This window comes from Notolabrus celidotus, chromosome 4 (genome assembly GCF_009762535.1).
Source record: "Notolabrus celidotus isolate fNotCel1 chromosome 4, fNotCel1.pri, whole genome shotgun sequence".
Taxonomy (NCBI): domain Eukaryota; kingdom Metazoa; phylum Chordata; class Actinopteri; order Labriformes; family Labridae; genus Notolabrus; species Notolabrus celidotus.
In genome coordinates, this window is record NC_048275.1 from 12,844,743 (window position 1) to 12,953,851 (window position 109,109).

At 38.9% G+C, this 109,109-nt stretch overlaps 8 protein-coding genes across 10 annotated transcripts; 4 read left to right on the forward strand and 4 right to left on the reverse strand.

Annotated features, from left to right (window-relative positions):
- Positions 1 to 88: 88 nt before the first annotated feature.
- On the forward strand, positions 89 to 7,395 carry dnajb12a (DnaJ heat shock protein family (Hsp40) member B12a). Its single transcript, XM_034681672.1, has 9 exons — positions 89 to 256; positions 600 to 777; positions 2,842 to 2,987; positions 3,093 to 3,263; positions 5,260 to 5,339; positions 5,443 to 5,552; positions 5,646 to 5,818; positions 6,112 to 6,254; positions 6,762 to 7,395. The coding sequence occupies exons 1-8, from the start codon at positions 124 to 126 to the stop codon at positions 6,231 to 6,233; spliced, it is 1,113 nt and encodes a 370-aa protein (XP_034537563.1). The 5' UTR covers positions 89 to 123; the 3' UTR covers positions 6,234 to 6,254; positions 6,762 to 7,395.
- A 2,590-nt stretch (positions 7,396 to 9,985) lies between these two features.
- On the reverse strand, positions 9,986 to 11,288 carry LOC117811045 (DNA damage-inducible transcript 4 protein-like). The gene is made up of 2 exons (XM_034681065.1): positions 10,979 to 11,288; positions 9,986 to 10,874 (listed from the first exon to the last, which is right to left on the reverse strand). Exons 1-2 carry the CDS (start codon positions 11,274 to 11,276, stop codon positions 10,375 to 10,377), a joined length of 798 nt encoding a protein of 265 aa, XP_034536956.1. The 5' UTR covers positions 11,277 to 11,288; the 3' UTR covers positions 9,986 to 10,374.
- A 12,418-nt stretch (positions 11,289 to 23,706) lies between these two features.
- On the forward strand, positions 23,707 to 60,028 carry spock2 (SPARC (osteonectin), cwcv and kazal like domains proteoglycan 2). Its single transcript, XM_034682715.1, has 10 exons — positions 23,707 to 24,036; positions 39,013 to 39,058; positions 50,919 to 51,033; positions 51,401 to 51,506; positions 53,421 to 53,529; positions 53,690 to 53,824; positions 54,885 to 55,103; positions 57,322 to 57,384; positions 58,354 to 58,485; positions 59,037 to 60,028. Exons 1-10 carry the CDS (start codon positions 23,848 to 23,850, stop codon positions 59,180 to 59,182), a joined length of 1,260 nt encoding a protein of 419 aa, XP_034538606.1. The 5' UTR covers positions 23,707 to 23,847; the 3' UTR covers positions 59,183 to 60,028.
- A 2,526-nt stretch (positions 60,029 to 62,554) lies between these two features.
- tysnd1 (trypsin domain containing 1) lies at positions 62,555 to 65,960 on the reverse strand. Its single transcript, XM_034682430.1, has 4 exons — positions 64,599 to 65,960; positions 63,643 to 63,773; positions 63,321 to 63,506; positions 62,555 to 63,121 (listed from the first exon to the last, which is right to left on the reverse strand). The coding sequence occupies exons 1-4, from the start codon at positions 65,678 to 65,680 to the stop codon at positions 62,919 to 62,921; spliced, it is 1,602 nt and encodes a 533-aa protein (XP_034538321.1). The 5' UTR covers positions 65,681 to 65,960; the 3' UTR covers positions 62,555 to 62,918.
- A 1,655-nt stretch (positions 65,961 to 67,615) lies between these two features.
- Positions 67,616 to 72,451, reverse strand: sar1ab (secretion associated, Ras related GTPase 1Ab). Of its 3 annotated transcripts, XM_034681930.1 has the most exons (8): positions 72,350 to 72,394; positions 71,780 to 71,841; positions 70,938 to 71,008; positions 70,520 to 70,639; positions 70,371 to 70,436; positions 70,186 to 70,289; positions 69,961 to 70,092; positions 67,616 to 68,947 (listed from the first exon to the last, which is right to left on the reverse strand). In XM_034681930.1, exons 3-8 carry the CDS (start codon positions 70,993 to 70,995, stop codon positions 68,831 to 68,833), a joined length of 597 nt encoding a protein of 198 aa, XP_034537821.1. In that variant the 5' UTR covers positions 70,996 to 71,008; positions 71,780 to 71,841; positions 72,350 to 72,394; the 3' UTR covers positions 67,616 to 68,830. The 3 variants fall into 3 exon arrangements, with proteins under 3 accessions (XP_034537821.1, XP_034537820.1, XP_034537819.1); XM_034681929.1 differs by lacking the exon at positions 71,780 to 71,841 and having other exon boundaries at positions 72,350 to 72,451; XM_034681928.1 differs by lacking the exons at positions 70,938 to 71,008; positions 71,780 to 71,841 and having other exon boundaries at positions 72,350 to 72,435.
- Positions 72,452 to 74,009: 1,558 nt separating this feature from the next.
- ppa1b (inorganic pyrophosphatase 1b) lies at positions 74,010 to 81,039 on the reverse strand. Its single transcript, XM_034681856.1, has 11 exons — positions 80,870 to 81,039; positions 78,391 to 78,455; positions 77,928 to 77,981; positions 77,311 to 77,430; positions 77,083 to 77,169; positions 76,840 to 76,966; positions 76,601 to 76,728; positions 76,237 to 76,322; positions 76,039 to 76,114; positions 75,888 to 75,927; positions 74,010 to 74,429 (listed from the first exon to the last, which is right to left on the reverse strand). Exons 1-11 carry the CDS (start codon positions 80,928 to 80,930, stop codon positions 74,398 to 74,400), a joined length of 876 nt encoding a protein of 291 aa, XP_034537747.1. The 5' UTR covers positions 80,931 to 81,039; the 3' UTR covers positions 74,010 to 74,397.
- Positions 81,040 to 82,202: 1,163 nt separating this feature from the next.
- Positions 82,203 to 86,958, forward strand: eif4ebp2 (eukaryotic translation initiation factor 4E binding protein 2). Its single transcript, XM_034681889.1, has 3 exons — positions 82,203 to 82,543; positions 83,841 to 84,020; positions 84,445 to 86,958. The coding sequence occupies exons 1-3, from the start codon at positions 82,411 to 82,413 to the stop codon at positions 84,474 to 84,476; spliced, it is 345 nt and encodes a 114-aa protein (XP_034537780.1). The 5' UTR covers positions 82,203 to 82,410; the 3' UTR covers positions 84,477 to 86,958.
- Positions 86,959 to 87,847: 889 nt separating this feature from the next.
- On the forward strand, positions 87,848 to 92,254 carry rps24 (ribosomal protein S24). The gene is made up of 6 exons (XM_034682488.1): positions 87,848 to 87,923; positions 88,223 to 88,326; positions 89,018 to 89,083; positions 89,180 to 89,389; positions 90,528 to 90,641; positions 92,170 to 92,254. The coding sequence occupies exons 1-6, from the start codon at positions 87,863 to 87,865 to the stop codon at positions 92,170 to 92,172; spliced, it is 558 nt and encodes a 185-aa protein (XP_034538379.1). The 5' UTR covers positions 87,848 to 87,862; the 3' UTR covers positions 92,173 to 92,254.
- The last annotated feature ends 16,855 nt before the right edge of the window (positions 92,255 to 109,109 follow it).

The window sequence follows — 109,109 nt, forward strand, 5'->3', positions numbered from 1 at the left end:
ATTAATTATGGCATATGCCTCAAAATGAAAAAACATGAAAAAAAAAAAAGGCGCTCTGAGCTTTCCATATGTGACGTCATATCAGTGCGTCTCAGGGCAAGTAAACATTTCCGCTGTGTCGCGATGGACTCAAACAAGGACGAAGCGGAGCGGTGCATTAAAATAGCCCTTATTGCAGTAAACAACAATCAGCCGGACAAAGCTAGGAAGTTTCTGGAGAAGGCACAGCGTCTGTTTCCAACGGATCAGGCTAAAAGTACGTCGAATAAATGTGTCTGTTTGGATGGTGATAATACCTCAGATCAGGGGCCGACGCTGTGAAACCGAATCAGCTAACGTTAGCATAAACGACTTAACGTTAAACCAGCTGCTCCCAACAGACACTGGTATTTGTAGTCCTTTAGAGACCCCCCCCCCCCCCCTGCTCGCTATGTTCTGTTTTGTATACTCTACCTTATCTTAAATTAATTTACGCTTTGTCTCTGTTTTCATTTACCTCTTTGACGTCCCTCTTAGCAGCTAACCCGTTAGCCTGCTCTTGGGTAAAGCTTTCTGAGCTGGTGTATTTTTTTAATAACAAGGCTCATGTCTCTTTACAGACTTATTGGAGTCATTAGAGCAGAATGGAAAACCTCCAGATGAAAATGGAGGTCATGTGAATGGAGAAGGACCCTCTATGAGACACCGCGGCCACGCAGAGGAGGCTGATGTGTCCGCAAAGGGGGCCACAGAGTCAGGCAAACCCTACACAGCAGATCAGCTGGAGGCTGTCAGAAAGTGAGTATGATAGAGGTTCTGCTCAAGGATATTAGAGTATTGAAGGTTTTTGATTTTTATTTGGTGTTGATATTTTGTTTTTAATGCCAGGTCATTTTTAATTAGTTTTAATGCTGGTTTGTTAGTTTGGTTTTAATTCTATTTTTTTAAGTTGCTTAGTTTTTAATGTTTTTAATGTTTGTTTTTAATTATTGGGGGACACTTGTTGGGGTAAGATCTAAAAGGGCCAGCACAAGTGTCATTTAATAATAAAAAAACAAAAAACTGATTTGAATAAATGTATTCAAATGTGAAGGGCGAACAGCCACAACCATGCTCAAAAGGCCAGACAAGGCAAGGCAAGGCAATTTTATTTGTATAGCGCATCTCATACACGAGGGCGACTCAATGTGCTTTAAAATTAAAACATTTAAAGCATTGTAAACATTCAGATAAGCATATAAGAGCACAGTTAAAATGACAAATATAATAAAATAGAAGAGAAAAGGACAATTAGAAAAAAAGAATGCATTCAAATCAAGTTAAAATAAGCTAAGATAGGAGGGCAGTGGCAAATCTAAAAGTCTTAATCTTTGATTTAAAAGGGGTGAGAGTTGGAGCCGACCTACAGCTTTTAGGGAGTTTGTTCCAGATATGTGGTGCATAATGACTAAACGCTGCAAAAGATAAACTATAGAGGATATGAAATATACTGATATATATGCAGAGAGAGAGAGAGGGAGAGGGAGAGAGAGATACTTAATTGATCCTGAAGGATATTCAGACATCCAGTAGTTCATAAGGTGCCTGATGCTTGACACTTAAACAACCCCCTTCCCCTCCACAGTATTTATGATGTTAAGATGATTTGGATGCTGCTGAACTAAGTTTCGTTGTATTGTTTTACTGATGCAAGGACAAAGTAAAGTATCTATGTTATATTTTGCAGGTTAACCTGTGGAAGAATTAATAAAATAATAACAATTGATAGGACGCATCTAGTGCTTATCTGGGTACTCCATGTCACTTTACAGTGCAAAAAATAAAATAAATAAATAAAACAGAACAAAGATAGAGGTGGGGAGGAAGCACAGGTTATGTGTGGTAGGCTTTTAGAACAGGAAGGTCTTGAGGTGGTTTTTAAATGATTGAAGAGAGTCAGAGTTGTGGATGTGTGGAGGGAGATAGTTCTAGAGAGTTGGGGCAGTGATGGCAAAAGCCCAGCCTGTAATAAAACCTTGTACCCATGGAAAAATTCAATTGAATAATTTAAAGGTGAAATATTAATATTACAATTAAAAATATGTCAACTAAATACATTTTCCCTACAATTTGTTTTATTGTGGTCAGGCTTGTAAACTGAAAATACAGGCAGCGTTATTTTAGTTTGCACATAATAACCTTTGTTCTGTTGCTTTGGTTTAATGATAACGCCACTACACAGTACTATGAGTTATCTGAGTTATACTACACATTTTACTCAGTACCCTGATATCAGTGAATAACCTAACAGCATATAGTTCAGTGTTGTAGCATGTACAAATAAACTGAAGACAGGTGATGGGTACTCATATAAAAAAATATATATAACAAGTTTCAGTGTGTGATGAAGAGCTAAAAGCTCTTTTTGTATTAGTTCTGACTTTAGTGAGAGTGATCAGATGTGTAGTGCATAAAGAAATTATAATCTGATGTTTTATTTCTGACGTCTGAGTCAAGTTTAAAAAGTAACAGCTTATGGAAGGTGTGTTAAATATAAACCAAACATTTCAGAACAAACAAGGTCTTACAATACCTTCAGTTGTATGAAATTATTTTGAAATTGCAAAATTGAGCACAAAAACAAAGCCAGATTAAAGAACAAAAAAAATCCAGGTTAATCTTTTTCTTATTGCTGGCGGACCATTCACAGAAAAACATCTCCGGGAATCCAATCAAGTGCACAGATCGACTGTGATAATCTTATTGTATGGCTAGCTCATACATTGATAGATATGTGTGTCACAAACGTTGGCTGAAGTATTTGATGTCACATTCATATCTCAGGGGATTCATCCATATGTGTTTTCATAACGTTTGTTGCAGGATTAAAAGCTGTAAAGATTATTACCAAATTCTGGGAGTTGAAAAGACCGCTTCTGAGGAGGATCTTAAAAAGGCTTACAGAAAATTGGCACTGAAATTTCACCCAGATAAAAATCACGCACCTGGAGCCACAGAGGCGTTCAAAGGTAATTTAAAATCTACTCTCTAGTATTGTTTCATGGAGGAAAAACGAAGTCAACGGCAGCTGTGAGTGACTGTGAGTTTGTTTCTGCTTTTTTAATATCTTACAGCTATTGGTAATGCGTATGCAGTGCTGAGTAACACAGAGAAACGAAGGCAGTATGACCAGTACGGGGAAGAGAGATCACACCCAACCAGACACAGACACCATCGTGATTTTGAGGCAGACATCTCACCTGAGGACCTCTTCAACATGTTTTTTGGTGGAGGATTCCCATCAAGTAAGTACAGGCCACATGAATACACGGACAGCCACATCATGCCATGCTCAAGGTGTGAAAGCAAACGTATTCCGCTCTATGTTTTGACTTTTATTTACATGTTTCTTCCTTGTCATGTATTTGCAGAGAGGTACTAAGAGCCAGCAGTTACTCAGCAGTCATTCAGCCAAATGTTGCCCTTGTGTTAAAGTGTGTGTGCTGTGTCTCTTACAGTTTGTTCCACTCAGCTCTTATCAGGGTTCATTCTTAGCCAGAGTCAATGAGACAGAGCTGTCTGACTGGATGATCAGCCTTGTGAGCCTCAGTGTTTCCCCCGTTATCTTCTCAATAACATCTCACAAGCATTTCACAAGACGTTATCAGATCCACAGCAACGTGGGTATGGTCTGCTGGTTTGTCTCGCTGGGGTGTTCATTGGTATGAATTTACAGAATGCTAGTTATTTGCCAAGATACATCCCAGCGCAGCGTGATGTAGTTTATACTAATTGACCAAGATCGATCAGTGCAGACTAGGGATGAAAAAAAACCCATTATTATTCTTATGTCAAAAACAATCCCAGATATGTTTTTTCCCCTAAATTATATTTTCTACAGCAACAAAATACATATAACTGACGGTAGGGCTGGGCCCTAAAACTCAATTTACAATTTAATCCATTTTGTGTTATCTCCTGAAAAAAGAGATCTACAAATGACTACCAACAAGTTTTGATTTAATTTTATCAATACAATTTTCAAGGCAAACAGAATTTCCCCTTAAAGGTACAGTGTGCAGTACATAGTGACCGAACAGACTTGGTAGGAATGGGAAACAATATTCATTGTACTGATAGACCTTTTTTGATAGTAAAAACTTGACAAATGGAGTATCATACTTATCATGCATCACAGGAACTTATTTTTATTAAAGGCCACTGTTGTTTCACGGGAGGGATGGGCAAGGAAGTGTTTCAGTCTGAAATCTGACGGTTAATACATTGCTAAATAGTCCTATGTCCACACACTGTACCTAAAAAAAAAAAAAAAGTGCAAACTGTAAACTTTTCTTTAAAAGTGCATTATGTAGTTTCACTAACATTGAATTCAAACACAATATAATTTGAAGGCCTCTGAAAACAAATACAAGCCTAGAAATGTGCCTGTAACAAAATGGCAGACACTACCATAGTAATGAAAGCAGTGTAACTTTCAGCTAGAGGTCTAGCTTGAAGCTGAGAAGGTTACAGAGAAAATCTAGATTTCATTTTTTTTAAATCGCCTGAAACCAAAAATGCGATTAAACGATTAAATCAATTTATCGTACAGCCCTAACTGACAGTATTGAATATGTGTACAACATGTTTAACACTGATTATCAACAATCAGGCTCATAAAAATATTCTCCGGACATAGTCATATAAAGTGAAGGCTCATAATACTAACAGAAAAGTACTTCAGACTCTCAGTGTCCAGTTTTCTGTGTCAGCTGGGAGCGCAACAGGGTCATAATCAGTCCAACTGCAGGAAACCTCAGACGGCTCTGATGTTGCTGGTCTGCAAACATAGCGTACTAGCAATTCCCACCAGTCTGTTGGCTTTGTATCTAAAGGTGGGGAAATGTCCTGTTTAAAGTTGTCAGTCTTCATGTCCGTGTCCATTGATCCTCTTGTAAAAAGCGCACATGGAGACCTGACGCACAGCCGCAGCCCCCAGCTGAGCGTCTCCACTGTTCACAACCCCTTTAACAGCTGATTCACATTGAAACATGCTTTAAACTTAAAACACCTCCCTGATAGCTGAGTGTAATATGAGACCACATGATGTTTGTTCCACGTGACGGAAAATTGAAAACAAAAATGCGTGTTTCGAGTAATTTCTTAACAATCAATTAATCGATAATCGATTAATTGTGTTCATCCCTAGTGCAGACTCTCAGTACTTCATTTCACATGGTGTGTAGTTGTGACCGATCAGAGTGCCACAGTGTCTTTTATTTTCTTCAATTCCTTTTTTAGGTAACGTACACGTTTACAGAAATGGAAGAATGCATTTTGCACAACACAACAGACAAGAAAGAAGAGAACAACAGAGAGATGTAAGTTCTTTCTCTTCCAGTATGATTATACTTAGACGTGAGAAAAGCTCATTTGCTGTATTTTAAATCAGCTAATAACGATCATGTTTTTCTGCCCTGACAGGGAGGTTTGGCTTTGTTTGTACAGCTGATGCCAATCTTAATCCTCATCATCGTGTCCGCTCTCAGCCAGATGATGGTCACCCAGCCTCCGTACAGCCTTAGCTACCGCCCGTAAGTGCTTCACCGTGCAGAGGACTCTTTCACTTTCACTCTTTCACAGTCATCAGTCTCACATTAACGCTTCATGTCTTCCTCATACATCAGGTCAGCTGGACACATTCACAAAAGGCATACATCACACCTGAAGGTGCCTTTTTATGTGGGAGATCGTTTCAATGAAGAGTTTTCAGGGACTAACCTGAAGACAGCTGAGAGAAGCGTAGAAGAAGACTACATCTCTAATCTCAGAAACAACTGTTGGAAGGAAAAGCAGCAGAGTAAGTGCACAAGATATGTGAGCTGAATGAAAATATTCAAGGACTCAAATGCATTCAGTTTATATTATTGTTTTGTATTCATAAAGAGGAGGAACACTTGCATATTTTCTCATTTCTATGTCTGGAAACCATGAATTCACCTGCAGTTTTTCCTTAAACTTGTATTTCAGCTGTTCTTCTTGTCTTACTTTGTGTTTGTGTTTCATGGTTGAAATTAATTCACACATTCTGAATTCATTACACCATCTTAAGGAGAAATAAATCACTGACATGCTCTCCTCTTGCTCTTTCAGAGGAAGGCTTACTGTACCGTGCTCGTTACTTTGGGGATTCTGAGTTGTACCAAAGAGCACAGAGAATGGGGACGCCCAGCTGTTCCAGACTATCTGAGATTCAAGTTATATTGGACGGCTAGAAACCCTGTGCATACATGCGGGTAAGATAGATGCAAGTAGATAATGCATACAGTTTATTAAACAGAAATATTATAGTGTTTTACATGTTGAACGCCACTACACTCACAATCCATAGCAAACCAAATCAGACTCAGTGTTTTAGACTGGATTAAGAATCTTCTAATGTGTCATCCAGTCAAACTCAGATTTATATTTATCTTATTGACACATGGAAGTGCAGTTGCAAGCAGCGAGCGACACCTGATATTTGGGAGTCAGCTGTGTTGTCTCATATGTTTTCCTGCAAGCACTTTAATACAGCAACACAGTCCGCTCCCAGCTGCAGGACCATGTGTTGTTCATACAGTTCATAAAAAAGGATTAATTGAAGCAGCTGGTGCTGTACAAACATTTTTTTCTTGAGTCCATTCCCCTGGTGGAGCATTGTACTTATTCTAATGATCAGTAATGATTTGTGCAGACATTCTTTTGGCTTGCATGTTCAGAAATGTAACATAAATGAATCTATTTCTTTTTTGTTTTTCCAGGTTTGTCGGTACTTGAATCTAATTTGATGAAATCGATTGGAGCCTACTGAAATTGGAGCATACTTTTCTGCAGCGAACCAAGAGAATCAAAAATGCCTTACGTGCAGTGGGCAGTGAACTCATCAGGGAACCTCTCTGCAACTCTGTGTAGATTGACTTCCTGTAGAACTGTGAGAAGCTTTGAGTTGACTGCTGACGTTTTCTTACTCTAGTGTCTTCAGGATGGTGAAAGTCCGTCTGGCGTCGCGTTGGAAAGTTGGAGCATAGCTGTGTATTTGATGGTTAATGAAGCTGCTAAGATAAGCTTTCTCTGTCCCCGTCTTTTTTTGTTTTTTTCTTTTTAACATTTTGAGAAACCTCATGGCCTTCTCATAGACAGACGTCTGAGCCACTCACAAGGAAAGTGTGTAATTTTTATAGTTCTTTCCACTGTAAATATTCATTTTACTTTTAACAGTGCAGGGTTTTATTCAAGTTAATATCATTTACTGTAATGTTATGTGGATTTGCTTGTAGCCTGTTGGATCATAAGTATTGAAATCATTGCACAAAATAAAAGTAAAGCATATTTATTAAATTAACATGCTAATACTGTATGAAAGTTTCTTTAAATTAAATCTGTCCCAGTGATTGACTCGTGTATAGTTTCTCTTTTAATAAGTCTAAAGCTGTGTCCACAAGCATTCATTGATCCACTTCTCTACTGTCACACTCTGTGGAGTACAGAGGAAAACATTTTGAATTTATCAGCAAAATGAAAACAAAATCACTTTCAGTCATCACTAACTCATTTTATCTGCTTTGTTTATGAAGTCTTTGCTGTTTTTCCTGTTCTTCCAGTACAAAACATGATGGCATTAGATTCTGGATTAGTGACCTTCAGTCACACACTATTTGAACCATGCATTGTGGGATACTTTGAGTCCAGTCTACAAGGTATAATAGTTCTCACTGCAGATGTTAAAAGCATCCTAATATTATGGACTCTATAATAAACCATAAAGTGAGTAGTACTAATTTTAGACATGTAGGCCTACTGCACAGATATAATGGTAGCTCTTATTAAAGCTACCATAAGGAACTTTAGGTATGGGTTGATTTTGACACCCCCTGTAGACACAGCCATACTGCTTACCTCTCTGTTGAGTTTGTCCTACATGTGTTTCAAGAAAATCTCATCTTGCTTTTTTTTAACAGTGAAACTCATTCAAACACTCAACCCTCCTGTTATGTTGCGAGTCAAATTGACCCTTTTTTAAGTCTATTTTAGGCAATATATGTCTTTCAAACCAGCTAAATGCAGCATAAAAATCTGGGCAGCATCTGACAGAAAAGGTGTTGTGTTAATTTATCAACATCACTTCATAAAAAGGAAAAAACAAAATGGAAAATACAATGAACAAAAATCTATGTCATGTAAAACTATTGTATTTATATTCAGGGTTTTCCAATGTACATTAAAAAAGTTTTAACATGAATTTGAATGAAAAACGAATGAGTTATCCACATTGAACCATGATCTGTGAGAATTAAAGAACACCAATGGACTAAATCTTGATTTAAATGGTTAGTAATGGAGTTAAAAATTAGATTTAAAAAAAATCTGATTGTGATTTTTTGGGGTTCTGACACTTTTGGATAATTGAATATGCACCAGGTCAAATTGACCCAGGAACATTATTGCTGTCCCAGAGAAACGAACATAACAGGAGGGTTAACTTGCACTTAACCAGTGGTGTTTTCAGATATTAAAAACAACTACAATAACTATAACTACCTGTATCTCTATGCAGATGATCTTGTTTGGTATTTTAGGTTGTAAAGACGCATCATTTTTAAATTCAGTCGATTTCACAACCAGATTAAAGCTCCTTGCAAAGGCTTTAATGCTAATGTCAGCATGCTAACTTGCTCACAATTACAATGCTAGCATTCTGATGCTAAGCAGATATCATGTCAAGTTGTTCCAGACCTATGTTCCAGACTGCCTGTTTTCATTATGTTAGCATGATAAGCTTGCTAATATGCTAAACAAATGTAAGCTTGGGATGATGGTAACATTAGTAGTTTGCCATTGTAGCACCAGACATATTTTGGTGTGATTAAAAAAAAAGTTGAGATATAAAGTTGTTGAGCTCATATCATGACTATTAAACCAATCATAAGTTATATTATACATCTCACTAAAACCCAGATATCGTCACCCTATTAACATATTGGCCTACGTCATTCTTTTTAAGTTTTTGGGAAAAAACAAAAAACCTTACCAAATGCAGAGCTGATATTTATTAATCATTTCAGTCAAAAAGGCCTTGACAGTGGATGACTGTTGACATACATAAAACGTTGAGTGTCAATTATGTAACATTAAAGAATAAAGTGACTTAGGCCAATTTTCGAACAGTCTAGTGTGATTTAGGCAACTTTAAACCTGGCTTTAAACTGCCCTTTCAATCCATAGTGCAAACTCAAAACTGAAATTACCCTGATTAAAATTAAACAAATGTCAGATAAATCAAATTTGTCACTTCTCCAGGTCTTCTTTGCTGGGTTTTTATTGAACTTTACCCAGCAAAGAACATCCAGTTTTGACAACTTTTTGAAACCTGACTATTAACTGTCCTTTAATTCCATACTCAAAACTCAAAATGTAAATAACTCTAACCTAAATTGAACAAATGTCAGGTCAATAGTAAACCTCATCACTCACCGGTAGAAACTGATTCAAGAATCATGTTTCGAGCTCCTTCTGCACCACAGATTATGTTGCTTCTTGAAGCAGCTGCCATCATGAAATCTTGTTAAATTGCCCAAGTCAGACATTTTATCCTAAAGAATCAAATTTTTTGACTTAGGACAAGAATAAAATGGCCTGAGTCACCCTCTTGACATAGGCCATTGTTCTATAGGGCATAAAGAGTATAATCCTTTCAACTAAGGATTAAGGTGGTTTTACCAGAGGTGGTCAGAATCATCAAGAGATGACTTAGGCCATTATTTTAATAGGGTGACGATATATCAGTCTGTCTGAGCCTCTAGAGGGAAGTTATCATTAGACAGGAGTAGCTTCTTTTCTTTTTGTTTTATCAGTCATTAGCTTAGAAATAACAAAGACACCCACCTTTGTTGTATTACCGAGTCATGCTGCTAGCATGGCTACTAACACACACTCTTTTGTGCTTAATACCAAGTCATTGTTTGCTTTAGAAGAAGTCACACATAAATGAGTAGAAAATAATTTATTTGTTCATGTTCTTTAAGTTGTTGCAGATACAAAACACTCAAGTTTCAGATGATATTTGACTATCAAATACATAAGCCATTCCCTTAAGGATGGGGTTTTACATTCATAGGAAGTTAAGTGACCCACTTTAAAGCATGAGTCTTCACTGTTGAGTCACCTGCCACCAGGTGAGCAGCTGCCATGACACATCACTTGGTTCCTTAAACCTTGAATTACATTAGCCAACAAAGAGAGTAACACTTTATTTTAGGGCTGTCTTGTCAGTGCCATTAAAAGCCTGTTGGAGCCATAAGATACAAGACAATGCTTAAAGCCTTCTTTCATTGCTCACATGATTTCAGTCCAGTTTATCAGAGACACAGCTCCTGGTCAGCAGCACTCCTCTATCAGCAGCTCCCCCGAACTGTACAGTTTTCTCTTGATAGCCCTGAAGCTCGTACTCAGCCTCAGACTGTCTTGGTGCCTCGCTGTAGGTGACTTGCTCCCCTTAAAAAGCTTCTGCATCTTCGGCCACAGCCCACTGGACTCCGGCCTCAGCACCAGAGTCACATGAAAGGTCGGGACCAAGGTGGAGTCCACTGCTATTTGGTCCACAGTGCACAGTGGGCCCTGGTCCCCCCTGTCCACACACAGGTCAATGAGAGCTCCCCTGAGGCCGCAGGGCTCGCTGACAGCCAAATGGAGCAGCTCTTGACGGACATAGTGCAGAAGGCAGTCAGGGATGATGAGTTTGGAGCAGGCCAGGATGTGGGATGCTTCTGTGAGACTCTGGGTGATGGTTGCTACAACCTCTGCAGCCAAAGTCTCCTCCAGGGGGTAACAGAAGAAGCTGCTGTCTGACTCTGACAGGGACATGTCTGCCACAGACCCTGAAACAAAAGATACAGGTTTTAGTCCAAAAAATAAAACACTTCACTGAACAAACAAGAGACTGTGGAGCCTCTTCAGACAAAAGCCTGCATGCATTACTCACCAGTTTCACTCCTGCTGCACTGAGGATCCTCTCTGACCCCCTGATTGATCCCCTTCAGCTCAGTCAGCCTCTGCAGCAGACTGCCCCAGGACAGCCGGTTTGAACCCCGACCCTCCGCTGGAGACGGAGGAAAGCTACCATCTAAAGACTGGTTACAAGAAAAAGACATCTCTACGAACAAACAAAAAGACGCGACTGTTAAAAAAAAGAAAAGTGCAATGGTGTCCTCGGACAGTGAGTCCCCCCTCCTGTGCCAGACCAGCTGGAAAACACACTCCGCAACAATGGAACAAAGCATTAAATACCCCAAGCTAGAAAGCCCAGCCCACTTCATATTTCAACCAATGAGGATCCAGCTCGTGCTCGGAGCTCTCTACCCTGCCTGGTAACATTTTTGGTTCCCTTTGATGAGAGGCAAAGGCCAAGCCCCCTTTACAGACCCTGCATGCGATCGACCCCCAACCAAACTTGTATGCGTACTTTTATGAGTGTTTTTTCTCCAGTAATTTGACCTACAGATATTTAATTAAACCGCATATTAGTCTAACCAATCAGCATCCCTGTTCAGAATTCAGAGGAACAATGAAGAGACACACCCCCTTGGATTTCTGGAGAAGGAAGAAATGATGAAATAGCTGAAGAAAGAAAAGGTTCATCCGACACGTACTGCACGTATAACTCGTGTTTTTCAGTGAGATGATGGGAAGTGATGAACAATGAACATGTTTTTTTTTGTACTTTATTATTCATATGTTTAGAGAACAGTGATATTGCAGAATACATGGATCAAAACACAGCCTGTCAAATAATTCCTGCCTACTTTTATAAGAATAGGCCAATAAAACACAACCAAGAGTTTTACAATACTTTTAGTGTTTCTCTCACCCTTCGTATTTAGGTCATATGTGTGGTTGACCATGCAGCTAAATACAGCAGGACACATGGGGTGGACGTGTGGCAGCACAGCATTCAACTGCCTCCAAACAATCGTCACTAATGTGATTTAAAACTATTCAAAACTAACAAAAAAAGAAGTCTAAAGGATCAGCTCTCCTGACTCCTGCTTTACAACACGTAGCCCACACACTCAATGACCATCCCCCACACTTTGAGAAAACTTCCCCCCTACAACTTAGAAACCATGGGATCGAAGTTAACATCACTATCGTCAGGTTGTGTTTGTCCTCACGTGTCTGTGGGTCTATCTCACTTTTAATTACACGTTTCTGTTAATTGATATGAGAAGTATCTTTGTCCTCCAAGTTTGATAGTAGCATAGGCATATGGGTGCAAATACATAGGGTATAGTATTCAAATGTCAAAGTATCAAAATGATAAAACATGCTGAATAATAAAGCTCAGCAGATTTCCTTTTGAGTTAACTTTATTTCAACATTTCTGGTAGGAAGAACATTATCCTGAACTAAAGAAAAAGCTCCAACTTTCTATAGGCTCACTGTAAACTCGTTTCAAGTATTTTATCTGGTCTAACTGGTTTATATATATGTAAAAATATAAATAAAAGGCAATATATGTGGAAAGATAAAGCTTTATATTTAAGAAAAGCACTTTATTCTGAAGTAACATCTGTTGGAGTAACAGCTGTAATACTCTTAATATGCACACGATGGCGCCACTGCACATATTACAGACAATAACGAACCTTCAACCAGTGTGTTGTTTGTACATGTCTACATGAGACATGTTCATGCCTGAGTGCATCTTTTGTTTTGAGTGATTGTGCGCACAGACACAGTGTTGACATGCATTCACCATCTGTGTTTTAATGCTTCATCATTTTTCTTCTGTGTGTTCCTTCCTTCACTCTTTATATATCAATGAGAAGTCTATCATTTAACTCAACCTCAATCTTTTACACCACACTGTGTGGGGTTTAACATTATTCATGCCATCATGTTGAAAAAAGAAAAAACTAGGATGGAGCAAAGGAAATAAAGCGTGACAGGGGCTGTGTTTTACAATTCAAGCAGACCTGAGAGACCTGTTATAGGCTGGCTTGCCTCAGGCAGTGTAATTCATGTATAATGAATCTACAACCGAATGGATTGTAGGGAGGCATTTCTCATTTTCTGGAATAATTTTCTTTAATCTCTTTAGCATTAGTGTGAATAACATCGGAAAAAACTTAGATTTTTATTTCCTGAGGAACGATTTGTTTGGGTAATTGTCGCTGAAATAACAACAGCTATTATGATGCACTTAAATGGAGAGGGCAGTGTATTTACACCTGAATTGGCTCAGATTCAACTCCCTCCTCAAGACTCCTACAATATCCTCGTGTTGTTAATTAATTCAGGAAGGGGGTAAAAGGGTCTCTGGATTGTGTTTGCCAGGCTGTAACCATAGCAACAACATGCTGTTGTGAACAAGGTCTATCACAATGAGACAGCTGAAATGTTTTGTTGAAAATATACACTGTTTAAATCCTGCCTCTTGTTTTTTTTTATCCCTGTTCAAACTTGAAAAGTGGTTTGGTGTCAGCCGCTTCAGCAGGATTTTAACAAAAGAAGATATAAAGTATCATTCCATCTCAATGGTAAAAATATCCTAGCATGCAGCCTCTCATTCCTCTGACATCTGAGCTCTGTGTTTACCCAAAAAGCTGTTAGCTCTGAGTGCAGTTTGGCTTCGTGTGCCTGCATCCCCTGAAGTTGGAGCTGGGACGGCGGTCCATTTAGGTTTTGATTTATTGCTGGAGGAAGCAGAAACAGACCTGCAGTCTCAGGGGGTGCAGGAGAAACCGTGATGTTTGGCAAGTTTTTCATACACACATTTTTCTTTATCAAAGTATTAACACTCACACACTTATTTCAGAGAGCTCATATTTCAAATATTAGCTCAATGTGAGAGCTACAGTCACAATCTTCAGCTTTGGCTGACCTTGAATAACTAAAAAAGTCTGAGAGTTGCTTTAAAGCTACAGTGAGGAGTTGTTAGCTGGTTGTGAAACAGACTGAAATGATGCTCATCTTGACCTACAATGGCAAACAAGGCCATCAGTAAGAAGATATACTGTTTTACAAAGTTATTTTTAATATCTGACACCACTGTGGCAGGGCAGGTGTCACACAAAGTGATTAAAGGAACACTGCCAAAAGTAATTTGTTTTACATTTTCCATGACAATTATTCTTGATGAACAACTTAAGTTCCTCATGTACAGGGGAAGACTTTTTGTCCACAGGAGGGCACCAAAATCAATACAAATCAAAAAGGAGCTTCAAGTCTGGGCACATTACAGAAAGTAGACAAATACATTACATTAAAGGCACTGTGAGGAGTTTCTGTGTGTTGATTCTGGTGACTCCTTTGAACGAAATAGGTAGCATTTTTCCGGGATGAAGACTCAGACTGCATTCCCTGTGAGCATCATCACCAACCATCATAAAATTTTGCTCTTGCCAAAGTTAGCATTTAATGTGAAAGCAAATGATTGGCATACAGATCGCCTTTTAATACTACTTTTCTTTGTTTATGAAAAAGTTAGTGTGATCAGACATACCAGTTAAATTCTACACCTGTCACAGCCCCGGTGCTATAATGTTTGTTCAAGTGTCCCAATAAATTTAAAAATATTAAAAATAACGCTAATATACACAGGGTTGAACCAGGGGTGCAGCTCGCTCGGCTGGAAGTGAAGCTTCCACCAAAGCGTCTGCCGCCTGGTGGCTGGCTGCAGTATAGGTCAAAAACTCTGTCTCCCCCGTTCATTTGAATAGGGCTGCAGTCAAACTTTAAAAAATAAATACACGTGGTACGAATGTTTCTTTGACTATTTTGTGTTCAAGGCCTCTTTTTTTCTGAAAAGTTTCTTTTTCATTAGTTATTAGAGTTTAAAAAACAGGGTTTTACTTCCAGGTTCACTTTGATTGACAGCTGCCATAGAGGGAAACTCCATAGGATCTTGTGACGCTACCCTGTAGGGCGGATGGCTGCGCATTGGAACGGGGTTCTTTGGCTTCAAAACCATACAACAGGAAAAGGCGGAGCAACGCTGTCCATTTTATATTCAGTCTATGGGTTGAACTCTTTTGTCCTTGATGAGCAGTAAAGCGTTCACACACCAGCATAAACATTGAATCCTGTTCATAGCCGTTTTACTCTTTTACCTACCAGAGCCCTGGTTGTAGATTTTCTCCATCTAGAACAATACTTCAACAGAAAACACAAGAATAAAACATTCAAACAACTCCTCCTGCTTGCTAACTTACTTCTTACTGCGAAGCTATACCAGCAGAGTTCTTAATATAGACACTTCTAATTGAGTACATAATATCAACTCAACCTAATCTGAAAACAGGCACCAAAATCCAGCATAAAGAAATAACCAATCTTGTCACTGATAATCTTATTTTATTCGGTAGGTCACAACGATTAATCAGTGTAAGTGTGAGACTATTTCAAAATCAGTTAAAAAGTCCTCACTGTGCCTTTAAGAGGCCACAGCTCATTGTCTAACTTGGTTGAAAAACATACACAACAAGGTTATCCATTATAGAATATATACGGCACCACTGAATGAACATAGTCCATGAAGTCAGTTTATTTCACGTTTTCAGTCTGTTTTTGTGCATTTGTACACCTTCTTCTTTGCCTTGTAGCCTTCCACGTTTATTTTCTTCCTCTGATTTTCTTTTCACGTTGTCTGTATTTGTTCTCTATAAGGTTTCTTGCTTTTCAGCCTATAATCACAGCAAAGACACAGTTTTATTGTTCTCCTTCACTACCTCTTTATAAAACACCCAAAGGAGTGTTTTTAAGTAGTTTTCAGTTTGTATTGTTGTGCCTCTGAACGAGTCTTATTATTGATATTGATTTAATGCCATTAGGCACAGAGGCTGCGTTATAGGGAGTGATAGGTGCAGAGGCAACGGAGTCGATGCACACATGATGAGCTGTGACCGCATGACATCAGACGCAGAACGGGATTCTGATTATTATTTATAAGTTCTCTAACCGTGACTGGTCCCTGAGTGAAGCTATCTCTCATTTTAGAACCATGTGCATTATTTAGCAATGTGCCAATGGTTTGCTTTTTGTGTTCAGTTTTGAATTAAAGAAGACTTGAAGGGATGTTGTGACTGTTCTTTGAATCGTCAAGTACTCTAGACATCAGAGGATTACTGATGTAAGTATGCCCATCATAGTTTATAACCTAAGGAATATGTTGGACATTTAGTAAAATAAACTTGTTCACTAATTTTGCCCAGAGCAAAGCATTATTCGCTAGCACTGAGAGCACGTTAGCTCAGTGTAGCATTAAAAAGGAACAAGAGGAAAAAGCATGCCTTGTTCTGTTCAGCAAATTCCACCCACCAGCAGCTGAAAGCTCAGTAACACAGAGTCAGAGTATTACCTAAACCCCAAACCGCTTCTTTAAAAACTCTTGTTCTGTTAGTTCAAATGCATTTCAAAATCAAGGTGACATGGTTCAGTTTTTCATGGCAAATCATGTCAGATAGAACCAGAAACCTCTACAGCAGCAGGCTCTAAAGGGTTTTATCATTTTTAGTTTGACGGTAATAACTGGACTAAAAAAATTTAATAAATAAACATTAACAAAACAAAAGAAATTATCATATCATGTAAACATAATTTTCTTGATTCATGCCAACCCCTTACAATCATGGGACGACTTGTAGAAAAGGTCAGTTGTTTTTAATATTTAGGCACCTACATTTACAGCTACCTGAAATTCACAGACAACACAGATTATGTTTTTAAAACAGTGATGCAGAGGCTACACCTGCTCAGTCAGCTAAATGACTTTGGTGTCAGTCAAAAGATTCTTGAAGTGGTGTACAAAGATCTCGTAGAAAGTATTCTTTTTTTTTAATATGATTGCATGGTACAGGCACTTGGATGTCAAATGTAAAGGTAAATTGACAAGAGTGGTTAATACAGCCAGCAAAATTATAGGGCAACCATGGGTTCCACTAAGTGAGAGATATGGACAGATAAGTAAAAGGAAGGCCCTTAACATCACTGGTGACACGCCCCATCCTTTGCACTGCCATTTTGAACTGCTCCCTTCAGTTCGGCATTTTAGACTGCCACGAGCCACAAAGCATATTTACAAGAATTAAATTATTAAATTCTTAGATTGCAAAATCAAAACTTACTTTTAAATTGAAATTTTAGCAAACTCAAACAAATAAATATCAAACTGTAGCATCCGCCTGTCCCCCGTCCAACATTTACATGTAGGATGTATGTATGTATGTATGTATGTATGTATGTATGTATGTATGTATGTATGTATGTATGTATGTATGTATGTATGTATGTATGTATGTATGTATGTATGTATGTATGTATGTATGTATGTATGTATGTATGTATGCACATGTGTCTATGTGCATACATATGTATATGCACATATATGTATATATATATATATATGTATACATATGTGTTCTTATGTATGTGTATGTGTATGTGTATGTACACATGGATATGTTTTATATTTTTATACTCCATATTTTATATTAGCTCCTTAAAGGAATTCTGCTGGCCATCACCAGGAAGAATCCCAAGCACTCTCTCTGTTCTTGTCTAAAAATGTTGTATTGTCTGTTTGTCTGTGAAGCCGAAAGCAATTTTCCACATTGTGGACAAATAAGAGTTCTAATCTAATCTAATCTAATCTAATCTAATCTAAACTAATCTAATCTAATCTAATCTAAAAGATGCCTTTTATGGATTGTTTGCAGTATTTCACTGTGGCTATATGCTTCATGATGAAGTCAGCAATCAAGGCCCAAACAAGTGTACAGCCTGTGTACTCATTACTTCACACTGCTGGCTAAAATCATTCTACTACTGAAAGATGACCTGAGGTTCTATGCATTCTTTTTAGTTGATCTTTTTTTGAAGCTAAGAAAGCAAGACAATGGAACTAGAGCTAGTTAGCTATGCTGAACTTTATGCTAAAAGTAGAATGTATAAATAGTGGTCCATTTATACCACGGTGACATATGTCAGTCTGGATCAGAGCGATTGAACCAGACAGTGGCCTCATTACAAACTCTTAATAGGGATTCCTCAGTGCCAGTGTTCCTTGGTTTATCCCTTTGTCCTTCATTTGTGGTTTAAAGTTGTTTTCGTTTTCGTTTTGTTTGTTTGTCTTAATCCTTGCACACTTATTTCCATTTATTTGGGGTGGTTGTCAGTAGTAAGTGTATTACCCACAAGTCAGCTTGGCCCTTTTGTTGAGAAACTGGGGGGAGAACAGTCTCAGAAACTTGGCTATCAACCACTGCAGATGGGGCCATATTAAATCAATATCAACAATAAGGCTTGTTCAGACTATGCACACATAATAAGGCTGATTTAAGAAAGTCTTATTCAAACATGAATTACAGTTGAAGCGTACACTATACTGAGACTTACCGGGTATTTTACTTTGCTGTCAGTAAGCCACTTTGTTTTAGCACTATGCAGGCACATCACATGTGTTCCTGCCCCACACTGTGTACGACCCCACTTAAAAAAACTGAATCATGCCTTCAAGGGGCCATATTCCTCACAGGCTGCAGAACATGAAACACAAGGCAATTTAATATGGTAACATTCCTGTAAACTGTAATGAAGTGCACATTATTAATGAACAATGTGTAATAGTTTATTTTCAAAAGGTTATACAAGTTACATCCTTATATTCTCAACAGCTACTTTCTCCTTCTCCATTGACTTGGCAATTGAGCATTATCTTTCGTCTTGGCATACAAGGCGCCTGCTGATGACAGCAGCCAAAATGCTTTGTTAATAAGCATCATCCAATCTTTACATGTCTCTGCCCTGCAGCAGTTCCAGCCATCACAATTAGATTCCCTCTCATTTCTACACAAAGCCTCAGACATGGGGGAAACCACGCTCACATGACTGACAGGGGGAGAATTCCCCCCCGCTTTTATAAGAAGATTACCTGAAACCCCTCATGGCTCTGTGACTCTAGGATTACTCAGCCCTTTTTCTCTTTAACTGGCTCCAACAAATGAGATGAACATTGTTGACCTGCCATGTTGTGCCCTCCCCTCTTCTCTGTGACTGTCACACCACATCTGTCTGTAAGTTCATGACTGGGGCCTCTGAATAAATCCCAGTGCAACAGCCTCAAGCTTTCTCCCTAATAAGTGTCTTAAAGGATGCGCAATGTTAATCACACGACCATTTCGGTCCATTTTATTTCGTTTGACTCTATGCTCTTAGTTTGATTAATGTCACTGAGAATGAAGCAGGCTCATAGCAGCAGCTTCAGAGCTCTGTGTTACAGCTCAGTTGCTCAGGCTCAGTTCTCCTAGGACTGTCCAAATCATAAAATTATGATACATTTTGTCACATCGCTTTGGTATCTGTGTATAACAAAAAGCATTTCTTATTCATTGTCATCATTTGCGCATTTCTGTAGCACATATAGTGAAATGACTCAGCACAACTCACTGTTTTCACACAGCCGCCATTTTCCTGTCATGTAGCGTTCGGTGTGTGAAGCTACTGTTAAGATGCACTAATGCTGTGTAGTAAGCTGTAATAATAAAGAGAATATGAAAAAAAACAAAAACAAATGAATAGTAAAAATCTGGAGGGACATTGTGAAATATGTTAAAAAAACAAAAACATTTAGCTACCCATAAAAAATGTTACCATGGTAGTCTGGTAGATCGTACGAGTACCAGGGTACTGCTTTGGTACAAGAACCATTGTATTTTGAGTACTATAGCACATGGACCATGTCATAAGTACTTGTACCATAGCAATACCCTGGCACTGCTGGTTGTAAAACAATGGTAAGAACACCCAATTTCTCTGCCTCTAACAAAGCTTATGTAATGCTAGCAAGGGACATATATTATACTTACTGTATTGTGTTACATTGCTAAAAGGTAATATGAGCAATATTAGCTTTCAGTCAACTGCTATTACTAATATTGTCTATTTAATGACTAACAGCTAATGTTAGCTGTTGTCTGGGAGGGAGCGTGCCTATGTCACACAGCCCTATGTTCCCACATTTCGGCATCTATCAATCAATCAATCAATCAGACTTTATTTATAAAGCGTTTTCATACAATGTCATTGTAACACAAAGTGATGTACATAAAAATAACCTAAAATAGAATAAATTAACAAGAATATAACTTTCAGGGGGAACATATAAAAGTTAAAAAGAGTTGGGCCTAAAATTGAACCCTGGGGAATCCCACAATTGATTTTGTAACTTTTTGATCTATGTTCCCCCATGCTGACATAAAATTCTCTATCAGTGGGATAGGATTCAAACCAGTTAAAAACAGTGCCAGAGATGCCACCTATAAGCTCTGCTTCAGCTGAAACCCTTTTCAATCAGCCTATTTTAACTTTTGTTGTGACAATTTCTGCTGCTGCTGATCGAAATAAAATTACTCATTCATTCATTTACTATAAAGTGCTTCCAAAAAATCTTGTTGGAGGATAGGGCTTAAATTGAAGGGAAATGTAGGAACACAAGGCCTAATTTTGAAAATGTCCTAGAAATGTGGGAACATAGGGCAGTGGGACCATTGGGCTGTTGGGACATAGGGATGACTCCCTCTGGGAAACCAAATCCATTGTTTAAACTTGTCATGGGCTAATTTTCCTCCGGATTTTCAAATTTTCACTTCAAATCATCGGCTCGGGTTGACTCAGAGCTTTTTGCAGAGTAGTCTTTTGCTGCACTTCTGAGCTGATTCAGGAAAACTTGAAATATGTTTTGAGAAATGTGACAGAACAATTGAGAAAAGAATATAAATGCATCAGTCTGACTATACTTAGCATGACTTTACAGCAGAGTACAAAGTGTGCAAAGTCCAGCTCTGACAAACTGAATTATGCAGCTTTGTTGTTACACACATAAATAATTTTTACTTATCTGAGTGTATAGCTGTGTCAAGCAAAGATGCTCCCCACTTGTATCAAATTTACGTGGATTAAAACACGCTTCATGCTCTCAGACTCCGATTTTATCACTCACCACTGTCTGCACTGGGTTCAATTTAAACGACTTCCTCTCTCTTTATCTTTGCTCGTAAACTTGATTGCGTTCAGCTGAGAGATTAGGTGACGCCCTGTCTCGTGCCTGCCTTTATTAAGAGGGCTTCAAAGACACTCTTTTCAGGATGAAGTAAAGATGGCATCAGTTAATCCAGCATTTCAATTACAAGCTGTCATACAGAGTGTGTCGCTGCGGGGGGACTGACTGAGACTGCAGAGGGGAGAGATACAGCATGCAGGGCAGATTCAGTCTGATAATGTAGAGTGGCACAATGCAAATAACTCTGCTTCCCAGTTATGTATCAGCAAACAGGCCCTTGTTATCTGTGGGCCATTTGAACATAACAGAGCAGGGACCAAGTGAGAACTGAACAGATCTATTAACCTCCATTATATGCCATCTCTGAATCAATCCACTTCTGAGGCTGAGCTACTGCACTGATCTCACTTTTCCAGCATTTGCAAGCTTTATAAGTCTTAATATAATGTTTTCCCCAGGTATCTTTTACTATTATAATTGTGCTAAGATCACACAATTATATCAATTACTTTTATTTACAAGGTACTCTTCAAAATCTAAGTCATAAAGCTCTTCACATCAGCAGCAAAATCAGACAATTTTCAAGCTTCAAAAAAGATCAGTTATCAATGCACAAAGGCAAAAAATACTCAAAAGGAAATTAAAAGACATCTTAAAAGATATCAAAGAGTGTTGACAGATATCAAAGATGTTATGAGTCAAAATTTGAGTGAAATCAGAAAGTGTTCTGTAAATAAAGTTAATTTAAAGGGGAATTAAATTAGATCACACATTCAGCTCAAAAGGAAATACACTATCCCCTGAGTTAATAAATGAATCATACATGTTTAGTCTGTGTTTTGTTGATGCAGCTCAACGACTGTAGAGCAATTTTACCACATGTGTAAGCATGAAAAACACATGTTATTAATAACATTAAATATGGCTGCATTGCATTTAGGTGTTCCAGTTTCAGGACCCTGATAAATGTCTATAGGGTCTATGTGTGCTCCCGCTCAGACTCGTGGCTTACTAGGACACTTAGGGTTGATATTAAAACACCATTGTTTTTTCATATTAAAATGTATGCTGTGATTTTATTTTATTTTTTCAGGGTACATGTTTGGCTAAGCAGCTCCATGTGCAAAGTTCAGGGTCCTCCCGGCCTCAACCCTTTGCTGCATGTCTTCCTTCGCTCTCTTCTCCCCACATTTCCTGTCTCTCTTCAGCTGTTCTGTCTAATAACGGTAAAAAATGCCAAAAAAGAACATAACAAGGCTTTTCAACTGGTCCTGCATTATTAAAGGGTAAGGGTGGACAGCAAATATCAAACATATAGCTCTTAATGATGTCATTATCTACCTTGTAAAGCCACTTTTCCATGTAACCTCAAGATAGTTTTTCTAAACTTTAATCTGAGTTTGTAAGAATAAATTAATAGTTTTGTTTTGTCTCACATGATCATGTGTACATTATTTATGCAGTGAAACTTCAGCTATTATGTTGGCCATGTGAAAATACCATTGACACCTCTCCCTGTTGAAATCATTCATCAAGCAGATTTTCAGCTGTACATCAAACTGTGCAGTAGATTCTGCATTTCTCCATGAAATCATTAAATTCCTTTGGCCTAAATAAAATCCTAACAGACTCATCTCCATGATGACAACTAAAACAGGGAAGTAGTCCATTAGTTGTTATTGGTTGTCAAGCATGGTTTCAATCAGCTATCATTGGGGATGGGGGTTGTTTGTCGTTGACACTTTGGGTGCTGCAGAGAGACCTCAGACTTAGATGGGACAAATATGGTTGATTAAACAAATAAAATGTCACGACAGAAGCAGCTGTTTTGCTTCCCTTCTATGTGCCTTAATTAAAAGAAAATGAAATTACTTTAGAATTGAACAGTTGCCAAGTATATTTTGTTGGAAACTAGTAGGCATATATAACAGCATCTGATATGAAGCCTAATTGAACAAATTTATAGAGGAAAATAATCTCCAGATTACTCAAAAAGTGAATGATCCTTTGTTCCAGCCCTGAATTCACACTGCCCCACTTTCTACACAAACGACCACCTGAGCAACCCGTGAGTGGGTGCAGGGCGTCACGTGACATTTGCAAGGTGCAGCATATATAGAAAAAAACAGCTTTAACTTAAACCGTATAGATTTGTGACGTATATAGTGACCTATTCATACAATTATACATCTGCCAATCAGCTGCAGGGTTTACTTTTCATAGCATCATCATCATCTCTCTCTCTCTCTCTCTCTCTCTCTCTCTCTCTCTCAGGATGACTTCTGAATATTCTCTAAGGATAAGCAAAGCTGGCAATTTATTTAAGTAGAAAAGACAGAATGGAAAATGGACGGAGGTGTGATTGTGTGATTGTTTGATAGTTTTTAAGAACCTTGTGAAAGCTCGAGTATTGTTAGAGTACAGTTATTATGTAAAAATGGAAGATCTAGCTGCTTTTCAAAATACATAGGTCTATGATGATGCTCTATTTTCTTTAAAGGACTCTAAATATATATATTTTTTGCAGATGTGTTGATATAATCTACGTCCAGCTTTGATGTTTGGTTGTATCTCGTGATTCTCTCTCTCTCTCTCTCTCTCTCTCTCTCTCTCTCTCTCTCTCTCTCTCTCTCTCTCTCTCTCTCTCTCTCAGCAGCAGCAGCAGCAGCAGAAGGAGCATCCTATAGGCTAATCAGTTGGTACTTTTCAATCCATCCAGCCTCAGCACCCTCTCCCCCCTCCCAGAAGAGGACAGCCGACAGCCGGTGTGAGCGAGGTGTTTTTGTCCGCTAACCATGGTGGGAATTACGGATGTCGTGTGCCTTGTCGTCCCGCTGGTGATGCTCGCCGGGTCCACCTTGCAGACCGACGTGAAGAGCGCCAAGGAGGCGGAAAAAACGGGGAATTTCATGGAAGACGAGCAGTGGCTGTCCACCATTTCACAGTACAGCCGCAAGATCAAGCACTGGAATCGCTTCAGAGACGTAAGTCCGCCGTGTTGACTGAGAGATGCGCGTTAATGCGGTAGAAGGAAAACACGCACGGTCCTTTAGAAACAGAGAATAGTTATTATCGCACACTTCCTTAGCATGAAAACACAAAAACTTGGAGCTGTTGTTGGACCAGACAGAACAGAAACACAGAAACACACTCTTAAAGGAATTGTTCTTACGAAATAAGAATGAACCGCCAATTAATCCCTAATATTATATATTATATTATTATATTCTTCTATTGTATTTTTAAATTCTATTTAAGTTAACCTATAGTAGGAGTAGGCTACTGCTGTTCACTTTAACTTTCGTTTTTTAATTTCTATAAATACTAGAATATCTTATACACCAAAAACACCAACACAAATTCCATGCATGTGTAAACCTAGTTGGTGATAAACCAGATTCAGATTCTCCCTCTCATATTGATCTGATTTTGGGGCTTATATAATTTAATAAGGATGGAAATATAACATATATAAGCTGCTGTGTTTACAATGTTGACAGTGTGCTTTATTTTGAAGGGCTGGCATCTCTTGTTTGTTTTACAGAAATAGGTGTGTAGTAATTGGATAGTAAAGGATAAAAGGGAACATTGTTGTTGTCCCAAAGCCAGAAACTGACTGGACTTTTTTTTTCAGACTCCCTCTTCACTAGTCAGGGTGGAAATATGAAGCTTTGCCAGGAATTCTAGGTCAAAATAAAACAAATGCAAATATTGAAACTGTAAATAGGCTACTACCTTCCATTTTTTAGTGAATGGACCCTCGGCCAATTAAAAGCAATAAATGTTTCAGTCCCACTTGAACAGCAGGAGCCGAATAGAGCTATTCCATCATACTGCTCTTAATGTGGGTTACCTCAGATGTGTTTCCAGACATGTCCCAGGAGATTTTCACAAACAAGAGAATTAAGCAATTAGAGCAGAGGGGGCGCTGATTGATTGATGTGGATATTCACCTACTGAACAGACTGAACTGGGTTGTGGGGATTGATTAAAGCCTGCAGGGTACACGCAGTGATGTATGGCTGTGTCGCTGAATGTATGGACATTAAGTTCTGCCTCCAGCTCTGTGAAATGATTACTAATGATCTCGACAGGATTTGGACAATAGTGCAGTCGGATTAGGTTCCATATAAGTCCTTTTAATTGGGTTTTAATTGATCTAGGGTGGATGCAAGCACGTGATAGGTATCATTATTGGATTGGAAATGCGATCTTCACATTGAGCGTCTTTAGGAGGAGAATGTAATATCTTTTCAGGAGGAGAAGAAGAAGAAGAGGTCTTTATATGTGATAACAACCCCCTAGAGGCTGTGGTTTCGTTTCTGATCTGCATTTATATGCCTCCTTAAATCACAGATCCTGGACGTCCCTGTAGAAAAGGTGAATGTGTGTGAAAATTGGCTGCCGCCCCCTCTTGGGGATGGATTACTTTGGCTGTGATTAGAGGATGTCCTCTGGAACTGTACTTAGGGAAGTAATGAAATTGTGCGAATGGAAAGCTTAAGTCAGAATTACTGTGGGATTATAACTCTCTGGATGTTGCTCTGTATATTTGTAGAGCTTTGATCCAAAATGTTAGTTAGAGCGGCAACTCCACTCTGAATTCAGCACATCATGACTGGCTGTGCATAAAAGAAAAAAAGCTTTTTTTTCATAATAGAATAAAAACAAAAACACAGTCATGGAAAATGTGGAGCATCCTGTGATAAAAATGGTTCAGGGAAAGTGGGATCGTCTTCCTAACGTTGCTTAAGAGGTTTCCATCCAGTGTGAAGATGTCGTTTGCTCCGCTTTCCATTTGTTCCCTCTGTTTTAACATCAAAGCTGCTGCTGTGTGACACAAACAGCCCCCCTACAGTTGCACACTATCTCTTTCAGGATTCCCAGAGGTGACTGTCTTAATATGTGTGCGTGTGAATTTGTGCTGCTTCTGTGCCTGTTTGTGATGAGTTAAAGGGCAGGACTGGTGGCGGCGGCAGCGGTGGTGGTGGTGGTGTGTCTCTGGTGAGGATGATGATGACAGGAGAAACATCAGAGAAGCAAACCAGTGAGCCTCCCCCGAGGGAATCGCCAGTGGAAACCGCTTTGATTTCAGCTTGCTGCCGTAGCAACAGCAGCTTGTGTGTTATGGTGTTGAAATGGAGCGTGTATCACTGAGGGTTTGATGACTCTATTCCCATCACTGGTCCAGCTTCAGGGCGGAGAAAACAACCTTATATCAGGATTTATTTTACATCACTGAAGCTCCTCCAACCAAAAAGCATTTGCACAAACCAACTTCTGCTGTCTTGATGTTTCTTCTCCTTTATATCAGCTGTAATAAGCTTTTAATTGGTGTTGCTTCATGTTAACATTTGAGCTAAAAGGGAAAAAAAACAAGACAAGCTGAATTTCAGTCAGAGGGGATTGTTTGGTTTATGCATAAAAGACTGCCGATGACACAGTTATAGGTTTTCAGATTACACAAATTGACGTTGACTTGCACAGTCCTCCGGGAGCTGAACGTTGAATATTAATTCAACACTGGAAAGCAATAATCAAAGCTGCACAACATGAAAGACGAGCTCTTTTATTATCCTCTTTTGCACGCAAACCTCACACGCATAAAAAGAGACAATGCATACTGTAGGTTGCAGAATGCACACTGTGAATATTTCATGTTTATTCTCTTATGTAAAATGCAGAATCAGGATAAGAGGCTCTTTCACTTCCAACAAAAATAGCTCCCACACTTCAATTTAATCTATTTCACAGGGAGACAAGGCGATTAGATTTAACAGTTACAGTCAACAAATAATAGAATGGGATACCTTCAATCCTTTAATCTGACAGGTGCACTCAACATTTCATTCCACTAATGCACCAAATCCAGGGGAAAAAAAAAAACAAGGTAGCAGGCAAGGCAAGGCATGGCATTCTATCTTATAGATAGAAAAACTGAGTCTTATTTCCCAACTCGTATGAAACAAAAATAACATAAAACAAGTCAAAGGGATTCTACTTCGACTTATCTAATAAAAATTAATTGGATCCATCTTTGAAATGTTACATTTTCCTGTATTTTGTGCTGCTCTTCATTCGTTATTGAATTTCCGACTCTGGATGGTAACCAAACTTGAAGTCCTTCCTCATAATGAAACTTAAAAATCAAATTAGACAGCTCTATAATGGAAAAATAAAAGGTGGAGACATAAAGTGGCTGGAAAATATTGCAAGTATGATTTAAAAAAATACATCTTGTTCTTCATCATATACCCATTTTTATTTGAAGCAGCCACATACTCTGAATAAAAATTAGTCTTGCACACAGAAATGTAAGGACTCAATTAAAGGGACGATTACATGTCAACTGGGATCTTCTCCCCAATCTCTACGCTGTCTATTTTCATTTTAGTATGAAATTAAATGGCTCGAGACTGCTGCATTTTTATGCACAGCAGATCCAATTTAAGAGTAAATCAACAGTAAATTCAATTTTTCGCTCAACTTCGCTTGTAAAAAGGATACTGTGCATGAAATCACCAAGCCATGAAATTGCTACGATGTTTTATTCTTGTTGATTTAAGATGAACTCAGATATGAGCCTAAAAACGGATGATGATTAGGATGTAGCAGAACAAGTTCACCCAGAAGAAGGCTGTTAGTTGTTGGCATCCATCATGCATTCATAAAGGGCTCAGTGTTCATGATTTCCAAAATTTTTATCATTTTCTCAGCCTCCCATCCAGAGCTGTCTGTGCCTGGCAAATCCTTATCTCCACCTCTTAAGTCAAGCAGTTCTGGATCACGCTGTACCAACTTACCGCATGCACCTGTTATTCATTCACTTCATTTTTGAAGAACAGAAAACACCCTGTGCCAGCACAAAAAAAAACATCAGATCCCTTGTCAATGCCAGTGGATTAAATATGCAGAATGAATGAAGCACTTGAGGCAGGCTCTGGTTATCTGGCGAGAACATTTGACAGGACATTTTAACTTTGTTTTAGCCTCTGGTGAACTTCACATGGCTACAGTCCAGCTGAGTTTTAACACTCTGGGTGCAGGCCTTAGTGCTCCTTTTTACAGTTTCACACAGAGCATACGATAACATAACTGTGGGTAATGGCATCTGTGAAGCAGGAGCCAAACACTCCATTAAAGAATATCCACATGAACTGTAAATTATCATCACAAGTCCAGCCCAAGTCTGAATTCCCTTTTATACAGCCCCTTGACTACTCTATCTGCATGTTGGAATAGACTGCCTCTGATGTGTTACTACTATGAACTGGGATAACAGCCTATCAGGGATCCATTAATCTATCTCGGCAAGCTTTGTTCTGGCACGTGCTGTCCCTTATTGTGCTCCAGGTTCTCTATGAAGCTGCAAACATGCAGATGGAGGGCCTCTCCAATAGTTTTGGGAGAGACAGTCCGATTGTTTGGGTTTTGGACAGACTGCTGGTGGGCTGCGGGGTGTCTTGGCCGGCTACCAGGGGCCTAGGTGGGCTGTTATTGAGTAGAGAGGAGGGGAAAAAAAGGAAAAGAAACAGCTTTTCATCATGCACTGCTTGCATGGCTACAGCTGCTTCCCACTGCAGTACAATAGCCACAGCTGAAGGGCACAGGTGCTGCAGAGAGACAGGGAGACCATGTGATAAGCATTGAAAAAAAAGGTGATAAATATCATATCTAAGCAGATGCAATACACAAAATTGAATAAATGCATATTCATTTAAACTCTCCATACAAATGTGACATACAGCTGCAGACGAGGAAACTGGTCTTTTTATGCATCATGTAATATAATTAATCTCCAAACAGATGCCTCAAATTTTAGCATTTCAGATGCATGACTCGTTTGTGACCTGCTTCTCTGCGTCTGCGTTGTTGGCAAGCCAAACAGGTTGTTTGCTGCAGAGACCACCTGACATCCATGAATCCACCCCGTAATGAGCTCTTTGTGGGATACTTCTGGTGTCCTCAGAAACACTGACAAAAAAGCCAGGTAATTAGCAACAGTAAGAGCCCTAGAGTAGTTTAAGTTGTGTATCAAAAGTTGTATGCATTTCATAATTAACTCTTGTTTGAAAATGCACCCAAGCTAAATTATCACACTTGGCTTCTGCATTTCAGTAAGACAGGATCAATTAATCACACTTCTTTTTCTTTAAAAACTAACAATAACTCTAAGTGGCAGTGGCTGTCCCCACAGTAAATGCCACCCAAGTGTTATTACCTTTGGGCATGTGCCAGACTGAGAGAGGCACTGCCAGTGTACACTCAGCACCTCCTGTAGCTACAGCAGCCGACAAGAGAATTTGATTTGAAAAAGTTGAAAGTGGGTGAAAATAACAGGATGTTTTAGAGCCTCAGAACACCTGAGAGTGTGCTTGTTGAGAAAGTGTTTCCTGTGATCAAAATACACACTTGCACAAATGCACACACATGAAGACCCACAACGTTTGAAGCTAAGATGTGGTATCCGAGACTCTCTCAGGGTCAGAACTAATTGAAGATAAACTTGACAAGATTTCATTTTTTATATCTGATTGTAGCTTAGCAACTGAAATGTAGACATGTCAAAATACTTTTAACCCTCTAAAAACACAAAATAAGTGCAAAAGTGCGAGGAGATTAAAGTGTAGTTCAAATACATTGTTTCTTGCCTTTATGGATGCTATGATATTTTGGAATTGGAATCCAAGTTAAGTTTAAATTGCTAACTAACATTGTATCGCCCAACAGCTAGCAAAACTATGTAAAACTATTTTCTAATTTAACTATAACTGTGGTATAGGGTTGAAAAATTCAACTTTAAGTCTAGCAGCCAAACCATCTGATTAAAGTTTTTCCTCTTATTTTAGTGTTTCATTTTTTTTGTCATAAACCAAGTCAGATTGGTAGTTTAATAAGTTAGCCAGAGACAGTTAATTAAGTCAATTTAACAACCTCTCATTAACTTAATTGACAGGTTAGCTCCACTTTAAAATTTCACGGAACGAAAGTGAAAGTCATGCATGCCGCCAGCACACCTGAAGGAATGGACCAGGTGAAAATGGTGGCAGCTAACACTTTGGCTACAGTTACTGAGCATGAGATTCACTCATCAGGCTTAAAAGCTAGTGTTTGGAAGCATTTTGGTTTTTATGAACATGAAAATGGAAAGGGCATTGACGAAATATGTCACAGTAACAACGTGTAGCCACAAAGTGAGGGGGAAAAAAGAGAAATCCTGAATGGGGAAAGAAAGATGCATGGAAAATTGTTATAATTGTGATAATCGTTGAGTAATCATAGCACCCTGAATTGTAATCGAATCGAATCGTGATGTGCCTTAGATGGCACACCCCTAGTAGATATGGAGCTAACTAAGAGTTGAGATGTGTTGTGGTGATCCCCTTTTTTTCCCTCACACAACACAAAAAAAAAGAAAGATGTGCAATTGTGTAGAACATAGATTGTTTGTGGAGTAACAGGCTCAGAAATTAAGCCTTTTATATGAGAAGCTAATCAAGTATGACCGACATAATTTCCTGAGTGTGAACTGGTCCTGGATGCTAGGCTAACAGTAACGACTGCTCTTCATGGATTAAAGACATTCCATCAATCTATCATTTTCCTTATTATTATAGCTTAACATAGTCCTATTTTAACACTTAAGTCTTCTTGGCACATAAAAAGTCATCCTCAGATAATGTTTTCACCCATGCCATTCATCCAACACTAGCATAGCCCAGCTACTAGCTTGTTAGCCACAGCTGATAAAATCCTTTAGTTGAGGAGCTGGCATTTGTTTATACTGTCAAAGCTCAAGAACCCTGGTTTCAAAACTCACTATTGTGATGGTGAACCAGCCCCTCTATCTCCTCCAACAGTATATGTCTAAAAGCTTAACAAGTAAGTTAGCAACAAAAGGCTAATTTAAGTGGTTTTCAATGTTAACAAGGGTTACGTAGAGTTAAGAAATCAGACAATTCATTCATTTTAAATAATTTGTATCTAACATATGATTTAAAAGAGAATATTATATCTTTTTCTGGACTGTGCACATTAAACAAGACTTGATGGCTGCACCTGTTAGGCAGTAATGACTGCCGTTTGGCCTTTTCCACAAGTCAAGCCAGGGTTCAGCTTATACTGATTATAACTCTCTCATTCAATTACATTGTCTTAGACTCCCCTGTCTCAAATCATTGGCTGATTCTTATTCTTCTCGGGGACCCCACAAAGCCAAGTTCATTGATTTTCCATTGTTGTTCATGTCTGTTTTTCAGTTGAGCTTGGTGTTTTCAGTGAAGTGTGAAGGTTCTCGTTTGTACCAGATTCTCCTGTGAGTTGCTGACTGTTTTCTTATTCCCTTCAGGGCCCTAAAAGGCACAAGGGTGAATTTTATTTATAGATAGTGAGTAGAAGGCTGGTGTGAGAGGCTTTTCGGACTCGGTTTTTATTTTTATTCTGTGTGTGGTTGTGTTTTTATTGAAATTTTTAAGCTGTGTGTTTAAAAAGCAATGAGGTCAAAGCGTGAAAGTTAAATAACTTCACATTACACTCAATTCTTTCCCAGTAAAACCATTTTTTTCCCTGTGCCTTTAAATATCAATGAAAAATGCTCTTCACTATTTTCATAACCGAGTGCTATTTTTATCCTTTGCTGCTGTTACAGCGTTTCTGACGTCACCCATCTATACTTGAGTGTTAAGACTCCAGAATGAGTGCCTTTCTTGAACAGCACAGGAAGTTATAATGCTCAATATAATCTATACTACATACGTAAGTGTCAGGCCACTCAGCGCAGACATAAATTAATACCTTTTGTCTACCTGCTTCAGCATGAAAGCAATTACTAATGTATCCAGTAGTGCAATAAGAACAATGTGTCTTTTCATCTGTCAATGAACGTATGAAGGTTGAAAATGAAATCTCTCTGCCAACTGAAGCATAAGAAATACATAAATTATTCACTCTAAATTACTTTCACTCAGGCAAATGTGGATTGTAATTGCTTTTTGCATGGTGTATCTTTTGTTCATGCACAAAACCTGCATCTAGAGATGTAAGGCTGAGATTTCACCCGTGATTTTATGTGTAGACACAATATTAACCATGTCTGTATTTCGTCAAAGCAACATTTTCTTCATCCCCAGCTGAAATGTTTACATGGTTACAGCAACAACTAAAACCAGTCAGTGTTGCTGAGACAAGGTCCACAGTCATTCTCTCTTGGGTGTGTTCTGTTTGCCTCTGATGTGAAACACTGTGGCAAAAGAACAAAAAAAGAAATCCCTCTGTACTTACTGAAAGATTTCTTCTCAACAACAAATGAGGGATTTTCTGCTGTTTTACTTCCATTATTTAATCCTTTAATTAAATAATAAGATGCCCATGGACAAGAAAAATGCGATGCAGTATAAAGCATAGAGAAACACAGATTGACTGTAGCTTTGAAACTGCTTGTGTATAATAATAATAACCCTTTTGGTTAGGATTGAAATATTTAAAACTTTATAGTTCTAGTTTAGTTTGAACTGAGTGGTTATAATAGCAACATGGATCCTAGGACTAATGACATTAACCCTCCAGTTACGATACAGGGCTATGGTAACATTAATCTGAGCACACCAGCTTTTACTGAACACGCTAGGAAATGCAGTTTACAAGCCTAGTCCCCAGAGGCAAAATACACCAGATCCGTTGAAACGAGAACCTGTTTCACATCAGAGATTATTCCATCCTCAGAATTATATTTAAAGTCTATGTTTGAACCCACAGAGTCTGAAGGGTCTGTTGGGGTAAACAAGTTCAGAGGTTTAGTTTAATGACACATGCAGTTCAGGCATGATGGTGCAATGGTTTCATGGAAGTGAAACCTGATATTATAGATAAGTTTGCTTTCTTTAATAATGTTAGTGCAACAGAAACCTTGCAGGGAACATGTAGAAGGAAATAAACCCAAGTAATAATGATGGCAGTGCCTTTTTTTAGCGCTGATTGTGTCTGCAGGTGTTTCTCCCAGGCTGTATGTAACAATCTTGAAGTGTAATGAATATAGCGTGAGAAGCAAACCTCTGAGCAATATAAGTCCCTAAGCAGTTGACACACACAGGGTGCTGTTCCTCAAGAGAAATGGAAAAAAGAAGCTTAATTGTGTTACTGTAATATAGTTTTTTTTCGTTGTTCCTCAGTCACAGCACTTATTTTGTAACTCCGGGTATGAATTTCTGTTTTCTACTAGCGTTATTTCTTCACCCTCATTTTGTCTATCGATCCAGTTCCCAAAAGTACTAACCCCTGCTTTACCTTTTATTACCCGATCCTCTCAGCTCTCTTACATAAGCCTCGCTCTTGACTCGGCCTTCTCGTAAAAGAGGCAGCCTAGACTCTCAGCGTTTGATTCTCTGCCTCTGCTCTGCAATGCCTCAGCTCACAGCCCCTGTGTGCATGAGAAATATGGAATCAGCATGCTTGCTTCTTGTGCCCTGCAGCCCAGTGTGCATGGCGATAAGATGAGAACATATAGGACAGGAATATTGTTGAGGGGGGTTTGTTCATCTCAGGCATGCATGTGATCTGTTATCCAAAGCTGTGAACAGTCATTATGTGAATCTCGAGGTGGGAGGAAGTGATATGATGCCGTATGTAGCAGTGCTGCTAAAGACTGTACCTCAGGGCGATGTAATGTCATCTTTCAGCTTTATTTCATCAGATTTTAGGGTTATGTTTTGTGCTATCACAGTATCCAACACAGCTCACTTTGGCAGTGTGCTACCAGGGTAAAAAGAAGCCAAAGTGCATACATTTCTCTAAAAAATGATTCCTTAAAGAGATAATCACAAAACTTTTGTGATAATAATCTAATTGGATTGTTTTACTATTCAAAGATGAAATCAGGATGTTTTGCTGCATGCTGCTCAGCTAATTAATGCTTTCCATGGTCAGCCCTCTCTGCACCCACCTCTCCAGTGACTCTCCTCTTTGAAGGGGTTCTTGTGTTTGCACAAGGACCTTTGTCTGTCCCAGAGTTGACTGGGAAAAGGATGAAAAAGGGGAAACCTCAGCAGCAGGAGTGGTGGGCATGCAGCCCAACACTCGATGAAACCTGGAGGGAGATTAAAGTGAGGTGGATTCTCAGGGTAGATGGTACTTAATCTTGTTCTTCAAAGCAGCTGATTGTCAAATCAAACAGCTCGCTCGTCTGCTCGTACATTACTGAGACTCTCCTCCAGAGACAAAAGTAAGCAACTGTCACTTCCCAAAGTGCCAAAAAATAACACTATATTTTATGTGCTGGGTCTGACTGCGCAAAGTTGTGAAGAGGGTAGAGACAGTATTTGCAACTGTTTATCAGACATTATTTCCCAACCAGCTGCAACAGCGTATATAGTGACAGAGGAACAAAGCATTCACAGCTTCTCTGGCACACATGCTCTGAGGGCGTTCAAAAAGAGAGGAACATATACGAAGAAAAAAATGTAACCTGCAAATACAAAAATGTATGTAATGCGCCTTTTCTTTTCAAAAATAAATAAATCAGTTCGTAAACTACCTTTAGTTATGGAGAAACAGAATATTGATCGTTTTATTCGGGCACCACATGCACTCAGTGTCTGTTTAACAGACTAGACTACTGTAACGGGTCTTTACAGGACTCCCTAAAAAGTCCATCAGACGCCTGTAGCTCATACAGAATGCTGATGCTGCAGTCCTAACAAGGACCGATAAAGTAGATCACATCACTCAAGTTCTAAGATCCCTACACTGGCTTCCTGTCTGTCAGAGAATATACTTTAAAATCCTGCTGATGGTTTATAAAGCACTGAATGTTTAGGCCCAAAATATATTGCTGATCTGCTGCTACTTTATGAACCACCTCGACCTCTGAGGTCATCAGGTACTGGTCTGTTTTCAGTCCCTAGAGTCAGAACGAACATGGTGAAGCAGCGTTTATTCATTATGCACCACATATCTGGAACAAACTCCCTGAAAAGCTGCAGGTCTGCTCCAACTCTCACCTCCTTTAAATCAAAGATTAAGACTTTTTATTTGCCACTGCCTTCCTATCTTAGCTTATTTTAACTTACTTTAAATGCAAATTTAAATTTTATTTTTAATATATTCTAATTTTCCTTTTGTTTTCTTTGTTTATTATAGGGTCATTTTAATTGTGTTCTTTTATGCTTGTCTGAATGTTTCCAATGCTTTTAATGATTAATGTAAAGCACATTGAGTTGCCCTCGTGTATGAAATGCGCTATACAAGTAAACTTGCCTTGCCTTGCCTTGGATTGAACATGCCAAGTGTAAAAAGAAACAACAATATCACACGACTACATTTATTCCAGTAACAGCTGAAGTTGCTTTACTGTTTATAACTCATGTACTGGGTAAAGTAAGACACTGTCATATCTTACATGTACACACAGTTTGGTTACGCGTTGGCAAATATTCTGAAAATTGTATGACCCCAGGTGCTTTTCCAATGTGTTCACATACCTTTGATAAATCCTCTGGAGGCTGATATTAACATTAATTGTGAGAAAAGGTCAAGTGTAAACCTTCATCCAGGAGTCAAACTGGCACAGATCCCCACATGAGAGTGTTATTACTGCGTCCTTTGTTACTGATGGGGCAGTGGTGCACTCTGCTGTCAGCATGGACAAACCCCCCCAGGATAACCGCAGAGAAGAGTGATTCTGACAGCTGACATTTACCTTGACACACCTGTCAGTCACACATGACCCGTCAGATAGTCACACATACACCCATCAACCGGCTTCCTGTTTGTCCTTCTTTTCGATCAGTCTGAAAAGCATAATATGTTTTTCTTTGCTGTTATTTTCACGTTTTTAGGAACACAATGCCGTTCTTCAAAGCAGGGCTCAGTTTTATCATGGACAGGGTCGTCGTATCACCCCACAGTTATGAGGGATTGTGATCTGTCAATCATTATTGTGGAGCTCAGCAGCAGGGTGAGCAGTGCAATGTTTGATGCCGAGGCTAAGCTTCCCGGCTCTGTTTATCAGGAGGAGATCTTTCGGATGTTATCACGTAAATCACACAGCTCCTGGATACAGCCGAGCGCTTTCAACCCTGAGCTTGCTTCCTCTAATCACGTCTGTGTAAAAAACCTGCACAGTCTTTTCTCCAGGATTTTGGTCTGTGAGTCATATTTTGAATGATATAACTCCTCTGCTGTGTGCCAAACTTGTCACCGTACTCTTGTATTGTGCACTAGGAGAATTTATTTTCCCCGAATACATTTTCTGAAGCCTGTCTTTTATGAAATCATTGATTTCCAGTCCTGTCAGCACGGCAGGACACTTCCCTCATCGGTCCTGGCAGAAACACAAATACAGAAAGGCTGCTAAATAATGCAGGAGCTGGAGCATCAATAAAGGAGACATGGGAGGCTTCAGATTAATGGCCAGATCGTAAACTGTTTGAGGTCTTATCCTGCTTATACGTGGCTCCATCAGGCCTAACAAGGTTGAGCAACATAACCTGCAATCATTCAAGAAGCTAAACTGGAGTGTTGAGATGACCTTCAGTCACACACAAGTTTGCTAGAAGGGATTTTTCCTGTCAGTAAAGGTAGAAAATCTTGGCGCTGCAGTGAGTAGAAACTGAGAGATAAAATGCAGTGTGGTGGGTTTCTGCGCTCGAATGCAGTCCCTGACTGTCAGCGTTGAAAATATTTACCTCTGTGAAATAAAACTGTGAGGGTCAAAGAAGAAGGTCTCGGCTTTCATGAGGGTTGCAGATTTTACGTATGTGTCAGGATTTATCGCCTTCTGGGGAGCTGTTTGGCACACGCTTTCAGTACAGTAAATGTTTACGGTGATGAGTAAGTCATCGCTGAGGAGGAGGGAAGATGGCCGATTGTAAATATCCTGAAATAACTCATGTTTATTATTTTAGACTCAGAGATATGCTCACAGAAACGAATACATCTACACTTCTCTCTGGATGTCCCTTGAATTTGAAGATCTATGTGATGTGTCTGTATGTAAATGTGTCTAATCTATCCTTTTGATTATAATATTTGCATGGAAGATACATAACTGCACATGCCATGCTGCAGAATGCTACTTATTTGTTTTAATTCCTACTCATTAGTGTTTTGTTTGTTCTTCTCCCCAAAACTTTTTTGATGTTGCTCCATATTTATTTTATATTTAGAGCCCATATGTTCTAGATCTGCTTCTTATTATGAGCAATGGGGTCCAAGATGATCATGAATACATGAGAGAAAGATACAAATGTTTTAAACATTAAACATTACATTTTTTTTTTTTTTATAGGGCTGTTAAATGCCATTTTTTGTAACCATGATTAATCACAGAATTTCCCTACTTTGGACGTCCTTTAGACTCGAGTCTTCCACAATGTTTCCTGGCCTGCAGTCTGTTGTCACCCATTTAGCAAGCACTGCTAACTCCTCTGCTAACTTTCGTGATGCAGTTCCCTACTGACCCCAGTCTGATTAGCTGCACCTGTATGCTAAGCTCGTAGGTGGTAGCTAATGCTCAAAGTACTTCAGTGATACTTCATTCTATGGGACACAAAGTGCATATTACTTCTGACTTGTCAACTGAGCCGTCTGGGTTTTTTGTGAAATGTGTCATTCAGAAGTGCAGTGGTATCATTATCTTTCGTTACCAGGCGGCAACCTCCGGTCTCAAACTATAAGCCCATGCCGAAGTGTTATAAACTGCAATTCATCGAGAATCCGCTTGATGCTGGCTACAGAAACACCGGAAATCACATAGACATGAATGGGAAAAAAGACGATCTTTGCAGCATTAATAAACATGTTTACAGTCTGGTTCAAAAAATGGCTTCAGTTTGAAGAGCTAATTTCTCCATCGGCACACACTGTACAGGGGTGAATTTTTTTCTAATACGACCGTTCAGAAGATATTAAGATTACCAGTTTTTGCCCAAATAAGGGCGTGACTGACTTGACTCCTGGTCGGGAACACATAGCTGTTGGCTAGGAGGCTCAAACTCCGCCTCTCTACGTCACACTATGCCTGGTTGAGTTTCGCATTTCTAATATGGCTGCCGCCGTCAATTGGCTTCAAAACAGCGCTCAGGAACAGATGGGTGATGTCACGGATACTATGTCCATTATTTATACAGTCTATGTTCATCATGTAGCAGCAGGAAGCAGCTATGCTATGGTGTGCCAAAAGGGACAAAATAGCATGCAACATAAAGTTAACAACTTTTGACCTTAATTACATCTGAATTAAGACGTTGATTTGACCAAGCACAAATAATAGATAAGCATTGAAATTAAAAAATGTGATGAAAGTCTATTTCCAGGGATGTTACAATGAACATGGGACCCTTTGATGTATGCAACTTAATACCTTATATCTAAAACTACTGTTTCTTCTTCACTAATATTGTCTTTTCTTCTCTCCTTTGCTGTCATTTCACCAGGAGGTAGAGGTCAGTTCTCTTCAGCTTTTCTTTCACGCTCCTCCAGCTGCCTTTGTTAAGTGTCTTTCTCATTCATGACTCATACCCTTGTCTTTTTGTGTCTTTATCTCCGCTACTCCGTCCATTTTCTCCTCACTTTTTAAGCCATATCTCCTTCAACTTGCCCATTTTAATTAGAACGATTAATGTTGTAATTAACTTTTTAAAAAAGGCACAGTATTTTAAAGACAGCTCACCCCCAAGTGCCATATGCCTCATACATATAGGCGGCGGGTACAGAATTGTTGGGCTCATTTCCATACAGATGTACAGCCTCAGTACAAGCTCATCTGTCTTATGTGACTCACTGGGCTGATTATCATGCTGCAGCATGCTAATGTAGACATGATGATCAATATGCTATGGTAATTAAACTATGTCACTTCACTGAAGATTAAAGGGTGATATTATGTTATGCCTGCTCACACAGGCCTGCAGTGTTTCCTCTGTGGTGCCAAAATGTTATTGATTTTTTTTTGTCTGTTCCTGCAGGATGATTATGTTCGCACCTGGGATGAAAATCAAGGGTCTAATGACAGTAAGTCTCACACCATCTTTTTACTTCTTACACCCTCTGAATGCCAAACTGGCTTGTATTCTGTATATAGAGTAATTTTTGCATTTACATACAATGGGCCTCATTCAATAATAAATGCGTAGAAATGTTCTTATTCTGCGCACAAAATAATAGAGGGGGAATAGAGACTTATGCTAAGTATAACATAAAATATGCTCACCAACTAGCCATCCATTTCTTAGAGCAGGGGTTCCCAAAGTGGGGGTTAGGACCCCCTGGGAGGTTGCGAGACACAAATGGGGGGTCGTGAGATGTCTTCCAGATATTTATTTTTTTTAAGTTGTCTGAAATAGTACATTTTACCCCTTATAATAAAAAATATCGACAAAAGTAGTAGCTAACCTTAAAAGAAAACCTTGAAAATAGAAAATGTGATGAGTTTTCTGCCTTTCTTTTGCCAGATGGCTGTATGACAGTTATCTGGCTTTTTTCTTTTCTGAAAGTAGTTTAAATATGTCATGCGTTTAGTTAAAAGAGTATGTGTTTACATTTTCGGAGAAAGTTGGTCATCATCATTTGTGCATACGCATGGTCTGAGGAAGTTCTATTTATGTTCACAGTGTAAGAACAAATTCAAGTAAGAGTATATTGATGAATCCCAGATTTGTGCTTCAAACATGCGTCTGCCAAGTCTGTTTCTACTGTATGGATGTTTTAACTCACATGTCAAGGATGTATTCGTCGTAGTCTCACAGCTACACTCTTCCTCTGAAGTCATGGTCAGGGTAGGAAGCTCAACTTATTTTATAAAGTCATACTGCTGCGTGTCATGTTGCAATTTTATGAAGACACTAAAAATGACAAATTAAGGGCCTGTGTCCATTGATGATGTTTTTTTTGTGCGGGCATTTCCATTTTCTAATCATTGCCTCTTCATCAGCCAATCAATCTAGAAGAGGCAAAACAGTTTTGAAAAAACTTTAAGAAACTCTTTAGCATAGCAGCCATAAGGCTACAAACAACCCACAATGCAAAACTCTCTCAATGTTGATATTGTCACGTTACCACCACCCAAGGGATTCCTTGGAGGCTTCCGAGGCTAGGATGCCCGGGCACACATTTGGCTGCCAGCTTTGAGAAAAATAACAGTGGGCTCACCCTCTCGGCGGATCTCCTCCGGCTTCGACCCGGTTGGCTTCGGCCAGCCCTGACTGCAGTCCGTGAGCGTCACTCCATGTCTGCGACACCAGTTCATTTATAGCAAGACGTGACAAAAACTCAAACAAACAACAGAAAGGGGGTCTTCGGCGATACTCTTCAATTCTCCTGTGACTCTCAAAATCAGCTGCTGCTCTCTCGGCGTCTCTCACCTGTTCTGAGTTCGTAATCAACTCTTCACTTCCTAATTTCCAGCCGTGCTGACTAGGTAAGCCCACCCCCTAGCCTGACAGCCATGGCGATCAGCCAATAGGGAAACAGTGTGCCGTGACAATATGTAATATGTCAAAATCAAGAAATAGTGTTGAATTTAAATGATTATTGTAAGCAAGACAGGATAATGCATAAAGGATATATGTTCAACCAAACTCAGAGCACAACTATGAAATAAGGCACAATTTCCTTCTTTCCTCTCCGAACAGGGTGGTTTTATGCGCATTTAAAGCATCTCTTCATATGCTTTCAATGCTGTATTATGTGCTCCGGAGGCACTTACAGATTTTCATACATGTAAGTCAAAGAGGAGAATAGTTTTGATATAACTGCCTTGGATCCATGCTGATGTAGTAAAAGCAGAGCCACATGATTTATTGAAACTGGATGTCATTAGCCCATACTGTGGCATGGAGGCAGAATCCGTGGCCTGCATTTGAACTCTGATGCTTCCCAGACCGTCAGCAGTTCATCGCATTCGACAGCCCTGCGTACGCTCTGTGTTTGTATACTGGGGTCAGCCACTCGCTGTCCACACTTGTAGTGGGTCCTCAGTGAGAAGGGTTGAAGGATGTTAGCGCTGTGTTTTATCTGCTTCAGCACATCTGATGTGACTCCCCAAGGAAACACTAAACATCGACTCGACTTCAACACATCACTACTTGGTTCTGCTTCCTTCTTTTTTTCTCTGTGTTGCCTGCACTCGCTGAAAAAGGAGCTGTGCGTGTAGACAGACTGTCCTCCTCCTTCTCTTCGAACCCTTCCACGACTTCAGGCTTAATCGAGCCCCCTGCAAGATGAAGTCATGACAGAGTCGTGTCCCCGGCCTTTGTTGCTTGATTTGCAGTTTAAATGAAGTCAGCTGAATGGCAGAGTCCATTAGCGCAATTTCCAAGGGCTTAATGAAGGACTAATTATGGCTTCCAATGAAAGGCCAAAGAGGGAGAAGTAAAAGCATGAGGAGAGATAGAGACAGGGGTGCAGGCTAATTTCCCCTGATTTAGTCTTAAGTGACTGACATTAATATATTCCCGTCAACTCTAGAGGCAGTTTGGTGATGAGGAAATTGTTGAACTCAGGGGAAGAAGCATATTGACTAGTGTAGGAGGTGTGTGATAGGATGAAAACTCACCAGAAAAAAACAGAAAGATGAAAGCTGTTACTTGGAAGAATGCTAAAGGAGGTCAGTAGTCTGCAAAATCTCCTGGCCAAAGACTTGAGCACCAAAACCTTAATGAGTGTATACTATGTGTCACGTTGATGTACGTTTGAAAAACTTAATTTGTCTTTTGAAACTCAAAGGCCCCAATCTCACAAGAACAGACAGAGTGAAACTGAAATTTGGGATTTTCAAGAATATTGACCTCACTCTGGAAACACCTGGAAAACATGCACGATTGAGATGTTACACAAAAGCCATGGTGAGAATATCAAAGGCTTAAATGTAAATTTAAAAAACAGAGTTCAGGTGGTTTTTAGATGGTTACCTTGAAGCATTTGAATAGTTAGTAAAGTATTGGGACAACACAAGCTGCAAGAACAGAACAGCTTCAGCAGTCTTTAACAGTGTCATCAGCCAAGCTTCGCCATCATCATGTCTTGTGTAGTATTGATCCCGTATCAGCGTAAAATTATGGCCCTTTTCCACCAGCCCGTCTTTGCCCTGCTCTACTCAGAGCTCAGAGGGATGTGTTGCGTTTCCACGGGCGCGGTACCTCGTGTCAGATACCAGTTTTTCAACAATTCAAAAAGCCCATCTTTACAACAAAAATAAACAGAAATCTAAATGGATAATTTCCCTATCAGCTGTGAGAAAGGAGGATCAAGTCCTCTGCAGCCAATCTTTGTCATGAATTTCCAAGATTTTTGTCTCACTGATGTGAGCTGGGTAGAGCTTTTGAAAAGTTACACAGACAGGAAATAGTAACAGTGGCTGGTCTACATAACGCCTCTATTCTGATGCTGGCATTGCCTTTAACTGGCAGTATGGAAAAGGGCTTGTGTTTGTTTACATAGAAGGCCTCTGCAGCTGTGATGATAAAACACCAACCTTTGTCATGAAAGTAGTGCTTTAAACCAAAAATCTCATCCTGCATTCTGAACACTCAGTTTATCCATCACCATTTGCCATTGTTAAAAAACAGCTGCTGTTTTGTGACACCTACCATGCAGGAGCACCCTCCATCATTCAAAATAATGATTTAGAAATGGTCGATCTTGGCACTGAGAGTCTGTTTTGCTTTTGTAGCTCTTAAAGAGGCACCAGTATTAATTTCAGTCTGTTTCATCACCATTTAAAAACTCGTCACAGGAGCTGTGAATAATGAAATATCGCTCTCTGTTGCTAGATTTCTTTCTTGTGATCTGGCTTTTAGACTTGAGGTTGGATTGGAAGTGTTGATTGGCTGTCTTGCAGCTCCACAGTGATCTCCTACATACATTGCTTTAAAAAAAAAAAAAGTATAGTCAATGCAGTTGGATCATATTGTAGGTATAGACAGTCCCTTCCATGCCACAACTTTTTGGATATTAGAACAATGTTTTCCAAACATTGGCCGTACCATCATAGCCTGTGGAAGAATTCAGATTCCAAAAAGCCTTGGCACTGGATGGTTGAAGAGTTGAACACATTGAACATGATCTTGGGTTTTACAGAAGAGTCCAATATTGGCTTTCTTCATGCTCACTTGCCCATCTGTTTGTATTCTCAACAGACTTTTAATCCGTTATAAAGACAGATTCTTTACTGTTTCACTCAGTATTTTATTATCCCTCAGTCTGCTTAAAGGTGCATCGTGTATAATATTTAGCAACATTTATCAGAACAGACTTGGTAGAGATGGAATATAATATTTGTATGTTTAAATTAGGTATTATCCCCTCAATATGAAAATCATTTAGAATGATTCTTATATGTCTACAGAAGGAGCGGGGGAATACATGATAACTCATAACCAATTGGTGATGGGGAGTTATGGTACACAACGAACATCTAGGAGGCTGAATAGCCGATATAACAGCAGCAGGTAACGACAATGAACATGACCATGAACACAGATAATACAGTACAAAATCCTAACACAGACCTCTCCTGACAATGTCCCAGAGCCCACTCAGACCTCGGTCAAAGTCTTTTAAGAGACCAGCAGCCTCTCCATATTTAGCAGGTCAAGGTAATCCTCCAGCCAAGAGTCCTTCATGAAGCATGCTGGCTTTCGCTCCTCTTCCAGTTAGAAGAATCAACCTTTTAACCGAAAGGCACCCGAGGGCCCACAGGCGTGTGACAGCAGGGCTAGTTTTAGTCTGGGCTTATAGCCCAAAATGCAAACAGCAGGGGACGAGGAAGAACAGTATGAACAATTCCTACATACGGCATGCACTTCTGACACAAAGACTTAACAGCAGGACACTCCCAAAGCAAATGGTAGTAATGAGCCACGATGGCCACAGTTAAACCAACATAAAGCAGAGGCATTGTCAGACATCTTCGAGAGTCTTCCAGTGTAACATAGGCTCTACATAAAATCTTGTACTGAATCATTCAATAAAATGTGTCCATACTTCTGATTTAAACTTCGCAGGAGGTTCCACTAGTTTAAGTTTTCCTCTCCGCTCCCACTCTGTGCTTTACGCCATCTCTTCCTGCACTGCAAAGGGGAACATGGGAGATGATGTTTGCTTCTCAGACCGGCCCACTCAATAGCGCCAGAAAATAACTACACTAGCGGGAGTGCTCTGAGTTCCTGTTTGATACCGTCGCAGGCCGCAGCATTATTTGAGAATTTCGAAACCGAGATACCGCGATATTTACAATACCATTACATCCTTATTAATAAAAGCTTCTGTTTGTAAAATCTTGACAAATGGCGAATCATACTTATCATGCATCACAGGGACTTCTTGTTGCCATTGCTACACCAACAGGAGGACCATTTCAATCTAAAACCTGACCGCTACATATTGCTAATTGTTCCCATTTCTACACACTGCACCTATAACATTAGCATTCATTTAGATCTTATTCCATATTTTTGCGAATGGGTTTTATTTATTGTTGCCGGTAGGTTTTTATTTTTTGCGTCTAAACTTTGGCTTTAGAGTTTACCAAACCAACATACTTATATCCAGTCGAGCACTAATGTTAGTGCTCGACTGCTCAGCTTTTATGAAACTTTAGAAAGCTTTAAACATTGTGCCGTAGGTTTCAGTTGAATAGTACTTCACCCCTTTCATTTTCATAGCAGAAACCTTCATTTCTCTCATTTTGACTCCACTGTGCTATCTCCCTCCATTGATCTGCCTTCCTTTATGAGCTGTCTAATGAAGCGAAGAAGCGAAAAAGTGGAGATTTGTCCCTCTGAGACATCTCTAAATCAGTGTGATGTCTTTACTTCCCCAGCTCAGATGAGCCTGCAGGCCCCATTCTTCAGCCAAGACTGCTTCAACCGCCGTGCAGAGGAAGACAGAGCTTTTTTGAAACTGTCAGTGCTCCTAACACAGCCAGACAACGCCAAATTCAGGCTGAGGTGGGAATTTGCATGCGGGAGCCGCGCTGCACTTCAGCCAGCGCTGTGCTGATTTAGGGAGAGGGTCAGGTTAATTTGCAGTCGATTTCTACAGTCGATTCATCAATCAGGCGGCTGATTGAATCACCTCGCTCTGAAGACAGTAAACACTGCAGGGGAACAGTTGTAATGTTGGACTCGTGCACACACAAACACCCTCTCAAGTGTTTGTGTACAGCTCTCACAGAGGACTTGATCCTTTTGTACATACGCTTTCAAGTGAGCCTTTATTTTCTAGACACTTATCTCAGCCAGGGAGGGCCAGGTGAATGGTGGATTGATGCTTTCTGGCAAATCAATGGTTTCGGATCAATTGCAGACACCAGGGAGATATGGAAACACGCTGAGTCCACACTCCACAAGGTCTGCAGTTTGATACCTCTCAAGGCTATTGATAGATGCAGCTGCTCAACACACAAATGGCTGATTAATGGTTGTAGTTGTCTGTCTCCCCACAAGCTTAAAACTCAGCAGCAAGACAATCAAGCAGCCTCCTCTACTCCTGCACTTTGTAAAGCCTCTCCACAACTACAGATAGTTTATTTTTTCACAATATCCATCAATCCAGACTCTTCCCCCACACCAGGGAGTCTCAGCTCTTTGCATGCACTCTACACATCGTCTGTCTGGACTACTACAACTCTGAACCTCCAAAAACCAGCCACTGCAGTCCTCCAGGGACTGTCGCAGCCCTTCTCACCCTCATATACTCCACAATTTTGTCTGCTACCACTCTTTCCCACTCTCCCTCCTCAGACCACCTGAAGCTGCTTCCATTAAATTCAGAAAGCCCACGTACAAGGCCGCAGAGGGATCTGCATGTATTTAACTCTAATCTTTTTAAGACATGCCTCACATTATCCTTTTGTTACTGAATCTCCTCTATCCAATATTCTCTAATTACGCTTGAAAATAAAACCTGTTTTAGCTAGGTTAATTGTAGCTTAACTTCAGTTGATTTCCTATGTCTTTGACTTTAGTCTGTGTAAAGGAAATGCTGAGTTTGTAGATAGATTGTTTATGTTAGAAACTTGTTGTTGAAAGTGATAAGTTTGAGACCCCAAAACTAAAGAAATCTGAAGTTATACAGTTTCATCATTTTCAAATTCTGGATATTTTGGGCCAGCTTGATGACTCACTGCAGACTCTGAAGCATAACCGCTTATAGTGTAACGCTATAAAAAGCACAGCTTGCATTAAGCAGTCTGATACAGGCCTAATAAGGGCGAGTTCTCTAAGGTGGAAAAGTGCACATAATGTATGTCTCTACATTAGTGGGACCTCTCTCTCACAACAAGGTTATTATTGTTAACGAAAACTAAGGAATTAACGAAAACGAGAGGTGGAAAAACATTTTCGTGAACAGAAATAAAATAAAAACGAGGCTTTACAAAAATACAGTAACTAACTGTAACTGTATTGTGAGTTAACAAATCTAACTAAAATGAACTAAAATTATAGAGAACATGTTTTTAGTTTTCGTCTTGGTCAATCTATCTCAGACATAAACTCAGTATTATATGATTTATGTACTGTTGTTGTTGTTACCATTTTTTTTTGTTAAACACAATATAACAATGAGTGACACATTTTATTAATAATAATAATAATTATAATTATACATTTTATTTGGAGGCACCTTTCAAGTCACCCAAGGTCACCTTACAGGGAATAAAAATAAAAAACATTCATCATTAAACAAACAGACTAAATAATAATATAGAATAAAAACTAGTGAAGATCAGAGAGTCCAGTTAGAGTGAATAAGCTCATTTGAAAAGGTGGGTTTTGAGCTGGGATTTGAATGATGTTATAGAGTCTGACTGTCTTATGTGTGGGGGGAGGGAGTTCCAGAGTCTGGGTCCTGTTATTGTTTTATGTGGATTGTTGTTCATCTGTCCTAGGTAAATACATTTTTGAAAATGGTATGATGTTTTGAGTTTTTATTACACAATGCTTTTTCAGACCCTTTTTGAACCTCGCCCCTGACAACTAACCCATATTACAAAAAAGACTAAAACTAATACTGAAACTAATAACTAAAACTAAGCATTTTCAAAAAATAAAAACTAAACTAAAGCAGCAAACTTGCTTTAAAAACTAATTAAAACTAAACTGAAATTGAAAACAAAAGGTTAAAACGAAATAAAAATAAAAACTAATGAAAAATACAAACTACAATAACCTTGTCTCACAAACGCTTCTTTCACAACTTTGCTCTCCTTCAAAGAGTTCTCATGTTTATCCAGAATGTGACTTGCCCTTCACCTGTCACACTTTGTGGCCTCGTAGAGCTGTTTGATCAGGGAAATCTGATAGAGTTGAGAGAACGCAGGGAAGAAAACACTGATACACTTTAAATGATAAAGATTGGAGAAAACAAACACTGAATTGTTTCTAAAATTGTTGAGTTCAACTTGGAATGAGTCCATGGTAGAATAGTCCATCATCCATCTTTCAGGCCATACTGTACAGATGATTGACACGCCCTCACCATCCAAGAGCAGAAATTATTGCTGGTTTTCTTCATGATTTGAAGCCTAATTTTATATTCTTACTACTAATTTTGTTAAATATTCAAATGTTGCTACATGGTTAATTACAGTTATTTTGTGACAACCTCAAAACACATTTTTCTCCACTTTAGTCTTTAACAATCTTAAAACAATCTTAAAAAAGGAATGTCAAAGGAATGTTGTCAGGACTCATGTTTTTAAAATGACACTGTTGATCTACTTTTCTGTTGAGAAAATCTCCACCTCCTTCCTGTCTCAGAGCAAAGATCTTTTGCTTATTCGTTGCTCATTTTGATCTTGTGAGACAAAATGGTGACGCGCTATTTTATCCCTTCATGTCTGATGAAGGGTAACAGCCCGGAACGTCACTTAACTTGTGGTGATATTTCTCATTAAATGCTATTTGGAGCAGCTTCTGGTGTGCGGACTCATCTGCTTTTCACGTCTGCTATCTCAGTCCAGCACCCAGTACTTCAGGTTTCTGGATGTGCATGCCACCTCTACCTGTACTATTGTAGGGACCTTAAGGAGCACTAAAGAAGAGAAAAATAGATGAGACTTCTATGAGACAAATGAGATGGAATTGAGGAAAGTTTTAAAGCAATAATTTAGAGCTGTCGTGTTTGTATTGTTTATGTCACATTCTCAGACTCTACTGGAGATCTTCTAGTTGTTTATCTGTTTCCCTACGCATTTTTTAAGAGTTGGTAAATTAAAAAAGAGCTATAAGTGAATTTTCAACTTAATTGTGCTAAATGGGCGCAGACTTGTCACAACAAATGCTAACAATTCTCTGTAATAAAATAAGCAATCATGCGGTTTGAAGTTTAGATATTAATTCTCCTTGTCCTTGTCTTTTTGTTGGTTTTGTCATGGAGGACACTTTGAGCCTGTTCTTTCAGTAGCTAGTCTAAAGATTAGATACATGCCAGAGTCATGTCTGGCTTCACTATAGGCTAGCTAACAAGATAATACTGATGTTAGAGACTGAGTGGGTAAATAGTAGATAAGAGGGGTTGATAATGAGGATGTGGACTGGGCTCTGCTTACGTTATCCTCTATCTGCAGGGATAAACCTCATGCAAATCTGGATTGGATTAGACTGAAGCGCAGGGAGCCTAATTAGGAGAGGTTTACTGCTGCAGGCATTAGTTGAATGCCATAGGAGAGACTTTGGAAAAGTAAAAATGGAAGTAGGTGGGTGCATCGAGGGGTGAACACCGAGATCCGAGACGGAGAACACACAGTGAGGATATTTAATAAGAGGTGAGGACAAAGGAGACGGAAGAAAAAGTAGATTGATAGACATGATTGCACAACAGGGGTTTCAAAAATGGAAAGAGGGAGAGAGGGAGAGAGTTCTCAGAAACACCAGATTGAGCTGCAAATCACAGTCAACCCAGAAATGATTCCTGGACCTCGGAGAGCCTGTTGCTATGGAAACGTCATCATTGCAGGCGCTGCTTTAATCCGTGGAAGCCTGTTAAGTTAACATGAGGCTCAGGCAGCCACCTTATGCTTCTGTACTCACAACACAAAGCTGTGCCAGCATTGTAGCCCCTCACCAAGGACGAGATTTATTTACAAATGTTGTGCTATTAGACGGCAGGATTGCCTGCTTCCCATCTGTATGCTCCTTTTGCGTACGTACCGGCTAAATCTTGCTTGGATGGATTGGAAAAAAATGTGTTGTTTACATTTCCCTCTTCATCCCCCTACCTGCTGTGCTGTTTCTCCATTCTCTTCATCCTCCTTTGTTCTAGAAAGTATTGTAATGCTTTGGTTGCTCCTGCACCTGATTCTGCATGTACACTCGTGGAAATCAGTGCAGAAGAAAAGGAAGTTTTGCAAGAACAAGAAAGGTAGAGACAGACAAAGAGACAGGCTGGCAGATGTGCGTGAAACACCCTACACAATCAATGCCAAATGGTATAAGAGAGAATAAGGCTCCAGTGTTGACAGTCTGAATGGATGAGGAGTCTGCATCTGGGCATTAATGCCTCCGAGCCACACTGTTTCTCAGTCAGAGCAGTCAGTCAGTCAGTCAGTTATACAACCAGCTCAGCCATGACAGGGGGGTGTATTGTTTTGGATTTGCTTCTCAAATCAGATATCTGTCGGTTCGCTTCGATAATCCTGTGATGTGGGCAGCATTAATGTATTCAGCCACTGGAGAGGACAAGAGAGGAGAGCCTAAGCCTGCCTGATAAATTATAACAGTGCCATAAAAGAGGATACAGTAAGAGCAGGGGGAGGAAAAGAAGCATCTCTGTGAATAAGCTGTGTGCCAGTGTACTGTACTGATGGATAGTGTAGGTGAGTAAAGGCTGGGGAACACAATAGGAATCGAGTGTGACATCCAGGTCGGGCTCCAGGCGGCCTGCGAGGAACAGACAGCTGTGACATATGAGCGTGTGTGCGGGGGGGGTGACACTCAGTCCAGCTTTAGCTGCTAGCAGAGAGTGTGATGGATGGGGTAGAGGGAGCTAGCCAGGCGGGCTTTAGCTAGCCAAGTTTACATCTTAGAAGGTCACCTGAAACAGACCTTTCCAACTTGCGTGCTGTTGATCAACAGTTGGACACTTTAACGACTCAAGTCCAACCCTTAAATCCAATACAGAAAATAAAAGTGTGGAAAAAATCTAATCAAGAATGTTTTGAAATGTAGAGATAAAAAGTCCCAGTAAATAAGACGTTACTAATCACACTGTAAAAGTTGCTTTACAGAGTTAACGTTAAGACATTTAGACATCGTAGTATGAGAAGATAATTTTATTTATAAGTAATTCAGATGTTGTCTGATGCATATTTTATTAAAATAGTTTAATAATATATATAAACTATTTTTTAAAAGTCTGTTTGATCGAAGTGGATTAATAAAAAAGACATGAAATGCAACATTATGTTTAATTAAATATTTTCTTGTATTTAAAATGTGTATCACTAACAAATTAAAGTGCCATGCTTATAAAAGTCTGACATATGAAATCAAAAAAGTTTACCCCCATGCCACTTATTTTTTGGTCTTTCACTTCTTATTGAATTTGCCTGATCTAAGTATATGACTGTTACTCCAGCACACCTATTTGATTTTACCCTACGTATGGGTCTTTTATATGTTCAGAAATAATACATTTCCTTCCCTCAGTAGAGCACAAAGTGCCTCAAAAAGCGTATTGAGACAAACAGTTGTGCAGTCCTCTGTAAATGTAGAGCGACTCTAATGTTGTACTGAAAAAAGAAATAGATTTGGGATTTGAGACTTGTAGTAAATTTGAATGATGGTTGGGGAGCGATACAGAAAGGAGTAAAAAGTGAAGCAGTGCAGATACTACAGCAGTGTGCATCTCATTTTCTATTTTCTCCCAGATGTAGACACCACTAAGGACCCCTGTCAAAAGGTTAAGTGCAGCCGACACAAAGTGTGTATCGCCCAGGGCTACCAGAGAGCTGTGTGCGTCAACCGCAAGAAACTTGAACACAGGTGAGTGTGTGCAGCCCATAGGCAAGATCTGATTGATTCCCACAACGCACATAGTCAGAAAACCTCTCCTGTTAATGCACACTTACATGAGGTTAATACAACCAAGTTTACAGGCAGAGGCTTGTCCTGGTCTGCGATCAGTTTCCCTTTCAGCAACAATGTTAGAAATAAAACCAGTTTGTACATCCATGCAATACGGCTGCCTGCTGCTTAATGATAAGCTAATACATTCAAACCACATGCAGCAGGTCTGTTTGCTTTATGTCCAGGTTGACGCTGCTGTGTCTAGACTTTGAATTAGCTCTGTAGCCGCAGTCTGAGCCGGATGTACGGAGGATGAAATGTTTGTGTCTCCTTTGTCCTGCAGACTGAAACAGCCTGCTCTCCGGTCTCCTGATGGAAACTGTCAGCCCTGTCCCATCTCCTCCTCCGGGCCTGTCTGCGGCTCAGACGGACACAACTACGCCTCAAAGGTACACTGAAGCAGAAACATAATAACAGGAGTGGGATAATGTGCTGTATTACTTGTGTATCCCCAGAGACAGAGAGTGGCTTCGTGTGTAAATTATGTTGAATCACACTGAGAGGTATTACATCATGTCCTTCCCGTTTTGATAAATCAGGGGAGAGTGAATAATAAGAGTATCTGTTCAACAGCACTATAAGCTTAAAAGACAAGCCAACTCAGTGACCCATGGACAATTAGTGGTAAAAGTAAAAGGACAATATTGCATTATAAACAGTGCACAAGATGAGTAAGTGTTTATCTCATCTATGCAAATCACTAAGCATCTAAGGAGCCAGATGTTTCCCTCAGGAGTTGGTGGAGGGCCAAACACTCAGCTGGCAGCGGATGTCAAATTAACATCAGAAATATGTTGGACTTTGACAATGGACAGCCGTAGGAAAGCTGTTGATAATGAAAATCATGCATCCATCAGAAACACAAAGCTGGGTTCACATCCGTCAACAATGTTGAATAGAAATTGAGTTTGTCGAGATGATGTTGGATTTTGGTGCCTAAATGCACGACTTAAAACTCACCAAATACCTACATCTGTCAATTTTAGAATTTCCTGTTAGATTTGTAAGATGAGGCCTAGCAAAAATTACATTTTCATCAAAATTCCATGCACCTTCTTTCTTCTGCTTATTTTGGGTCATATTAGCACAATTTTTAACCCCTTAATGTTGGTATTTTTATGTCGTGATACTCTTGGAATGAAATGTTTGGAGGATGTTTGAATGTGGTGACCAACAACACAACGTGAAGTCAACAAAATATCAGCTTCCACTGTTGTCAGGGTTCAATCTTAAATAGATATTAGGATATGATGTTCACCTGACATTACATTTTATAATCCGACATCACAATCAACTTTCACCCAAATGAAAACGTCAAACAATGGTGCCTAAAAAATGCCTTACAATGCAAATACAAGAGGATATTGGACCTACATAGACTACTTGATGAGAAACATGACTTGAAATACATTTATTAATTTGACGCTGGGTGTTTGCTTACATGTTCTCCATAAGCTTCATGAGTACACAGCTTGTTTCTGCTGCCAAGAAACGTCCAAAAATAACTGGTACAGCTTCAAGTAACAATGTATGGAAAGAAGTATATTTTCTTGGGCTTAATCTGTAATGAACCTGTGCATTTCTCTAAAAAGAAAATACGTGTCAGGAGAAATAATCACTGGGTGTAGGTGGAGGGTGCAAATCATTGGCAGTGAAAGTGTACAGCACCCGCCTCAAGAAAGAGTGAAAATGATGCTCATGTAGGTGTAGATTCAGCTTCACACACTGTATGTTCTGCATGCCTTGTAATAGCATATGTTGAGCTAGTCAAAATCGCTAAATCATCTTGACATTAACAAACACAGGTTATACTGACAGACACGTTGTGGTAAGAACATATGTATAACAATATGTGCATCAGCCAGGTGCTGGTACCATATTCACAGCTTTGACTATGTTTTATATGTGAAGACATAATGTACCATGCATTGTAGAGTGGTGACATACACCTTACAAATGCAGAGCTTAGCAGTGTGAAGGGACTCTCAGGGGGGAAAAAAGGAGACAAAGATCCATGATGCATGGCCTCACATGGACCAATTGGTGGCTTGTGGTGACAGAATCCCATGTGTTTATTGATTTATGCTTTGTCTTGTGGATCACTATTCCTGACCTTGCATGCAGGCAGAGGTTGGGAAACGTATTCAGGAGCAAGACTGAGATATGAATTAAGGCGTACAGTCGGTCACCTCATGAATATTTGATCTGTGGTGCAGTAATAACTCATTTTTCTTCACCTTTGTGTCTCTTCGTTGATGTCGCCAGTGTGGATGTGCCTATTAATGTTTGTTTTTGGGTTGCAGTGCAAGCTGGAGCAGCAGGCATGTCTTACTGGGAAGGATCTTACCCTGAAGTGTTCGGGTCTGTGTCCTTGTCCAACAGCTGCCTCTCCATCCAAGGACAGTAATCATGGTAAGATATGACACATAGCAAAAGTAAATATATTCACTGTGAGTTTAATGGTTATCATGGCAATGCCAGGCTTCCATCTACTATGTGAACTCTGTATCATGATTTGTACAACATTCATTCTCATAACAGCATGTTCTTCTTCTCCCTCTGGCCTACACAGAGAGCTGTACCGGACAGGATCTGGCTGATCTTGGGGAGCGTCTGAGGGACTGGTTCCAACTCCTGCAGACCAATGCCAAGCAGAACAACAATAGCAAGACTGGGTCAAGAACAACTGTAGCCGGCACCACATCAGGTTAGAGTTACCACTATATTAATCCTCACTGCATTAACCCTCCTGTTATGTTCGTTTCTCTGGAACAGCAATAATGTTCCTGGGTCACTTTGACCCAGTGCATATACAATTATCCAAAAGTGTCAGAACCCCGAAAAATCCCAATAAACATTTTTTTAAAATCTAATTTTTTAACTCCATTACTAACCATTTAAATCAAGATTTAGTCCATTGGTGTTCTTTAATTCTCACAGATCATGGTTCAATGACGATAACTCAATTTTTTCATTTAAATGAATGTTAAAACATTTTTAATGTACATTGGAAAGCCCTAAATATAAATACAATAGTTTTACATGAAATAGATTTTTGTTTAATTTATTTTACTTTTTTTTTTTTTTTTATGAAGTGATGTTAATAAATTAACACAAAACCTCTTCTGTCACATGCTGCCCAGATTTTTATGCTGCATTAAGCTGGTTTGAAAGGCATATATTGCCTAAAATAGGGTCGATTTGACCCACAACATAACAGGAGGGATAAGAGAGTTTCAATACTTTAGTGACAGGCAGTCAACTATCAAAAATGTCCTCACAAGTTGTCAAATGTATTATATCTTTGTAGACAATGAATGTTGACGCCTTGGAGCTCGTGTTGACATTGGGATTATAGTATGCTGCAAAACTCATAATGCTTATAGTCGAAAAATGAAAATGATGGCTGTACATGAGGCAACAATCATAGTTTAATGTTTTGGTTAAAGTTGGAAAAGCAAAAATATGTAAACAATTCTCACAAATTGAGTTTTATGGTTGTGCTTGTGCTGCAAACACCCAAGATTGATAAGTTAGTGAATGACAAGCAACAAATCTTATTCAAGCTCTTAAGTGTAAATGAAAATGCTAGTAACTGCCAAATCCAGTTTTTAGAGAGAAAAACTGATAACATTATTAAGAAAATAATAGAGGATTTGCATTGGAAAGGTTTTTCAAGCGGGCTGGCATGGTTTCATGATCCATTTGTACAGCTGTCCCCTGATAAAAAAAAATGAATGCTTGTTTGTGTGTCTTTGTGTTTGCAGTGCTGGACAGGAGCCTGGTGGCCAGCTGTAAGGACTCCATAGGCTGGATGTTTTCCAAATTGGACACCAATGGCGACCTGTACCTGGACCAGGCTGAGCTGGCCGCCATCAACCTAGACAAGTACGAGGTCTGCATCCGACCCTTTTTCAACTCCTGTGACTCTTACAAGGATGGCAAAGTCTCTACCGCAGAGTGGTGCCTCTGCTTCTGGAGAGAGAGTGAGTATTCTGGAGAGGATGTGGTGTTTGTGGGATTTTCATGTGTTTAAGGCGGTCAACCTGCCCTCAGGTCTCATTACCAATATGCTGTGTGGTGGTCCGTCACTATTTGTCTTCCTACTCATCCCCCTATTCCCTTGTGGGTTCAAAACCGTCACCATAAGGAGCTAAAAACATTCCTGCTGCTGGTTGACAGCCTGATTCTCTCACAGCTCTGAGAGATTATGCTTGTCAGCCAACTAGCCAAGCATGAACTTGTCTGGGATCCAAGCTCATGTACTTTTTTTTGTGTTTGATAGGGACATACACACAAGGCAGTTGCTTTTAAATTGCTCAGGGTTACTGAAAACACTTTGAAAGAATATCGCTTTCACTGTAAAGTCCAATCCAATCCAATCCATTTTATTTATATAGCACATTATAAAAACAAGAAGTGCTGCACAACAAATACAAACAGTAGAAATAAATAATAGTACAATTTTGAATACAGTACATTAAAAGACAAACAGAGACCAACACAAACTCTCACGCTGTATTAAAAGCCAAGGAGTAAAAATGAGTTTTAAGACGTGATTTTAAATCCAGGGTGGGGGCCATTTTGACTTGGATGGGTAGCTCATTCTGCAGTTTAGGAACTACCACTGAAAAAGCTTGGTCACCCCTCGTCTTTTGTCGGCACAATGAACCGGATCTGATCAGCAGACCTCAGTGCTCTGGATGGGGCGTAGATGTGTATTAGGTCAGAGATGTACTGAGGTGCCAGACCATTTAGTGACTTAAAAACAAACATTAAAATCTTAAAATTAATTCTAAGATGGACAGGGAGCCAGTGGAGGGAGGTGAGAACGCGGCTGATATGTATACGCTTGCGGGTTCCTGTTAAAAGGCGAGCAGCCGAGTTTAAAGTGACCACATTCTCAAGGAATTGTCCCCTGACGTCATGTTCAGGTAGCCTACACTCTGATACTTCTATATGATTATATCCATTTAGAGATGTGATATTTTTTTATAATGTCAGTGTATTAAATATTACTCAAAATACTGAAGACAGTAAAAATCAAGAGTGAAATATTCTCATATTTCAAGGTGTAATAGGACACACACACTGGCACATCAAACAGTTGCAGGTATTAGCATTCACCTACTTGTAAGATTAAGATTAGCTAGCAAGTGGCTGAAAGTTAATACTCCTGTTGATAGCATTTACCAATTCAGTTTAGTTTAAGCTCCTAGCTAATGTTATGTGAACCAGGACTTTACTGTCTAGCTTACAAAATGTAAGCTAGGAATTGCTAACTTCCAATAAAATGAAACCTTGAGACTTTTTTACTTTTTAGCTAACAGCTAGGAATTTACTTTCCATCGTTTATAATGTAAGCTAGGAGTCATTTTCATTTCTGCTAACAAAATGTAAGCTAAGAATTGTTTACTCAAAGAATAATTTTTGACTTGTTTTCTAGCAAATAAAATGTAACCTGGGACTTAAACTCTCAAGCTAACAAATTGTAAGCCAGGGCTAGTCAAACTTAGACAAAAGGGCTATCAAATGTGTTGTTTTACCTTGACATATAGTCTAATGTTTGAAAGAGAGGGGGGTTATAACTTAAGAGGGAAGTTAAGATTAAAGATGGTGAGTGTTCGGACCACAAGGAGAAGTTCCTGTATTTCAATCTGTGGTATAAAACTGTGGAACAGTCTCAATATGGAGCTACAACAATGTCAGAACATAATCCAGTTCAAGAAGAGGTGTAAAGAAATGATTTTCATGAGGTACAAGGAGGAAGACAAGTGTTGATAATCATGAGGGGTTTACTTTTGATTGTAGGTGTAAATTTGAAGATAATATATGAAGATTTGACTTGTGGGAGTGCACTAGTATAATGTCAGATAATACTGAATGAAGGGGTAGGATTAAATAAGTTTTCACTTCTTCCTACTCCTTTTTGCACATGTAAAGTAAAATGTTTCAGTGTTTGCTAATGAAACTGATTGGTTTTGTTTCTTTTGTACAACTATTTCTTCTTTTTTTCTTGTATTTTTTTTTCTATTTTATTTTTACATGATTAAAATAAAGACATCAAATCAAAATCAAATCAAAACAATGTTCCTCTGTTTGATATCCTTGTAGCTGCTCATTTACCAAGACATTCCATGATTTGTCAGAAAACATTTGTTTCTTTGTTTCCTCTCCTAAAATATTTGTTTGTGTTCTTTCCAGAGCCACCCTGCCTGGCTGAGCTTGAGAGGATCCAAGTCCTAGATGGCGGGAAGAGAAAGTTTGGTATGTTTCTGACTTATTCCATCAGCATTTCAGCCTAAATGAATCTGCCTTTCCTAGATGACAGGGTTTCGTGGAGCAGATGACAAACAGGAGGCGGGGATTAGTGTCTGATCAGTCTTGTGGATTAGAACTTGATACTGACAGACGGCAAAGGAAAACAGCCAGTATTGTGTCATACATGTATGCTTGAGCAGGGAAATGTGTGAATGTGTGTATTTGGACGTGTGTTTGATAGCATGTGCGTACTGCAGAGTCTTGGCTCACTGGCTGTGTTGTGAGTCAGGACTCTCCAAGGACACAGAGTGGTGAGGAGGGGGGCAGTCCACCAGGCTGACGCCTAGATGCTCCCTTGAAGGACTGGACAGACAGTTCTGTTTTGCCCTGGCCTCTTGGCTTTCACCCACAGTTTTCCTTTTTTGAACATAGTTATGAAAGTAGCATCTTTAATAATTTGAATCATTACAAACCCATTCATCTGTGAAGAACATGACAGTTTGATAGCCAACAAGGTTACGTTTTGCCTCAGTGATTTAATCAATGCAACTGCAGTATGTGCTGCTGTTCCCCTTCCTTCCCACATTCGTATATGTGAATACAAGCTGTGTTTCATATTCATGTAACTGTTGGTAAATTGAAAACTTTCCAATCTTGTATCCTCCCACGATGATTAGCTACCTACCCCCCTACACACCCCTACACCACCCCAGTATGCTGCAATATGCTGACTTAATACTTATTCACCCCTACGATGCTCTGTGAACATATTTGTATTCATGGAATACTGAATTGGCTGCCACATATGCTGCATGCATTACATTCTCACTTGGGCTCTGTGCCATGTGCGATGAGGCATGAATCATGGAGTTTGCAGAGAGATTGCATGGTAAGCAAGATAAGGTCACTTTACCTTACCTTACTCTTGTTTATTTGTGTTTCTTTTTTTCCAATGTGTGTGTATGTGAATGCCAGGTCGATTCATCCCCAGCTGCGACGAGGACGGCTACTATAGAAAGCAGCAGTGTGAGAGGGGAGAGTGCTGGTGCGTCGACCAGAACGGAGGAGAAGTAGCCGGATCTAGGATTCGTGGCAAGCCAGATTGCGGTAAATCCCACAGGTTTCAACTATCAGTATATAGGAACACAATTTGAACTTGAAAGCTGAATGCAGAAAGAAGGAAAAACACTTGAAATGTCTGCTGTGAATTGGCCCACTTCCCCACAGCACCCCCACATGCATTCTGCACAAGGCTCCCTTTATGTTAAAGGACTGAGGCCCAATGCAACATAACTCACTGCAGGGACCAGTGCCACATTCATGTGTCCGGAGTCATTTGCATTCTAAAGAGCCGCCTGTCGCTGTGAGAAAAGTCTTTCAAGATAAATGAGGACTGGTTGGACTGAACCTGCGGCTGATAAGAATGAGTCCCCTGGCAAGGTTTAGAAATAGCTATTAAAATCCAGACAAAGTCAAACACATGCCCCCTTTTTGCTATTGCAGTCGATGTTTTTAAATTGATTTCAGCATTTCTCATTGGACTCCATTAAAGATGAGAGGGAGACATACTGAACAGAATTTATTACAATATACAAGATGGCCACTGTGGATAATTCAATCCCCTTTCCTTTCCTCTGTATGTTTTTTTTTCTCTGCAGATGATGAAATGGCATATTCAGGTGATTTTGGAAGCGGGGTTGGATGGGAGGATGAGGAAGAGAAAGAAGCTGAGGAGACTGCAGAGGAGGCCGAAGAGGAAGAAGGGGAAGTAGGAGAGGTGGATGATGGGGGCTATATCTGGTAGAAGTCCAACGAGCAGTCTGACCTCTATAAAAGAGCATCTTGACGGTCCCAAACACGCAAACACACACATACAGATCCTCAAAGAGACAGATGTGGTGGAGCTCACACACGCAGAACAAAACAGGCCTACGACAAAGCAAAAGTGAGGGTTGTACAGGTTTGGAGAGGGAAGGTGCATATCTTGTGGGAGTATTTAATGTTATAGGATGTTCTTAAAATGGGCAAGGGAAGGGGAAATATCACTACTATGATATAATGGGTCTGGAGTCAAGAATTTTGTCCCTCATACTTGTGAATCTATGTTCTCTTCTGTTTTATGTCCTTTGAACCATCCTTGAGCAGTTTTAGCTGATACATAATGGAGACTTTTAAGCAGTTGCAGGTGCTTGCATAAAAAAAGAAGAAAGAATGGGTGCATTTCAATACTTCCAATTGGCTTCTTTCATCTTTTTACTTTCTGCAGATTAACAACATTCAGATATCCAGTTTTGATTTGAGTAAGAAACGAGAGAATAAAGAGAGGAAGCCACATTGGAGTATTGAATAACACCCCCTACCTTTACCGTTTTCATGTCATACGCTTCTGCTGATATGTGACAGTAGTGCTCTGTCTCATTCATGACTTATAAAAAAATACATTTTTCTCACGCATCACTCTTTAGCTTGTAAATAACGTGTGTATCAGAAGACAGATTGTCACCTATTAGTCCTGTTATCATTGCCTTGAAAGACTAGCAGAGTATGCTGCTTGGTTGACAAGTGTATATCGTATCATAATGTGGATCAATTATTGTGTTTAATAAAAAAATGAAATAAACTGGTCTATGTGGCCCAGCTGGCCACCGTACATCTGGGTCTGTGCTTTTGTTTGTTTTTTCAATTCCCCATTCAACTGTTAATGCTCTGCTGCCTCTGGGTTTTTGAGGCTGATGTTGATATCTAAATTTGAGTTTTAACAAAACTAGGAGTGTAGGCAAAGCAAGGTTGCTTTATTTTTATAGCACATACTCACCATGCTCTAAAGCAATAAAAAAGGAAAAAAAATGGAAATATAATTCAATAGAGAAAGACTTAATTCATTTAAATAATAATTAATTCAGATTTGGCACACAAGAGGTACGTATGTGAAAACAACTGAGATAGTTTAAGAACAATTAGAATAGAATCAATCAGAGTTTAAAATATTACTAAAAGGTAAAGTTTGCAGTTTAAGTTGGGGTTTGTCTGACATCATCTGGAAGATTAATCCAGGTTTGTGCTGAATGACAGCAGAATGTTGCTTATCTGTGTTTTGTTCTTTGGACAACCAGAAGGCTGCTCCCAGATGTTGTCAGAGATGTTGTAAGGTGCTGAGTCACAAGGAGACTAATAGGAGACTATCTAAGTGACAGGAAGTCAGTGTGAGGATTTTAAAACTGGAGTGGTGTGGTCATGCTTTTTAGGGGTTGTAGCTCTGAGTTTGACTTTAGAGCCAGTGGTTCTTGGAGCTCAATGCTAACATTGCCATTCTAACCTTCTATGAGTGACAAAGCTAGCCTGCTGATGTTTAGCAAGTCCAGCAAGATTACCAGTTTAGCCTTTTCATGCTTATGTTGACAAATTTGCAGTAAACACAATCTCATTGAAAGTGTATGGTAACAATGTTATTTTTAAGTTATTTGTTCAGAAAAGGAAATGTTATGACCAGATGGTGGCACTAAATGTTGACCAAAAGTGATTACATTACATACTGGAGAGTAATAGGATAGATAAGAGTAACTTTCTTGATCCTTCCACAGTGTAAAATTAATTTGTTAATTTATAGTGGATACATTTATTGGAAATAATTTCATTATTGTATGTGTGATAGTTATATTTATTTCTACCAATGGACTGAAAAAAGTTTTTATTTGAAAAATAAAATCATGATGTACACATTGGATGATTTCATATTTCTTACAAGGTTAGCCATGTGGCTCTATGTCATATTCATACTCCTAGGTTGACCACTGCACAGAAATATCTACATACAGTGGTGGAATGTACGATAGAATTTGTTCTAAACATTACTCATGGTCCTCAGACTGTGCTATCATTCAGTTTCCATATGGTAATCTGAAATGTTTTGCCAGTACTGATATGCCTGTGATAAACTAAAATAGATGATATCAGCCATGCTATCGTCAAGGTCTGGCTCTAATTAAACCATTACACCCATGTCCCTAAAGCTTTTTTTTTTGCAATTCATGATGCAAGAACCACAAGTAGGTCACTGATTTGCTGGTGGATTAGAGCATGTGTGTTATTACTCTTATATACAATTTCCTAGTTTTAACAGGTCTGAAGAAAGGGATTTGCAGGTAAAATCGACCAGTTTTTGTGGATATGATGGACTTGCAGAATTTTTATAACAATGTTTTAGGCCTTCTTCTTTAGAAATGTTTGTCCAAATATTGAGGATAATGAATAGAGTGTTAAGATGCACCTATGTGATGGTCATCTAGAAACTAAAAGTCCAGACATAAACCTCTTCTTTGTAACTTGTTCTCTGCAGGGCAGATGTTATTGTCAGCTCACTTCTACACTTGCCTTACCTCATTCTGCAGTGGAGTGTAGCTCATAGCTTTGGGAAACCAGTCGAAATGAGATACAGACCCAAGTCTGCATATCAGCACTTCTAACAGCACAATGCCTATAGAAAACTCTCCCCTCAGCCTCCTCGGGACATTGCTCCAGCCTCTCTACTGTGAATTATTCAGTCTGGGAACAGTGAAATAGAGACCTTTCAGTATGTTACAGAGTCTGCATCTCTTTGGGAGCTCTAGCCAAGAAAGCTTGTCTTAGTATTGTAAAAAGTGACAGTAACCAGTCCTCTGAAATGTCATTTTCAGTTTCACATTTCACTCATAATGGAAATTAGTACCAATAATATCCATGTGGATGAATGCTTGAATGTGTTAGCTGTGAGTGGGTTTGCCTGCCAACAGATGTCTGAATACCTGATACCGACAGCAAGTCTTCTGGCTACCCAAGGGGACCAATCATTTCCAGCAACCTGTCAGCCTATTACACTGAATATTCCTCCAGCTTGGTGAAGAAATAAGCCATATGTAACAGGACCAGGTGTAAATCCTAACAGAAGATCCTCACACATGCTTCTAGGGAAAATGTCTCCTTTTTATTGATGCCTTCCCTGCAATCGCTTGGATGTCAGATGTGAAACCTAAGGCCATCCTTTCATCTGATGCTTTGACTTAAAATAGGGAGGACTGATAGGTGATTATTCTTTTATCAAGCCTTCCAGCTACATTGATGTTTCTTTGATGTTTTAGTTTTGATAATGTGAGCAATTTGTGACGACTGTGAACAGAAATGTGCCCCGGGCAGACTGACATATCAGCAAAAAAATCAGTATCATTAGTTTTAATGGCATTATTGTGAATTACACTTCATAAAAAGGAGGAAAACAGTTACAAAGCAACTTTAACTTTCCGTTAACATCAAGTGATCTTATAAATATTTCACTGTGTTTACTGCATGATTCTGAGTGTCAACATTAAGTATTAAAGATTCTGCTTTCTGTTACCTTTACTCCCCTAGCTCTTTATCCTGGTGTTTGTTTCTGTAACAAAGTGAGGTATGAAACATATTACCATATATTAGAAAATAACACTTATCTTTAAAAGGGTATACATAAAATTATCTGACTTGATTTTGCAATAACACCATCCATTATTTGTCTCTATCATATCTCTCTGTTAGAGTTTGCTTGGAGCAGCCTGTAGCCTCCACACTCTTCTGACTTCATTTTCTGTGGTGTCCAGCTCTCTCAGCACATCAACATCTCTTGTCTGGTTAAATTGCTCTAGAAGCTGCTGGAAAACAGTCACCGGGATGCTGAAGTTGAGGTGTGGGTAGGTCACTTTGGCAGCAATGTCCCTAGTGTTGCTGGACACTATACCTGGGAAAACACAAAATAATCATTACTCACATTTTATATAAGTAAAATTTAAAATAGAGCAGTGCAGACAGAATCGTGTGTTGGATAACTGCTGTATCTTTACATGTGGTGCATTGTAACAGCAAAGTCATCCATGGTCATCTTATGCCCCCCACTGATCAAAAGAAGTACATGATTTTGGAGTTGCAAGGTTTCTTACCCAGCAGCTCTCCTGAGCGTCTTCGTATCACAGCGCCCCCGCTGGTCCCAGCTTGTACTGCACAAGTAGTCTGAAGCATGACCGGTTGGTCATTCAATAAAATGGCTTTGGAGAGGATACCACAGGTCAGGGACGGACCGCTTCTCCGACCTAAACCTCCATATCCCACCACAACTACAGGGTCACCTGCAGACAGAGATCAAGCTGAACATTTGTCTTGTAGAGGTTTATTTTGTGAAAAAAAAAAAACAGATCTCTTCTGACCCTGAATGCAATGCAAGAACCAGTTGTACGGTTTCAAATAATTGGACTGAACCCAAACCTGGATTAAAACTCTGAGCCATTTGGGGGATCACAGCCTTCATGATGGAGTCTCTCATCTGCACCAGAGCCAAATCATAGGGGGAGGATGCTTTAGTGGAAAACAGGACGTCTCCCACCATATCATGGACTCTACAAAATAATGAAAAAAAACATATTTTGACTGTCTGTTTAAAATCAGCAAACACTATGATGAGAATGTAATCAAGCCATCAAACACAATGCACTGATATGGATGGTTATTTCACAGATTTGACAAATGACGTGGTGTAGAAAAGCCTGCTGTAGAGGATAAGGGAAATCTATCAACCATAGCACGCATACTGTAAACATGATCCTGTGGTGAGGTCAGATAAATAAGTGAGGGGTAAAATCAAGGTTGCTGCCAACCTTTGAAGGAAAGGAGTTTTATAGGTATGTCTATACATCTGCAAACTATCTTATAGCATTCACAGACAAAATATGGTAATAGCATTATTTTTGCATTATTGTGAGTTTAGAAGAAAGTGCAGCTGTTGGGTGTTTTTAAAGGGTGTGCATGGGATGTAACGGTCACAAGATATTCTTAATGAAACTAAAAAAAGAGTATCAACAAATTTAGTTTGAGTTAAAGGTTAACAGAAATAATTACAAATATTTTGACACATCAATGAAGGAAAAAATGTTGCAAAACTACTAGCAATATTGAATGCTGTATTCAATGAGGTGTTACAGCCAAAGGCCTTAGAAACAGTGTTGCTCGCAGGGACACTAAAATCAAACACAGCCAGCTGTGCTTCTTCTGCTGTAAACAGCCAAAAGGGTATACTGTGTAAATTGTGTATTCATTATGTCTACATGTTTTTGGATCATTATAATGTCTCCCTTTGTGAACAGATAAGAGTGGGGTTGAGGTAAGTGTTAGCACAAGCTCACAGGTCAATCTCAAATAGGTTGAGACAATCAGCGTGCCATCACCTGTCCTTGCGATGAAACTTCAGGTTGACTGTTGACTTCCCGTCAACGACATGTCTGCAGGTCACAACCAGCCGAGAGCTGACGACAACCCCTGAGCCCCAGAACTGTCCACTATCTACAAGGCACACAGTGGGGTATTTCACAGCTTTTGACTCATGGGCTGCAAGAGACATGTGAAGGCCTTCTTCCCCACCGTGGAGCCAAACATCTCGGAGTGGGTCTTGAACGCTCAAGCAGCGGATGAGATTCTTAAAGATCAAGCTGACTGAGCAGACAAGAGTGAGGCCTATCCACTCGTTCGCCTTCCAACCAAATGGAGACACGATGAGTCCAACGAGACGCATGTCATTCATACCTTTCGATACAAACAACCCTCCTCCCTCTGTGCCTGGCAAACATCGGGCATCTGTAAGGATGATAGCGTTGTCCTCTCCTGCAAGGTTGCTGATGATACCTCTGCTGAGAGTGCTGATGAAGAGATCCAAGCAGAGGGAGCCAAAAGGCGAGCCACATGCAACCACAGGGCATCCTTTCTGTAGAGATGAGCTGTTCTGCCAAGGGACAGTACTTGAACTTTGTTTGCTGTGTGCCATATCACTTGCCTTGAGTACAGCAAACCAGCTGAGGAACTGTGCATCTCTGATCAGCTCCTCGTCCTCTTCATCAGCATGGAATCGCCACTGGTCACCCTCTTGGAAAACAGCCTGGAAAGCCTGTCTGAACTCCAGGCAGTTCACCAGCATCAGCAGCTCAGCTGTAACTTCCTGTTGTTGTGTTGTTTTGTTTCTGGAGGGTGACAATGCTTTTCCATGTGCAGACTGGCTGGTGTCCACATATCGTTCTGTAAAATAGCTGACTCGGATTTTGAGTTTGTCACTGAAGCTTTGTGGAGATAGAAACCGGTGGTCTTTGGAGAGAGGGCCTTTGTTGTTAATTAAACGAGAAAACGGGAGTCCGGTGCAGATCACAGTTCCAGTCTGAGGATGGACGATGACTCCGCTGCAGCTTACAGCTTTCTTTACCGAAAACTCCTCAAAAACTTTTACAACACAGCAAGTTCTCTCGACCTCCTCTACCTCCATGTTGTTAGCAATGCAGGTGAACTTTACCCACACGCTGATAACACACTGGAGCAACTTGAGGACACTTACAAATCGTTGAAAAGAAGCTCATTAAAACAGCTATAGACGTGTCGTGAGACAAGAAAACAGTCCTCCATATTGGGCAGACATAACAGACTGACTTATACAATTTAAAGTAATGTCTTTGGGGTTTTATTACTCGCAGTAGTATCCAAAAACATGAGTTGTGGCCATACTTCCTGGTTGAGTCTCACTGGTCTACGAGAGAACGTGCCTGACCAGACCGCTCGATGTGATTGGTCAGAAGGTTACGCTGATAACCAATGAGAAGCAGGAGGCGGGTCAAAGGCTGTAAACGCACGTACCTTTATGCTTTGACCATAGAGCCAGGGGAGCCAAACTCGTTTCAGTTCAGTTCAGTTTTAGTGCAAAAAAGTACAAGTAGATTCTGAAAATGTTCACATTTAATGAACTATCTTTCTACAAGAACAGCTGTTGTATTTTTTGCCATGATGAGTCTCATAGTGGGCAGAATATTTTACTCTTTAAGCCCTGAAACCTGCTGCGAACACACCAAACACACAGGTTACTCATTCACCTGACACACAGTGTAATGTTCACTGCAAAAGAACAGAGATTAGAATTGTTGCATTCTGTTCTGTTCTTACTGTACAGAATGGACGGTTAAAGCAGTTCACCTTCCATCAGAATCAGAATCAGAATCAGCTTTATTGGCCAAATGCTTGAACACACAAGGAATTTGACTTGGTAAGCTGTGCTCTCTTTGTACAAGAATACAAATAAAAATATAATAATAATAATAATAATAATAATAATAATAATAATAATAATAATAATAATAATAATAATAATATCAACTATAAACACAAAAAGGACAACAAGTAGGCATTACTAATATGTACAGGCTAAAATAATATGATAATAGTGCAACATGGCTCTCTAGCCAGCATTCACAGAGACGGTGTAACACTTAAACCGTTCTGGAAACAACACAGGTAGCAACAACAATCATATTGTTACAATAATAATGAAGAAGGTAAAGTTGATTATTCTGGACCCCTCAGCTTCAGCATGAACAGTTTGCTTGCTGGACAGTGTTGTATGCAGGGGTGTAGAGCTAGTGTTAGTAGTTAGTGGATCATCTTATAGTGCTCTAAAAAGTCTTGATGATTCTCAACTGGATTATGCAAACAGCAAGTTAACTATTTTCTCACTTTCTCTCAGAAAAAAAGTCCTGGAAAAAAAGTGCTGTTTAGATGCGCTCCATTGGCGATGATTTTATGCGACCCCCAGAGGACAAATTTGAAATAGTAATTACTTTTATTGAAAAATTGCAGTTAATGTCTTCTCTGTAATTTTTTCACTATGCAAAGTTGTTCCGCGGGCCAGATTGGAACCTCTAGTGGGGCAGTTTTGGCCCGTGGGCCGCATGTTTGACACCCTTGCCATAGACTGTCAGTGCATTTGACATTTAAATAAATGTTAGATGTTTTAGTAAACACACGAAAATAAGCCTAACTGACCAGCTGTAGTCAATTAGGAATTTGCTCAAAATAATGATATGTATAAACTGTAAACGGTGTATTTATTATGTTAATTAGTACATTCTAAAAGAGCAGTATGAACTTGACCCTGATTCAACTCATCTTTTATGTCTCTGTCCAATGCAAATTAGTTTTTCATGGTTATACTCTAAACAATGGATATTAGAGGAGACAGTAGGGTTTAAGTCTAATAATGCATGTCACTTCTGCTAATGAATATTGAGAGCCAGTCCTCACAAGTGGGATAACACCATCCTAAAATTGTATAAATGTTTTAATTCATAATTATGATCATCCATTTTGGTTATATTACTGTGTCTGTTCCCTACTGGTGATGGCAAACCTGCAACAATAAGTCAAAAGATAAACATTTAAAGGATGTCAAAAATATTTATTTTGCTCAAACTGCACACATCATAATAATACGACCAACCTTTTGTAACAGATACATTATTTCAGAGCTCAATGCTTAACATAACACAAGGAAAGCCAATCTTTGTTGCAAAATATAAATAAGAGCTTATATACAAAATAATTCATAACTTTGTTCTAAGAGGTTTTTCTGTGCATCTTTTTTCGTGCACCACCAAAGTACTCTCATAATATGACTGCCTTTGTGAGCAGCCACTAATCACAAAGTACTCAAAGTTATTTCACAGCAATTAACCATCAAGAAAACCGGTGGTATGGCATCCTCACTGTGGAGAAGTTTGTTACATCACTTGACTGTGCTGATGCAGATACTGCGATACTACTGAACACTGCGATTACAACATACTTAACACTGGCTTGTGCTATAAATGAACATTTTCCCAGCAAGATGTTAGTAATGCACTTGTGGTCACATTCATAAAATAGCCCTGAAATGAGTAACTGTTCATTGACTTAAAAAAGATGCTAACAGCAAAACTGTCAGTATGAGTGGATGAAGCTGGCTAATGTGTTAACACTTCTGTCATTAATAAATATGGCACTAAATCTCTGCAGCTTTTTCAAAAAAATTATTCAGAAGTTTGAAAAAAATTATGCTACAATAAGTTACCAATACAGTTGGAAGAAATAAGATAATGCTGTAAAGGTTGTAGTGTTTTAACTGTGCCAGACTTTAAAAAAAAACAAACTTAAATCCTGACAGAGGAACTCCCCGCACAGAATGGGAACCAGACTGACCTTCACTGTAAGTCTACACCAGCAGCTAAAAATAAACCAGGGTCAGAAACTGGTTCACAGCGATGACATGTTCTATATGGCAGACTGAATTCTCCAAAGGGCTTCAAGTAAATGTGGAAACCACACCATGAAGATTACACACTAATCAATCCAAATAATAAAGGCTGATGATTTCACAAGTCTGTCTTTGAGTTGCCATGGTATGATTAATATAATAAAGACATGTCTTTGAATTTATGAAGAACAAAAGCTACATCAACACAACCCTCTACTTGGAAAATATTCCAACTGGCAGTGCTAGATAATCCTAAATACAGCACGTGTTATAAAATATCTCTCAACAGCAGGTAGTTTTGTGTGGAACTTGTCTTTGTGTGCACAGGTAGCACATTCAATCTTGTTAAAATATCATAAGTTAGTCAATATACTGGGAGAGCCAGCGGAAGCCGTCTCCATACCCTTGTCTCTTCAGCACACTGCACATGAAAACCTCCATTGGCCTCAAATTTAACTCCTTCAGTGACACTTTACCCTGAAAAGAAACAAAAACACACATCAGAGAAGAAATCATCTTCATTTAATTCACAATCAAAACACTTACATTTCCCTCAGAGTGGATGAATATGTATGAACAGTATCTGTTTGTTTCTGTGTGTTGTACATCAGAGGATATAGCGCAGTGCAATGTCTGTAGAGCTCAATCACATGACTCACTGTCCTTTTTGTATATTCCTTTCTCTCCCTCTTTTATCATTTGCTTGTTTCTTGCTGAGAAACAGCAGGTGGTTAACAAGATTTACACTAATTAAGAAAATTTGCACAAGACAGGTATTGTGCCAAATGCTTCTCCCAACAGCATATTGCCGCTGCTGTCACAGTATTTCATTCACAGTTATGCATGCCCTTGGCAAGCCAGATTTGTATTAGAAATTCAAGAAACAAACAGTTATCTCAAAGCAACAGTGGGTGCATACAGTTATCTGCTGTGCAGAAAGGTAAGTAGATATGGCCTTGGGACATTTGTTAAGCTCCCTTTTGGTATAATTTTTTGAAAATGCCCTTGAGTGAAGTAGTGAAAGGGGAATATGCTGTACTACTGTAGTGTTACTACTATTCTCCAACAGAGAGTTGGATGGAAACTTGTTGCTTGAATAAAAATAAAGATTTGTTTTGCTTGCCATCCACACACAAACCAGCCCGGACCCCTATACAAAAATATCACTGCATCTAATACAAACATCTAAACATGCACACACATATTAGTCACATATACCATACTTTATTTGATTATTAATCAAAAGATACATTTATTTAATAATTTAAGGAAACCTTATCTGGTCTCTCTTCTCAGGCTCTTCTTATACAAACATGTTTATTACTATAACTGCAGTATTTCATCATCTGTTTGTCTGTCTACTGTCCAACTGATGAGCTTTTTTGTCTTTCATGTCTTGTCATCTCAAAGTAAAAAGTAAAAAATAAGACAAGAAAAAAAAACAAGATAAGAAGTATTCATAAGTAATGACTAACAACAGTAATCATTACCTTTCCCGTTGTATGTCCATGAAGACCAAACATTCCTCTGAGCGCATCTTCACTGATGGCCTCAGGACGGTCTATCTTATTTCCAAGGATGAGAACGGGGACGTTTGAGATTGTTTCATCTGTTAACAGGGCCTGCAGACAGGAATCATTACAATGAGTATAACATGCTATTATTAAAATCTACAACTTGATGTTGATATACAAGTACAAATTTAATGAACTTACATCTAGCTCCACTTTAGCCTCCACAAGTCGCTCGTGATCAGCACAATCCACCATGTAGACAATCCCATTAATGGCTGGGAGATAATTCTTCCAAATCCTTCTTGCTGTAAGAAACACACAATTTTACTATTTCTTAACAAGCTGTGGCTGCAAGAGCGTCAAATTATATGTTTTGGCATCCCAACCTTGTGTGTGACCCCCAAGGTCAAATGTCGTAAAGGTCATCCCTGCTATGGTCAGCTCCTCAGATGCTGAGGATAGAGAAAAGAAGCACTTTAGATAAGAGCACATCTGTGATTGCTGAGAAGACAATAAAAAAAATTAGGGAATGTACTTGGATGTAGCGTTGGCACGTGCTGTCCTAGCCTGTCATCTCGGAGCATATGCAAGAGTGTTGTCTTTCCAGCATTGTCCAGACCAAGGAACACTAACTTGCCGGTCTTCTTGTACAACCCTAAAGATATGCAGAGAATCAGCAGATGTGAATTTATTATACACTTCAATTAAACTTCTAGAACTTTTCTTATTCGGGTCTTTGAGGGGATGATGATGAGCAGAAGAACAGTCCATGCAGTTTGTGAGATACAGATGTTTTTATTTGGTATTTCAAATTACATACTTTTGCTCAAAATTGAGGACTGGATTGTTGCTATTATGTTGTTGGTATTACTTGAGAATTGTCAATGAGAAGATAAATGCAATGTATTTTTTTTATGACACAAAGTTGTGAATGTTTTTGTGCAATCTTTTACCCAGTAGCTGCAAGACACTGCTGAAGCCCCGGTAGATCCAGTCGAATATAAAAGACATTTCTCTTGACTACCTGTAAAGCAGATGATTAAAATGATGTTTAATATGGTAGGGTTAGAGGGGTAGGATTAGATAGTAGAGGGGTAGGATTAGATAAGTTTTAACTTCTTCCTACTCCTTTTCGCACATGTAAAGTAAATTGTTTCACTGCTTGCTAATATTGATTTTGTTTCTTTTATATAACTGTTTCTTTTTTTCTTGTATGTTTGTATAACTCTTTCTTTTCTACTTGTATGCTTTTATTTTGTATTTTTACTTTTACATGTTCGAAATAAATAAAAAAATATGCCACATAAAAGACAAACACAAAGTACACTTTAGGCATTTCTCATTGACAAGTTAATGTTAAATTGGTGTCAGACACTTGCCTATCTAGACTGCTCTCTCATCATAAGCACGTCTTATATAAAAGCATCAAAGCACATTTTTTAAATCTATAGAAAATATCATGCATCAATCAATCAATCTTTATTATGTACTGTTCACAAGGACATGGTTGTATATTACAGAATCTTGCACTGAAGCTCATTGTTAATGATAATTCCTGACCCTGGATTACTCTGCTGGTATGTGTAAGCTGTGTATAATCACACAGGCTTTAAAGTGTGAAAGAAAAAGGTAGGTAAACTAAGCAACAAATAGGCTTCAGATGTCTCCCCGAGTCACACTGATCTTCCTCTGACTATTTTTATGACAGGTTGTGGCAAGGACACTTGATCTAGGCAGTTACCCCCTTCCTCCCTCTCTTCTTCCCTCTCTCTCTCACACCAGCACACACACACACCTGTCACTCTATGTGGGACTTGATGTGCTTGTCCCAGTGAGGCTTTCAATGGACCAAGGCTTCTGGAAGTTACACAATTGTTGCTTACTTTATTTATCAGGGTAAATCTGTAAACATCAAACTCTATGCAAAAAGAATAGCTTTTACTCTTATGGATGATATGATTTGACACAACAGAAAGTGTGTACCCCTCTAAAAATGTCTTGTCATGTCATAAATGGCAGCAGGTTTTCATGCAAAGCTCTGCTAAAAATATTCCAATATGACACCTAAAACATGGCGGGCAGTTAAATGAATGTCTGCACTCCTAAAAAGAAGACTGATGCTGTGATTTCACCATGACTGGTACAGTTCGGCTTCATAAATGTTGTTATGAGTAACTCCATCCACCTGCCACAGAGTAAACACTCAGACATTCAGTAAACATGAGCGCGCAGACGTTCTAGGTGACTAAACTACACTAGTTACTCTCTATTGTCTGAAAAGTGCTTCAAAAAGTAGGAAACATGTATTCATTAGAAGTGCAAGGATTGTAACAAAGTAAAGTTAATATATGATTGGGAATGTTACCTTGGTCTGGTGGTACAATGAGCTGCCCGGCCGACGAGTTTTGGTCCAAGCCTGGCCCGTCTGCTGACATGAAGCCCGTAAGTTTGACAGTTAACCGGAAATACGTCACCAGAATGGCTTACAAAGTAAGAGGGATACACTTTCTAGTAATGTTTATTTTAACCACTGCTTTTATTCTTTGTAATTAGACTTAAATTCAACGGGTATTACGAGGAAATAAAGAAAATAATAAATTAAATTGCTAAAATTCACAACACAGTTCACCACTTAGGAAGCTTGTGGTAGGCTTATTTATTTTAAGTCTAGCATCTTAAGTTATTTTAATGGTTTAATATTTTAGTCTTTTATTATCTTAGAAATGTTTTTTACTTTCGTGATTTTAATTTACTATTTTGAGTTTTAATATCTTATTCTACCTCCAGAGTTTCCTCATTGAGATATCATGAGAGCGTTTCCTCAGTTCGTTCAGCAACTTCTTTTTTGTTTTATTTATTTATTTTATTTCTATTGTTTTTATTACTATTGTTGCACATTGTGTTCTTACCCTTAGGATTATGGGCTGGGTTTGGGGTCGGGGTTTGGGGGGTGGGATCTTTTTCTTAATTTATTCTATTTTGAAGTTATGTACAGCACTTTGTGTTACAATGGCATTGTATGAAAAGCGCTTTATAAATAAAGTCTGATTGATTGATAGACTGTCTTGTTCCACCCCACCTCTGTCCTTCTTCTGTTTTATTTACCTGTTTTATTTTTACCTTTACTTTATGTAAAGCAACTTTGAGTATTAAGAAAAAGCGCTATATAAATCCTAACTATTATTATTATTATTATTATTCGCGATCTCTCTGTAGTAGCTAACATGCTAGCACAACTTAAAAAACTGTTAGAAAGTCATATATATTTTTGACCGTATCCGAAAATAATGTTTTTTTAGTAATGTTTCTTTTGAATTTAATTTCCCCAAACTGTAACTTTTGTTATCAAAGCTGCTGTTGGTAGGAATGGTGTCAAAATCGTTACTTTTTCTCTGCTGGGTTTGGAGAAAAGGTCATAATACCCATCAGTACTCAACTGTAAGTGGAGTAATTTGAGACTATTGTGAAATCTCTGCGTTTTCCAATACCTTTGTATCAAGCAGTTATTATTCCCCTCGTTCCCGTTTTGACAGACCAATCATAGCTAATTTCCAATCCTCTGTCCTGATTGGTTCAGGGACGGCCCCTACTACGTCCTCCGATTGGTTACGAGTCCGGCAATATCATGACTGCACCGGCCGATCTGTGTTGGGGGGCTAAGAGGATATCTAGTTGGGCGTGATAGTGTTGACATTTGAAGTCCCTCTCTCTGAAAGCTGTTTACTCTGTGACTACCAACAGCAGCTTTAACTCTTTACCTAATAAAATATGCGATGAAATATGCCATTGACTTTCTTTTCTGATTGTACGTCCTTTTTTTTTAACACTATCAGTATGCACTGCAACAGAAAGGCAGTGTAAGGCACTGGACACTAGGTGGTAGTCCTGTAACAATCCAAACAGAAAGTTATCACAGAAATAAATAAAATATCTCCTTCCCTGACAACTCTCATCAATAGATGAGAGCATTAAACATTTGAGCTTTGGAAGCAACAGAGAAATGTATTTAGAATCAATCAGACAAATGTTATGCAATTCCTTTATTTAACAGTGCTAGGAAGCAGGGGCATATCACACATTGATTACAATCTTACCCAGGGAGCTTTATGAAAGCAGTTCAGCATTTTATACAGGGCATTTCTACTAGTACCTGTACTTAATTTATGAAAGCATATTTCCAACAAGGTCTTTTTTAAATAAGTGACAATTCGTTGGTCTAGACATGAGTATTTGACTTTTCTCTTTCTCTACGGTATCTAATCACCATCTCTTCCTCTACAGGGAACCGGCTGACCAAAACCCAAGCATCCACATCCCATCCCATCATCCTACTTCCTAGAATAAGACCATCTATTTAATGATTCCAATTATTGATGATCCCCTCAGTCTGCGCCAATCCAAACCGCTCCTGGTTTATTTCCTCTCATAGTAGAACCATTTATCAACTGCAAATGGAGAAAAAAAAACACAGTCAGATTCACATCAGGTCGATGAAGTTTAGAATTCTCAATATGTTGACCTTATGTACAGAGGTGGGTAGTAACGAGTTACATTTACTCCGTTACATGTACTTGAGTAGTTTTTTCAAAAAATTGTACTTCTGAGAGTATTTGTTTTGCAGAGTACTTTTTACTCCTACTCAAGTACATTTGTGTTAAAAAATATGTACTTTTACTTCGTTACATTGGGCTGTCCAGTCGCTACTTTTAACGTTCCTTTTTTTCTTCATTTTATATTGTTTTATACTCAGCCGATCTCTCACGCAGCTCCTTCTGATCCAGAGCTATAAATAGCCTCAACACTGAATGAACGGAGAAGTAGCTCCGCCCCCTCCTCCACCTACAGCTGGGGAGAGAGGCTGCGTAATACCTGCGTCCCCTTTGGAGGAACATGTTTACTCTGTACCCAACATCCGGACTCTCTCATAACTTCTAAATGACGAGGAGAAACAGTCACATTATGCGCTGCTTACTCTGTCTGTACGGTGGAAATCTTGAGCTTATAGAACAATTAAATTTTAAAAAGCATGTCATGGTGAGTTATCAGTTAGGTAAGCTAAGGATCATACTGGTTAATATTATATCTTAAAAAACACGTTATAGTTAGTTATCAGTTAGGTAAGCTAAGGATCATACTAGTTAATATTAAATCTTAAAAACATGTCATGGTGAGTTATCAGTTAGGTAAGCTAAGGATCATACTGGTTAACATTAAATCTTAAAAGCATGTTAGAAATGTTGGAAAGTAATCTAAAGTAACTTATAAGAGCAGTAAGGTAGCATGCTAATAAAACAGTCACCTCAGAGAGGTTCTTCAGGACTGAGTTCATGGCCTTTTTAAACACTTCCAAGTTGTTTTAGTATTTTCAAGTGATGTTTTAAGTAAGATGTACTGAAAATAAGTTAAAGGTTAAAAAAGAAAGTTTGGAAGGCATAGATATATTTTTTATTGTAATGTTGGAGTATTAATGTTCTGGAGTTCTGATGACATCTCAGACACAGTTTGAAGTTCTAGCTTGTTTTAAAAAATGAAAGTGGGTACATTAGTTTGTGCACATTGCAGCTTCTCTTTCTTTAATGTTTGAAAGTAAACCATGCCTAACAGCATTCATTTTGGCATTTTCCTATTTATGTCACTTTATTAAAGGCAGTGTGCGCTTCACATTCTAATTAGCATTTCCAATACAGTACAATTTTATATATGATACTACTCACAAGTTACTCACTACTTGAGTAGTTTTTTTTTTAGGTACTTATTTACTCTTACTCAAGTACTTATTTCTATGAGTACTCTTACTTCTACTTGAGTAACATCATTAGAAAGTAACAGTACTTTTACTTGAGTACTGTTTCGGTTTACTCTACCCACCTCTGCTTATGTACAAGAATATCTTAAAACTCTACCTGATAAGGGGATAGGTTCTTCTTTTCCACAAGGACATGTCTAAAAACATAAAGGAACATCAGTTGAGATATTATAATAATGAGGAAAGGGGTCTCAGGGTTGAAATATCAGAATTCTTTGTGTTGAGAAAAAGAATAGACTATATCTTACTTGATCAACAGCAGCTTTAGCCTCGCCTGCAGAGCAGCAGAAAGGGCTGTCACCCTCTGAGACACACGTATTTTTGCTGTATTGCAAGACAAGATAGTCATTTATAGGCAAAAGGCAACAAAGATGTACAATTAAGTGCACAATTTTTCCAGATTGCTTTTTTTTAAGGTGTAGCAGAAGAATAAGAACAGTCTTTACCAGTTCAGCGAACCAGCACTGGCCTGCTGGGAAATGAGGGCCTTCCAGAAGTTGTTCGTGCTCTTGATTACTTCAATGGCAAAGTCCTGAAACAAGAGATATGAACTTAATGGAATCTGTATACTTTGTGTATTTTCATTCGTAAAGTCTAGTTCAAGTTAAGCTTTTACTTTCACTTGCAAGATAGTTTATGCCTGTAAATTGGTGGTCTACATCTTACACATCAGAAGAAAAAAATCTAGCATAAACTGACAACTTTGTACACAGTGGAGACACTTGGACCAAGCAGAAGAAATGCTGATTATCACTTTTAAACTACATGTCAAAGTACATTTTTTAAATGAGTTCAGTGTGTTTTGGAGACCTTGTCTTTGAACTCCTCGTTGAAAGCAAACCGGTTCTCTGGTTTCCCATCAGGCACCTTGTACCTCTTGAACCAGTCGACCGTGGCCTCCAGATAACCAGGTTTCAGGCGACGAACATCATTGATGTCTGATTTTAGATAACAAGAGGGGAACAAGATTAGTAACACAGAAGTATGCCTGCTCTAAAAAGCTCAAACTGAGATAGAATAAAGCCACATTAGTAAATGTAGGTGCTTACTGTTCAAGTCGTTAGCTTCAGAGTCCTCTACATTGATTGCAATCACTTTCCAATCAGTCTCCCCCTCATCGATCATGGCCAGGACCCCCAGCACTTTCACTTTGATTACCTCCCCACGGGAGCACACCTACACAGAGGCATACAAGCTTGCAGTTTAGTTCCTGCTGCCCTCTGCAGTATTACTCCTTCTGCATGATAAATGTTCATGATAAACAATTAAACTGATTTCGGCAAGTGTTGTACCTTACTGCCAATTTCACAGACATCAATGGGATCGTTGTCACCGCAGCAGCCAGTGTCTCCGTCTTTGTGAGCAGGATCCTCCCATGTCTGAAACATCATAAAAGAAAGCATGCCAAGGGAATTAAGTGAAGTTACCAAACATTTGCCTTTGTATACCTAAAGAAAAGCTGCAGGATTGGTTTTACACCGTTAAAATAGTAACAGAGATCTGTCAAACAAATCACGTACCTGAGGTATAGCCCCATAGTTCCATATGTAGCCTTTATGTGGGAAAACATTGGCAACATATCGCAGTTTTTCTTTCTTTACGTCTTGCTTTATTGGGTTCAGGATATCTTTGGTAGCAATCTGGAAATAAATGATAATGTTGTCACTTTAAAGTGCATGATTTGAAAGTATTAAATGTGTTCTACTGAATTTTTGTGTTGTCTTTAGCAAAGGAAATAGCTCAGATTACAATACAATTAAAAAGACCTATATGATCATTGAAAATGTTAAGCTTAAAAAAGGCAAAAATATGTAAATCATGATGTTACATCTCTCAGTTTCTTGTTTGTGCATTGTTCCCGATTGTAGGACATTATGAACAGTGGTTTAATAAAACATGTTCAGACCTGTTTGATAAACTTGTGAAAAAAAAACCCTGCTGTGGTCATGCTAAAGCTGCATCTGAAAGCCATTGTATCTTATTTCATTTATTATTATTTAGGTGTTTAGAGCCCCACAATCCACTTGCAACTATTCTTAAAGGGGCCAACACATGATAACAAAGGTATACAAATTATGTCATTAAAAAATCCCTGGCACAAAAAAACAAAAAAGGAATATTATTTAAGACTTTATACCTCCATCTTTGCGTTTGTCCATTTTGGCACTTCCACTACCATGTGAAAGATGTTCTGTAAGAGACAAGAATCAGTCAGAATGATCTTATACGAACAAATGAAGATGACGGTTTAAAAATATATGATGCTTACATAATGCCTGACATTCTAGCTTAACCCCTTCCACAAAAAGGATTAATTGTTTCATTGAGATACGATAATAGATGTTATTCTGCAGTCACAAGCGATATTGACACAGCACAGAGAGAATACAGAGTAAAGGCCATTGCCCTTTGCAAACAGACTCTGATCTTGCTGTTCTGGAGAGCATTACTTTGGACAGTTAAGTGTGTGTAATTGATAACCTGAAGTTATCTATCAAACTTTGTATCCTCGACAGCCCTGCAGGTGGTATTTGACAAGTAGTCAGAGTTACAGGGTGCTTACACAAATTCACGTATGCAGGTGACACATGCTGTCTTACCTTGCTTTGGTCAGCATACATTGGTATGTCATGGAATGGTGAGATGTACTTTCCTTCAGCATTTTCTGTAAAAAAAAAAAAAAAAAAAGTCAGATTAAACACTGAATGAATATAGCAATAAGATATTTTTTTCAATGCTGTTTTAAATGTCCCACACAGCCACCAGCCAAAGAGCTCTCTGTGTGATTTTTTTTAAATTAAAGCTTTTAATTTGAAGTATTTCAGTCTACAGTTTTTATTATTGTTTTGAACATTTTATGTGTTTTCCCCAAGATTTATTTTTTCTTTTTCAAAATTATTCTGATTTTAATTTATTTGATGGAATCTTACATTTCTCATACTGTATTGTTTGTATATGATTTTAAAGATATTTTATTACATTTGTTCTTGTTTTAGCTAAGTCTTTGATTATTCTATCTATTGCGTTCAATTTTCATGTGAAGCAATTTGTGCTGCATGCTTGTATGCATGAAAGGTGCTATTGGATTGGATAATGTATGTGTTGCGTTTTTCTCTTCATCTGCAAACAACTAGTTGTCCTACAGCAAGGAAAGCAGCATGTAAGGTAGATTGCCAAGAGAGTGCACAGGTTTTTGTTTCAGCTTAATTGGACTTCTAGATTAATCAGTGCAAAAAACCCCAACAACAACTATGTGATTTTATGCCAATAAAACAGATTGCTGACATGGTTCACTGACCAATCCAGGACACTGAACTTGACGGAGCAGAGAGTGCCAGTCCAGCTGCCTGAACCACTAACCATGAACTTGCATTTTGCTTGGAAAAGATTCAAGATTCATTATCCCGGAAGGGCAATTCAGTTTTGAGGAAACAGCTGACGGTCACTACTCATACTCAACCAACAAGTCACATAGGTTTATAGCATGCATCATATAGTTTTATATATACTGAATATCTTGGCACCGGCTTATCTTTACTGACAAGCATTTTAGATATGTTATTAAACAGAATTCCTACCATAAAGTAGAGGAAGTCTGCTAATGTCCACATTGGGCTAGTCCGGGTCTAAGAGAGACTCAACCTCTGCTGGCATTCTTAAGGGACAAATTACACATAGTTTAAGCCTTGCTGTTAAAGAGCCATGTTTTTCATTACATTCTGAGTTTAGTTTTCTGTCCTGTTGAATCAGCATTTTTGTTGTATCCTTAATAATATAGTAATTCTTTCATTCATATATTTGTCAGCCTCTAACTCTGTTTAAACTGTTTGGTGGGCGCCTGTTGCTTCGCTTCTTTTTGGTTAACTCTCCAACAGGCTGATTTGTGATATATATATATATATATATTATTATTTTATTTTATTGAGTTTTTTTTTAAGTTTACTGTGAATATTTTTTATCATCATTATTATTGATATAGTGTTGTTATTATTATTATTATTATTATTATTATCCTAGTTATTACTTATAAAATTATTTATATTTGTTGTTATTATTATTATTATTGTTATTACTTTTTTTTTACTTTTGTGTTAATCATTAAAAGCTTAATATTATTTTTATTGTGTATGTTTGTATTTACTTATTTTAAATTGTGTATTATCTATTTATTATAAATGTATCTTAACTTTCGGACTATGGACAAGGTGTTTTAAAAAATCTTCTTTTGTTTTTTGCCTCTGAGTCTGATGGCTGCATTGTTGTTTTGTGATGTTGGCTGAGTCTAATAAAAACGTTTAAAAAAATGGTTTGGTTATGTGTGTCAGTCTGTTCTGTGAAGCACTTTGCACGATTGCATGAAAAGTGCTCTATAAACCTATTTAAGATGAGCTGGGCTTTATTGCCAAGAGTGTGCAATCAGAGATCTTGAATTCTTGCAATAAATCATGAAGTGAAGGAACAATAAACTATTTCTATGAGCAAGCTACAACAACACATTCATATTTGGAATCTTGAATCAGTAATTTATCCGTAAGGCGAGAGAGTTATGAAACCATGTATCTTGTTTCATTAGTATCAATGGGTTCATTCAAGTCCTACAGACAAAGAGGGCGTAGTTCCAGTCCTCCAACTGCAAGCTTTTATTGCTTTATGCTCGGTGACGTGTCCAAGCACCTTGCAGGATTCCCCGAAATAAGTAACTTCCTTCAACAAAGATCATCCAGGTAAGAAGGTGTTCGGTCCACAATACTACTCGTCAGAAATCGGATCATCCTAGTCGGATCCGTGTTTCCCAGGAAAACCGGCAGAACTGGTTGGCGCAAGTTTGTGATGTTTCCACCCGTGCCATTAAATACAGATAGTACCCATAGTGCCCTGATACGTCGAGATGTGTTAGAAGTAACTCCCAGTCTGGGAACATATGTGTACATAATATTGACGATTTAATGAAACAACCTACCTAGAATGAATGAATAAGTGACACGTGGGAAGTTGTAGCTGGCCTGTCTAGGGGTCGGTGGGGCTTGGGGTTAGCCTATAAGTAGCAAAATAAGACAAAACTTAATTAATTCTACTTACTGAAGAACAGGCGATAGTTCAGGGTGTTCGGGTTCCCCCTCTCTTCCACTGTGAAGCTCATGTTTAGGTGCAGGGCTGTGTTGCTGTCTGGCTTTGGGGTGGAGGATGGCGGCGGAAGAAAACGTCTGTGCTGGGTTAGTGGGTACAGTAGACACTGAGGGCACAGAGCATGCGCACTTGACTGATGCGTTCGGAGGCGGTCGGAATTCTCGAAAATAAAACGGCATTCAAGTTTTAGTGGACGTTGGTGTATCATAGAAAACAAAAGTGAAAGTCAGTTTTGCACATTTATAAGGTGTTGTATTCAGCTTTGAGATACTGTTACGAGTCCACTTAAATGTTTGTCTTCCCTTCACAATTCCTTCTCATTTCAGTTCAGGGGCCAAATACAGCCCAAGTTGATCCAAAGTGGGCCGGGCCATTAAAATCGTAATATAATAACCTATAAATAAAGACAACTCTAAATGTTTCTCTTTGTTTTAGTGCAAAAAAGTACAAGTACATTCTGAAAATGTTCACATTTAACTTTGTAATATTGTCATCCGGATTGATAACAAACTTGTTGAAATGTGAAAATGTAAATAATATATTTAGAAAGATGATGCAAGATTGTGTTCCTGGAGGTATAGTGTATCTTATGTGTGATAACCATTAAAAACATGTGCACACAAATGTTGCCCAGTTTCTTTGTGTAGCCTATAGCACACATACATTCAGCTCAAAGAGTGGAGTAATTATTTATCTTTCTAAAGATGATCCAATGTATTAAAGTGGCGAATACACTGTGCTAATGAACAATTCCATTTTTATTTTTCAAAAAGTGGCATAATACTTCTATGAAAGAGGATTAGGGCCACTGGCAAAGAAAAAAATTAAGGTCCAAAAATGTTATTATTAATATTATTGTTATGAAAAAAAGTCAGAATTCTGAGATTAAAGTCAGAATTATGTGATTAAAGCCAAAATTATGTGATTAAAATCAGAATTCTGAGATTAAAGTCAGAATTCTCAATTTTTTTTCTCAGAATAATAATATGAAATACATATTTGACCCTAATTATTATTATTATTTTTCAGGGGCTCTAATCCTCATCTGTATACCTCAACCTGTTTGAAAAACTCAGGTTTATTTTGCCATTTTCAGCCTATTAAGAAAATATAGAGACAGATGTATCTATTGGCAGTCCATACTTCATTATGATTATGAACCAGTTTGCTTAGATCTTTAAAGGAAAAACGAAAAAATAAATGTTTTTGATTTGTTGCTTGAAGTAAATAAAACATGACATGAGCACGCTGTAGCGCCATTGGCTGTTTAAAGGCTCGTCCTGTCGTCACATCCGGTCGAAGCTCGTCCTGTTTCCTGCCTTTGCGAGAGGGAGGGGACGGTGTTGACGGCCTGGGAGGACGAAAGGAGAGACAAGAAAGCTATAGGGAAGCTATTAGAAAGAGGGGAACGGCCCAGGTATCCACCGTCCGTCGGGATATAAACACCCCACATTTCTGTAGCTGCTGAAATTGTCACCGAATCGGCGCTGAAAATGTCTGCCACTCGTAGTCTTAGCAAGAGCAGGGCCATCCCGACCAGGACGGTGTTGATCAACGACGCAACGCAGCTACCTCATGACTATTGTACCACCCCTGGAGGCACTTTATTTTCTACCACTCCCGGAGGTAAGGGGATTCTTTCCACACCTTTTCTGGAGGACAATCAGCCACCTATGCTCTGCGGGCTTTCACCAAACCTGTGGCCTAGGCTGCCTTGTCATCCTGATCAAAACAAAAACAAAAGATAAGCCCCGCCCCCTTTGGTGTGCGTCCGCTACCTGATTGGCTGATTTGCAGCGCAGAGATTCTATTATCTATTTACAATTACATGTTCTGCAAGCAAAAACCCAACCACAATAGACAGGGTATAGGAACTAATACAACAGCTCCTCTTTACATCATTCTGTGTGTAATATTATTTGGAATACAACCAAGATCTATTTTATAACTACGTCCATTCCAAAGAAGAGCTACAATAAATCAATGAGGATGCGGCACAGAGATAAGATAATATAAGATATACTTTTTTTGTCCCCCGTTATGGGACATTCTTTTGTTACAACAGCTTACAACACGGGACAGGGGAATACAACAATGTACTAGCATAGTGAAAAAAAATATAATAACAATAATAATAGCAATGACGAGGGTAAAATATAATAAAGAAAATAAAAGAAAATAGAATAAAAGGACAAAAAAGTAAAAATAAAATAAAATATGGCAACTATTACAGATATATACACACTATGTGTACTATTTCAGAGAATATAAATGATAAGAGAGAAAAAAAATTCAGTCATGGTTAGTGGTTGGGTGAAGCTAGATTTTTATCAAACAACTGTGTTTACTTTTTTAATATCATAAAGACAACAGAAAGTACCCAGGAAACCATAAATTCTGCCAGGGTATGTAAACTTATGAGAACATCTGTACAATGTTACAAATGGAATTTTGATTAAATAGCAGAAATTACAGGCAGTATTCAGTATTCAGTAGTGAAAGGTTGACATGGTGTGATTATGGTTGGTAATGACAGATTAAGCAATTAATAAATAAATATGGGTATGTAATATGACCGTAAGTTGTAGTGATATGATAAAGCAGGAAAAAAAATAATGCAAAATTCCTCCCTGAAAAAGTTTGGACCAAACATTCATAGAACTTTTACTCAATTTATTGAACTTACTTTCCACCATAATTTACAAATAAATTCTTTAAAAATCCTACAATGTGATTTCCTGGATTTTTTTTCCTCATTTTGTCTCTCATAGTTGAAGTGTACCTCTGATGAAAATTACAGACCTCTCTCATCTTTCTAAGTAGGAGAACTTGCAAAATCAGTGGCTGACTAAATACTTTTTTGCCCCACTGTATATTTCCCGGGAAAGATTTATGAGTAATCCAGACTTCCTTTCTGTTGCAGGAACCCGGATCATCTATGACCGAAAGTTCCTGCTGGACAGGCGTAACTCTCCCATAGCCCAGACTCCCCCAGCTCACCTGCCTGTTATCCCTGGAGTAACCAGCCAACATGTCCTGAGCGAGAACCAGAAGAACGAAGCCAACAACCACATCAACAACCATGATGGCAAGCCCGCAACCGGTAAGACTTTAGATATGGCTTTAGAAACAAATTTATATAATGAAGAAGATTTACATTTTACAAACATATGAAAACACATGCATGTGCAATCCTTGATTTCCAGTGCAATATCTCAACAACCATGTGCAATGATTTATTATATAAAATATTTTCAGATCAGAAGAGCAGCTACCTGAAGTAGAATGAGGAACATGGAGCATTTTGTGAAGTTGTACAAAACAAACAAATAAACAAGAAAAAAAAAACAGCCACAGACAGTCCACATGCAAAAAACTACAAACAACATATATTGCACATTACCCATATTGCACATGTTCTGCATTACACTCAACGCATATCAGTGAAAAAGATAGAAACACAATAAAGCTATTGCACGTCCCCGTACATGTCTCAACACTTTGTCCTTTCTTCCTTTGTCTTCCAGGTGAGGATGCCCAGTTTGAAATGGACATCTAACAGTCTGGAACCTCACCAGCAGAAGCAAATGACCTGGCATAACCCGTGCCAGAGGCTTGGCTTGTAGAAACCAATGTTGTGAGCCCTCATGGCAGCCATCTTCTTTAGCTCTCTGTCTTGCTGCTGGATGTAATGTGTGTGTGTGTAAACCATTGAGAATTCAGTACATCATACATAACAGGTGCAACTCTGGAAGCTAGGTCTGTTTGTATTGGCTTCCACGGTTACCAGTCACTACCACACAGTTAGGGAGCGGGCCTGAATATTAATTACCCAGACACATTGTCCAATTAGTGGATTGCAGTGCTCATCTTACAGCTCTCTGCGTATCAGGATGAAAAACAGAGCTCACAGTAAAACTGATAGTCATCCAACATTAAGGGAGGAAGTTTGTACTAAGTGGTAATCTCTGGTATTGGCCTTAGAATCAGTCAAAAGCTTTGATATTCATCACAGTCTTTAGTTTGTAAGATCCTCGTAAGCATGTTTATTTAAGTGATTTTGTTTTTGAAAGTACTTGAAAAGCTCCACAATCTAATATTGGTTGTTTGGTCTGTTTAGTTTCCTGTGATGGTCTGTAAAGGGATACTGTGTTGTTTTTATTTTGCAATGAGGTGAAGATATCATGCCATTCCAACATTTAAGTAACCTGTAGTGGCGTTTTGTCATAAAAAACTCAAAGAATAATCAAAATGTCCAACTCAAACTTTAACTAAACATAATGATGCACTGTGGGGATGTGACGTTCGCAGGCAAAAGAAGTCCAATGTAAAAGTTCAGGGGTTTCCAATGGTTTATTTGAAGGCAAGCAAGCAAACAAAAAGAACAAAGAAAATCATGGTTCCTGCTGATAAATAATCAAATAGCTCCAACACTCAGCTCCCTAATTGTGCATAATATCACAATTACAAGTATCTTCAAAAAAGGAGCTACTCCTGCCACATTAAATATGAATCAGGAATATTCTACGTGTCCTGCATTAAACCTAACTATGTTGTCTCCTTGACGAACCTACAAGAAAAACAAGTTAGATAGAGAGAGAGATAGAAATATAGAAAGATAGAGTCAGTCCATGATGACAGATTGCTGCCTCCAGTAGCAAACAGAGCTTTGTTACAGGCCTCTCCAGAATAGGTTAAAAACGATCGAACAATAACACAAGAGTGTTTTGTTCTGAAAATGAACCATATGTTTAAATTTTTTTTTGGTGATCCAACACTCTTGAGACCTTGTTATGAATCTATTTACACATTTATCTCCTGTCAAGAGGAGTCAACAATCTCTCTCCATATTTGACGGTTACTTTTTGTCCTGGAAACAGATCTGTTTTCACAATTTCAACATCATTTCCAGTAAGACTTTGCAACATCTGCCAGGTGTTTTTACATATTCGTACCAGATCAACTTTTCAGATAATGTGGAAAAGGTTAATAACGAAATGTGATTTTTTTTTTTTGGGTGGACAAAAATAATTTGAAACTTGAACAAAACCAGATGTTTTATATGCATTTTATTTTGTAATACAGCTAGTGTTGAGGGGATTCGTTTGGATACAAGCACTGTCAAGCCTTTGGATTTGTTCCAAGTGTTAAGGAACTAGGATATATTATTTCAATGAGGCTTGACTCACGCTGACCCTCAATCATCAAATCTGTCCTCAGTGTCCTTAATCTGTTAAACATTACCTTTATTGCTCATGTGTCATGCCTGCCCATGCCTTACTTCACATCAATGCAGTACTAAGACTAGGTTCTTTGTTGTCAATTTGTACTTTCCAACAGATATTTATTTTTTCACTGCAACATTGAACAGGCTACATTGTACTCAGAAATTGAGCAAAGCAAATAGGTTTTGTTTCTATCCTAATTAATTTCTTCAAGAAGCAGCTGTGAAGTTTGAAAGTATGATGGCGTACATGTACTGTTTTGATTTCCAAGCTCAGATGGCGGTGTGGTTTAGAGTGCCACATGTTCCGGCAGCCCCAGTAATTTGTTGGGATTTTTTTACACCACAATCCTCAGCTAAATATACTCAGACCAAGAAACTGCTCTGAGCTGGGTAAATGAATCACCCAGGATCTCTTGTTTTTCATTTGTATGACTGGAGCCCCTGAATGGCTGAAATGATGTCTATCAAAGATTTTTGTTTTTTCTTCCTGGCTTTGTAATTCATTCTGGCTGTGTGTGCTGACCAACATGTTGAGGGGTTGCTTTGAACCAATTTTTTCATTGCACATTTTGAAGCAGTAAAACTCTTTCTATCCAGCATCATAATTCAAATTGCAGATTTATTTCAAATCAGTTTGGTTTGACAATGAGGGCTTAATATTGTGTGCTGAAAGAGATTTGAAACAAACTTACTGTAACTTTCTGTTCTGATTTTGAATAACTTTATTTCAGATGAAACTACAATGCCACTGGACATTGTTGCTGCAAGATCAATAAAGTTCTGTAACAAATAAAAAAAGGTGTTTTGTTTTTAATGCTGCTTTGATAATCATCTTACTTCCTGTAATGCCTTTTCAGTCTCAGCTACACCTGTGTATGCTGTGCAATAGAAACAATCCATCTATTATTGCACATCTTAAATGGAAGCATTCCTTCATCACAGTCACTCAAAAATAAAACCTCTTTGTACTCATTTTGTGTTATTGTACTCATGCATGTGCATGTGCTTGGCTTAAGGTGACAGGGCCTTTGCTGTCAGAGCCCCCCACTGTGGAACAGCCTGCCAGAGGAAATCAGACTTGCAGAGTCAGTCCCTCATTTTATTTCACTACTCAAGACACACTTTTATCCTAAAGCTTTTATTTTGTCAATTTACTTTTAATCTTTAACTTTTTACCTCTCTGCTTTTACTGTCAGTTTGCTTTTATTGCTTTGTTGCTTTTATAGTGCTTTTATTGTTCTTGTGAAGCACTTTGTTACTTGTATCAAAAAGTGTTATACAAATAGAGGTAGTACTCCTATTACTGTTAAGGTGGGTATGCAGCCATCTCCCAGACATTGATGCAACAAGCTTCGTTCGTCTTGAATATCACCATCCTTCGGTGTACATCCTACACTAAGGGTTCCTTACCAAGTAGGATAACTCCTAAGGACATAAACTGCCTGGGATCCCTCCTTTCACTGGCCAAAGTAATATGACAGAATGCAAATTTAAGGGATTTTATACCACTTAGGTTATCAAATCAGTTGTCTTGCTGAGTGACAGTGTTTCAATGTTATTTTTTTATCATTTGACAATTGACTAAATCTAAATACATAAGCTCTTGTTCATATTTCAAAATAAAATAAAAAAATCTAATTATACTATAGGACACACTGAACACATACTGAACATAGATACTGAATAGAACAAGTTGTAGTGGATCATGTGCTATTCAGATGTTAGAGGACGGACATCTAGTGGACTACAAAGGGACTGCTGAGTGGTGTTTTGATAGACGTCTGTTTACCCCGAATATGAGACCATTTACTCGACAGAGTTTCGTAAAAGTCTGTTTTAGACATTTTTGAAAGGAAGACAATTTTAATCATTGACATTTACGTCCATGGTTTAAATTATTTGTTAGCATGCACGCAAAATAACACATTTTGTGTCATAATAATTTAAGGGTTTACATAATAACTCTTATTCTGAGTCGTGTGCATGAGTTAATACCGAGTCATGTTGTCGACATCTTATATACATCAATTGAAAATAATTTTGACAAGCTTTCGAATTTTGTAAATGTTTGTGATCAGGCAAGACAGGGACGCGCCCACTGAATTTTCTGCAGGCATTAATCCGGGCACCAACCGGTCCTTCCTCCTTTTCTACGTCCCTGAGCAAGGCCGGCGTCAAAATGGTGAGTGTTGAGACAAAATTTCTAGTATAATCCTATCGTTATCGAAGCCATCCTTTAATCGATACACATTTCACGACCATTAAGTGATCGCGTATGTGTTCTTCTTAATAAAATGTTGATATTGATGTGGAACTTAAACATCTGACAGGAAATATAAAGCACCATCCTGATGCTAAGTTCCCTCACTGATGTCCATGTAAACGCTACACACACTATTCAACTGAAATAGTTTTTTCTACAGCTTCCAGTCTTTTTTTCTCGGGGTTTTTCAAATGGATATATCTCCCCTTTTATATGAATGAAGCCACATGAAAAATGGCACTTATTTGAAGCCATAAATAAGTCCAACTCCTAGCTCCTTGTGGCTAACGATAGCATAAGTGATAACCATGGCAGGGCCGTCATGTTTGGGGAACAAGCATGTTAAACAGCAACAGCCCTACTTAACACTGTAGATTAGAAACGAGGCTGTATTTAGGCCATGTGAGTTTAGAAGGATTCAGCTGTAGGAATAAATCAAAAAACCAGGTGGCAGAGAAGTTGACTGATAAAGTTGACAGATTCTACCTGCAGCATTATAGTATCATTAGATCAGGAGAGCCTGTGTTTTCAGTGATGAGACTAATAATGAAAAGCTGTGGTAAATAATGTCAGGTATTAAGCATCATGTCCAACTCTGTCTCCCTCTCAGAATGACACAGTAACAGTCAGGACCCGCAAGTTCATGACGAACAGGCTGCTTCAGAGGAAGCAAATGGTAAGCTCTTGAACCCCTCTGTCATATTTACTGCTCGTGTTAATGCTGTTCTCTTCCAGCAAACATGTGTCTCAAATGTATTTCTCTCTCTTGTAGGTCGTCGATGTCCTGCATCCCGGCAAAGCCACAGTCCCTAAGACTGAAATCAGGGAAAAGCTTGCCAAGATGTACAAGACCACACCTGATGTCGTGTTCGTGTTCGGCTTCAGGACTCAGTTTGGTGGCGGCAAGACAACAGGCTTTGCCATGGTGTACGACTCCCTAGACTACGCAAAGAAGAACGAGCCTAAGCACAGACTGGCCAGGGTAAGTAATGCGCCATTTGCCTGGTGTCTGTACCAGGGGTTCTCAAACTTTTCAGTTCGCAACCCCCAAAATATAGGTACCAAAGACTTGCGACCCCCCTCAAAGTGATTAAATGTTGTTTCATACTTCATTTAGCTGGTTTGCAGAAAATGAATCACCTACATGCACACCTGACTGTATCTCCTGTGGTGCTGTGAATTAACTTGCTGCTATTGATGCTTCTATTAGTTAATTGAGTTACCTTAACCTAATGAGTCATCAGGCAATAAAGAAAGACAGAAAATGAATGAAACATTTTAAAATTCTGCAAGATTTTACTGAAATGTAACTTTTTTCAATGTTTTTTTAGAATTTTAGATCATTTAAAAAAGAAAAACAATTCTGTAAGACATCCTGCGACCCCAAATTAGTGTCTCGTGAACCCCCAGGAGGTCCAGACCCACACTTTGGGAACCACTGGTCTACACAATCAGAGGGATTATTTCATGTGTTGGCAACCTGTTTGCATCGCTTTTATACAAATGCTGCAACAGAAAGCAACCAGCATGTCTTGCTGCTTCTGTATTATAGAAAAACCTTAGACCTGAAAGGAGTTGACGTAGATGACCTCCTTCTCTTAAAGTTATCAGTAACTGTAATTTATCCATTTAGCATGTATATGATAAGAAGTGTGGAGCAGAGCATCACCTCAAAGTGAGAAACCCTTAACAAACTTAGTCAAGTTTATTGTCTAGTACTTACAACACAGCTCTGATTGTTGTTTCATCAAGCCTTTTGTTTTTCAGTCAGATGCTCCACACTCTTTTTGGTGTAGATGCTCCAAAAATTATTTTTTGTTCATCATTGTCAAAGTCTATGTCGCAATGACTCAATGTAGATGGCTCAGATTCTCAAAGTATGCGTTTGTAGTTTCTCTGTTACAAGTTTCCCATGCGCTCTGACTGTCACTTGTCTGTATAAGGCAGTAGTACAGATCAATACATAGTTAAAGATGTGTCAAAAGGTTTACAATACAATGTGAGGGTTGGAATTAGTGCCCTCAAGGGTAAAACATTAACATACACATGATTGTAAGTGCAGCTCTGTTTTTGAGATCTATGTTGTAAGTGTTAACGCTTGTTTCTTTTTTCATCATCAGCACGGTCTCTATGAGAAGAAGAAGACTTCCAGGAAACAACGCAAGGAACGCAAGAACAGAATGAAGAAAGTACGAGGCATCAAGAAAGCCAGTGTGGGCGCTGCTGGCAAAAAGGTACTGTGATCACTTCCTGCACTCATGTAACCAAACACATTCCTGTCTACTCCTGGATCTGATCACAAACTGAAGTTTCCTGTGTGTTAGTATGATTTGAAATTATTATTGTCCTTATCAAAGCGGGTATAAGTAAAGACATCATGTAACTCTGTGTTCTTTATCCTTTCTTGATTTCCATTGCAAATATTCTTTCTCTCCCTGCTGATCTCTGTTTTTCACAACTCTTTTACTGTTTTAATTTCCTCCTGTCATCTTTCCAATTGTATCTAATGTTCTTCGGGAACTGTAGAAGGTAAATGTTGTTCATAAGTAGACTAATTGCAGTGTGCAGATAATCCAGGAGTGTTAGATACTATCTAACTCCTTCCTTTAAACCCTCACCTACCCATGTGAGAGCCGCAGTGTTAATGCTTCCCCCTCTGGATGAACACAATGCATCCATGATGCATTTGAAGTGAGAAGATTTGACCCCCCCTGGTTAATTCCCACCTGGTGATCCCTTTTCTAAATACTACTAATTTACCTGCTTGACCTGAAAGTGTTGCAGACCCTTTTTTAGAAAACCTAATGACAGTGTGATGAGACCCTGCAGCTTACAAAAGTCCTGATAAAGTCAGAACTAATCAGTGAACTGTCTTGGTTTAGTTTAATCCAAATAAAATCATGACTACTCATTCACCCCGTAGGTACATTTCCCTTAGGTCCCCTTGAATAGATCTAATGATTGATACCATAATGTCTAATTTGGTGTTGCTAGAAACAACCACTCTGAACTTTAAAGTTGATACTTTCTGTCAGAATTAATTTGGGGTTCATTCTGCTAATTCATTCAGAGCTCTCTCTGTTTCATGCTTCATTTTTCTCCATATTAATTCTTTTGTTTCATCTTTTGTTCTTGATTTTGCTTCCCATGGATTTCTTTTGCAGAAATGAGGTGTCAGTGTTCAGGTATAGCAGTAGAAAAAAAAGCATGGTGTGCCATTGTGTGTGCACATCCTATGCTAATAGACCTGAGCTGTGCCATGCATGTCACGCCCAACTCTTCCCCTGCAGTAACCCTCTTCCCTCTCTTTCCCATGTTGTGTTAAAACTCCATGTTTACAGGTTTCCCCTCTACCTCAGTCTTTTGAACTAGTTCTGCTAAAGTAGACAGATCCTTTAGGTTTTACCCACTCTGGCTTACATGTAAACATATAAGTGCTTTGAAATGCTTCAGATCTGTAGTTTATAGAAGCAGAAATGGGGTGAAGCATGTGGTGTGGATCTTAATTTTGTTAAGTGTGTTGAGTGTGAGGCAGCTGAACTAAAAGCCTGCTGATGTGTGAGTTACTCATGGAAGTTTGTTAAATTGTGTCGTCACTGTAAATAACAAAACTTCAAGTTGAAGATGTTTGGGTTGTTGTTGTCTAGACAATATTTTTTTCTAAACTTAAGTTGTCTCAGTCTACAGTCCAAAACCTAAATTAACCTTGTTGTCAGATTTAAAATTTGCAGCTGTATTGATTTTTCTATTCTCTCCCCACAGTGAGTCTGGACAGCCTGGGAGGGTCTCCGTGCTCAAGATGTTCTTGTATATTGTCATCAAATAAAAAATTTGGAAAAAACAGAAAGTCTTTGCACCTTTGATTCAATCTTCAGTTCAACTTCCATCTTTCTCAACCCGTGATGCAGGAGAAAAATCAGAAAGTATTTGAATAACCTTTTGATAGTTCTTTTTTTTTTATTTTTTTATTTTGAGATAGGAACATTCTGTGTTCCTCAATGCTCAGTATAAAACTTCTGGAGACAGTAGGGGTTCTGCTATCAAGCCTCCAGTAGAGGTGATAACAGAATGAACAGGTTAGTCAGCAAGATGTAAGTTGCGCAAACCCCAACGCCTTAGCTAGTATGATTCATTTTAATATAGTAATTCTGACCTGCCTTGTTTAGTAACACAGCGAGGCTGAATTATGATTGTGTTCACTTTATTATAGATGACGGTTGAAGTATCAGTCAAGCTTATTTATTGAATCTATTATTAGGGCTTATGAGTCATTTGTGTTTATAAGTAGCGAAGTGTTTCTGCATAAAATGACATGTTGCTTTTGTTGGTAGTTAAATACCTGCAACTCAAAGCAGCTATTATGGACATATGGCAGTTCATTTTATTTCTAAAGCATCTGATAGGATTTCTAACACTTGCATACTTAGTACACAGGTTTGTATTAATCATATTGGGCGACCAAATTGAACAAACTTAAACTCAAGTAGTCAGTGGTCTTGCAACCACAGTACTCCAAAGCAGCCATAAAGTTGATTTTGTTTATGTTTCAAAACAGGTCCATACCATTTTTCATGTACTGAGAACATTGTTGTTTTAGTTTTTCTTTACTGCTGAGCACATTTCTAGAAACTAAGCTCCATTTCTCAAAACTCTTGACACAAATCCAAAACTGCACACTGAACTCCCCAAACGCCAAACTTCCAGGTCAAAACACAACTGTCAACTCAAAACCATTTACTCTTGGTGAAAAACCAAACGTTGCCTTCACACATCACACAGTAATCCAGAAAAACACTAAAACGAAGTCCTAGATACTCCAGAGATCAACTCATATCAGCCACAAAAACCTTAACTGAATAATGTTGCTTCTTGTTCAACCCCACCAAACCTCCTTATAGATAAACAGACACAAATGTGAACTTCATTTTTTATTAAAGTATTCAGTAAAACTTGCAATCAATAAAATGTTAAGGAATGAACAAGTTGCTGAATTCACAGTAATGGAATGAGGAAAAAACCTGTCTAAAAACAAAAATATATTGTAATAGAAAATAATTTACCATAGCATTCATATAAAAATATCTTTTCCTCCTCCTCCTCCTCCTCAGGTAATAGTGTGCTAATTAGGTTCAGACTTTGCTGACTGAGTTAACATGTTTAATGCTTGTTCTTTCTAAATGAACACAAGGTCCAGGCATTGATAATGAAGGAGATTTGTTTGCACAGTTTTACACTAAAAGTTAAACTAATTTGAATCGTGTGTAAACAGATCAATAAGGTTTACAGTTTGGGGGAATGGGTGTGTCTTTTGGTAGATGGCATTATGTGTTAGGATGTTTAGTTTATATGTCTGCTAATAGCGTGTCAATTGAGGGAAACTGATCCTGTTTGAGGATGTAGCTGTAGTAACCGAAATGTCCACATGAGGTCTCCCTTCATTAAAGAAACAAAAACTGGTCCCACACACTGACGCCTTACCCGAAGTATTTACCTGTTGGATGAAATATTGACCTCTAACTCATCCTGGTGGCAAACTCCCTGATAGCTTAACTGTACTGCACAGATATGTCAGTCTTGTGCACTTTTGCCTTTTCCTGTTTATAAACACCATTCGGAGCAGAATAGACACACTCTGTGCAGCGTGACCTTTTCCGGTAATTTGCATAGAAATACCCTGAGAGGGTGTGTAAATGAAGTGATTAAAATGCCAGGGAATGGGCTGTCCTCAGGGCAACCCCTCCACCTCCCCCACCCTATGACTTCCCCCCATTTTTCCCATTCTTAAATGGATATTAACATTTCCTCATGACAGGGAGCTACAACCAGGTCTTCCCATTGAATTCCTTTTTAAATCCTTTTGATTTGGAGTCAGAAATAAATTGATTTTATTCTTGAAGGTGTAGTAGAAAGCTATTTTGTCACTTAATTACAAAATAAAAGCATGCATCAGACCCAAATGTACAAAATGACATCTTTCAGCCTTCCCTTCTAGCATGTAAACATCACCCAGGAGCGTTCTCCTCAGTGCCAGAACCATTAAACTTACAGGTTAAAGGCCGCACTAAAGCTGTCAATTATAGAGGTTATATATAATTGTCTCAACCCTACAATTTGACATATTATCATGCCCTTAGAAAGTGTAGAATGTAGGCCAGACATTTCTCCTTAGTGTGTACACTACCAGGAAAAATGGGGAAAACAGTAGCTTGGAGGCACTTCCATTGACACATTTTGAGTTGTGGGCTCTTCTTTCCTCGTAGAAAGGACTATATTTATACCCAGCATCCCTTGTGGGCTTCTCTTCAATCGATGCCAAGATTAAACACTGACAGTTTATCAAGATAATTTGGACTCTGACAGACACAACAGAAGATAGGAGTTGCTGTATCAAACCCCCCCATTGATTCAGTGGACAGAGAAGCGTTGCAAAGGTGAATCTATTACAGGAAAATCCATTTTTATGCAGAGTACAGGAACACGGAACATGTTGGAGCCCAAATAATTGGACTTTATTTTTCCCTCAACAGAATCTGAAACCCACAATGACCCAGAAAAGAGCTGGCAGCTTCATTTATCTCAGCTAAAGTGAGTGTTAGTGCCACTGCAGAGCGTGAGAGTGGGTGGGTGACTGTTGCTTAGGTGTTGAGGAGAAAAAAAGGTGCCAGTGACAGAAAAAGAAAAGGCAGTGGGGTCTCTTACGGCTCGACGGTGCTCTGCTGGTGTGTGGTTGTGGGAGGTTTGACATAAGTGGAGCTTTCAACCCAGGGACTGGGAACAGATGGTGTTGGGAAATTAAGCTCCTCTCTCTGCAGCCCTGTCGGTCCGTCCCAGGAGTCTCTGCCTCTCTGTCTTTGTCTCTCTTCCTCTCCATCCCTGCAGCGTCTTTTTTCTGTGTCCCCTCATTCATTCCTCTTGCTCTTGTTTCTTATCATCTGGCCCCCTCTTTTGTTTTGAGAGAAATCAGTTTCCCTCCTGTGTTTTTGTGAAAACAGGAAAGGAAGATGACACCAGTAGGATGGTTAGCAGGCAGATGCAACAAACAGGATCTTATTTGGAAAGCATGAGGGGAAATAATTAGAAAAGAACAAATAGAAAGGTTGGTAATGTGACTCACTATGAATTCAAGGGTTAGGAATGTAGTAGGTCTGCATGATACAACACAATACATAAAATGCCATTTTTATTTCCATTAAAGCTCCAGTGAGAAGTTTTCATCTGGTTATGAAACTCTTTGTGTCTCTTTGTGAGACACAAATACTAAACTGCGACAAGATAGGTTGTTCCTGAAACGTTATTATCACCCAATGATGAGACAGCAGAGGTGCCTAATACTTCCATGATAAAGAAAGCTGCATTTAATAAGAAATACCAGGAGTCCACCTGAAGTACAACTTTATCGCACACTTAAAAGTACATTTGAAACAACTTGAACTCTGCTAAAGTTCTGGATTAAAATCAAGGTGAATTATCCTGAGGCCACCACAAAAGCACTAAAAACCCTGCTTCCATTTCCAACAACCAAACTCTGTGAAGCGGGGTTTTCTGCATTGACAGCTACCAAAATGAAATAACAGAGTAGACAAAACAAGCTTAGAGCTCCCACTGAACCTCTGTTATGGTGGGTTGTATTTATTCAGCACTTTGTGTTTTTATGTCACATGAAACCATAGACTGTATAAAATATGGACGTAATATCCGTGACATCACCCGTCTGTTCCTGAGTGCTGTTTCGAAGCAAATCGACGGCGGCAGCCATATTGGAAATGCGGAACTCAACCAGGCAGAGTGTGACGTAAAGGGGGCGGAGTTTGAGCCTCCTAGCCAATAGCTATGTGTTCCGGTCCGGGAGTCAAGTCAATCATGTCCTTATTTGGGTAAAAACTTGTTATCCTAATATCTTCTGAACCATCGCGTTAGAAAAAAATCCACCCCCCGTACAGTGTGTGCCGATAGAGAGATAAGCTACATAGAGCCAAGCTGTTTTTGAACCAGGATGTAAACATGTTTATTAATGCTGCAAAGATCGTCTTTTTTGAATTGGTGTGTATGTGGTTTCCGGTGTTTCTGCAGCCAGCCTCAAGTGGATCCTTGATGCATTGCAGTTTATAACACTTCTGCATGGGCTTCATAGTTTGAGACCGGAGGTTGCCGCTTGCATGAAACCCATCTATGTAGTAAAAAAAGGTTGGAGAACAAAAAGCTAATTGATAAGTTGTACTGCCTTCTCCACATGGGGGCGCCAAACTAAACACAAACCAAAAGTTGCTCACAGGAGCTTTAAGACACAACATGTATTGTACAGAGCCAAGAAAGCAGCACAATTATTTTCACATAAAATAATCAGAAATGACATCACACAATGAAGTAATAGCCTTCACCAACAAAGCATGTGCATTCAATAATAATCCATAATTCTGTCTTTATAATCTCCCATGCAATTAAAATGATCCAGATGACTCTGTGACTCATACCAAGATGAGGGAGCTAAACTGTGTAAAGCCATTTTACATCAATATTAGTCAGACAGTCATGAGCTTCAGAGCAAATATAAAGCACTTTTGTGTTTGATGGAAAACTATACAGTAGCTGCAATGTCAGCATCAGGATATAGTGCTGAGGACCCACAGGGACCCCCATAAAACCACAAGCAGTTCTATACTAACCATGGATTTTCTCTAAGTCAGGAAGGATTCTCGTCATGATGTGGATATTACTCTGCCTGCTAGCACAAGAAAGGTGTTTCTGCAGTGCTAGATGGTTTTTGAGGAACACATGTTTGCACCCTCACAACAGGTGCAGTTTTAATGGCTTTGTCTCTCTCCATGCAGAGATTTGCAGAGAAGAAAACAGACTGAATTTCTGATGACTCACTGTGTGTGTTTATGCCAGAAGACATCAATAGCTGCAAAAGATGTCAAAGACAATGCTCTAGCTGTTTTCCAGTCATAATAGTGTGTACACCAGTTCATTTGTGAGTGACAGGCCAACTGGACACCACAGAGAGATATAGTTATTTTGTCTTTCATGTTGCTTGTTCTTTCAGGTTTAGCTGCATTATTACAAATCTGGCCTGTTTCATTTTTGCAGCCATCCACTTCAAACTGTATGTTTACGATGACACTGTGATCATTTCTGCGAGGGGCAACTTAGTGCTGTAAAGTGTGGCCGGGCATTCGAGGATGCTATGCATCTTAATGAGGTATGTGTCTCTTGTTGGCCTCAGCAGGGGAATCATCCTGCAGTGTCCTATCAGCTTTGGCAGCCTGCGCTAAGTTCACTCCATCTGCCAGTTGCTAGGTGCTGATATATAAAATGATCTGTGCCTCAGTAGCCCCTGAGCACCAGGGAAGTGATTTGCTTTTGAGGACAAACTGTGTTTCCTGAATCCTAATTATCCTTTTTGCATCACGAGCCTGACGTGGTTTTGTCATTTATCCCTCTCTGGAAGCAGCCGAGGAGGAAAAAAAGCAACAAAAAAGCAGCAGGGACTGCAGCAAACTACATCAGCCAAAACAGACAGAGCTCCCATGGATATACTGTAAAGTCTTTGAAATGCATCAGTTGTATTTTCCATCAATCCATTGTCGCAGGTTCAGGAAGAGGTAGAACAAAAATGGTACCTGCTGTCTAATTCTGGCACTCTGACTGCTGTGCACACACATGTGGAAAATCACTTCTCAGTTTCAATCATGTGAGGTGTATTGAAACCACTCTGTGGTCTTTTTTCAGACTGCGAACACGCTGTCTGAAGCTCAGAGGACATCGGACTGGTGTGAAAGCGTGTCAGCCCACCTGCCACCTACGTCCACAGGAATTTCGTTCATTTTTGTTGGCAGAGGATAGACTGTAGAGCAGGAAGAAAAGGGAGCCGGGGAATAATGTGGCTGGTTGTACAGGAGGAGAGAAAAAAGGGCTCTGCTGAAGGGGAGGTAAAGGAGAGAGGGAGAATCGGGAGGGTGCGGTAATGAGAAAGGGCAGCAGATGTGAGTGACAGTATGATGGAATGCTCCGTGTGATGACCATGCTGTACTCTACAGACTGGGATGTGTGTGTGTTAGTGTGTGTCTATGTGTGTGTACATTCACTGTGAAATCATGTGTGCATGTGTATGTCCTTGGGTTTTAGAGAAAGGATACTTAATTTAGGCTTATCAGGTTTGTGCAAAGATATAGTCATGCCCTCTTCATCATTTACCATGCAATTCATCATGCACCATCACTTTGGTAATTAAACTGAATAATATTATAATGCTATGTAATAACAAACATTACTGCTCTCATGTTGTAATATCATGCAAATAGGCCTATATATAATCACAGCAGCTGCTTGTGGCAAGCCTTTGCTGCCCTGTGCTGTTCTTGACATGAATTTAATATTAACATTATCATAAGTACCAACCATTAAACCATTTACTTTCTTGTCAAGAGGCAGATGAAGAAGTCTTCACCATTCTCATGTCTGCCTGCTATATATTTGCAGCTAAGCTAATTAAGGGTAGAATAACAAGAGGAAACAGGTAGGGGCCATAACTTTAATTTTGACGGTCTAAGCCTAGAGCTGTCTAAACCTATAGCAGACTAAGCCTATAGCTGTCTAAACCTATAGCAGACTAAGCCTATAGCTGTCTAAACCTATAGCAGACTAAGCCTATAGCAGACTAAGCCTATAGCTGTCTAAACCTATAGCAGACCAAGCCTATAGCAGCATAACCGAGATCTGGTCCAAGCCTGATCCAGCTCTAACTATACGCTTTATCAAAAAGGAAAGTTTGAAGCCTACTCTTAAAAGTAGAGAGGGTGTCTGCCTCCCGGACCCTGACTGGTAGATGATTCCAAAGGAGATGGGCCTGATAGCTGAAGGCTCAACCTCCCATACTATTTGAAGTGTTCTCCATGTACCAAGGCTATTCTCTTTGTGACAGCGGCCCCCTTTTTTTTCCCAAATTTATTTTTTTTTCCATTTTAGATTTCTGAGATTTACAATGTGACCACATTTTGTCACCTGAAGAGTGTCTAATCATGTGGTGGGGGATTTCCACATTAACCCTCCTGTTATGTTGGTTTCTCAGGAACAGCAATTGTGTTCCTGGGTCAATTTGTCCCGGGGCATATTTAGTGATCAAAAGGTGTCAGAACCCCAAAAAATCCTAATAAACATTTATTTAATCTAATTTTTAACTCCATTAATAAATATTCAGTGCAATAGTGTTCTTTATCCTCACAGATCATGGTTTAATGAGGATATCTCACTCTTTTTTAGCAAAAACTCATGTTAAAATCAGAATCAGAATCAGAATCAAAAATACTTTATTTATCCCGGGGGAAATTCAGTAAAATAAAAGGATGTGTGTGTGCGTGTGTGTAGGATTGGGGTGACATATGTCACACAGCTGCAAAGAAACAATTAATATTTCACACTTCTGACCCCTTTTAGTCCCACCTTGACTGCCGGGTCAAATTGACCCACAAACAGTGTCTATATCTATAAATGCAAGGGGGGTTGCAAATATGTGAAATCAATCATTTAAATTTTACATGTTCATTTCACCTATTAAGCCAAGCAGATCAAGTTTCATACCGAAAAAATGCTTTTAACATTTTTTGTTTTTAAACCTTAAAAAGGGTCAATTTGACCTGCAACATGAAAGGAGGGTTAAATTGTATCACATACAGCCATAAAGTCTTCAACGAACTCACGTCTTTCCTCTACTGATGTGTTTGCAGGAGGGAGAGATTGCTGAAGTGATGAGCTCTTGCTAGCATGCTGCTCCTCTCTGTGTTTGATATGAGTGTTTGATTATAAGTGGTCATTGTATTCTTGCTGGTTCGGTCAGTTAAGTACTGACAAAACTTACAGAAAGTTGCTCTTTGGACTCACAGGAGTTGTTCCAATGTTTTTATGATTGGAACTTAGAGCTTAGTGTCATATTTCCAATTTTTGTTGATGAATTTTTGTTGATGAATTTTTGTTGATGACTGTGATGACTTCTTCGCCATGGTTGTCGATGTAGGGGGAGGCTTGAACCCCGCCCAAGGTGAAAACAGATGACAGACAGACACAGTGGAGACTCTCAACTATGTGTACATTAAAAATGGATAACATAAAAGTTCACTGACTGTGAAGCCAAACGATATAGAGCTCCTCCAACTGACCGGCTGCCGTATAGGTCATAAACCCTGTCTCCTCCATGTTAACAGATGGAACATGGGTCAAACTATAAAATGAAAATACACTTCCAATAAATGTTTCTGAAACATAGTTTCTGTCATTGTAGTTAGATGTTATCATGATGCAGATATATTTCCAAGTGATTCCTTCTGCAAAGGTTAGTTTTAAGTTTAAGCTGATGAACACATTAAAGAATAATTTGAATTTGTCACATTAACTGTGGAGACTCTCAGTCTGGACTGTCTGCCGGTTTTAAGTCTTCATGCAAAGCTATGCTAATAGACTTGTGACACTGGCTATGTAGCTCCATGTTCAACCTGTTTACAGTATTGTGTTTGGTGTCTGATCTGACTCCCTGGTAGAGGATAAAAAGTGTACATGATATCTCGATCCCAGTCTTCACATGTCAATTATATCTGCTTGTAAAAGCTTCAAATGACATTTATTCGAATCCACCAGAGAAGAAAAGAGACACAATATGAAAATCTAAGTTCAATTACATCCCTCAAACTCAAATCAGTTTCTAACTCGTCCTTATTCCAGAGATATTAACTGTATATGGATAAATTTATAGATTCAATTTGGGAACAAAACGCTCCCTCGAGCAAAGCATGGTTCATTTTTTCCGATCAATGAAACAAATTTGTGTTTAGGCTTTACATTGCATGATGCAGCATCCAAAATAACAATATGACTGTGTTACATGCTTTTCCAATAGCAGTCTAAAACCAAATTGTTTCAGTCTCTCGTGGTTGCACAGCAATTTGATGTAGTCTCTCTATATCATCGGAGAACACGGTCAAATTATAATGGACTTTACTGCGAGTGAGGACAGGACAGGCTCGTGCTTGGACCGCACACAGCTCTTGGCTGTCTGAACGACTGAGTTACTCTGCCATTTTTCAGCCTGTGCACATTCCTCCACTCATTGGTATTCCTGTTCATATTACCCTCTTCAATCAGCAGCAGAGAAGCTCTGATTAATGGCAACAGTGAGAGCAATCTCCCAGTGATTCATTAAACAGGACTGGCATGAATAAAAAGAGAGATTTGCTCATATTGCCTCTCAGATCCCATAATATGTTCTGTCGCTGGAGAAATGCATAATTCATAGTGTTGTTAGTGACTCTCAACACATCCACACATACAGTGCAGTGCCAGAGCTATATGAAATGAATGAAAAGTTAAATTACTCATCATCCTTATATCAGATCATTGCGGAATAATTGAAGTACCGTGTTTAAGTTTAGGGCTCCAGATTTACTCAGCAGTCCTTTAATGCTTACTCAGGTAATTAAAATGTAACAGATCTTATAAGTGTTCAATTATTATCTCAACAGTGGAACATTTTTTTGGGTATTGTAAGTGTTAGCATCTCTACAAAGGTCTAGATCTTTCTTATTGGAAATAACAAGCTGCTCACCCAGCACAGGAGAACAAATATTTAGCTATATAATTTATATATCAATTTAATATAACCACTAGTCTTGTTCATATTTTATGTGTTAACATATGTAAATCCTTTTCTTTAACCTCTGCTGCCAAGCCTGTGAAAATCCCCATACAGTACACTGTAAACCCGAACAAGTAGAAATGACTCAAAATATAAGGATTTGTCACACATATTGAACTAGGCTGGGAAAGAGTTGGGAATGTCTGTAATATTGGTCGTTTCTGCAGAAACTGTTTTCTGACAGAATATTTGTGATAAACAAATCATCTATGGCAATGTACTCCCTTTGGTTATCTTTAGTTAATATAGACAATAATAATATTGTAACATTTTGTAATTAAGGTTTTTTTTTTGTTTGTTTGTTTTTTTGTTTACTTGTTTGTTTTTATTTTATATATGTGTATATATGTGTATGTATATATAACTTTTACTATTCTTTTTCTTTGAATTTCTTTAATTGTAATTGTGTGTCTCTGGAAATGTTTAAAAAACTCAATAAACATATTGTTTAATAGAAATGACTCAAAATGTTTGTCGTAACTGATTACACAGATTACATAAGAGTTTTTAAGTAGCGGTAATACAGTTTTTGAGTATAAATGAAATCGTATTTTATAATATTCAATTGTTTTCTTTCTTTTTTTTGTTTCCAAGTTTCCCCAATTCAAATGTATTAGTTATATTTCTTTTATATTTTTAAGCACAGCCATTGTGGTTTTTCAAGTGTGTGAAGACTTTGTTATTTGAACATGGATATTAACTCAATTAAATTGATCCACATATAATTAAAACAACATAAATCGTTCGGATAACTCAATAATAAATTGTTGGTTCAACTAAAAAGCTGGTTTTGAGTGCTGTACCTTTAATGGCTATGAGTTAGAAGTACTGTTTGGGTTTACAGTGTACATCACCATAAAGTAGATCTCCTGACTTTCCCAAATATATATATTCTGGTAATTTAATACTCTTATGTCTTTCTGGTGATTGAAATATGTGTTATATTGTCTATCATGGTTCTAAAATTGACAATTTGTTCAGTCAAGTTACTGAATGTCTTAGATTTAATAATACTTACTTTGTTCCTCAACTAAAAAAATTAGCTTTAAAATGTTTTGACGCTCCAGTTCAGTTTTAAGGCTCAGGAAGCAATTCTAGTAACTGAGAAGCCAAATTAAACGACAATGTTTTGCTTTACGTAAAATAATAATATTGTCTGTTATATCTTTTTACCAGAAATAAATTGAAGTTGCCAAACAATACTTGGCTTTTTTTTTTTTAAGTTATATTTTTTTGGCCTTTATTTTTATTTTTATTTATTTTTTATTTTGTTTTTGCAGAATTATTCCAGTACAACCAATACAGTGTAATAGTTAACAGTCTTTTTCTGTTTTTAAACACACACACACACACACACAAACAACCGCCCTCCCACCACCCCACTCCCTCAAACCCCAGCTCAAGTTAGGAAAACAGAATGTAAAATAAAATACAATACAATCAAGTAATACCTGGTACAGACATAAATAAATAAGTAAGGAAATAAATAAATAAATAAATAAATAGAAATACAAGATGTCGTTCATAAGAAGTATGTTATTAGTTTTGTTTGCTGCTCGCATCCCAGTCAGAAACAGTCTAAATCGGGCAGCATTGTCCACATGAGGCTTTTTCACCTTTAGTGACAGGACAGCTGAAGAGAGACAGGAAACACAGAGAGTAGAGAGTGGGGGAAGACATGCAGCAAATGGCCGACCGGCCAGGAGTCGAACTGTCGAACTCTGTGACGAGGACTATAGTCTCCATACATGGGACGCTTAGACCGCTAGGCCACCAGCGTCCCATTATTTGGCATTTTGACAAAGTCTTTGTAATGCACAGTTTAGAGTCCTCAGTAAGGTTTAGCTCAGTTTGTAGAGCAGGTGCCCCATGTGTGTAAAAAGGCTACAGTCCTTGTTGCACTGATCGTGGATTGACTCTCATTCCCTGAAACATGATTTGGTGCACATTGTCCCTCTCTCCCCTCACATTTCCTGTCCCTCTCTCAAGCTGTGCTATCAACTAAAAGGAAAAAAGCCCCAGAAAAGATTCCTGAGTGAAAAAAGCTTGAAAACGTTGCTTGGCTTGAAGCTGATTTGTAAGTCTAAACAGATGTCCCCCCTCAGTGCCTGCACCTCTGCACTGGACAGAACCCATCTCCAGAAAATCACCTCAGCACTACCATCCACCGTATTACCATGGATTGATTTCTATCAAACATTACCCCTGCAAATGTGCATGAGCATGGGCCATCAGGCGAGCGTCATTACTGCCGCTCGTTTACCAGGTAAGAGACGATAGGATGTGACAGGGGCGGAATTAGCTTTGTGTTGGCTCTCCGTCACTCTCATCCCTAACTGCTGCTGGGTGGAGGAGCATGATTAAAAGGATATATAATTCCACCCTGCACATTAAAGACCCTTTGGCCCACTTTCCCTCCCACCTTTACTGTGGAGCACACAAAGGCTGTAGCCCTGGCTGCTCTACTGTAGTGCTGCGACGGAAGCCGCTCTTATTCCTGCTGCCTTTTCTTCTTCAAGGTGATTGCTGATCTGAGAGATAAAATGGATGAAAGCATCCAGGTGGAAAGCCAATCATATCGAGATCCCCTGTATTGCTTTTTCATTATAAAGCACCTACATGAAATGGTTGTAGCAGCTGGTGTAACTGAGCTGAGGCCGTGTTTCTTTGCACTGGCTCTATAGCGGTATCTTTTGCACCAAGCAGCCTGCTGTCTCATTGAGCAGTGTTAAAAATCAATAGGCTCTGACCTTACCTCTGTCAGGCGCGATGTTGGAGACCCCCATCAGGACACGGTATGTCCTCCAGTGTCTCAGAACAAGCACTGGTGAACTACTAAAGCCTCTGGTTAACACTGTGAGTGGCAGTTGAGTAGCCTACTTTGTGGACATTATGGTTTTAGTCAGTATAACAGCAGGTGCTTGCATTTTCCAACACACTCATTTTTATTATTTCCATCAACACTTTGACAGACACTAACTTAGATCTACAGTTTGCAATTTCAAAGCTTCTTGAAGCTACACTGAACAGCTTTAAGAAGCAGTTTTTAGCCGTGCTGTCTTCAGTAATTCCACTTGGTTACTTTGTCAATAGTTATGATTGAAATTGAAATATCTCAAAGATTGTTTTTTCTAGTTAGTGCCATCATCAGGTCCAAATTTTCACTTGTCCAAATTAAGTTTGCCTCCGAAAACTGTGATTTTGCAATCAGCAATTCTGTTTAGTGCTAAGGTTAATCTGCTAACATGTTAAACCTACATGGTAAAAATGGACGAAATTTTACATCAGCACCATAGACTGTATAATTAATGGACGTACTATCCATGACGTCACCCATCTGTTTCTGAAGCCCTTTTTTGAAGCCAATCGTTGGCAGGAACAATATTGGAAAAGCTGAACCCAACCTAACTGCTGTCGAGCTAGTGTGAAGTAAAGAGGCGGGCTTTGAGCCTCCTCGCCATCAGCTACAGTTCCACTCATAGGGGAAAACTTGTAATCTTAATATCTTCGAAACTGCTGCTGTATGAAAAAAAATCACCCCCTGTACAGTGTCGATCGAGAAATGAGTTATTCAGACTATACCATTTTTTTGTACCAGGCTGTAAACATGTTTATTTCTTAGATTGCCTTTTTTGGATTGGTGTGTATGTGGTTTCCAGTACTCCTGGAGCCAGCCTCAAGCGGACACTCCAGTTTTTAACACTTCCACATTGGCTTCAATTCTCGTGGCTGGAGGTTGCTGCTTGATCAGCACACTAGCATTCTCTTTTTAAGCCTGTGTGCATGCTAATGTAAGCATTATAAGACCACTGTGTGATGGAGACAGATTTTTTTAAATCTTTTTTTATTTAACTTTTATTTAACCAGGTAAGCCATTACAAACAAATTCTTATTTCCAGTGATGACCTGGCAAAAGGCCCAGCCTTTTGGGGGTAAAGGGTCAGGGATAACAGTAATGATAAAAACAAACATGGGTAAAAACTTAAAACACAAGTTAACATGACAGGAAAAAACAGAGCAGATAAGGAACTGCTAGCATGGCAGTAAAGTGTCTTGTTGTAATTATTACATCAATGAAAAATGGTTGATAACCTTTAGGCAACACATGAGGCAAAAATTACAAGTTATTAAATCTGTCCTGCCTTCATGAACCTCACAAGTGTTTAGAATTTACCTGATTGGAATACTAGGTTTCTATTCATTTGAGCGCTTGATTTAAATTTTACCACATAATTACCTTAATTGAACCTGAAGTGTGAGAACCCGGAAAGATAGCCCTACAAATAATAAATATATTTTCCAATTTTCTGATTTTAATATCCCACCAGCCCACACTGTCGTTCTGGAGAGCACTATATCTGCTGTAAAACCAGTGAAATTGGGTCATCCATAATCTTGTAAGGAAAATTACACCTCAGAAAGAGTGATTTCTTCCTGTGTCAGTATTTCAAGTTGTGTAGATGGATTAGGGTAGGTGTTGAGAAGCCCATTAATAATTAAGAGGAACCCAGAATATAAGCTGCTCCCTGTTGTGCAGTCAACTGCACTGGCACAAAAAAGGAGCTGGGATAGACGAGAGGGGGATGAATAGTGAGAAGTGCTTATGAAATATGGATATCAGGAGGAGAGCAGATAAGGGAAGTTACAGTTGAAGTACTCACATTTTAGTTTAATATCTCAAAATTAATGAAAAGAATCACTTAGCTTTTTCTTTTGTGCTATATGAATTTCAAAAGACAAAGCTGAGCATTGCTTGAGTAAAAACCTTCTTCTCTCTGTGTTGGAAAGCCTTTTTGCAACACCTTCACTGAAGGTCAGAAGTAAATAAAATTACTGTAGGCAGCACATTATGTGATAAATGACAACTACACATTCATATCCTCTAAAAACATGGCTGCGTGTTCATATAAGACTGTAGAAATTGTCTCCAGAGAAGATTATCTGTCTGATATATCAATATAAGCCTCATTAACATCTATTAAAAGAGGAACAATTTCTTTAAGTACTTCCCTCTGTGTGTTTGTCAGAGAAGTGGCGTAAAATAGCTCACCTAGGTAATCCCTAATGGCTGCTGTAACGCATGCATGATTTCCTGCCTGCTGGCGCAGCTATTCCAAGAGCAACAGCTATGATTATCGTCCCAGCGGTGATGTTTATTCCCAGCGAGGTTCAACCCAGAATCTCAGACATCTGATGTGAAGACTTAACATAAAACCTGATCAAATATGAAGGAACTAAACTGTATTGTGATTGTCTCTTTACAGTTTTTGTTTACAGGGTAACGTTCTTTACAAAAACAAAATGAGTGCTGGGGGCTTATTGGGATAAATCTGCGTCCTGCATATTTGAATGCACAGACGGGAAAAAAAGGAAGCGAGAAAAGAGCAAGCACAAGCTTGTCTGTGAACCTGTGCCATCATGAATATTTACTTAATACTTCAGAAGACTAAAGCACAAGGATACTTTAACTTGAAATTAATGCATTATGAGCTACTTGAGTTGCTTTTATGCCAAATGTTACACGCTCTGTTGGGCAAATGACTGCAGGATTTGCACTGGCCTGACCGCAATATTAAGATTTAACATCAGTGCTGACATAGGTTGGAGGGAAAAGCTGTTTTGTATTCCCTCTAGAAGACCAGCATCATACAAACTAGCGGGGAGGGTAGCATGCTATCAATGGGCTGACTGGCCGAGCGGCTCTGGCGTTCAGCTTCAAAGAAGCGCCTGCGGGCATCGTTTCTAATATTGTCTCAGAGTCTGTGTTTTTCACAAAACTACTGATGCATGAGTGGCCTGAAAAAACAGAGAGGAAACATCAAAAGTGCTTTTGAAGTGCGGTGGTTTTGTCAAGCCTCAACTAAATGTTTCCACCTGAATCCTGATTGCCATCATCTAAAGGCGATGAACAGAGAAGTATTTGGATCGATAAAAAGAGCAGATTCATGTAGAGAATGTACTTCTCACCCCCAGAAACAAGGTGATAACACACTTCCTCTTCATGTGCTAAAAGAGCTGTTGGACCTTCGTTCTCGCTGGGATGAACAGCTGTGTTTGCCTTATGCACAGTTCATGTCTGGCATTTTAATCCGCAACCAAAACAACGCTATCAAAGTGGAGGATATGTCTAATTGTACAATCAGTCAGGCCAAGCACACAGCTTGAGAAGCGTTTAGATTTCTCCCCCTTCCCCCACATGCTTGCCTCTCTTTCTCACATACTACCCACATGCACATACGTAGCATTATGTAACCCAGCCGCTGCAGTGAGAGTGGTCCTCAGAGGGGAGTGTGTAAACAGCTGCAATGTCTTTGCTGTGCACACTTCATCATCACGGCATAATACAACACCCCAGGCATCTTTTGGAGCAGAGACGGTATGAGTTGAAGCAGGACTTGCGTAAGTCACTCTTGGTTAGGAAAGCTGCATTTCTACTTCAGGAACTGTTACCAGGAACTAGAGACTTTAGAAGGCACACAGTAAACCATTGCAGGGACCAGGGTCTAAAAAACTCACAGTGACTTTAAAGGTTCCTGGTAGGTAGGTGGTACTTTCCAAAAGTATAGACTTTTAAAATGAAACTTGCAACGATGAACATGGGGACTCTTTCACACATCACAGGGACTCCTGCTGGTTAGCTGGTACTTTACATACAGTAAGTACAGGGACTTTTGAGATGAGACTCCCAGGGCTGAACATTTCTGAATTTTAGATTTCTTTACAGGTATCTAGACCTCAGTGGATACCCAGAAAAAAATATAGAGTAGCAGAGGAACCTTTTAAACCCTTGAAAAGTAGCTCCTAGGACTAGAAGTCCACTTTACGTGAAACCACAGCTTTAGACTTTCTTGTGATTTTTATCACTTCATGTTTTTTCTTATTCCTCACATTTTCAGAGTTAATATGAAGTATCCTCATACATGTAATCCTTGGGCTTGTGATTAAAATAACTGCATCAAATCACTATAAGTGTAATTATTTCATGGCTTCACTCACTAAGAGAGACAGACAAGTATCAGCA

What these genes read in the sequence shown, in the direction of transcription:
- rps24 (XM_034682488.1), top strand. Translation starts at nt 87,863, where the DNA reads ATGTTAGAGGACGGACATCTAGTGGACTACAAAGGGACTGCTGAGTGG. An exon ending in GCAAGGCCGGCGTCAAAATG is followed by an intron (nt 88,327 to 89,017) that starts GTGAGTGTTGAG and finishes TCTCCCTCTCAG; the next exon opens with AATGACACAGTAACAGTCAG. An exon ending in TGCTTCAGAGGAAGCAAATG is followed by an intron (nt 89,084 to 89,179) that starts GTAAGCTCTTGA and finishes TCTCTCTTGTAG; the next exon opens with GTCGTCGATGTCCTGCATCC.
- eif4ebp2 (XM_034681889.1), top strand. Translation starts at nt 82,411, where the DNA reads ATGTCTGCCACTCGTAGTCTTAGCAAGAGCAGGGCCATCCCGACCAGG. An exon ending in ATTTTCTACCACTCCCGGAG is followed by an intron (nt 82,544 to 83,840) that starts GTAAGGGGATTC and finishes TTTCTGTTGCAG; the next exon opens with GAACCCGGATCATCTATGAC. An exon ending in TGATGGCAAGCCCGCAACCG is followed by an intron (nt 84,021 to 84,444) that starts GTAAGACTTTAG and finishes TTTGTCTTCCAG; the next exon opens with GTGAGGATGCCCAGTTTGAA.
- spock2 (XM_034682715.1), top strand. Translation starts at nt 23,848, where the DNA reads ATGGTGGGAATTACGGATGTCGTGTGCCTTGTCGTCCCGCTGGTGATG. An exon ending in ATCCAAGGACAGTAATCATG is followed by an intron (nt 53,530 to 53,689) that starts GTAAGATATGAC and finishes TGGCCTACACAG; the next exon opens with AGAGCTGTACCGGACAGGAT. An exon ending in TCGTGGCAAGCCAGATTGCG is followed by an intron (nt 58,486 to 59,036) that starts GTAAATCCCACA and finishes TTTTCTCTGCAG; the next exon opens with ATGATGAAATGGCATATTCA.
- LOC117811045 (XM_034681065.1), bottom strand. Translation starts at nt 11,276, where the DNA reads ATGCTTTGTTCCATTGTTGCGGAGTGTGTTTTCCAGCTGGTCTGGCAC. An exon ending in GTGCAGCAGGAGTGAAACTG is followed by an intron (nt 10,875 to 10,978) that starts GTGAGTAATGCA and finishes CTTTTGTTTCAG; the next exon opens with GGTCTGTGGCAGACATGTCC.
- dnajb12a (XM_034681672.1), top strand. Translation starts at nt 124, where the DNA reads ATGGACTCAAACAAGGACGAAGCGGAGCGGTGCATTAAAATAGCCCTT. An exon ending in TCCAACGGATCAGGCTAAAA is followed by an intron (nt 257 to 599) that starts GTACGTCGAATA and finishes GTCTCTTTACAG; the next exon opens with ACTTATTGGAGTCATTAGAG. An exon ending in TACAGCCTTAGCTACCGCCC is followed by an intron (nt 5,553 to 5,645) that starts GTAAGTGCTTCA and finishes CTCATACATCAG; the next exon opens with GTCAGCTGGACACATTCACA.
- ppa1b (XM_034681856.1), bottom strand. Translation starts at nt 80,930, where the DNA reads ATGAGCTTCACAGTGGAAGAGAGGGGGAACCCGAACACCCTGAACTAT. An exon ending in GAACTATCGCCTGTTCTTCA is followed by an intron (nt 78,456 to 80,869) that starts GTAAGTAGAATT and finishes TTTTTTTTACAG; the next exon opens with AAAATGCTGAAGGAAAGTAC. An exon ending in AGAACCTATCCCCTTATCAG is followed by an intron (nt 74,430 to 75,887) that starts GTAGAGTTTTAA and finishes CTCCATTTGCAG; the next exon opens with TTGATAAATGGTTCTACTAT.
- tysnd1 (XM_034682430.1), bottom strand. Translation starts at nt 65,680, where the DNA reads ATGGAGGTAGAGGAGGTCGAGAGAACTTGCTGTGTTGTAAAAGTTTTT. An exon ending in AAGTTTCATCGCAAGGACAG is followed by an intron (nt 63,774 to 64,598) that starts GTGATGGCACGC and finishes ATTATTTTGTAG; the next exon opens with AGTCCATGATATGGTGGGAG. An exon ending in ACGCTCAGGAGAGCTGCTGG is followed by an intron (nt 63,122 to 63,320) that starts GTAAGAAACCTT and finishes GTGTTTTCCCAG; the next exon opens with GTATAGTGTCCAGCAACACT.
- sar1ab (XM_034681928.1), bottom strand. Translation starts at nt 72,419, where the DNA reads ATGTCAGCAGACGGGCCAGGCTTGGACCAAAACTCGTCGGCCGGGCAG. An exon ending in CCTTGGGGGTCACACACAAG is followed by an intron (nt 70,290 to 70,370) that starts GTTGGGATGCCA and finishes TGTTTCTTACAG; the next exon opens with CAAGAAGGATTTGGAAGAAT. An exon ending in ATGGACATACAACGGGAAAG is followed by an intron (nt 68,948 to 69,960) that starts GTAATGATTACT and finishes GTTTCTTTTCAG; the next exon opens with GGTAAAGTGTCACTGAAGGA.